The 144,179-nt window shown below is 40.1% G+C and overlaps 5 protein-coding genes across 8 annotated transcripts in view; 3 read left to right on the forward strand and 2 right to left on the reverse strand.

Annotated features, from left to right (window-relative positions):
* Window positions 1-4,573: 4,573 nt before the first annotated feature.
* On the reverse strand, window positions 4,574-20,580 carry LOC145445976 (uncharacterized). Of its 3 annotated transcripts, none has more exons than XM_080324147.1 (17): window positions 20,420-20,580; window positions 20,213-20,359; window positions 19,500-19,661; window positions 15,936-16,079; window positions 11,882-11,992; window positions 11,674-11,802; window positions 11,183-11,344; window positions 10,095-10,247; window positions 9,874-10,017; window positions 9,202-9,363; window positions 7,710-7,838; window positions 7,294-7,463; window positions 7,150-7,232; window positions 6,722-6,878; window positions 6,541-6,643; window positions 5,336-5,517; window positions 4,574-5,059 (listed from the first exon to the last, which is right to left on the reverse strand). In XM_080324147.1, exons 1-17 carry the CDS (start codon window positions 20,499-20,501, stop codon window positions 4,862-4,864), a joined length of 2,418 nt encoding a protein of 805 aa, XP_080180273.1. In that variant the 5' UTR covers window positions 20,502-20,580; the 3' UTR covers window positions 4,574-4,861. The 3 variants fall into 3 exon arrangements, with proteins under 3 accessions (XP_080180273.1, XP_080180272.1, XP_080180274.1); XM_080324146.1 differs by having other exon boundaries at window positions 11,183-11,350; XM_080324148.1 differs by lacking the exon at window positions 20,213-20,359 and having other exon boundaries at window positions 11,183-11,350; window positions 20,420-20,576.
* A 2,122-nt stretch (window positions 20,581-22,702) lies between these two features.
* On the reverse strand, window positions 22,703-35,314 carry LOC145445994 (brain-specific serine protease 4-like). The gene is made up of 9 exons (XM_080324177.1): window positions 35,064-35,314; window positions 33,921-34,226; window positions 32,750-32,872; window positions 32,465-32,616; window positions 32,317-32,399; window positions 30,573-30,732; window positions 23,846-23,951; window positions 23,242-23,414; window positions 22,703-23,006 (listed from the first exon to the last, which is right to left on the reverse strand). Exons 1-9 carry the CDS (start codon window positions 35,134-35,136, stop codon window positions 22,800-22,802), a joined length of 1,383 nt encoding a protein of 460 aa, XP_080180303.1. The 5' UTR covers window positions 35,137-35,314; the 3' UTR covers window positions 22,703-22,799.
* A 10,196-nt stretch (window positions 35,315-45,510) lies between these two features.
* On the forward strand, window positions 45,511-63,185 carry LOC145445986 (uncharacterized). The gene is made up of 6 exons (XM_080324169.1): window positions 45,511-46,608; window positions 52,574-52,641; window positions 55,689-56,241; window positions 57,042-57,360; window positions 61,021-61,171; window positions 61,662-63,185. The coding sequence occupies exons 1-6, from the start codon at window positions 46,499-46,501 to the stop codon at window positions 62,210-62,212; spliced, it is 1,752 nt and encodes a 583-aa protein (XP_080180295.1). The 5' UTR covers window positions 45,511-46,498; the 3' UTR covers window positions 62,213-63,185.
* A 321-nt stretch (window positions 63,186-63,506) lies between these two features.
* Window positions 63,507-111,890, forward strand: LOC145445970 (uncharacterized). The gene is made up of 26 exons (XM_080324136.1): window positions 63,507-63,689; window positions 75,424-75,531; window positions 76,338-76,505; window positions 78,049-78,165; window positions 79,923-80,093; window positions 80,155-80,295; window positions 83,784-83,885; window positions 86,986-87,102; window positions 87,172-87,330; window positions 91,495-91,644; window positions 92,939-93,085; window positions 94,011-94,157; window positions 94,475-94,618; window positions 97,650-97,754; window positions 98,201-98,317; window positions 98,381-98,539; window positions 99,106-99,249; window positions 100,535-100,678; window positions 102,126-102,275; window positions 103,264-103,371; window positions 104,253-104,422; window positions 104,482-104,561; window positions 105,333-105,483; window positions 106,609-106,714; window positions 108,006-108,196; window positions 111,595-111,890. The coding sequence occupies exons 1-26, from the start codon at window positions 63,620-63,622 to the stop codon at window positions 111,781-111,783; spliced, it is 3,555 nt and encodes a 1,184-aa protein (XP_080180262.1). The 5' UTR covers window positions 63,507-63,619; the 3' UTR covers window positions 111,784-111,890.
* A 3,867-nt stretch (window positions 111,891-115,757) lies between these two features.
* LOC145445978 (uncharacterized) overlaps window positions 115,758-144,179 on the forward strand; it is a 31,354-nt gene continuing 2,932 nt past the window's right edge. Inside the window, exons 1-12 of one of the 2 annotated variants that reach the window (XM_080324159.1) lie at window positions 115,758-115,836; window positions 125,043-125,144; window positions 127,031-127,207; window positions 128,165-128,272; window positions 130,229-130,411; window positions 133,128-133,241; window positions 135,288-135,440; window positions 136,702-136,851; window positions 137,406-137,519; window positions 138,663-138,829; window positions 138,887-138,966; window positions 143,565-143,715. In XM_080324159.1, coding sequence (XP_080180285.1) covers window positions 115,773-115,836; window positions 125,043-125,144; window positions 127,031-127,207; window positions 128,165-128,272; window positions 130,229-130,411; window positions 133,128-133,241; window positions 135,288-135,440; window positions 136,702-136,851; window positions 137,406-137,519; window positions 138,663-138,829; window positions 138,887-138,966; window positions 143,565-143,715 — 1,563 coding nt within the window. In that variant the 5' untranslated portion in view covers window positions 115,758-115,772. Of the gene's footprint in view, window positions 115,837-124,452; window positions 124,605-125,042; window positions 125,145-127,030; window positions 127,208-128,164; window positions 128,273-130,228; window positions 130,412-133,127; window positions 133,242-135,287; window positions 135,441-136,701; window positions 136,852-137,405; window positions 137,520-138,662; window positions 138,830-138,886; window positions 138,967-143,564; window positions 143,716-144,179 lie in introns of those variants that run through there. The other variant, XM_080324158.1, reaches the window with a different exon arrangement.

Here is a 144,179-nt window from a genome sequence, read left to right on the forward strand (position 1 = left end):
ACGATCCGATCACTACATGCCACGACCTGACTATAACAAATCCACATCTACTTCCCAGTGAATACCAAACAGTTCTAAATTTGATTCTTGTGCTCACGTAACGATGATCTCGTTAGTAACAAGTCAAATCAGAATATCAAAAGCAATGATTTTTATAACCAAATAAATTCGTAATATGTGTCTCTGAGAAGCCAGTCTTGGTGCAATCCTACAATTTATGTCAGCGATATTACAAAAGTGGAATGTAAATCACCGCGACATCTGTTAGCTACCCGACGGATAGTTTACCGTGGCAGTAGATCTCAGTTCTAATGAAGTAATAAATATATTCGTTTTCACAAAATCGCATCATCATTAACTCCCTCGGAAACTTCTCGATTTACAAACTTATATTAGTCGATATAGGTATATGTCGTATGGGCACACTTTCCCTAACGTAGCGCACACTTTTGGATCAGCTCTTACTTGACTTACTGCTGTTGTAAGACAGACACGTTCGAATAATTAGCCATCGTTTATTAAGCTATAGCCACCAAACCACTTTGACTTGCCCCGACCTCTCGAGCTTACACTGGTCGTAACGTTACGGTCACGTCACTGTGAAAGGTGTTGTATACCATGCAAAGGACACCACGAATGTGCTTTTATCCGGAAAGTCCAACAGTGGATTACATGTATATTACATTACATTATATATATTACGTTATTACGAGTGCGCTTTTTTTCGACATGACAAATTAAGTCAAAATTTTGTCAAAATTGAAGCGTTAGGTCAAAAAATTGTCAAAATAGTCTACAAAGTCAAAAATTTTTTGACCCTTGCATTTCGTTTGTATCGCAGATTTTGCACTGTCGGTGAACTTATCATTTGATATTTTACAGCTTGTAGCCTACTTTATAGGCCCACCCTTGTAGACGGCCCATCGTCTGCTCTTTGTGTGTGAATCATAACGGTCAAATGAAACAAATAGGTTGACATGGTGTTATGGTCCACGTAACGCAATATCCTAACTGAAGCAATACTGCCTGGGCATTGCATGGTTTTTATATCAAGAAGCGCATGATGAAAAATTGTGTTGTAGAGATTGTAGACAACATTGTCAGAATGAAGCAACACGGTTTGTCACCAGCAATGTACGCACAACTTCAGTGTTGTCAACCAACAACTGCTGTTGTTGAATGTTCTTCCATTCTTGGCAAGCCACTTAGTAAGGACAGACACTTTCTAACCGAGAATGTAGAAGAATCTTTCGTTGTACCGCTACCAATCCTAATTATTTCTACCATAATACGTGGTGTAACTACTGGAATTCTTCATAGGGCCAGATTTCATGAAAATAAAGTTTTTTCCTATAAGAATTTGTCAGTTCAAAAACGGGGCCAGATTTCATGAAAATAAAGTTTTTTTCCTATAAGAATTTGTCAGTTCAAAAACGTTTTTTCAGGCCAAACTACTTCGTAAGGACAGACAGTTCCAACCAGAAATGAAGATAAGTATTTCAATTTTAACATCATGCGTGAAAACACCTAATTTGTATGCGTGCGGTCAAAATCTGGTCAAAATTAAGTTTTTATAGGCCAAAAAATGTCAAAATCTGATCAAAATGTAGGTTTTTTAGGTCAAAAAATGTCAAAATTTTGATTTTTTCAGGTCAAAAAAATTCGCCCTAGTTATTACATGCATGGATATTAATTCGAGCTAACCGTGTTGATTCATGATTGTCAACAGGGCCGAACAGCACTTCGTCAGCTCCCCCAAACGTTGATCTTGGGCTATATAGTGTGTTTGACCGAACTTCTGGGGGGCTTTGCCCCTTTATACCTTTACACCACTACACTCGAAAGCGCCAGTTGATTCTTTTGAGGTTCCAGTGTGTGTGTGTGTGTGTGTGTGTGTGTGTGTGTGTGTGTGTGTGTGTGTGTGTGTGTGTGTGTATGTGTGTGTATGTGTGTCTGTGTATGTGTGTGTGTGTGTGTGTTGCCTAATAGCACGAAGAAAAATTCAAACGCATCACTGAATTTTGTCAAATTTAGGGCACATTATTAATATATTCAATTGTAAATCTTCGGAGGTTGTTGTAATTAATTACTTTGTGGCATCTTGTTAACTCGTGACTTCCAGGCTGCTATGTAGTCAATAGAGACTGAAATCACTAAACTAAACTAAACTAAACTAAACTAAAAGAGAAACCTCTTTCGTAAGACGCATCTCTTAACGGGGTGCATCATTTTCCTCACAGAATAGCATTGAGGAGGTGCTCAGATTGCCAAGACAGGACTATTCGGCGCTTATCATTTAGGCGCCTATGTATGAGCATTGAGCAATGGACCATTGTACATTATATATATATATCAACGGCGAAGGCGAAAATGCGGGAGTCATTTTCGGCCAAGGCTTTCTCGCCGCCGATGTTTCGGCAGCACACTTCTCGAAGTCTCATATTGAGGGAAACTTCATATGTCTTGGTGTGTCATGTCATGGCGTGGCAATGGCCGGCACCGAAAAATTATTTCTATAAATTACGAGTTCTTTTGGGGGGAGGGGTATACCCATACTAAAACGAAGACACGCGACAGCATTCAATCGCGCTAGGGGGAAGAAACTTTTAACATTTATTAATTCTCCCACATAAAATGCTTTATAATTTATGTGGATTCTTGACATAATTTCAGGACCCCTACGAGCTCAGCTCCTAACCCAATTGCGGGTTTTGGGGCTTGGGTGTTACAGCCCTGATTGCCAACTTCTATTTCTTTGAGAGCCATACGTATCTCGCGAGCCATAGGCTCCCGATCCCCCATCCCTTGTCTAAACTTTGTCCAAATTCCGTAAACAACCTGGACATGGCTCCATTCGACACGCTGTATACCTCTTCTTACGACCTTCGCACCTGGTCGTTTGGCAAGTTCTGGATAATTGAATTTTGCCTCTACCACAGGTTCTGCTGCACGGTCCATTCTCACTCCAAGATCCCCACATTCCAGATTCTGTAAATATCGATTACTCGTTTTAGTTGCGAGGAAAATTGTCATCGAAATGCCATATTGCTGCGGGACTATTAGGGCACCGTCGTTTCGGTGTTGTCCGTTTCGGCGCCGGAAAGTACCAAGATATATAAAGTTTAGACGAACATGCAACAAAGGGTGTTGGTTTACTAGGGTCTCCATATGTCCTTCTTTTTCAGGAAATCGAAAATTTCCTACGATGGTGCCTAAAATGTCCTTGTTTTGGAAATTTGTCCTCCTGAACAGCTTTGACAGCTAGGCTAATGGACAGGGTCAACTATAAAACGCCACAAATGACGCGAAATATGTAATGCGGACGTCCAAGCGGATCATTTGGGAGTCAAGTAGGAGTGACTACCTTCTTATTTTATTCAACACAAGTAGATTTACAGTAAAAATTTCATAATCCGCTGTTTTCAATCCCGGATATCTAACTTTTATGACTTGAAAAAAGTGTCCTCCTTTCCCGATTCCGAGATATGGTAACCCAAAATGACCATCGCATATTGCCGAAACCTACCATCTCGATACCAGTCAAACAAGCATGCTGTGTGCAACGCTATATCCATATCGGCATACCTAAATGACTCGGACATCTCTGGCGATTGCATCTCTTCTTCTCAGTAAATGGCCCCACACAATAGTATCCAATACACTGCCGCTTTCTTATTTTGATCCCGCCATCGCAATTCTTGCTGCATTCGCTGAATTTTGTCCATTCCGTCCACCTGTCTGGTAGCAATCCGTGTGTCAGTGGCACTCGTCGATCCAACTGACCCATTTAATCAATGTTATCATCACTCGGTGAATTCACCGAGCACTGCAATATACTCATATTGCCATATATCACATATACTCAGAATTTATATGTTGAAAATTCTCAAATCTATGCATTGTGTTATTACGTTCACCAAACAAACTATGTTCGTTATTTGGATTTTAGATGTCGTGATCAACAGATCATGTTATTTTGAGTATCCTGCATGAATAGAATTTGTAAGTGCTATTCTGTGATACATAACCTAACTGACATTCCTTTTTCGGGATAACTGATGATTTTAAGTCATGGATCCCAACAAGAAGTATAATCAATTCGGACGAGTATGTACTTGGCTAGAGACCTCTGTTTTCGTACATCCCCTGTGTTGAAATCTCTCAGGCACTAGATGTCGCATTTCCACCAGTCAAATCAATGTCGCAGGAGCGAATGCAGTAATGCACATGCACATGTATTGTGTATTTACTGCTCTCAAGTGGAAAAGAAACATGCCCACATGGTACATGGCAACTTCCTTCACCTCTATAGCTTAATTGAGAGTGATTACTAACTTGCTTTCCATAGCATCGCTGAAGTATATTCGAGTAACCATATTGTAGTGAAAATCTTCAAAGTTATTCTCATTTTTCGTATGGCAAATAGTACCTGCCAAAACCTACGCAGCATGGGATTGTGGATGATTTCTCACCGACAACCATGTTTATACCCTTCCATAAAGTTTTCACCGGAAAACTTTTGAATTGACGTAATGAAACTGATCGTTTTTGGCATTTGTGATCGTAAATACACTCCAATTAGCGGTTATTATTGCGAAATAACCGTGTATTTTGCTTTATTATCGGACCGCACCTAAAGATATTTGTTCAAACAAAAATGGCTGTGCGAACGTCACCGCTTGAGTCATTGTTTCGTAATCAAGTGGTAGCTGTGACGCATGCTTCATGTTTTCTCAATCTCCTCTCTCCTGTAGACATCACAACCATACTATTACTATGTGATACATTTGCGAGCAAAATCAAAGATATCATAAAAATCATCCATTCCAGGAACTTGAAACGCAGAACTCCGTCATTTAGTTCAATTATCCGGACACGATGAAGAATGTTTCGGCATCCCGGTAATTTTCAAAATCCAGTCTTCGTAGTAAAGAACATTGCTGTATACCCCAGGTACTCCAATCATAGCGCACGGATTTGGACCGAAGGATACGATGCCGGCGATATACCAAGTGCAGCTGTTGCAACGCTGACAAACCAACGGACCGCCGCTGTCTCCCTGTTTAATGAAATGCGGCATCAGTATTCCACCACAATCAGTATAGAGCGGGACATCGCTATTTGGCGCCAAAACGTTATCGGGTTCGGACCACGCTTTAAGGTGAGCCTTTTAAGCTAAGGTGTGTTTGGCAGCGTACTTCGCATCACATGTCGGACTAAACTTCATATATCACGGTATGTCCTAGCTCAGTAGCAACTAGTGCTGAAATAAGAGCGCCGAATAGTCCTGCATAATATTAAATACCGGTTATAGCTTAAATGAATGATTTCTTACCGAGCAACTGTCTATTGGTCTAGTGAGGCTACCGGCACATAGGTATCCTCGATTTGACTCCAAAAAGGGTACATGACGCTTTAATCCTTCGTGTTTACCATAAGCGTGAACGCATGCCCGTGGATCGAAATTTAATATCCCGAGTTCTTGGAGGTCGGTTGTAACAGCGTTGGGTACGGTACCTGAAACAAGCGAAGCTCAGAAAATTTAATTTTTTTTTTCGGCTTCTTTTCGGCCTGTTATATGGAGTCTTCTTTGAAACAGAGGTGTATATCATTAGGTATAGGGTTGCATTTAAAACAAACATGTTTAAAACATGGCTCTCGTTAAAAACATGGATTTTTTTAGCCACAGCGTCATGAATATCTAATTGTGACGTCACAGTGGATTGATATTTACAATTGAAGATGTAGGGGAAATATGGCTTCCGTGATGAAAAAGGCTTCCGGCCCCTGTCATAAACGGCCCAAAAATATCTTTGACCAGGACTTCATCGTTATGCAGCATTTTATGGTCGGCGGTCATCATCATCAGATAACATCTATTCCGTACCAATGTCCTATATCTATGTACTATGAGTGACTGTTGAACAGACGACGATCTTGCATATGGATAGAACCCTCGAAATCGTCGTCTGTTCGACAGTTATAGCACGTAGATATAAACGGAGGGTTTTAACAATGCCATATCGTATACGTCGACTATATCGGGTGCAAATTGTCTGCAGGCTCATGCCACATGATTTTGGAAATTATTTAAACAATTATAATAATAATACAATTTTTGATGAAAACAACAACAACAACATTTTTTTAAAGGCATTGTTCTAAAACACTGTTAAAAACATGTTTTAAACAACGTGTTTTAAAACATCATTTGTTTGAAGTGCAACAATTAGTTCACAATACGATATCGGTCGATCCACGAACTCATGTAATGTTGGCCTTATTTGTTTTTTGTGCATCAACTGATATCATATTACAGGACGTTTTGGTCATGATCTAATTGGAAAGCATGACTAATTGACTATGTCCGATTTTCGGAATGGATATTGAACTCCATTGCGTGTATATTATGTTGTCTGTCCATTTGAATAGCATATGCTGCCTTGCTTCAAACTTTCGTTAACTGAAACAAAATGGCCCTAAACATTCTTATTTGCGGGCGGCGTTATCAAACCGATATCCAGTCAAACCATAACTTACTGACTCCCCATCCGGTTACATAGCAGGTTGAGTCGAATTTTGTTTTTTCTCCCCAAGGTAAGCAGATCGCTTGAATGTTTCCAAACTGCAAGTTCTTTTTCAACTAAATGGTCAGTTGCGATGTTGTAAGAGTTATAGTCGCTCATCATAACTTAGTCGTTAGTTATCTCAAATCATCTACCTTCACTAAAGCAATGTCGGCTGTTGGAAAGCTGTAGTCAGGATGGATATACGATTTTTCTATCTCATGGAGTTTACTGGATGCGAGAGCAGTCAGACTCAAGACTCCGGAAATTATCCTCCAATGGGTGGTATTTTTTGGCTGTCCCGAGTCGTATCTGAAACGCAATGGAATTCAGTACTGCATGAGGTATATGAAAATTGTCAATTACTGAAAACCTGCAGAGCGCGCACTCCAAAGGTGAAAGCAAAATCGTGGGCTCGAGGGCTGGATGGCACATTTTTGTTGAAATATCGACAATAGCTATTACGCATTATAGGTCACTTGCGTCAGCCATATTGACTCTGTTTATTTTTCTTGATTATGCCCAGGGCTTGTTTCTTATATCAACGAATAGCTGATGACCGACTAATATGAATAAAACGTACGCGAAACAGTGAGCCGCGGACAAGATGAAGTTTTCGCTGATGATAGAACCAGCGCAGAATCCACTACTCATTTGAACGGCAACCTAAAATAAATACAGAAATTTACAGACTTTTCAAGGTTCCAAACCGTACGAAATAGCTTACAATCCACGGCCATTGACCCTCGGCAGCGTCATCTCCCCCGATAATTCGCCTGCCAGATGTTGGTACTACTTTTCCGCAACTCGCGTCTTGGATACTTCGGGCTTTGTTGCAGCATTCGTGCTTGGACCCGTAGCGGTTTGCATGGAATATGTGCTCACTGCTGCAACTTACTGTTGGGAAAAGGGATTCGGATAATAATTCTTCTTAATTGTTCTTCACAAATTTACCAGTAATATCGATATGAAAGAATTTTCAATTCAACCAATTCGTTTTCAATGAATGACAGACTGAAAAAACGAATAGAAACATATATTGTTGCTTGACGGATGTATAATATTTATATGGCGGCACCGCGGTTGCAAATTGCTAAAATACATTGTAAAAATTAGGCTCCCAGTTGCCTTACATAGTCACACCTGCTGGGCAATCTCCGTCATTGCAGCCTTCAAACTCTTGTATGCACGTCCCGCTGGTGCAGTTGCGAATATTCCTAGTCCCTTCGCCGCAGGATTTTGAACAATCGGACCACGTGTCTGACGGAGGTTCTAAATCAAAAGCATTTGCTACGGGGGATAAAAAGGTTTCATAAATTATCCTTTCAAGACTCCGCGCGCCAAAATGTCTACGATTTTAGCTGTAATGACCGTGAGACCGACGAGATGGGTTTTCTTTGACGCATTTAATTTGAGAATCCGGGTGTTTAGAAGAATTGCTTTTTACGAGAATGTATTTCGAGGGAATTGATTTATGATCATTAGAAAAAAACTGAGATTAGCTTAGCTATGGCTGATGCCTTTCTGGGCAATATTGTTGAAGTGAGCGGGTCATGTTTATAATCGGCTACTAATGTTTAATAATGTAAATGACGCAAAGTAAAATCGAGTATATGTAGTAGGGATGGTGTGAACCTCTGAAAGGTTCGGGTTCGTGTGAACGCGAACCTTTTTGAAAGGTTCTGTGTGAACACGAACGTGAACCTCGTGACGTCATATTGCTAATTCCAACCCTATCTTTCAACGAAGTGATAGCCTATGATACCTAGCGAAGACTCGGGCCACATAATGTCACATTGCTGAAGCACATATTGGCGCTTCAAACGTCACTAAATGCATCAACCGCGGTTATGAAGGCATTTAATAATCTCATAAAATCAATACATTCCGTCGCTTTGCCAACAATTTCGACGAGGACTTACCAGGGAATATAAGCTTACGCCTTAACGGTCTTTGACAGACCGGACAATATGTTCGGAGTCTGAGTATTGCTACATTGATATTGAGCAGAGTGTAAAACGGGTTTCTATACTCGCTACCGATACCATAAACAACAAGTTATATAGCAGTAGCCAGCACCTTAATCGCACGGATTTGGTTTTAATGATACAGTAAGGATATGAAGTCAAGATTGACCCAGTACGCCCGTTCGATTTTTTACATCAGAAAACGATATCAATGTCATTGATTGGTTGAATAAGCATCATTCGCTGACTACGTATATCGCTCGTGATGTTGTGTGGTTGCGGGTCAAGCTCACAGCAGAGAGTCACTAAATATTCACAAACGGAAAGCTGGATATTTCGAGAAAATTTTGCAACAAAAAAGCAAGTAAAACTTTTAATGTTCTCAAGGTGCATGCTCGTTTAGTGTTGATTTTTCATGCTGCCAGCGCCATGCATAGAGTGACCCGCAGTTGAAATGCAATATATTTTAACCAAAGATCTTATAGTGAAGTCCAAATTACTATTTACCAAAAAGGTTCACAGTGCAGAACCTACCAAGGTTCTGTTGTGAACGCGAACCTCTAAATTTCCGAGGTTCACACACAGAACGCGAACGTGAACCTCGCGTTCGCACCATCCCTAATATGTAGGTTACTGCAATAACAGTGTGCTGGATCTGACAGGCGTACCTTCTGCAGGGCTGCATGGATATTCATTGCAATATTCCGTATCTTGTTTGCTTCCACCAAGAATGTCGCATGCGCCTTCTATGCTACATCCTCTTTGCCTTGACCTTGTCCCACCCCCACAAGACTTACTGCAATCTCCCCAAAGCGACCATTCAGTCCATTCTGTAAATTGCAATAAATGTCTACATTACTATAGAGATCCGTGCATTAATTTATGATATATACGACATATGTCCTGTCCACATTGAACAGTGATATAGACACTATATTGTTCCCTTCAAAGAGTCCATTAACAGCTTCTAAATATTCAACGAAACTCCGACAGCCTTATCCTATGTTGTCGTATTCGCGTTAGCAAGAAATAATACTGATGGTTCTCAACCTAATGACTTTATAGATATAAGTTAATCGGATCACATAAAGATCTGTAATTGCGTGTTTTATTCTTTTAATTTCGATTTATGATATCGACTTCGTCACGGAAATATCCCCTGAACAGGCCTGAAGCTTTCAGCCGTGTTCGCACCGATTCTTTCTCGATGGGTTTAATTAATAATTGGCTGGTCTGATGATGGTCTTCATTCAGATAACATTTTCCCATATTCTATAAGCCACTGTATGGAATTGGGTCTTATTAAAATGCAGCTATAAGTTGTCATTTTCATAAATCACCTGCGCAAGGATTCGTCATACAATTCGTAGTCTGTGAGGCCTCGCCCATACATTTTCCCGATATTGAGCACGCACGTTGGCGGGTTATTGTGCCCCCGCCGCACGTAACTTGACATGCACTCCAAGCAGACCAATCTTGCCAACCTAAATGCATCAGTTTTGATGGTTATATGCAACTATTATACACGTTATATGGAAGAGCTGTGTTGTATTGTACATACTTGGACACGGCTGCTCGTTACATATTGTTTCTTGCTGTCTTTCTCCACGCAAAGTTTCGCAACCCTCATCGACAGCACACGTTCTCGCTCTATATTTACTCCCGCCGCCACAAGTCTTAGTGCATTTTGTCCAACGAGACCAATCTGCCCATTCTAAACAGCACGTTAACTTTAGCAGGTTTTTAGATTTCCGGAGACACAAAATTATGAACTGCTAAGGAATACTTTTAGATTAGTACAATTCCACAACCACATGTAAGACTCAAGTGAAATCCATACTAAACGTTATCAACGGTTAGACGGGCCCAACAGGTCTGTCGTCAGAGTTCTATTTACGGGTCGAACAACTGTTATGAAAGACGTAAGATTGCAATGCACTTTACAGCGATTACAGCTTTCGGGCACAGCACGAAGAATTTCTTAAAAATTACACCCCTGGCTATCATTAGGCCTATATGTTATTTCTCGATAGATCCATGCCTTCATTTGGGTTGGCCGCAGCAGGCTACCCTCCGATACCAGATTTTCGAATATCTTGTTTATTGCAAAGAAGGACAGGAATCAGATCTCGCGATCTCGACGTTATTGATTGTCGTGATTGGAATAACTCACATCGAGTGAAAACACCATGGCAGTTGACGCTCGAAAGCGAACAAGCGCAACCAATACGCTTAACCTCAAACATACCAAATATGAGCATGGATTAGGATTAGGATTTGGAAAAACAGGATTTGTGAAATTTTGTAGGATTAGGATTTGAGATTTTAATGAAAATGGATCAAGATTGAATTTACCGATTTTCCATCCTACCACGATTTTACATAGTTTGCCAAGTTTAATTCTTGTACTTTGGCACTCATTCAGCGAATTATTTCTTTTTGCATAATTGCATAAGATGTAGGCTATTGTTTCTAAGTGGAATTCCAAGTTTGAATCGGAGGAGGATCAGGATTAGGATTTGAATATATAAAAGTTATGGATTAGGACTAGGATTAGGATTTGAAGCTTCGGATTCGGATTGGATTAGGACACAGCAATTTAAAATCCGCTCATCTCTGAAACATACACAGTATAATTTGCATCGTTACCTATCGGCTTTGGGCATTCGTCGGTTTGACACGGCAAAGTCTCGGCATCTGATCCACTGCATTTATTGGGAGATGAGCATGTCCTCTTTCTGTTTTGAGTTCCACCGCCACAGGTTTTTGAGCACTCTGCGTCAGTCCAAGGTCCCCATGAATAAACGGGATCTGGAACTGATAACGACAAATTTCAATTTCGCGCACATTCACAGGAGGGTCTTGCAACCCACGTATAAAATATACAGATTTGATAACTCAATTCAGTGTTGAAGAATCTCATTATAGTCAGGCCAGATTATATATGTACCTAACGTTGAAAATGAATAGAATAATAAATTGCATTGTGGTTTCCACAATTTATGGATGACGAGACGCCACGAGAAGCCATTATGACGCAGTTAAAACTAAGGAAGTTTGGAGGAGGCACTACCTTTCTCCCTCTGGCTATACCCTAATGAAAGCAGTCGCCTTCATCCGACAAATCCCCTTCGTCTCACCTGTGGGTGAACTTATGCAATCCGTTCCAAAACACGTTACACTCTGCTTTTTCTTCCCTTTGGTTCTCGTTTTGAGACCAGCTCCACATTCGTTACTGCAGGGGCCGTATTCGCTCCAGGTTTGGATTTCTCGAGTTCACGTAATACGGAGCGATTATTATTTGCTTCGTCTCATTAATCAGTGCAGGTTTAATTTTAAATTTCTTACTTGGGCATTTGTTACATGTTAATTGACAGTTCCTGGAAACTCCCCGGTTTTTGCACGATTTTTTCAGAGCTTTACAGCGTGATGATGGCATCTTATCCTTGCATGAGGACGCTAAAATATTTATAGAGCATATTATGAAAACTTGCTATAGGCCTTCGGTTATATGAAAGAACCGCCAATAGTTATTATATGATAACCGATGATGTTATCATTGTGTTTTTGGCCTTATCCTGTATGAAAATGAATAAAATGATGAATTCAGCGTATTCATGTGTAACCTGAAGAGATAGCTACATATAGATTCATGTTGCAATACGTGACTCCTTTACTTTTATCTCTTTGCAACCGCTACGATGTACTAATAAATAAAGCTCATCTGGTCATCTGTCATGACTAGGGAGATTTTTTGAGGTCTAAATAGGGAAGATTTTGACCTAAAAAATAATCAAAATTTTGACATTTTTGCCCTAAAAAACTTAATTTTGACAAAATTTTGACCTCATGTATGTAAATTAGGTGTTTTCCCGCATAGTTTTAGAATTGCTTTACTTATCTTCACTTCTGGTTGGAACTGTCTGTTCTTACGAAGTAGTTTGGCCTGAAAAAACCTTTTTTGACTTAAAAACTGACAAATTTTTACATGAAAGAGCTTTATTTGAACGAAATTTGGACCTATGAAGAATTCCAGTAGTTACATCACGCATTGTGGTAGAAATAGTTATAAGTTGTCGTAGTACAACAACAACGAAAGACACTTTCCTACACTCTCGGGTAGAAAGTGTCTGTCCTTACTAGTAGCGTGTCCATAATGGAGAAAGAACGTTCAACAGCGGCAGTCGTCGGCTGACAACACTGAAGTTGTGCGTACACTGCTGGTGACACACCGTGTTGCTTCATTCTGACAATGTTGTCTACATCACAATTTCCATCACCTGCTTCTTGATACAAGAACCAGTGCCCACGCAGTCTTGCTTCAGGTCGGATAATGCGATATGTTGAGCATAACACCATGTCAACCTATTTGTTTCATTTGACCGTATATGATTCGCAATGAGCAGATAATGGGCCGTCTACAACGGTAAGGCCTATAAAGTCTACAAGCTGTAAAATGTCAAATGATAAGTTCACCGAGAGAGCAAACATCTACGATACAAACGAAATGCAGGTTGCAAAATAATTTGGACTTTGTAAACAATTTTGACAATATTTTGGCCTAACGCTACAATTTTGACAAAGTTTTGACTAGGGATGGTGTGAACGTGAGGTTCACGTTCGCGTTCTGTGTGTGAACCTCGGAAATTTAGAGGTTCGTGTTCACAACAGAACCTTGGTAGGTTCTGCACTGTGAACCTTTTGATAAATTGTAATTTTCAATCCATTATAAGATCTTTGGCTCACATTTATTGCATTTCAACTGCGGGACACTCCATGCATGGTGCTGGCAGCATAAAAAATCAACGCTTAACGAGCATGCACCATGCACCTTGACAACCTTAAAAGTTTTAGTTGCTTTGTTGCAAAAATTTTCTCGGAATAACCAGTTTCCGTTTGTGAATATTTAGTGACTATCTATCATCACGAGCGATATACGTAGTCAGCAAATGATGCTTATTCAACCAATCAATGACATTGATATCGTCTTCTGATGTAAAAAATCGAACGGACGTACGGGGTCAATCTTGACTTCATATCTTTACTGTATCATTAAAACCAAATCCGTGCGATTAAGGTGTTTGCTACCGCTGCATAACTTGTTGTTGTTTGTGGTATTGGTAGCGAGTATTGAAACCCGTTGTACACTCTGCTCAATATCAAAGTAGCAATACTCAGACTCCGAACACATTGTCCGGTCTGGCTAAGACCGTTAAGGCGTAAGCTTATATTCCTTGGTAAGTCCTCGTCGAAATTGTTGGCAAAGCGACGGAATGTACTGATTTTACGCAATTATTATATCCTTTGATTACCGCTGTTGATACATTAAGCGACGTTTAAAACGCCGATATGTACTTCAGCATTGTGGCATTATGTGGACCGAGTCTTCGCTAGGTATCGTGTACATTAATATAGGCCAGAGGTCTCAAACACGCGGCCCGCGGGCCGCATGCGGCCCTCGAGAACATTTTGTGCGGCCCGCGAAGGCATTTTTCAATTTCAAGTATTCGACAATATCTTCTAGTGTCATATATATTTTTTTAGATTTAGGAACTTAAAGTTCACCCTAAAACTACTACAAAAACCTGAGATCTAAATAAACTTCACTATCACATAACTTCGTAAATCTACCATGCAGTGGATGATCGCTATTACGTCACATTTCAGGTTCATGATGACAAAACATGAACCGTTGATGATTCGTGACTGAAAATAGTGATTTGGTTTGGTGCGACCTTTCGTCAAATTACTCGATTTTGGATTGACTGAGTGACAAACTAAAAATGACTCGAGTTGAGTAAGGTCGAACGTTAAAATCAGAGAAGGAATAGATACTTGACAATCCTACGGACGCAGTAATTTAGAAAGGTGTCGTGGGGAATAGTAATATATCAAAAGCCCGTAGCTTGCGCTGCGTAGAGTATATAGAATATAGAAATCTAATCAGGTCTGTATGGAGAACATTGACATTCTGTGGCCCCCGTGACGTATACTTGGTTACATCCTGGATGTTGTTTGCTCTCTCTCTGCCCATGTTATTATCGGTGGCGAGTAAGGTAGTGGTACGCTCCACAGTCCACAGCTATAACACCAATGGATTCTTCGGCGATTAGTAAATTCTATTCCAGAGGTTTCTTAACCAGGGCCCGTATCCCCTTCGTGGTACAAAGCACCACATCAGGGGGTACCAGATGCATTGTGGAAATTGGCCTATATGCTGTGGATATTTTCTTGGCTATTTTATTCAACTGGAAAATATTCTTCGCGCTACGCGCGATTTTATGTAAATGGACTTTCTGATTTTTATAGGTCTCATCAGAAATTGTGTTGAAAATCGACAAGGTTCACTGGAAATCTAATAAAAGTACCAGGGGTACGATCGCTAAAACGGTTAAGAAACAATGCTATTACTATGGATTGGGAACAATAATAATTATATTTAAGTTGTTATTGATATGTTCCAATATTAATCGAGGAAAACCCTAACGCTGGTTTAATTTGACTTTGGCAATGACAGTAACTATAGCCTATACTTATCACGAGTATATGAGAAACCCTGATTAGGCTACACCGCTCACATTCTCTGATATTAGACCAATCTTTAATGAATTCTAAAATATTCTTCATAAAATTGTGGCATTTCAAAGGTCCAATAGCTGCAATATTACAATCCGACAGCTTTTACGATATCATCATGCGTCTTCTCGCATGATGTCTAAACTCATTATTTCTAACAAATTATGCCCGACACAAAAACTATTTTATTCAAATAATTGAAAATATTATTTGTTCGTGCCAAGCGTGAATAGTAAATTACATTTTCTCGATGGTTGTGGAATGCCTGTTCGCAAGGTGCCGTTAAATAATGCCTAGTTGCATATTGAATAACCCTATTTATTGATGCTGCGGCCCGCGGGTCATCACAAATTAGGAAATTGGCCCGCGAGCACATTTGAGTTTGAGACCTCTGATATAGGCTATCACTTCATTGGAAGATAGGGTTGGAATTAACAATATGACGTCGTGTGACGTCACGAGGTTCACGTTCGTGTTCACACAGAACCTTTCAAAAAGGTTCGCGTTCACACGAACCTGAACCTTTCAGAGGTTCACACCATCCCTAGTTTTGACCTATTTTGACATGTCAAAATAATCGCTCTACTCATGACCAAATCGAGTACATGGTACTTAGGAATACAGATTATAGTGCTACTCAATTTAATTACCCCTGCAATTTTCGCATATTTTCCTACAGAAGTCTTACATTGACATCTTGACATCCTATCCTTGCAACTACAGCCAAACAAATGTAACGGATGCATAGCGGCATTTCAAACACTTCGGCATCAAGTTATCAGATTTTATCGCCGAACAGTCAGGTCAGGGAGATAGCAAGCCTTACTTCGGGAACAAGTTCTCTCTCTGCAGTTACGGATTTCTCGCTGGTGGCCGTCACAATTGGCAGTCGTGCATTGCCTCGAACGCGATTGAATGCCTCCATCGCAGGAGACTGAACATTTGCTGAATTTGCTCCATTGAGTGAATCCTACAATGTCAAAACGCTTGCATTCTTACAGGACAGTTCAAAACTATTTAAGGTCAAAAACTGTAACAATGACGTGACCTCTCTTCTGACGCGACAAAGAATATTGTTAACTGACATCGCTTGGTTACGTTTACTACTCAACTCAATTCTTAAATTTCTCCGTGGTAACATAGCGTTGCGATACAAGCCCACATTTAAACGGCATTGTCATCAAGTTACCTACAGCTATCAGTAATGTGGATGGGTAATTGGCTATGTTTGTAATTTGAATTAGTAAATGTGAATGCCACTTTCAAGGGATTTCATTTCTCGCTATGTGGATTTGAAAACTGCATCGTAATACAGGCACCGCCAAGTCTGTATGGTGTATATGTATCATGCATGTGATGAGTGACGCTCGTCATGTCTATCATTGGTTGTTGTTGTTGTTGTGTGATATTCATGGTGTTTCGACTACATTGGTCATTTTACACCAGGCCGATATCCTTTAATATGATTCCGTATTTATCGACTGGTAGCAAGGCCCATTTCTAGGGTTTTATAAGACACACCGCTCACGTTCACGCGGATTACGTGGCGAGGTGGAGCCTAGATAATCATCTAACACAGGTAGGGATACTGTAGTCGACCTCAGTCGGTCCCGAACTGGTGTCGCACTGTCGCAGCTGTTTTAGTTGGTTGTAGGCATGTAGTCGAATTGTCGGTGCTGCGGTGGTACGTCCTATGCCGTGACGTGCACATGCGAGGTCGGGGTTCTAAATCGAAACCCCGTTCTTCCGAAATGCCTATTCGATCTACAAGATCATTTGCAATTAAGCAATTGGTGCGACGCTGTTGCGTTTCGACTGGACTGGACAATACCATGGCAATTTCTAAGGTGAAGCCTCGCATTTCTGAACTTGTGATGTTTTCGTTTTGTGTGAAAATTATAAGTTAATATTTTCTGTTCTTTTAACATTCTGTTGACCACAGTTCATTTCGTGCACCGCAGCAATCTATAATAATGTATTAGATTAGGGTTACCATATTTCTGCAACCCAAACTCCGGACACTCTTTAGCGCCTCCTAGTGGACTTCAAAATGAGTTATGACGTCACACTAGAAAATCTTTGGTCATAGACCGGAGTTCCGGTTCAGGAGTATGTGGCTGTGTGTTGTGTAACCGGGAACGAAAGAACATGTTTTCAGCTCCTGCCCAAATAAACAATGATTTTGAGCCCACACTATAGGGTAATCGATGCAACTTCTGGGCGGGGGGAGGGGGGACGGCTTGCTATAGGAATCTGGTTTCTATATGCATCTGGTCGTTAAACTATTTGAATGAATTCTGTCAATAATATTGGTTGTTCCATATATTACTATTTAAATACCACTCTCCGCCCACATGTTCAGAGTTAGCGGCAGAGCTGGTGGAGAAAGATGAGTTCGAAAATACGGGAGCGTAATTGCACATCGTTACGTCATGTTCATGTACTACCGATAAGATTGTTTATCAGCGTTATGCCGGTGCGCACCACGGAGGTTTATAAACACCCAACATCCAGTGGTTTCCAAATTTTTATGGTCGCGACTCCATCTCCAATTTGAAAATGTTCCGTGGCCCAGATCAAAATTTGACGAGCTGATTACTAAAAGAAGTCAGCACCTTTGCCCAGACTTACTCACGGGCTATTTTGGAAGCTGATTACGTTCAACATATTCGCAAACCCCAAAATGAAGGTAAATGACCCCCGTTTGGAACCACTATCCTTGAATAAAGCATTTAAACGGCCTCAACGATCTCTAGGAATATACCGTTCTCCTATAATTGCGGTTACAATTAGGGTTATTCCAGTAAATGAAGGTTATTTGTTTTTATATTTTATTGCAGTTTTTGCGAGGGTGGTAGTCTCTATATTAAAATCAATAAATGTAATAGCAAATCGCGCGAAGAAAAATATCATGCATCAGCATAAATATTCCCCAAAAATATTGTTTTTATGCTGATTTACGAAAAAATTATGAGCCTACGTCAAGTCTTCAAAATTCCGGACATTTGGCATATTTTAGAAATTCCTCCCGGACGCTAGTTTGAACAGTGAAATTCCGGACATGTCCGAGAAATTCCGGACGTATGGCAACCCTATATTAGATGTGTATTTATATACTATTGTAGTCGATTTTTGTTTAAATGACTCAGCGCAAATTTGGGGTTCCGCGAAGACTTGCAGATCGGCGTAAGTGTTCCGCTGGTTAGTAAGAACCACTGTTTTGAGGCGTGCGATATGTCAGGGCGCAAATCCGCGGGTGATTGGTTGCTGGCATAAGAGCAACTTTATTTTGCAATTATAAAATCGTCGCATCAAGCTCAAAACCCGATAAAGATCCGAAATACCTCTCTCGTTTTTGTGAGGCGATTGAGAAATAGAGGGGCAAAGTTGATTAATCAACAACGGCCATAGCTGAAAGTTCACGAAATGGGCAAAATAAAGTGACGTTATTGATCGTTTGCCATTAGCTAGATAACTAGAATCGTTTGAGCACAATCCAACACTTTGAAGCATGGGTGTCAAACATACGGCCCGCCACCACCCGACTGCGGTGTTGTGGTTTCTAGTCACTGTTAGGAGTAGGTCGCTGATATTAACACCCAATTCCGAGAAGGCAAGAAAGTGCGAATTCATTTCACTGCAACATCGGCTGTTTTCAGTCTTGATCAACTAACTTTCCGATTTGGTAAAAGTGTCGTCCTTCCCCGATTTCAAAATATGGTAACCCTAGGTTGCATGGAATAGAGGTCTCGAGCATCCAGAGAAACCCGAATCGCGATATAATAATATGAAGCAAATTCCAACGACCGCGTTTACAGTTGAATCCTTTTGCATTCCTCGCAAAGGCAGCATATAAATATGTCAACTTGTGTCATCGTTAGAGCCACTGTTTTAGTGTTTTATCGGTTTATAACTGTATTCAGCCGCCCAGTCATCATATTATTGCCAATTCCACGGTTTGCGAATAAAGGTGCAGCTAGAGTAGAACCCCTATGATCCGCAATATAATGTAATATACTTTTTTGTATACACGCTGGTATTGAAGTATTCAAATGAAAAATAAGAGCATGGATTTTGAGGTATTTTAGGATTGAGGAATTTTGGTGCGGCCCGCGAGTGATCGGAAGTGTGGAATCCGGCCCGCGACGTCAGTTGAGTTTGTTACGCCTGCTTTAAAGGTTCTTTAACTCCCAAAAAAACTTAAACACTTTCCAATGATAGAGAAATTACTATATTGAACTGATAAATAATAAGCAATTATAATAGCAGGCACTATTTTACATGAATTTTGGGATTTTGAAAAGGGGGGAAGGTCCGAAATCCTAAATTCCCTGTATGCACCGCTGGGTGGATATAAAATTAATTTGACCCCAAGTTACACATGGCTTACCTAATTCATCTACCAGTGCTGGACATGCTCCTTCATTGCAAGACACAGTGTTTGTGCTCTTTCCTTTGCATCTTTTCCCACCTATGCACTTTCTGGAACGTGTTTTCTTTCCTTTGCCGCATGTGGGATCACAGGACGTGAAGTCACCCCATTCGGACCATTCTAAATGTCACCCGACTTGTGTGGAAATAAAGCTAAGTAAAATTGACCAAGTCACACATGGCTTACCTAGTTTTGGACACGCTCCTTCATTGCAAGACACAGTGTTTGAGCGCTTTCCTTTGCATCTTTTCCCACCTATGCACTTTCTGGTACGTGTTTTTTTCCCTTTACCGCATGTGACATCGCACGACGTAAAGTCACTCCATTCGGACCATCCTAAATGTCACCGACTTGTGTGGAAATAACCTTGAGCTGCATTGCCTTAGGTCTTCATTAGGTGACGTTAACTCGTCAACGCACAAAAGTGATTAATCATAACATGAAAGTATGATAGACTTACTGTTATTTTTTAAAGTTACTATGTTATGTTCGAACACTGCCTATAGTATACATCATGATAGAGATCAGCAATTTAGTAGCCTACAGTTAATCTTTCGCAATAGGTACATTCCAGTCCACATAGGTAGATTATCTTATATATTGAACATATAGTTCATATAAAACCACATGATAAATCAATCCCAAGTTGATCAGAGAGAAAAATATCTAACTTTTACAGCTTCCGGCGTTGCAATCTTTTGTTGACTTTGACTTCCCTTTGCATTTACGTGAGAGACAAATTCTTGTACGTGCTATCTTACCCTTTCCGCACGTTACGCTACATTTTGAACTAATCCAGGTTGACCATCCGACTAGGTCTGGTTGTATTATTAAATGTCAGGGATACTGATAAAAGTACCATGAAAATTTCGACTTACTTGACTGTGCTTCACTCTTCGGTATACTCAAAAGGACATATAGCGATACTACTATGACTCCAACTATGGTGGATACTTTCATGGCAGGCTTACCTAAGCAATACGATCATTCGCCACTTTATGTAGCCTACATCAAACTAACTAGAAACGAGTTGATCGTCACAATTAATATATATTTGCCGTTGGCTATATGTCGGAAACGAATGTCACTCGTAACGACTCAGCAAAATCGTAATGCGAAAAATAGGCCTATGATGCAGACCTGGGCATTGTGCGACCCGCGACGCGATTCTGAGTGCCCGCGAAAAGTTGCTGGCAATTTAGACCTTAAAATCTTGTTATTGATGTTAATGCGTGGACTAAAACTATACAGGCTGTATAAACTGAACCGGAAATGCGTTTAGTCTAGTTTATTTGTGTGCCATTATTACGTAACCTACATATATTGTATGAGTAATCCAGATTTAAAATAAAGCCCATATTCGCATATACCAAAGTATGCCGTAACAAGTGAAGTTCCAAGTCACCGTTTCCATCTTCAAGTTCAGATCTTGTTTGTTGCCATGTTACATTACGTATCGCAATATCTGTGCTTTACACTGCTACGTCATACCCTTCCAAATCCTAATTCGTAAAATAATTCAATCAGTACGCGCATAACTGGCGGTCATTCTCACTCGTAAACGAGATATGTCAAACAATGAGAGGTGCAGGCTGAAGGCCGACATTTTAACAAGATTTGGAGCACTAAATATTTGATTATTGAAGTTACTCGGGAACTCATATTTTAGTTCATGATGAGCACCTAGCATTGAGGAATATAATTTCAGTCATATTACGAGAAGACCGTGCAGTGAAATACATACACTCGGTGGCGGCGGAAGACCTGCTAGCGAAGCTAGCAAACAGCAAGGCTATATTGCCAAACCATACACGGCTCGGGATACAGCCTAATATCAACACATCCGCCTAGCAGTATTTGTAAACAATATATTTCACTGCATTCAATTCAGAAAGAAAACTTACATGCCGCAGAATTAGTCTAAACCAGTGGTTCCGAAACGGGGCGATATCGCCCCTGGGAAGATTTGAGGGACAACGGCGTGAAAATAACGAATGGGAGAGAAATTGTTAGAACTTTCAGTCAATTTTATTGGTAGAGATGAGACTAAATGCTCGACTCATTTTAGTACGGGATATGTGAAAAGGAAGTTTGGGAGCCACTGGTCTAAACATTTGTGTCGACCCGCAAACGCATTTTCTGCTTCACATTTGGCCCGCGAGTAAAATAATCGGCCACCCCTGTTATAATGCGTGATACATATCAAGCCAACGTATCATATATTTGCCTTAATTACGCTTGGAGAGAGAGAGAGAGAAAGAGAGAGAGTGAGAGAGAGAGAGAGGGAGAGAGAGGGAGAGAGAAAGAGAGAGAGAGGGAGGGAAAGAGAGAGAGAGAGAGAGAGGAAAAAACAATTAACCGCACCCTCGATTTATAACAAACATATATACGAAGTGATCGAGATACAGCATTTGAGAGGTTGACTTACTTATCCCATCTGTATCGTAAAAAAATATATTTAGATATATATGTATGCTCTTATTGTATTGTCAGGAGCAAACGACTATAACACAATTGAAAGGGGGTGATTAAAGTTAGTCAGGCGATTATTATATAAACGTTAAGTCAGGAAAGTCGCTAGTATGTGGTGTAGGGTTGCATTTAAAACAAAAATCAATTTAAAATAAACATGTTTAAAACAACGCCCTTGTTTAATACATGTTTTTTATTGTTTTGTGATGTTATAGTGGATTGTCATTGACTATTGAAAATATAGGGTAAATATAGCTCCTTTGACGAAATATCTACGTACGATGGCTGTTGAAAGAACTATTTTGAGGGTTCCCACCATCCCATATCGTATACGTCGGCTATATCGGGTGGTAATTGTCCGTAGGCTCAATCAACATGTTTTGGGAAAGTATTAACACGATTATGGCATGATTTTACAACTTTCAAAAATCACAATTTTGTTTTTTAAATGGCCATTGTTTAAACAAAGTGTTTTAAACAACCATTTGTTTTAAATGCAACCCTCTGCAGGGGTATCTAGTTATACTTGTGCCAAATCCGTGTCGCATACTCCCAGAACCGGCTCGCTCCATTCTATATAGATTACTATCGATATCTGTTCTAAGATATTCTCAGAATAATGTAAACTCTCTTAAACATCCTCGGTTATGCAATACATAGTCTGAAGTCAATATAACTCTACGACGTCATGAATGAGACATTTTAATGAAAAATATGCGTATCGTTGAAACGTTATAAATAAAAGCATGAACGAATAAGATCAATATATATCCTGACTTCCGGTTATTATGGTCCGTATTTGTATGGGCAGTTGCGAATGGGGTGTTTTACTTTCGTCACTTGTGATATCCATTCTTCGTAGGCTCGCACTTCGGTGTAGACGGCAGGAACGCCTTTCGTCCCGCATCGGACGTGGCCGAATGAAACAATCCCAGCGACGTACCATTTGCACGACGAGCATCGCTGGCATAGAAGTGGACCACCGCTGTCTCCCTGTTGATAAATGGATGTCGTGATAATTAAAATGTAACAAACAATTACGTCGGTAAGTATTTCAGGGTTCCGGGTCAGAGCCTTAGCTCAATATGACAGTAAGTTCCGTTACACAACAGTATAGATTCGAGAAATTGTCGGCTGGAAATCAGCAGACCCACAACTACTAGCGATTCGCATATATTAAATTCGCTTATCCTCCACCTATCTTCTTTTCGAAGGAGTTTCATCTTACCGCACAGCTATCTATCGATTTCGTCAAGCTCCCGGCGCAGAGGTATCCTTTTTCCTTATTTAGGAACGACCCGAATGCAGTTTTTCTGTATTTGGTTCGGCAGCTTCGACGATCTATCGTTTGGATCGCTGCTTCTTGGAGGTGGTTGGTGGGAGATAAACCGGAGTTGTCGCCTAAAACATATCTACAATTGAGTATTCCAGACAGAAAGTTTTATGATTAAATTACAAATGCATATATGCGGTGATACGGTCCTATAGATAACCGCCACCGATCCTCAGTCAGACACGACTTAGGTGGTGTGCCAAAACTGTACACTTAACACTTGTACAAGTGTAATGTATACACACCTACAAAAATTTGAAATGATTCGCGGGACGAAAGGTTGGGAATTACTGGCACATAATAGCGCTGTGGAAAGTTTTATTGCGAACGCTACAACATGATTCAGGATTGACAAACCGATTCTGCTTAAATTCAGAGCATATAATAGCGCTGTGGAAAGTTTTATTGCGAACGCTACAACATGATTCAGGATTGACAAACCGATTCTGCTTAAATTCAGAGCAATCATGACATATGATAGATTGTGTAGGCTACTCACTGATTCCCCATCCGGTTACGTAACAGCTGGTGTCCGTAGGTGTAACCTCGCCGCCCGGTAAACATACTGGCTGTATCCTCGAGTTGAAGTTTACTCGCTTGTCCATCTGAAACAGCACAATCCTTACGAATGAACACGAAACAGCAAATAGTTTGTAATTCAATGATGTTCAGTTTGGTAATGGACATAATAAGTCTAAGCAAGTTTACTAATAGAAATCCGCCGGCCTCATGATTAATCAATCAAGGACCCTGTCAGCGAAATCAAACCGATCCCGCCGCCGTTGCCAAATCGCACGATACAGTCAGTCTCTGTTTGATAGATTTCATCAGGTTTTGCACTCATTTCACTCACCAAAGACGCTCAATGGGACACACAAGACGCAATGCGATGTAATGAACACACAGGAGAATGCCGAAATGACCAGGCACGGTCCATGAATCTGACACCACCTTCCTCATTCGAGTGTTAGTAGTATTAATGCCCGACATGACAGCTGACAGTGTTCGGTGGCGAGTAGGGCTGGGGCCAATGATTCGAGTACTCGAATCTGAATCGAGTAGTAATTTTTAGGGATGGTGTGAACGTGAGGTTCACGTTCGTGTTCTGTGTGTGAACCTCGGAAATTTAGAGGTTCACGTTCACAAACGAACCTTAATAGGTTCTGCACTGTGAACCTTTTTCATATATTACAATTTTCACTTCATTATAACATCTTTGGTTGAAATTTATTGCATTTCAACCAGTGCTGAGCGGAGTCTGGTTTTCGAGACTACGAATCCCTCCGACAACTTTGGTCTCTGAGGCAAACTCCCTCCGACTCCGAAGATCTCAATCCCAGACTCCGAGATGCTCCGAAGAATCTCGTCAAGTATCCGAAACATCCATATCGGTAGAATTAGGCTATTCAATAACATCGTCGGCGAATCCCAAATGTGCATCTCAGGGCAGGGAGCAAATGATGCACTGCGAATGATATTGGGCGCCTTCAATTTTGTAAACTACAGACACTGCTCAACGAAAATAATGCCTTGCTAGATCACTAGATTACTCCCCAGTCCCCAATTGCAGTGCAGATGGCTGATTTTTATGCACTTGGCAATCATTTATGCATGTTACCCGTCATATTACAACTTAACAAGGTGTCAACTGCCTGTGTTTTGGTTTGTAATCAATAGTGTCTTCTGGTCAGAGCTTTCCAAAGATATCAGGGGCAAAAGTTACAAAACTCCGAAAATCTCCGAAAGATTATCTGCAGTAAACACCGACTCCGCTCCGAGTATCACAAAATTGGCAAAACTCCGCTCCGAATAGACTCCGACTCCGCACCGATGCTCATCACTGATTTCAACTGCGGGTGACTCTATGCATGGCGCTGGCAAAAAAATCAAACACTAGACGAGCATGCACCTTGACAATGACCAAAATTCGGCTTGCTTTGTTACAAAAGTTTGCTTGAATATGTAGTGACTCTCTGCAGTGAGCTTGACCCGCAATCAATCACGCAACAACAAGAGCGTAAGTAGGTAATTAGCGAATGATGCTTATTCAACCAATTAATGAAATTGATATCGTTGTTTGATGTAAAAAAATCTGCAGGCGTACGGAGTCAATCTTGATTTCATACGTTTATGGTATCATGAAAACCAAATCCGTGCGATTGGGGTGTTGGCTACTACTGTCTAACTTGTTAATGGATAAATATCGGTAGCAAGTCTAGAAACCCCTTTTACAATCTGCACAATGTCAACGTAGCAATACTCAAACGCCGAATACATTGTCCGGTCTGGCCTAGACCGTAAGCTTATATTCCCTTGCAAGTCCTCGTACAAATTGTTGGCAAAGCGACGGAAGATATTGATTTTATGGGATTATTGTATCATATGATTGCCCCAGTTGATACATTTGGCGACGTTTAAAATGTTAGTATGTACTTCAGCATTGTGGCATTATGTGGCCTTAGTCGTCGCTAGGTATCGTGTACATAAATCTAGGCTATCACTTCACTGAAATGTAGGGTTGGAATCAGCAATATGACGTAACATGACGTCATGAGGTTCACGTTCGCGTTCACACAGAACCTTTCAAACACGTTCGCGTTCACACGAACCTGAACCTTTCAGAGGTTCACACCATCCCTAATTTTAATGATTCGAGTCGAGTAGTAAAAGATGATTTTTTTCGAGTACTGACATTATACGCTCCTCGCAACTGAAAGTTAATTTACTAATGAGAATTATAGTTTTGATCAGACATGGGGTAATCGCGATTAGTAATCGTAATCGATTACGACGATTACAGCATTTTCAAGTAATCGTAATGGCAATCGATTACATTCGAAAAAATTCCGAAGTAATCGTAATCGTAATCGACTACTTCCCATATCTAATCGATTCATCTGTGAAAGAACGATTACTTTTTATTTGTACAAGGACTATGACATAAACTGAACAATGAACATTCAAGAACAAGGATACCAGTTTGGTGATAGCACAAACGTGTGATTTTCAAACGCCACTGCTCATTATTACGTCAGAAGTAGCCTACTAGCTTTGCTCGTCATTGAGTAAGAAGTATTCACAGTAAATAGATATTCGATGTACGAATGTACGTACATTAGTGTGATTGTAAGAACACCCACCGTGATGTTTATCAGGTTATCAACACGTTCCACACACCACTACCTCGCAGCAGGATAATTAATCACCACTCTATCTAGTTTAAAATAGTAACTTGCGTATTGATGTTTGGTTATGTATAGTTAAACGCAGTTTGACCGTTGCTGCTTGGCGAGCAGTAGGCCTATGCAGTACGTACGTACACCGGACAAAGATTTGAAATTTTGTACTCGTCAAATAAAACATAACGGTTTCCACAACGAAGCATTAAAAATCAACAGCTGCTGATATATATCATAACCGAGCCGTTTTTTTCGTTTCTCGTAACGGCAGCTTGGAGTACATTATCTGCAACAAGTTGAAGACAGAATTTTATGTTCTCTGCATCTTATTCTCATATGACTCTACTTGAAACGGGCGCCAATCGTCATTTCACAATTCTTACTCAACATTGGGCCCCGCCGCCATAGCCATGGGCTTATATACCATGTTAGCGTGGGTTGTAGCTAGCATCAGTACCAAAACAGCAATTCGTCCCCCAGTCCAAACGTTGGTCTTTGGCCCCCATAGGGTGGTATTTTAAAGTTGAAGACTGAATTTCGTCAATAATATTGGTAATTGCATTATATTACTATTAATTTTTAATCATCTCTCAGCACCCGATGGTGAGATTTACCTGTAGAGCTGGGGGCACTTAATTCATAATTATAATGTTTGGTGTCTTGTTATAATTACTTTAATGTATGTTGTTTATTCGTGACCTCCGGTCTGTTACATAATCAAAAGATATTGTTGTATGCCGAACGTAGCAGACTGAACGAAAAACTTTTGTGAGACGCACACACAAATTGTAATGTCTTTAATGCTCTGTGCGTGCCCGGGTGGATCTGCATAGTGGGCTCAGATTGGAAGGATCGGACTATTAGTCACGCCCACCCAGCGCGGCTATTGACAATGGACACATACCCTAAGTTTCGGCCTAGTTCTTTCTTTAGTAGCACACTTCGTTAAGTCGCGTGTTGGTCGAAACTGCATATGTCTTTTGGTGTGTCGTGGTACGATATTGACTGGAACCTAAATGCCTAAAATTACTATAAATTTAAAACAAAAAGCAATTTAAAGCAAACATGTATGAAACAAGGCGCTTGTTTAAAACATGTTTTCTTAAGCCATTACGTCACGAATATTCATTTGGGACGTCATAGTGGATTGACATTGACAATTGAAAATATATAGGGTAAATATAGTTCCTTTGACGAAATATCTGTAGTATAACTGTTGAACAGACTATTTTGAGGGTTCCAACCATCCCATATCGATGTACGTCGGCTAAATCGGGTGGTAATTATCCGTAGGCTCATACAAAGTGTTTTTTGGAAAGTATTTACACAATTATGGCATAATTTTACAACTTAAAAAACACAATTTAGGTTTTTTGAATGCCTTTGTTTAAAACACTGTTTAAAACATGTTTCAAACAGAGTGTTTTAAACAACTATTTGTTTTAAATGCTACCCTACTATAAATTATGTATGCTTTCTTTCTTGAAGGGGAGACGTATGCATTTCAAAATCAAGCTATCTAGAGAGAATTTTCAACTTAATTAAATCTCTCGAAAATACTCTATAAGTTATGTTGGTTTATGAAATACTTTTGAGTACCGTTCGTGCTAGTTCCCCACCTATTGGGAAAGTTGGGGTGCGGCAGTCATGGATCTGGCAAGAATGTAAATCGTTGGGTGCAATAAATCGTCCTTTATAAAAATAGGCAATTGGTACATTATGACGTAACAAGAAAATGACGCATCATTTTCAAAGGAAGTCTGTTATCTCAACAGGCCTTTTCAGCGAAATCCATATATTGTCTTCAAATATAACTTCTAAGATGCAAAATAAATGTAATCGTGAGTAATCGTGATTACTTTTCAAATGTAATCGTAATCGTAATCGACTACTTCCTGATTTCGCTGTAATCGTAATCGTAATCGCGTCATTCAGAAGTAATCGTAATCGCAATCGATAAGATTCATGAGGTAATCACCCCATGTCTGGTTTTGATACTATTTTCCACTGAGGAAGCCTTGTAACCTTGATTGGGCGTGTCGCAGCATACGAGACATAGTACAAAGCTACGAACGTTACCGAAGCGCCTAGAAAAAGTAGCACCAGCGCAGCGTTTCCCCATTACGCGATTGCACTTAAAAACACAAGCTCACATTGCCCATTGCCGCGACGCCAGCTGAGCACTCTCATTTCACTCTCGCCGCGCAGCCACATCTTTGCGCCTGAGCTACTCTCGTTTCGGCAGACAGCATTGTTGCGTCACAATGCCAATGTCCATAACAATGAATAATTTGGGGCTGATTGTGGGGGTCCAGGGCCATGAGCGGAATAAAATTTATATTTTCGTAATCATTACAGCGTCAGCTTTCGATTGATATCCGTTCAATCAAATTTAATGCTCGGCAAGCCGGTCAAAAATTACCGTCAATTTGCCTTTGACCAAATGGAAAGTATGACGTAGACCAATTTCACTGAGCCGTGAGATTTGCTTGTGTCCACACCAGAGATGAGCATGGATTAGGATTAGGTTTTGAAAAAACAGGATTTGTGAAATTTTGTCGGATTTGGATTGGATTTGGATTAGACATTTTTTTCGGAACGGATTAGGATTTGGATTGGATTTACCTATTTTCTGGGAGATTGAAATGTCGTGTGGCGAATGGCGACAAACTTTATTCAGATCAGTTATTATTGTACTTATAGTTACTAAGTTATCTTGAATCAAGTGAATCGTTGGTTGTGAAAGAAAATTTTCGAATCCCTCCATTACATAAATTAGTAATTTTTCTGAATTTCCAGTTGGAATCGGATTAGGATTGGACATGGACTTGAATATGAAAAAGTTATGGATTAGGTTTTGGTTTTGGATTTGAAGGTTCGGATTTGGATTGGATTAGGACATAGAAATTTCAAATCCGCTCATCTCTGGTCCACACCATACAGCACATTATGGTTACAGGCTCTATAGTCCGGTGGTTTTTAACCTTTTCTGACCTGCGGAACACTTACGCCAATATGCAAGCCTTCGCCGATTCGTAAATACAAACATCTCCCACAATACACATTTAATGCATTATTACAGCTTACTGGTACGCCAGATGAACTTTGCATCAACAAAGAGTAAAAAGAACAATGAAACCATAAAAAAAATCATTTTCGCACAAAACGAAAACATCACCAGTTCAGGAATGCGACGCTTCACCTTGGAAATTGTCATGATATGGTGCGGCCGAAACGCAACAGCGTCGTACCAATCGCACCAAAATATAATTTTCGTGGCACCAATTGCTTAGTTACCAATGAGCTTATAAATATTGGAGATATAGAATTGGCATTTCAGAAAGACTAGGTCCTCCCCTATCACATCACACGACGTACGACAGTTACAGTTACAATTCGACGACTGATCGGGCCTAATTACCTGCAAGCAATGATAGGCAAGACGGGCGTATCATCACAAATCTTATGTATCCGTTGAGTGTCTGTATAGTATGACATCCACGGAATCCCTGATACAGGCTCACGGGACCCCTAGTGACCAGTTTAGAACTACTGCTCTAGTCCTACAGAAGTCGACTCCAAACTCCATTTCTTGGTGTCATAGGTTTATTTCGGCACGTCATCGCCATCCGATCCGCGTGATTGGTGTCTTACGAAAGCCAAGAACGAAAGTGGGTCGTGCTGTATGTCGGCTGCCACATGATCAGAATATCGGTATGGTGTAAAATGACCGCGTAAACGTCGAAGAATAAATTCAATACTAATCAATACCGTGACACTATTCCATCTTGAACGTCATGTCAATGACGCTTCCTAGCTGTCGTCAGTCATTGTGTTGTATCCGTATTTCGTCATCTTTAAGATTTTTCATAAGTGCGACTCAAGAAAACTGATGTTAGGGAGGAGGAGCCCAGATAAACTTCCATCATTTTGAAACGTGATACAGCTGAGCACCGAATCACGGTACTCCGTGTCAATTGATTAACCAACTGCGATATTCACCCACTAATACAGCATTCATAAGTATCGCGTTGACAGATAGCCTACCTTGAGAATGGCGATATCGTGAGCGGGAAACTTGTAATCCGGATGAATTGTTGCCTCCTTAATTTTCCTTCTGACGGCTTTCGAGTTCAGTTCTTCTAGCTTTAGAATTCTCAGCGTAAGCTCGGCTCCCTTCGTATTCACGGGATTATTATTCGCATCCCTATATAAATAATAAGATATCACGATAAACGAAAGATAGTCAAACTCGTAAATTGGCATTGCCTGTGGGTCGCATATGCGATGTTGCAGACTCACAGTGTAAAATAGGCGATGTGGCTGGATTAAAAACTAGTTTAACGACACTTTTCGGAATAGAGATACTGAATAATGAATTTACTTCTAATATGGAGGAAGAAGAGAAAGATGGCAGGGTCAGCACAGCTTTTGTTTTGATTGGTAGAAATCATTCTTTATCGAGGAATTAACAATATATTTGATATTTCCAGCTGCCAAGATCGCAGATTGTTCTAATGATGAGTACAGCCAAAATTAAATGAAACTGGTGTTTCCGATTGCGCCATCGGACGGTTCTTTTACAAGACCTTGATGATGTAGACTTGAACGTGGTCAATGGTGATGCATGCGCCACTATGAATAGCAAGACACAATTTTGTAACATGGCATCTGGGTGCAGAGATTACTGATGAAATTGGCCGATTCTGACTCATTTATATGTAGGGCATGCTGTATAAGATAGAGCGACAGAATACCGTTTGAATTCTTACTTTGAGTCAATTATTATAACTAGGGTGATTTTTTAGTCAAAAAACGGAAGAATTTGACCTAAAAATCATAATTTTGACACTTTTTGACCATAAAAAACTTAATTTTGACCAAATGTTGACCTCAAGTATGTAAATTAGGTGTGTTCGTGCATAATGTCAGAATTGTACTACTTATCTTCATTTCTGGTTGGAACTGTCTGTCCTTACAAAGTAGTTTGGCCTAAAATAAGCTTTTTTGACTTAAAAACTGACGAATTTTTACGTGAGAAAACTTTATTTTAACGAAATCTGGACCTATGAGGAATTCCAGTAGTTACATCACGTATTATGGTAAAAATAATTGAAATTTGAGGTAGTACAACGAAAGATACTTTCCTACGCATTCTCGGGTAGAAAGTGTCGGTCCTTACTAAGTAGCTTGCCAAGAATGGAGAAAGAACCTTCAACAGCAGCAGTTGTTGGCTGGCAACACTGAAGTTGTGCGTATACTGATGGTGACACACCGTGTGACTTCATTCTGACAATGTTGTCTACTCTATACATCAGAATTTTTCATCATTCGCTTCTTGATAGAAGAACCAATACCCACGCAGTCTTGCTTCAGTTAGGATATTGCGGTACGTTGAGCATAACACCACGTCAACCTATTTGTTTCATTTGACCGATTATGATTCACAAAGAGCAGACAATGCGCCGTCTACAACGGTATGCATATAAAGTAGGCTACAAGCTGTAAAATGTCAAATTATAGGTTCACCGGCAGTGTAAAATCTACGATGCAAACGAAATGCAGGCTGCAAAAAGATTTTGACTTTGTAAACAATTTTGACAATTTTTTGACCTATCGCTACAATTTTGACAAAATTTTGACTTATTTTGACATGTAAAAGAAATCGCCCTGATTATTACTGTTGGTGTGATTTTTGGCTCTAGAATGGCATTCAATCGATTGATAGTATATACTGTAAGAAAACTTTTCACGTTGAAATGACTTCGCCAATAATATACCACATACTTACGCAAAACAATGTGCCGCTGACAGTACGAACTTTTTGTTCAGTAGCACACCTGCACATTGTTGTCCGTGTATTGAGACGTGTACCTATCACGATATTGTGTGCGGTTATCTTTTATTTACAATGATAACGGAATTCCGTTAATCCATACCATCCACGGCCAACGCTTTACATTTGCGTCTTTCCCTCCGACTATATTTGAATTCAAAAATGTGGTCCCGCATGAATCTTTTCGGTATGGCTCGTTTCTACAGCAGGAATGCGGTATCCCATAGCGATAGCTTTCGGTGGGGCTCACGCAAGCTGTGAAATCAACCTATCGTAAATCCTCAGACCCAAGACTTATATTATGATTCTCTTATTTGATTTCAGAATTTGCTATAGTCACTCTACTCCAGGGTTACGTTTCTCATATATACTCTACTCATGTACTTACTCTTCGGTGGGCATTCTTTCTTTGAACATTCTTCAAATTCATATTGACATACATTGTTTGCGTCGCATGTTTCCTTATATCGAGTGCCTGTACCACACGTTTTGGTGCATTGTGACCAAGCACCTGAACGGAAAAGACATTTCTGTTAGTTCGACTAATGAAAAAGTTCCACGTTTCGCTCAGCACCTGCACCAATTGAAGGAATTTGTCGCTATAGGTGTATTTTCACCCGATAAGATATCTTTACTTTTAATCCGTGTATCAATTAATAAGATCATAGGACCTCAATCATAAATGTTTTGAACCTATCATATCATTAGAACTAACGAGTGAGTCTTACTATCAGCCATCTATCAGCATATGAACTCGAGTTTAAGCAGACGTCCAGTGGACATTTCTATCGCACGTTGATCTGAAACTTGCTCAGCTTTAAACAACTCTTTTGCTTGTTCAATATTAAATCCACTCTATACGCTCAACAGATCAGGGCAATTTCTTTGGTCGGTGGACTTTATATTCACAACTGAAGTGTTTAGGGGACCATACTATTACCGCAGCAATACATTAGATGCATATTTATCCAACTTTACCATGACTAACAGTATTTAATGTAAACTTGAAATTGATTGCAAAAAAAAAAAACAGTAATAAATATTGTTGAATTAACTAACGCAACGTGTATACATGAGTTCAAGTAAACGAGATGTCAGAAACTTGCGGTCGATCAAAGTTCTACCTAGTTATTTGAACCATTACCGTATGAGTGCATGTTGGACGTAGAATCTTCAGTGAAAATTCTTAATCAACATCGGTCAGATTTTAGTAAAGCTTTGTCATGTTAATAGCCATGGTCATAGCTGCTCATTTCAAAGATATACGATCGGATACCCGGGCGGATAAAAATCCTTGACATCCTTTTCAGATTGGCTATGTTGGATCATATATAGCTAACATTTCCCATGCTTTGTGATTGAAATTTTCCGTTATCACTTGCTTATTGCATATCTTTAGGTCGAAACTGCCTGCGGCCCGCTAAACATCTCGGGTCATATATAGTATGTTTCTGCGATATGCCATGGTATACATTGCATTGTGACAGAATTATAGGGCGGTGAAATGCGATATCTACAATCAACATTCCTCTATATGCCTCCTGAGAAACCAAACTTACCAGATCCGCATAAACCGCACGTTAATTTGCAGTTTCTCTGCATCCAGCCGCTGGCCTTGCAGTGTTGCTTCCAACCAGGACATCCACTGCCCTTATCGACACATGCCTCCTGTCGTTGAGGTGATATTGGAGTTGTTGTGGTAGTGGTAGTAGTCGTCGTTGTGGTGGTGGTTGTGGTAGTTGTTGTTGTTGCCGGCGGCTGTGCAGCAGTACATACTTCGCATGTAACTTTACAAAGGTTACGAACATAACCGATTTTGCAGAAGGACGACAAATTGCCGCAATATCCGGGATCGGGTCCACATGCTGAAATGGAAAAATAATATAGTTTAGGCCTGCGTCGACGGCAAAAGTCCAAGTTGACAGTACTGGAAAGAAACCTCCTGCCCATATCTCGCGGAAAGCACAGATAGACTATTATTATAACTGGATGTAGTTTGAGTGAATATACAATTTTACAACCACTAGCATCGTAATTACAGTCTCGAATTACAATTTCAACACAATTACTTTGGCTGAAAGTTATATGTTTAAGTCCTGGACATGTGGGAGGCAGTAACTTGATAAATGTCAATGAAAACTATTGCATGGCCTTGTCGTGATTGGCACTGGTCAGAATTAGAAGTGTGATCATTCTAATGCTCAATTCCACATTGATTTAGCACATAGAGCTCAATGCGTGTCTGCTTAGGAGGGTTATATATAGAGTTGCATTTAAAACAAAAATCAATTTAAAACAAACATGTTCAAAACAAGGCCCTTGTTTAAAACATGTTTTTATTGTTGTTGTTTTTTCAAGCCATGACGTGACCATAACTCAATGGTGACGTCATAACGTATTGACCTTGACAATTTGAAATATAGGGTAATATAACTCCTTTGACGAAATATCTACGTACTGTAGATGTTGCACCGACTATTTTGAGGGTCCCAACCATCGCATACGTAGGCTATATCAGGTTGTAATCGTCCATAGGCTCATGCATCATGTTTTTTGGAAAGTATTTACACAATTATGGCATAATTATACAACTTGAAAAAAATTTTTTTTTAAAAAGACATGTTTTGAACAAAGAGTTCTAAATAACCATTTGTTTTAAATGCAACTCTAGTTATATATAATCATAATATAACCGTACTTACATTTCACAATATGCGACGCTCCCAAAATAAGTAGTACAATTACCGATTTGCATTCGCTGGAAGACGATGCCATGTTGCGAGGATATTGCAATCGCGGAAATGAGAAATCTGCCGTAATAATTCTCGAGCTGATCCTATTTATTTCATTTCTGTCGTTATCCCCTCGATAGTCAACAATATAGCCAGAAGCAATAATTCCTCATTTACCGAGATCTTGCTCTCTAACATGAGAGTGATGAGATTATTGTTCGAAATCTAATCGTAGTTATCACGAGTGGTTCAGTGAAATTAGTTTCACTTTAGGTATAATTCCCTCTGATACAAGACTGAATGCGCCGTGCAGCGTACACTGTATTCGCGACACTGCTAAGCCACCAGAATTTCAGGCGGTTATTTCCAAAGTTGTGTCACTAATATCACCAAAGAAAACGGGATGCAACTATTTTTAGATATAGCTCGTAACTCACAGCTCGCCTCCAGTCCCGATTAAAGTCGGCTTTGACCTATATTCAGCTATGTTTCTGAGACGGTTTGCGGTAAAGAACATTATCTCGTTTCATCAGTTTTATCCATTGTGGTAATTTTGTTATTCATAAAATACGAGGTAGATAGCCTGAAAGCAATGCACAGTAGGGCTCTTCAAAAATGACTTTTTTTCTCAAATCGTACTGGCTACTTGATAAAATTGTTAGGTTAACTAATTTAAGCCTACACACAAAATTTGGTTCAATTCCAGCCAGTAACCGCTTTGCTACAGGAGAAGAAAGTTTCTATATATTATATAAAAATAAATAATAAAAAATTTGAAAATTTTCTGTTCACCCCATGAAAGTGTTAGGCTGTCTATAGAAACGATGCTCACCAAATTTGGTTCAATTCCAACCAGTGGAAGCGGAGTTATTGCCTTCAAAAATTTTGGATTTGAATAAAATAGTATTTACGGTGACCGATTCTTTGTTTATTTATTATAGCTGTGCTCACCGTAAATACTATTTTATTCAAATCCAAAATTTTCGACGGCAATAACTCCGCTTCCACTGGTTGGAATTGAACCAAATTTGGTGAGCATCGTTTATATAGACAGCCTAACACTTTCATGGGTGAACAGAAAATTTTCAAATTTTTTATTATTTATTTTTATATAATAAATAGAAACTTTCTTCACCTGTAGCAAAGCGGTTACTGGCTGGAATTGAACCAAATTTTGTGTGTAGGCTTAAATTAGGTAACCTAACAATTTTATCAAGTAGCCAGTACGATTTGAGAAAAAAAGTCATTTTTGAAGAGCCCTAATGCACAGGGCCTATATGTTTAATGTAAAGGCCTATATAAGCCTTGTAACACGATATTAAGTAATGACTTTAGTTGTTATTCATTTAGCACGCGGATAGCTATATGTCTTATTCTACATCGAGATAACATTTTTGTGGTTAAGACCCTTGTCATTTGGTATTTGATACAATACGGTGTCTAACGTTTATCAGGATTTGCATACACCACGCGTTGCTTCGCTCAGATCCGAATCATTTGGCATTTTAAGCAGCATATCAAATGTACAGAAATTCTTCGGCCCCTTTCTGTCATATTCAACTATAACTATACCATCGTGGAATAATTTTATTCTTTCCTTTTCTATTTTAGCCCTTAATTAAGTTGATACCGTAAGCGAGAATTTTTATGCTATTCGTTCGTTCGGCGTTATTTCAAATGTTCATCAGTCATAATGGAACGGCATATCAAACAAAGGATGGGAAAAGACTGAAGGTGTTTTTGTGTCAAGCAATGTACATATAGTTCCTTCGCCAACAATGGTTTGATTGTTATTCTGACCACCCCTACAGGGATGAAATTTTGCAGACACTTAGCCTACTGACAGAAACGTACCTAGAGTTATAATTGAATACTGAATAGGAATGTAGATCATCTTTACTCGATCATTTTATGAGTAGCAGACACTGACATGCTGAAAAAGTTCTTTAGACCAACAAGATGTTGAATTAGGCTATCTTGCTTATAATTGCAGGCTACCCATTACAGCAGTCGTTTCAACCTTTTGTATGGTCGCGAGTCGCGACCCAATTTCCCATATGAAAATGTTTCGCGGCCCACCTCAAATATTGGGAAGCTGATTACTTGAAAATGTTAGCACATCACCTTCGCCCATACCTACCTATCCGCGCAGCCCAGTCTGAAAGCTGATTACTAAGAAAAGTCCCCCACACGAAATTCAATCGTCCACCAAGTTGAAAACTACTGCATCAAACGATATGTGATGTATTCAGGGCCGTAACAGCACTTCGTCAGGCCCCCCCCCAAAATTTTGGTCTTGGGCCCCCCATAGGGTTATAGACCTAACTTCTGGGGGGCTTCGCCCCCCAGACCCCCCCCTTCGGCGATTCACTGTTTACCACTATTCATCAAATTCACTGGGAGTATGTTTAGTGAATCAGCTTTTGCCGCCTGAGCGCGCGAAGCGCGGAAAATTTCTAGAATTCATGATTTCATCGGTCAGTATGATCGGGAATTGCATATATTGGTATCAATTTTTATCTTCTCTCTGCTCACGTAACCAGATTTGCCGGTAGAGCTGATTGAGGTGTGTTTGAAAAGGTAGGACCACTCAATAATAATTAAACATCTTCGGGCGTATACCCGTTGGCAGGAACGAAACAGCACCTCGTCAGGCCCCCAAAAACGTGGGTCTTGGGCTCTCATAGGGTGATAAAACGACCCCCCCCATCACGTTGTTCGCGTTTGTCACGAAATTATCTGTACTGCATTGTGAGCCAGCGCGAGGCGCGAAAATTTTCGATAATTTATGATAAAATCGGTCAATCAGATCGGCGATTGCATATATAGTATGCTATCAATTTATTGTCCTCTCTACTCACGTAATTAGATTTACCGGTAGAGCTGAGTGAAGTGTCTTGAAAACGGGAGGGCCCGTAAATAATGATTAAACATCTTCGGGCGGACGGACCCGTTGGTATGACTTCGTTACATGATGTTATTTCGTGACTTCCAGTCTGCTATATCAAAAAATATAGAATCGCCCAAACGTAGGCTTCTAAACTAAGAGACGCACAAGATTTCAAATTGGTATTTCTTCACTGGAATAAAATTTTTCCCAGCGGGATGGTATTTGTCTTGTGAGGTTCAGATTGCAAAGACAGGAACATTCGGTGGCAGTCATTTAGGCGCCTATGGACAATTAAACCTATAGGCATTTTGTATAGCCTATATAACGAGGTCTTCGGTCTGCATAAGGGCATAGACCTTTTCGGCCAAGCTTTTCTCGCTGCCGATCGTTCTGGCACACTTCTTGGAGTCGCATGTTATATGGCCTAAAACTTGATTGTATGTCATGGTTGGTCGTGGCGCGGTAATGGCCCAATACCCAATTGGGGGGTTTGGGGTGCGGCAGTTACGGTGCTGGATGTATTCATTTCCGAATGAATACCGCTACCAATTTGGTAGACGATTATCTGGTGAAACATACGGAGTGTCCGTTGCATGTGAAGCGTCAAACTTTCATCATTAGACTTCGTCATAAATATTCACAAGAGCTCATAAGTGTATTCCTACTCGTATAGACTAATATTCCTGGGTAGTATTATGCAATTGCGATTAGAGTTTATACATTCTATATCGACGCGGATAAAACCTATGAGGTATATTTGGCACCTGCGGCAAATAAAATCCGTCTGCCACTTTACGCATGCTTTGCATCAAAAAGTGGTTTGTGGTCATTCTGTATCTGCAATCATTATCTAACTATAGGCTGATGCGCAGTTTGATTTTCCCAACGAGAATTCCGAATTGATGCTGCACGACAGATACCTCTAGTTCAGTGGATATTTGCCCTCACTGTAGTCCGTGGAGCACTTACGCTAATCTGCGAATCTTCGCGGAATCTCAAAATTTTCGCGGAGTCATAAAAACCAAAATTTACCACAAGACACATCTAATACATTACTATAGATTACTGGTGTGCAGAATGAACTGTGCATCAACGAAGTTTTGAAAGAACAAAACTTTAAAATATAGTTTTCACGCAAAACGAAAACAATAAAAATTTATCGCTACTCAGTGTGACTTATGCTGTTCCCTTTCAGATATCGGTTCAGAAATGCGAGGCTTTTCCTTGGAAAGTGTCATCGTGCTGTTCGGTCAAAACGCAACAGTGTGATACCATCAATTGCTCAATTACAGATGAGATTATAAATATTGGAGACATTTAAGAAGGCAGGGGTTTCACTTCTCGAACCTCAACCTCTCATGCGTATAGGCCACAGCACACGACGTTACACCACCACAGTGACTATGCCTACTGATCGTTCCTAATTATCTGTAACCAATGATGGCCAAGACTGGCACATCATCACAAATCATATGTATGAGTGGCGTGTGTGTCTTCACCGCCACGGAACCCCTGTGACTGGCTCACGGTACCCATAGTGTTCCACGGGACACAGGTTGATGACCTAGTAATAAGGTGAAGGTCTGAATTAGACTCATATATACGATAGATCAGGGGTGTCAAACATACGGCCCGCATCCATGCAGACCTACAGTCGGTTGAGAAATTTTGAGATTGAAAACTCTTTATATTATCCAGCACTTTTGTATTAAATGTTGAGATATTTTGGTATGAAATACTATACTATTAAATTATTCCTCAAGACGGCGGGTGCCGAGCATTTTCATAGGCCACATTATAACCAACCGAATGCTGCAGTGTTGTGGTCTCACTCATAGTGACCACTAGGAACAAGTCATGGATATTGACACCCAATTTCGGGAAGGCAAAACGTGCACACTGAGTTTGGAGTACTAGGTAAAATTGAGTAGAAAGTCGTTATTCGCAGAAGCGAAAACGCCATTGAGTAGCCGTAATCTGCAGCTTACATGGAGAATATATCAGTTACACAAATTTATTATAAAATATATGTGGTTGCATTGCTTTGTCACTTCCTGGCCTCCAGAGAAACAGGAATCGAAATGTAATAATAATCAACCAAATTCCAACTTCCGCTTGTACAGTAAAATATCTTCTATTTCTCACAACATATACGCGGGACTAACACCAGATTACGACTAAGGGAGCATATAAGTACGCCAACTTATATCGTCGTTAACGCCACTGGTTTAGTGGTTTATATAACTTTATGCAGCCGACCAAACATCGTATTTTGGCTAACTCCATTATTCGCGAATAAAGGTGTTGCTACTTGCCAGCAGTGGTTCCCAACCTTTTTTTTAACTCATCGCCCCTATCAAGCTCGATAAAAATTTTCGTCCCTCATTTTACGGATCTGAAAAAGAGAGCATATAAACGGGAAATTTATCATCGTCATTTTTTCTAACTCTGGTCGCTGGTGAATTGATTAAAATAAAAAGTCATTGTTACGAGAGAGTGCTAGGAAAACCGGTTTCCGCGACTATACTTTTCGTAGGTTTGACCTTTTTTCAAGTCAACTTTCGCGTCATATGCAGAATAAGCCGTCTTCACATGCATTTCTTGGTCGTGGTAATTAAATATATCTCACTGGACGTTCTTTAGTATTTTCGCTTCCTTGTTTCTCAAAATCACCCACTGGGGGCGATATCACCCACGTTGGGAAGCACTGTGTTAGAATAAAACCCCTACGATGCGTGATACATGGTGATTATTGTAATAATTAATAAACCAAATAGAGATGCTTGATCATAAAGTATTCAAGTCAAAAGCAAAAGCATGTGGTAACATTTTGGTATCAGTTGACTTGTCTGGACCGCGAGCGATTTTAAGGTTGGATGGGTTATTAGCAGGGCATGGTATGGTATGGTATGGTATGGAACGAAATTTCGGTATGGAATATGGAAGAGTGCAAGTATGGTATGGTATGGAAATTTCCCAAGTATGGTATGGAACGTGTTTTCCATACTTCCATACTTTTTCCATACTTTGACAGTTTTGCCAGAACCATGACAATAATCCTACTTTCGATTTGTCAAATTGACTGCAGACCACAGAAAATCGTTCACTGTCTATGTACATATCTCAAATTGTGATTCATGACTCACCCATTCCTGTAACCATCTATTTGAAGTCAATCAAGTTTTGAGACACACATATGAATGAAAATATTATTATTGATAATTATTCCGATTTAAACATCATGAAAATGAATGATATTCGACCGCTATCGCGTTACAATTGCATTTCGCTTATCGTAACTTCCTCTGCGTAAATAACCAATGTAGTTTTAAAATCGTAGACTCTGAGAATGTAGAAGTTACATGAATATTTTTAATCAATTTTTTGAACTTGGAAATAATCTTCTGCGCTTGGGGAGGATGATCATCACGCAATATCTATTTGACATTACCATCATTGCAATTCAAAAATATGTAGCTTGTCATGGAGCGACGTTACGATATGCCGGCCCACAACACGCATTGTAACTTCATGAAATCTTGTTATTTCTGATATAATGAACAGCGGACACCTTGATGTTGGCTGATAAAGCTAACGAGTGTGACCCACAGATTGGCAGAGAAAATATACATTTGATTAGCTGTCGCAAAATGATTGTAGTGATGTAAAATTATATTTAAAGATATATTCTAATGCAGGCGTTTCCAAACGGTGGGGAATACCCTAATTGTGGGGAATTTAGGGCCTTCTGGTTGGGAATAAACTCACTTGGAAAATATATTCATTACATTGTTAACTTCGTTTATTAAACGTCCGTATGAAATGCCGATCGTATGTATCTCTGATATTTCTTCGCTCATTTGCAATTCAGCAATTCGTATTATCACTGCCTCCAATTAGCGAGAATCGATCGGACAGTGGCGCGCGAATTCCCTAATATAGGTTGCTATTCATTCCTATGCGAAATGGTGTGATTGAAATCACCTGATTCTTTAAAATAAAAGTTCATGTGTATATGAATATGTACTCACGGGAGATCGTGGAATAGCTAATTGATAGCATAGCCGGACTCGTTAATGATGAAGTGACATATTTCTTACTGCTCGAGTTATAGTAGCGCGCGACAGTGTATAGTTATGGTGGCTTATATCTACCATACGCATAAAATTTCGTCAACACCAGGAAGTTTATCTGACCCATGCAATATATTCGGCATTTACACATGTAAATTGATGCTACCTTGGTACATTTGAAAAAATTTCGAACCCTTCCCATTTTTTCTGTCAGCTTACGTCACATATCTATTTTAGGGAGGCGCAACATTGCGTGTACGGCTGCCACTTCACTGATCATTAATTTTATTGCGTGCTGTTCCATTCTGGTGTCATTATCTTTCGCCAATAGCAAGGCTTTACAAAAGAAAGTTTTACCGTACCAAATTTTATTGGAGGGGCAATCCTAAAGTGTATAAAGGTTGGGAACCTACTTAATAATTTGACAATACCTTTGTTTCATGTTATTCTGTAGATGAGGTTACTGCTAGCAGTACGTTACCACACTAGATTTACATGTCGTGAGATTCTGTTGTGATTTTCCAATAATCCCGTGTGTATAGGCCTATATGCGTTCCTACATCGCTGACGACATATGATATAAAGAAACTGGGGATATTATTGGTGCATCGGGGCTGTTTAAATGTATAATCTCATCCACAATAATTAGAATATATACACCGAAACATTTCCACACATCAAAAATATAATATCCCTTGAGAGCTTGGTCAAGTTGCGAAAGTATGGAAAAAGTATCAAATATCGTATGGGAGAATGTTGCTATGGTATGGAAAATTGTCAAGTATGGTATGGAACGATTGGGCGGGTATGGAGTATGGAAGATTCTCATTCCATTCCATACCATACCATACCATGCCCTGGTTATTAGGGTGAATCACCAGGTTTACGACTGCATGTCATATACTCGTAAACAATTGCTCGATCTCGCAAAATACAAATCTGCAGAAACAATGTTTCGACCTAAATTTAACTCGTCTGTGCGGTCGAGGGAGAGATATCTTCGGAGATGCAACAAGCTATCGTCAATATGCCGCCCCCACCCTGCCATCCAAAATAATTTCGCAATATCGCCTTGTTATACTATGAGCATGCATAGAACAAAATAGTTGTACCAGATCTATAGGGAAAGGTTTGGGTAGCAAAACTCATTTCGCGATTCCCCCTGTTCGATTAATTAGTACTTCATTGAGTAAGCATTGGTAGCATAGGTTTTATGGTTGTCACTGATCAGTATTGACGAATGATTTTTTGACATTGTGATTTGTGAACATTGTGAAATCTCAGCTGGTATTTAATTTAATAAATTGATAAGCTTCACAATGTCAAAAGAGACTTGTAACGGAGAATCTGCTCTGTATGATGCAGTTTTATACAATGCAATGACGGTGATATGACAATACGTCAAGTGTTTTCGTTACTATGATGTTATAATCAGACATGGGGTGATTACTTTATGAATGTAATCGATTGCGATTAGGATTACTTCTGAATCACGCGATTACGATTACGATAACAGCAAAATCAGGAAGTAGTCGATTACGATTACGATTACGATTACATTAGAAAAGTAATCACGATTACTCACGATTATATTCATTTTGCTTCTTAGAACTAATCTCAGAAGATATGTTGGAAGACAATATATGGATTGCGATAAAAAGGCCTAATGAGATAACAACTTTCTTTACAGATGATACGTCATAATGTGCACACTTCCCAGTGCCCATTGACCAAGTTAGGGGCCATCTATGGCATCCATTATCAACAACTGCGCTGGGTGGGCGTGACAAATAGTCCTGTCCTTCCGATTTGAGCCCCACAATACAAATACCACCCGCGGCACGCACATAGAGAAATGAATACATGACCATTTGTCTGTGCGTCTAACGGAAGTTTTTCTTTTAGTCTGATACGCTTGGGTGACTACAATAACTTGTCATTAATTAACAGAATGGACGTAACGAAATAAAAACATAAAAACATACCATATGGTAATTATAACAACTTACCAGATGTAATAATTATAAATTACAGGCCCATATCTCTACCGTTAAATCTGACCATCGGGGGCTGAGATTGGAATAAAAATGAATTGCAACATAATGCAATTATCAGTATTATTGAAGAAATTCAGTCATCAACTTGAAAGCTCACCCCCCTACGGGCCCAAGACCAACGTTTGGAGTGAATGGACGAATTGCTGTTTTGGTTCTGATTCTAGCTACAATCCATGCAAGCACGGTGTGTAAGCGGGTGGCTATGGCGACTGGTTCAAATGTCGAGTAAAGAATTGTGATTTGCGCCCGTTTCAAGTAGCCATATGAGAATAAGATAAAGTGAACTTGAACACAAAGTTCTGTTTTCCACTTAATACAGATACTGCAAGCTGCCGTTACGAGAAACGGCAAAGAACGGCTCGGTTATGGTATATATCAGCCGGGGCCTACGATACGTCCACACATGCAGTGACAACTATATAAAGTCAAATTAGTGACCGCGAGAGGTCGTCACATTTCGATGGAATGGCATCTATGAATTTATTCAGGCTAATTGTTGATCAGAACTGATGAAAGCTCTATTTGGACAAGATTAATGGAGTAGCAAAATGCGTCTGCCAGTATTATATTATAACAAAGGCACATATTGGATAAATATCATCTTCCAATAATATATGCTAATATTGAAACAGGAATTTTTCTGATAGTGTGAACAAAAAGATGCGGTATGTACTCAGGCAGTATACTAAACATTACAAATTCGTTATCCAAATTTTCAAATGAGATTTACGAGAAGGCTTCTGTCAATGTAATCACGAATGTCTCCGAGTGTCGAAAGCCTACTACTCCTAATATGCCAATATCAGTTCATTCAGGCGTCAAATATTTGAAGGTCCGAAGAAATGCGTGCGTTACTCTGAGTGTTAGTACACATTTTATTGGTGACAGAATGTTGCGGCCAGTCCGATATTTTGTCTACCAATTGTTCTAACTGCGTCGACAGTATCTCACAACACAGTGATTCGACATCGTCCGAGATAAGGACAAAAAGTCGTTGCGGTCAGTTCGGTAAATAAGGGATCGGTAAATAAGGGAGCGTTGGTATAGTAGCGTCAGTTGTTGAGGACCTATCGCAACTCGAAACATAAACAACCTAGCCTTTTGTTGATTTAGTTGTCGATGGGAAAGTCGTCTCTAAAATGTGTAATGCTCAAAGTGCTGTAGAATTATTTAGTTATCTTCGCATTAGCTGGCTCAGTCTGGAGATTGGTACTAATCCGTGAATACGCATGGCACGGGATAGGCGAAGAAGTATAGTATATCGGTATAGCTTCCGTTTGCCTTGAAATCACTATCACAACAATAGATATACACCACAAGAAACCTCCGTTAGGGTATGTTTACACAGTCTTTCTCTCGGACGCTTGGTTTACGCGCGAGGGTGATGATTGTACGATTCACTTCTGCAACAGTATAGAACTTTACCTGGCCGTCTAGAACAGATAAGTAACTAAACCCACTCTTCTAACCAGATGAAATGTATGTGATAGTCACTGACCAGTGCAGTCTGAGTTTCAGTCGGACGTGTAGCCAGACAGGTGCAGGCCTTCTCTAAACTCATAAATATCGCAGTATAGATATAGATGAAGATCTATGTATTGAGTGAATCTGCGGAGTGAGACTTCATAAAATCTCAATCGTAGGCCATATTTGCAAGTATGACTCAGCCTGCAATATTCGGTTATATACTTTACTACTTCAGGCACCCCAAGTCTTATTTACTGCAATTTATACCCAAAATGTACCAATCGAGAACAGAAAATTCGGAACCATATTTTGAACCAATTCATGTGCTACTTCCGTGGGTCTTGTCTATGCCTAATGGTTGTGGCGTTTTAAAAAATAGGCTAAATCACAGTGGCATGTTATGTCTTGTCCAAACTTGGATTCAAAACCGGTTTATTTTTTGGTAATACTCACACAATTAGTAGGAATACAAATGTGCGAATTGTACTCCAAGTTACTTGAATTGGAAGCTGCAGGCGGTGTAGTAGCCTACAACCTCCACCATGGCAAACCGGCTTTTATTTCCGCGAATATCGATTTGGTTGTCCTGTTACATATGCGTCGCGCATACGGTCTTGCGTCATAATTTGGCGTCTTTTGTCGTAATTTGTCTAGCTAGTCTGTTCCAATATATCTTCCTAATCGTTATTATGTACTTGTGAGCCAATGATTCTACTTGATACTGAAATTACCTTGTTTCATGCCTATTATTCCGGATATTAGCTATAGTTATTACTTGATATAGTTTATCTCGATAGAAAGGGTTCATACGAACCATATTATTGAATGGGTAACTCAACGACACTCGTGCCTTCACGAGGGTGCTTGAATCCATCCCATAGTAACCACAACCAGTGAAGTGTTTGGTTGTATATAGTAATGGCGCCGAATAATGATGGTGATTGTGATCGTGAAATGTCAGCCTTGATGACGCACAGCCCTTCGCCGACTCACAAGCTTCGTCGAGGCAAAACAGGGAAAACCAGAAAGTGAGTTGAAATTATACAGGCTTGTTGCATATACTCAATGGGATATGTTTATGAATAAATGTACGATCGGTTCCAACGATTTTCCGCACGATATATGACTGTCGTGGTCATAACTGATTCGGGGATGAATGGTCATGGTCAATTAGTCATGGTGAAACTCAAACATACAAGACGGTTAGATTTTGACGCTACCATGTTCAAGGACATGTAATTACTATACGATTAGCACATTGTATCATGACTGAGCGAGTGGCACCACTAATCAATACATACTTATTGTGTTATTTGCGATGGATAATATATCCTCAATTGTTAGGGATATCTTATGTCTGGAGCCGTGAAACGATTCCTAAACCATATCACATTACGCAATATACAAAAGATTCGTTATTAAATGGTTTAAATGCCCAAGCTAGTCCCAAAGCATTTCATATCTGGCGGCATTGTGGAGATATGTGACCTTTATGTTTTAAATATCGTTCTGATGCCCCTCAAACAATGTGGGTATCCTCTTTTATTAGTTTTGTGTTGCAAAAGTATGTCTGAAACGACAGTCGCCTTGGAACAAGTGTTTCGTTGGGTGTTCTTCCCCGCCTATCAGGTCATAGAAGAATGCGCTCGAGTACCCTTTGTTTACGTTAAAGTTATCAGTGTGATGATAGGTCATCTCAAAACGATACCAACAGTTGAATAATTCTACCATTGGTCACTGATATACGAAACTCCGTCTCTGTTCTATTAAGACGGTGTATGAAAGACACCAAGTCCTGGTGATGCAAGCTTACAGAACTTTACTCACTCATTGCATTGCAACTGGCGGATCTCTGTACTTCTCAGTCGCGACTCCCCGAAAATGTTTATTGCGGCTCTAACCAATTGTTTTGAAATCGGAGGTGTTTCACCTCGGAGTTCATGATTACATATGGATGTTTCATGCTCATGAAACACAACCTCAACAATTTACCAGTTCTCATCCATGAACTGCCAGTTAAACTGCACTCGAGCCACTGCAAAAGAAATACAACACAACGTACTCCGTATCATAGCAGGTCTCTGCTGAAGAGATTCCGTGTCCTAAACATAAACGATATGCGGAAACTAGAAATCGCCAAGTTTATATATCAGTTCCACTACGGTCATTGCCCCGAATATTTCAATGACTTCTTTACCTCGGAAGCTAAAGCGCACAAATACGACTCGCGCGCGACCACGTCGTCCAACTATCATATGATTGACCGAAAAGATCATCGCTCTATCAAATATGCCGGACCTGTGACGTGTGGAACAGTATCCCGCCGGCCTTCCGACAGTCGACGAGCATGTCCACATTCAAGTCGAAATACAAGCAATTTCTACTAAATGAATACTAGTCTGCCCTCAAGATTACCGGACCACGACCTGACCTATCGATCCCGCCTTCCGTGACATGCCACCCCGTTTTTGTCGCTTGCTTTTCCATACTATCTTTTCTTTTACTTTTCCTTCAGTGTACATGCCTCCTCTTTACATCGCCTATAGGCCAAGGTGGGTGTCTGATTTCAAAGACTACTCCAAGTCATTTCGACACCATCCTATCTTTTCATTGTATCGCAATTTTTGTGGTGTATTGAACCGATAAAAATTGCTAATAAACCGAACTGAACTGAACTGAACAAATATATCAACTCTGACGTATGGTCTCATCGTGAATACAAAATTCACAGCATGTGTAAGTGCATGTACAACAGGGGCGGGCAACTTCTCCAAGCGGCGGGCCGGATATAGGAAAATTAAGTACTTGGCGGGCTGGATTGCTGAATAGATACATTATTCGCCCATTTGTCCACATATACAAGGAATAAATCGTATTTAATGAATGTATTTTAACGACAGCAATGCAACTTCAAAGCCATTTCTCGCCAATAATGACGAAGACAATGTTGATTTGAGAACAGCATTGTCATACAGCAGGGGTGGCCAACCTTTTTGTCAGTCACGGCCGCATTTCGACTACTCATGTAGCCTACATCCGCATTCCAGGGCATAGTCGTAATGAACTAGCAGGACGCCAAATACTCATGTTAAAGTGTCCATGTCCATTTCCGGTGAACTCCGTATTAATCTATTAAATAATGTAGACTGTTCATAATCGCGCCAAGCGCGAAAAATTTTTCAGATTCATTCATCAATTTCGTCAATAAAATTAGTAGTTATACATATTATTTCTCCTCCCATGTGATCAGATTGATGAAGGGCTGTTTTCGAAAATTTAGGGCTGGTTATGAAGGATGATGCATCTTCGGGCTGGCCAATTATTATTAGTCACTTTGTTGCATGCTGTTCTTTGCATTTCTCGACCTCCCGTCAGGATTGTCGGTATAGTGAGGAGCACACGATTCCGAGTTGGTATTTCTTCATGAGGCGCATCATTTTCCTCTGCTGTTCGCAACTGTAGCCTACTGTGAGGCTCTGATTGCAAAGTGCGCAACTATATTAAAATCGAAAAATGAAGTCGCATTGAATCGCGCCCTACGCGAAGAAAATTTCAAGAATAATCAAAATCTTTCAAGAAATCGGGAGTCAATTCGTAAATTCAAATTCCATGTCGACGGCCGCTAACACATACTAATTGAATTACGTGTCCAAGGCCGCACAAATTTGGTTCTACGGCGGCAGGTTGGCCAGCCCTGTCATATAGGCACCATCACGTCTGCTTCTCTCTGATCAATCAACACACGGTGCATCCTTCATTAAGATTTCAAGGCGTTCAATAAGCCAGGTACCACAAACTTACCAAGATATCAATGCATTAGGGTTTAGTAGGGGACGAGATAGCGTAGTTGTTAAACTGTGTGGCTTGTCTATCTCGATATTGAATTCATGCGGGCCGCGGCCTCGAAATTTGAAAGTGGCCCACGACCCGTTTTCAGTTGGCCACACCTGGCATAAGCGGTGTCTTACAAAAGCCTAGAAGTGTGCGCCGTGCTACAATTCGGCGGTTACGGAATCAAAAATAAGAAATATCGGTCTGGTGTAATTGACCATTGTCGTCGACAAACACCATGATTACCACAAATGTCATTAGGGTTCAGTAGGCTAGGCCTACATCGTAAATGCCGATAATGCAAGTATTCTCGTTCAGACGAACTTACGCGTAAGCTCCACCCTCGCTCGCTGCGCAGTGCGCATACATGTGTATAATAACATACAGTCACTAATATTTGATGTATGTAAGCAAGTAGTGGGGAATTTCGGAAGATTGGGGCCGGCGGGCCACATTATCATGTAAGACGAAAAACTGTTCGCGGGTCGGACAAAATCCCTTCGCGGGCCGGATCCGGCCCGCGGGCCAGATGTTGCCCGCCCCTGATGTACAATGTACTGTACGTGTACTTGTACATGCGCGACGTGGTCTTTTGTGTGACTGTAATATAAACGGGCCCAAGCTGCGAATTTACAATTTTGAGGTTGGATATTTCGAGGCCGTTTTTTATCTAATCATTTTCAAATAATCAGAGCTGTCGTGGGCAACTTAATTAATCCTGGCGGGCCAGATTTGGGCTATAACCACGAGTTTGACACAACTGTACTGTGTAGGGTTACCATACGGCATACGTCCTCCTTTTTCAGGTTTTTGAGAATGTCCTCCGAGGACGCCTAAATGTCCTCTTTTTTGAGATTTTGTCTTCTTTTTTGAGAATTTTTGTTAAATGTAGGGCAAATTCGACTGAGATACAGGAAATCAGCACTGAACTAACGTTCCGGCGGCTATTTCGGGAGCTGAGCCGGAAAGTTAACTTTTTTTCAGTCAACCGCCTGATAATGTGAAAGAAAAACTGTATTTTGGGCACTGAGCGAGAAGTGGGAAAAATTTACCATTATTTCAAGATTTTCCTCCAATATTCTAAGTTTCAATTTTTTTTAAAGTGTCCTCCTTTCCCGATTCCAAAACATGGTAACCCTAGCACTGGATGACAAGGACTATTTCTCTTTCTCTCTCCCTCAATAAACACACGAATTTGAATCAATTTCTTCTATAAACGATAGCTTACGGCCCCTAGCGGCCCGTATGATCCTAATTCCGCTTCACCAGTCGGCTTTATTCGTCCTTGTATGTAGGGTTGCCATACGTCCGGAATTTCCCGGACATGTCCGGAATTTCACTGTTCAAACTAGCGTCCGGGTGGAATTTCTAAAATATGCCAAATGTCCGGAATTTTGAAGACTTGACGTAGGCTCATAATTTTTTTTCGTAAATCAGCATAAAAAAATATTTTTTGAGAATATTTATGCTGATTCAGGATATTTTTCTTCGCGCTGCGCGCGATTTACTAACACATTTATTGATTTTAATATGAAGACTACAACCATCGCAAAAACTGCAACAAAATATAAATTAAAAATTACCTTCATTTGCTGGAATAGGCCTAATTGTAATCGCAATTATAGGAGAACGGTATATTCCTAGATCGTTAAGGCCGTTTAAATGCTTTATTCAAAGATAGTGGTTCGGAACGAGGGGGTCGTTTGCCCTTTTATTCTGATGTTCGCGAATATGTTGAACGTAATCACCTTCCAAAATAGGCCGTGAGTAAGTCTGGGCAAAGGCGCTGACTTTTTTTAGTAATCAGCTCGTCAAATTTTGATCTGGGCCACGGAACATTTTCAAATTGGAGATGGAGTCGCGACCATAAAAGGTTTGAAACCACTGGATGTGGGGTGCTTATAAAGCTCCATGGTGCGCACCGGCATAAGGCTGATAAACAATCTTATCGGTAGGACATGAACATGACTTAACGATGTGCAATTATGCTCCCTGTTATTTCGAACTCATCATCCTCCACCAACACTACCGCTAACTCTGATCATGTGGGCGGAAAGTAGTATCTATGTAGTAATATATGGAACAACCAATATTATCGACAGAATTCATTCAAATAATTTAACGACCAGATGCATATAGAAATTAGATTCATATAACAAGCTACCCCCCCCCCTCCCCCCGAAGTTGCAGCGATCACCCTATAGTGCGGAAGGGGCTGCAAACGTGTGCTTTCGCTTCCGGTTACACATCACACAGCCACGTACTGCTGAACCGGCTCGTGAGTCGTGACTAGGGCTGGGCAAAATCGAGTACCTGAGTGATTCGATTCTGAATCACGTAATATGCTTCGAGTCGAGTCGAGTAATCGAGTATCACTCATTATGACGTCATACCACAACGCAATACGCCAAAGTTTAAATATGTACCGTTTATGCAACCACTAAGATTATAATGTCTGATATCCATCACATAAACATACTTTGCTATTTTTTCGACTACACCGATTTCATTGCACTTGGTGACAATGTTGTGGGATAATCATGACTTCAGAAATGTGCTACGTCCAGTAACCTTCGTAGCTTTGTACTGTATGTTTCGTGTGCTACGATACCGCCAATCAAGGCCTCAAGGCTTCAACAGTGAAAATTAATATCATAACTATATTTCTCGTTGATAAATTAACTTTCAGTGGTAAGGAACGTATAATTTCAGTACTCGAAAAAATCGAATTTTACTACTCGACTCGAATCATTAAAATTAATACTCGATTCAGATTCGAGTACTCGAATCATTGTGCCCAGCCCTAGTCGTGACCACCTCTGCTCTGCGAGCAAGGCTTTGCTAGTATGACGTCATAACTCGTTTTTTGAAATCCGCTAGTGGGCGCTAAAGAGTGTCCGGAATTTGTGTTGCAGAAATATGGTAACCCTATTGTATAGTATCGCTCATTCAGGTTCGGGGGTCTTTTGTAAGTTATTGAAAGTCTATAATCTTGAAGTTGAAACATTGTGACACGATTTCGCTCGGCAGTCATACCGAATAGCCGAAAAGAGATGGGAAAACACACCCGTCGCAATTACAAAAACACACTACTTGCTACAGTAATATGCGCTTCCCGCCTTTCGACTATGATAAGCCGCTAATAGTTTTATTCTAATTCAGGCGGGGCCGTAACTGGGCGTTGTTTTCGCGATGGAAAACTTCAGAAAGCGAGGATGACGATGATTTAGGTAACGGAAATATCACTCATCTCTTTTTAGTATATTGTTCTCTTCGAATGCACAGTTCAAGGCTTTCCAAACTTTGTTGCCCGCTTCCTCGCCATGATCATTTGATAAACAACAGAAGTAAACCACAATCCCGTCGCAATCAACATAATACTTCCAGTGGAAATATTGTTACATATTGGGAACAGGCTCAAGACTCTCAACTGCGGCTGTAACATGCCTGTATTATAGTGCAAATCAAATAAGTATTGAAGATTCTTTGTTTTCCGATATCAAACTACAACTATATTTATCGCTATAATTGATATTACTGTTTCTGTAGTGAGCTACTCTAGACTATACACACCAAATTAACTTTTACGACGCCATATAAGTACAATGTCCATATCACTTTCGATACCAACATTCTCTCAAGCCATTTCGCGAGGATGACAACTAGGGCTGGGCAAAATCGAGTGATTTTGAGTGATTCGATTCTGAATCACGTAATATGCTTCGAGTCGAGTAATCGAGTATCACTCGTTATGACGTCATAACAGAATGTATTATGTCAAAGTTCAATTATGTACCTTTTATGCGACCACAAAGAATATAATGCCTTGCCTATGGTATCCATCACATTAAAGATAGTTGAGTATTTTTTCGACCATACCGATTTCATTGCACTTGGTGACTATGTTGTGGGATGATCATGACTTCGGAAATGTGCTATTGCCAGTAACGTTCGTTGCTTTGTACTATATGTTTCGTATGCTACGATACGGCCAATCAAGGTTTCAAGGCTTCAACAATGAAAATTAGTATCGAAACTATAATTCTCGTTGATAAATTAACTTTCAGTGGCGAGGAGCGTGTAATTTCAGTCCTCGAAAAATCGTCTTTACTACTCGACCCGAATCCTTAAAGTTAACACTCGATTCAGATTCGAGTACTCGAATCATTGTGCGCAGCCCTAATGACAACACATGCATCCGCATAGCACGAGCAAAAGCGAATTTGAAATTAAAGATTAACTGCCGCGAACCAGTTGACAAAAGATCGCAGGGATCAGCAAACTTATTCCGATTAAAGATTCCCCGGAATATATTAATAGATTATATCTTTAAACGGTAATCATCATCATCCCATATCGTCGCGTAATTGCATTGCATATTATTATACAGTATGCACTGATCCGAATTGACCGTTTAATAGTATATTATGCATTGGTATACCCTCTGCGACCCCCAGTTTGTGAAGCTCTAAAATAAAGTGGTTACTACTAGCTATACTTCATAATTATATTGTAATATATTTTTGTCTTTAGGCTGAGGGTTTGTTCTGTCCCAAAGAAGGCTAAAGCCGACAGAGATTTAGTGGCGACATAATGTAATGGTACGTTTCACAGCCGCAACTGTTCAGACACATAAATATTTTTCTATTACATCATGAATAAAGTATATTTATTGATGATAATCTATATATCATATCACAACAAAACACCGTTATCGTGATTTGTGGATAGAGCGCCACTCACACTTCCGCAAGGGGATAAAAAAATGTATATGTCATACGACACTGATGTTCGGAAAGATAAGTCGACGAATGAAATTGAAACGACATAGATAGACTGTTGATCGATGATATTTCCCGAAATAATATTCATGAACCTAAAATCAGCATCGGCGAAACTTTTTACTGTGTTCGCCATATACATGCGACCAGACACGGGGCGATTATACTGCGACCATCTTATTGATTGCTAGTACAATTGCTACCGAAACACACCCTTACGGTTAGACCAAAACCTCGTAGTAGTAGTACGATTACGATTGCAATTACATGGAAATGTAATCACGATTATTCACGATTACATTCCTTGTGCTTCATGTACTTGGTCCTTAAGCAAATTCAATAAAACTATTGAGATGAGACTGCACCTCGATAAAACATTTTTCAAGTGTGATAACTTCACCGGTGACGATTAATCGCCCGCACCAATTTTACCTGTGGTACTACCCATGCTATATGTTATAAGCAGGCGGTTGATGACAGATTAAAAAACTGACTACAAAGAATGGCGGAATGAGATTGGTACCCGCTTAAAGTAGAAGGATATGTAAGAGTATGAGAATATGACAAAATAAACATGATCAATGGGGAATTTGTGCGGTTTACATCCTCCCCGTCTCGCAGTCTTCTTCCAACGGCGTTTATAGTGTAACTTAACATCAATTTAACAAATTACGATAGTTTGGACAGTGGACTGGACAAGTCTCATAGACCTTTTTAATTGCTGAGAGGTGCTTTTCATTCTCCTGGGAGTTGGCTGTACTTTGGTGAACATAAATATGACAGTATATCGCATATCTGCTGACCACGTGATTTCGTGTGAATATTTAGGTGACTCAATTGATCAGTGTAGTTGTTACTTGAGATGCACGCTAGTAATGAGCTCGAGTCGCAAATATCACCACAATTCCGACGTTTCTATATTCCCAATAACTTAATACATCACACTATCATTCCAATCAGTTTATGTCATAGTCTTTGTAAAGCTAATGATTTAAGTATCGTGTTGTGCAAAATAATCGAAAACGAATATTTTTTGTCTTCAAACTGCAATCGATTACAATTACAAATCACGATTACTCCGTGTCTGCTTCCATTACAGGTTCGATTCTATCCTATTTTATTGACATCCGAATCAGCAATTGTTAGGTGCGTCAATATACCGTTATTTAAATAGGCTAAGACCGAAGTAAAAATATTAGTTTATCGACAATTTAACGAAGTTTGATCAGTAATCACGTCGTCGTCCCCAAAATAGGAACAATTGACTTATTTAGGGCAGATGGAATAACCGTTAATGCTGAAAATTAATCGCAATCAGAGCAATCACGAGAGCGTTGAAACAAGTTACTTGAACACAATTAATACTCCATATACGAGTGCAATCAATTTTCGTTGTCTAATGAAGACTTGGATTGCATCTAAGCCTCTATCTATTTTGTTTTTCCATTGCTATAGCCATGTCATAGCATCAATGTAAGATGAAGCTGTCGTAACAGAACTCTATCGCTGGAGCAAATCGCGTGGTTTGACGTCGAGAACGTTACCCGCCCAGCCGTCGGCATCTCAACAACCCGACAACTCGCAGAAGACATCCCGCATGCGATACAATGATCACTCGGATTCTAAAAGCAATTCCGCCCATCGTCCACCCGCCCATTGCTCCAAGGAAAAAATGAAGCGAGTCGCATCGGCGAATACGATCGCATCGTTGCAAGAAGCCATCTTCTTGACAAAGCTTTGTCCTTCCATAAACGACAAAAGGTCGTTCGTTGACCTTAGCAAAAAGCAAACGTCAGTTGAGAAAACGCGCGAGCACAACTCTGACACCGCTTCTGCAATGAGAAAATCCCAAATTCAGGAGGAACACAAGAGGCAAGAGAACGGTGAAGCTAAAATAAAAAGAGTTGCGTCTCAAAGCTCGAAACAAGACTCTCCGTTACCGCAGCAGGCAACCGCCATCTCGAAACCAACATCTGAGATCAAAGCTTCAGATAGTGTGGTAGAAGAAACAAGCGCTGGAGGGAATAATGAAAGTACTCTTACGAAAGGGTAGGATTTCAATATTTATAACCTCAGGTTATTCGTCATTAACCGCTTTGATATGTTGTACATGATATAACCATTGTTTTGAATATGTTGCTGTGCGACTGTCGTCAAATAGGAGAAATCGCCCGGTAGTTACCTGCCATATCTCAACTTTGCGAGAAAGGAAAGCCCATCGCATGTCGATTATTTACGTATAATGCCTCGTAAACAAGTTATGTAGTTCACTGTATCGATCGCAAAGATGTCTGTACAAAAGGGACCAGCATCACTAATCACTGTGGAACAAATCAAATCGAAGTAACGATTATCGAGTATTACAACCGCCAAATCAAATGCATTACTTCCTCTCACATATCCACATCCAGATTTTTACTGTGATTTTACTATGCAAGGTGTAGCTACATGCCATTTCTATTTTTTTTTTAACAACCAAGGAATAGTAAGAAAACTATGCGTACGGGTACTTAGCACGGAAGAAATGCCCCTAAAGTCTCCAATTCCATTGAGAGTTACGTAATAGTGTTGACGTTACAAAATGAAAAACTAGCAAAGCAGAGTTTGCGCAAGGTATGGTGTGGTGTGGCTGTATTAACCCTGTTGACATAATGCGTTCTATTACATTCAGTTGGTAGGATTATGATGTTGAGAGTAAGTGATATGCTATATTCGTTGAATGAGAACCTCAACGCTATTATATTGGTGAATTTCACAGTGGATATGATGGGTATCTGAAGCCACAACAAAAACTTCGAAATATCGTGTATCTTTAATCTTATCATCTATTGCGCCTTTCATAATAACAGTTCCATGATCGACAATCAACAATCGTCCTCGCCACCAGCCACAGTCTCCCGCGCTACCACGCCGCCGACGATGCAGCCTTTAAAAAAAGAGTGGAGCGCCAGCGTTGAAAACGAAATTCTACAACTCTACGAAAGCACATCGACAGCCCATTCGAACACGCACTTGATCTATACTTGGGCCGCTCCGTCACAAAACTATGCGGCCGCACCACCGCTGCAACAGTCGATTCCACAGACCATCGAACAAAAAATAGAGCAAGCCGATCACACGCCCAGTTACGTGCAAATGCTGGCGAAGATGTTCAAAAACAGAATGCAGGTAATAGTAACAGATAAACGAAGGCTAAGTTTGATTTGGTTGACGAAAACTTCTATCATGACACTCAATAATGCTTCTGATATGACAGATCATGCCCGGCTTGGATTAGGCCTTGGCGTAATAGTTCGTGCATGATTTCTGTTGTTGTTTTGAAATGATACTTAAACATACATACATAAAAGCCTTTTCGCACCACATCCATACTATTAGAGTTGCATTTAGAACGAATGGTTGTTTCAAACTAGGGTTACCATATTTTGAAATCGGGAAAGTAGGACACTTTCGAAATTTTCAGTCTTAGAATACCGGAGTAAAATCCGACATCATGATTGGTTTACTAAAAAAAGGTCGTCGCATCCGTTCGAACCCAGAATTTCCTATTTAGCGTCGTTTTTGCCCATTTTCACTCGAATCTATCCACTATATCTTAGCTCTAAAAGCTGTAAAGGAGGACGAATTGCCAAAAAGTAGAACATTTACGCGTCCTCGCAGGACATTTTCAAAAACCTAAAAAAGGAGGACAAATCCTCCTAAAACAAGACGTATATGGTAACCCTATTTAAAACACTTTGTTTGGAACATGTTTTAAACGATGTTTTAAACAAAGGCCTTTTTAAAAAGCAGTTGTGTTTTTAAGTTGTGTAATTATGCCTTAATTGTGTAAATACTTTACAAAAACATGTTGTATGAGCTACGGACGAAGATTACCAACCGGTATAGAGCCGACGCACACGATATGGAGTGGTTGGAACCCTCGAAATAGTCGGTTCAACAGCTGTAGTACGCATAGATATAGATCATTGGTACGGAATGAACGTTCTGATGATGATGACCAACGACCGTAAAAATGCAGCAAGAAGATGTAGCCCTGGTTAAAGATATTTTTGGTCAGTTATATGACAGGGGTTTTAGCGTATTTCGTCAAAGGAGCTACCGTATATTTACCCTATATTTTCAATTGTGAACATCAATGGACTATGGCGTTACAATTGAATATGCGTGACGCCATAAACTAGAAAAAAAAACATGTTTTAAAATGGGCCTTGTTTTGAACATGTTTGCTTTAAATTGATTTTACTTTAACCACGGTTGCCGTCACTTATCATTCAGCACAACCTTGTGCCAACTGCGCAGTGCCGATCAGTCAAATTCAATTTGATTTGATGAATATCGTAATATTATGAATTAAATTCAGGTATGTTTATCATATCCCATCGCGAATGTCTGTTGCCTCATCATCACCTGCCTGTTTAGGAATTTGATAGATTGCCTTAACCCATGCAGTCGTTTGTAGGCTACATCTTCTTTTCCACGTTGTTGTTTGTGGTATTTATGGTGTTTTATAGAGCTTCTTGGAGGTACAGAACTTCAATATACAATTGGGTAGTATATTCATGTGAAATGAACCCAAATATTTTCGGCTGGCACTCGTCAGGGGTAATCGTCAGCAACTAGTAGAGAATTGGAAAGAACATTGTATTTCAACAAACGACACCGTGAAACTAACGTGATTTTTACAACAACGCAACTGCTCCATTCAATACGTAAAGACGTGCCTCCTGCACTTCAACGAAGTAATGCAGTGTACGAATTTGAGGGCCACTGTGAATGTGGTTACGTAGGAAGAACGTTGAAGCGTTTGCAGGAACGCATAAACAAACACGTCCCTATATTTATTAGAACACGCGCATCGCGCTCGGTGAAAAGCTCACCCTTGACTCATCCGCTTAAGCTTGACGCTGAGCGTTCAAAGGCCATAAATTCTGCCATTGGCAAACATCTTTTGGATAATCCCGCATGTGCGAAAAATTACCGTGACGACAGATTTCGCGTCATCGGGAGGGGCCGCTCACACTTTCATCTGTGTGCCTTTGAGTCGACCTTTATCAAAATACTAGGGATGGTGTGAACCTCTGAAAGGTTCAGGTTCGTGTGAACGCCAACCTTTTTGAAAGGTTCTGTGTGAACACGAACGTGAACCTCGTGACGTCACTTGACGTCATATTGCTAATTCCAACCCTTTCTTTCAATGACGTGATAGCCTAATATGCCCTATATTAATGTACACGATACCTAGCGAAAATTCGGCCCACATAATGCCACAATGCTGAAGTACATATCGGCGTTTTAAACGTCGCTAAATGTATCAACCGCGGTAATCAAAGGATATAATAATTGCATAAAATCAGTACATTCCGTCGCTTTGTCAACAATGTCGACGAGGACTTACCAAGGAATATAAGCTTACGCCAGGGCCTACGATAACTTAAGTTAACTTAAGTTATCGTAGGCCCCGCTTACGCCTTAACGGTCTTAGCCAGACCGGACAATGTGTTCGGAGTCTGAGTATTGCTACATTGATATTGAGCAGAGTGTACAACGGGTTTCTATACTCGCTACCGATACCACAAACAACAAGTTATGCAGCAGTAGCACGCACCTTAATCGCACGGATTTGGTTTTAATGATACAGTAAAGATATGAAGTCAAGATTGACCCAGTACGACCGTTCGATTTTTTACACCAGATAACGATATCAATGTCATTGATTGGTTGACTAAGCATCATTCGCTGACTACGTATATCGATTGCGGGTCAGGCTCACAGCAGAAAGTCACTAAACATTCACAAACGGAAAGCTGGATATTCCGAGAAAATTTTTGCAACAAAGCAAGTAAAACTTTTAAGGTTGTCGAGGTGCATGGTGCATGCTCGTTTAGTGTTGATTTTTTATGCTGCCAGCACCATGCATGGAGTGGCCCGCCGTTGAAATGCAATAAATTTGAGCCAAAGATCTTATAATGGAGTGAAAATTACAATTTACCAAAAGGTTCACAGTGCAGAACCTATCAAGGTTCTGTTGTGAACGCGAACCTCTAAATTTCCGAGGTTCACACACAGAACGCGAACGTGAACCTCACGTTCACACCATCCCTACAAAATACATCAGCTCAAGCCCAACATAAGGAGCTCGTGTATCATCTTAAAATAATATCATTGAACGCTCTCTTATTTGAGATCTCATTTCATGCTGGTGACGTCATATTTCGAGATACGATTGTTGATATACAATGTTCTTTCCAATTCTCAACTAGTTGCTGACGATTACCCCTGACGAGTGTCAGCCGAAAATATTCGGGTTAATTTCAATATGAATTATTGAATATACTATTCATGGTGTTTTGTACTGCAATGGTCTTTTACACCATAACCCATATTCGTTATTTTGATTCCGTAGCTGCCGACTTGTAGCACGGCTCGGTCAGCTTTTAGGCTCTTCATATGATCCCGCGAAGAGTAGGCTAGTTCAACCTCCAGCACTTGGGAAGGAACTTCACGCATTGCAATTCTAGTAGTATCTTGAATTGATAAAATGGTGATAAAATGATTTTTATACTGATGCATACGTATATTTGTGGATGAAAGTTTGTCAGTTCGTTGTTTTACGCTAGTAATAATGAATAGAGCTCTCGCGCAATTGTTCCGACTTATATGATAGGCTTCCGAACCATCGAATTCCCACGGTAAATGATGAATGAAATATTTGTGTCGCAGATTTGGAAGTGTCAACTTGAGGTTAGGCTACATTCTTGTGCTTCTGTCCAAATGTTGCGTAATCTACATACGCGAGAATAAATATAGGATGTCGATGTTTTTCAGATGCGAAAAGAGCGCGAAGAGCGCGTCGAAGAAAATCTGCGCAGAAGTAAACTCACTCTGGACTGCGTCGGTAACAGTAGCGCCTCCACCAAAAGTGACAGCGCTCTTTCGAAACCACAGTTTTGTCCAGCTTTACATCCGCAGCCTCCGTGTGCGTGAGCCCAGTAAACAGTGCTTTCCCTAGAACCGATGATTACTCTTTCATCAACTGATTCCAGGAGCGTGTAGGTTACACACAACGCTGGCGAGATCTGCGCAATCCATATACAACAGTTTGCCCTATATACGCCATTACGCGCCACACATCAACTTGACGATGTGCTTCATCAACACATCGAGCCACCTAGACGTGCCTGTTCCAAAATGATATTCTCTGTCACCGTCATACAGCGTTGAAGTAGTCTTAAAAACGTAACCACTTGAGACAGTAGTGGGAATAAACCAACCAACTGGAGTAATTCGAAAAAGTAGAAGTACTTCGTTACCTATCTATTGGAACATGTGCCATGAAAAGTATTGTGCTCACATTCGAGTGTCGCTATTCATTAGAAACAGATTATTCTGGCCTATAATATAGCGCACTACCAAAGGTATTAATTACTTCGAAAAAATGAATGAATGTATGAATCAATATTTTACAGTATCTAAAGCTCATTTGCGTTATCGACATGTCGCGGAGAAGCGTTCCGGTCGATTGGATGAAGACGGGCGGAATCAGATCGAGATCGCACACACGATACGCATCGATCAGCTGGATGTCGGATATACACACGGCCGATACAGTCAAGCTCTAAAGTTCAATCCCGATCATAGTTTCGGGAAACTTCCCGCAAACTACGGTAAAAACGGAGAGATTGCGAAAGCCGATAATGTCTACCTCAAACATGTAGACGGACAGTGTGCAAATGAAGACGTATCGGTTAAACTTCAAAAACCGACGCCGTATCTCCATCCGTTGAAGCACACTGAGAAACAAGACTCTAAATCGGCTTTGGTCATTGCCAGAAAAGCTCAACAGTGTCTTCCACCCTCTTCTAATGTCAAGACGGTCGAGAAGCATAAAACAACCTTACCTCGTGAATCGGTCGGGCACAGCAATTCACCGGTCAGGTGGTCTACATCCGTTGGTACGCTATATTGTAAACCGCCGGTTGGCCGTATCTTAACGAAACCTCCGGCGCAAAAAGTGTGAATTCAGAAACTGCGGTAAAAAAGATTTCAGATTCGTACCGTCCGACAGGGTTTCGTTCAAAATATTGTATTAAATTTACGATACTTTTGGATCATTGTTTTATCTTTCTTAATACACCAGTGATCAGTACATATTTGATATCTTGTCGTCTAAATGTTCGATTTTATATATATATAGAATTCCATAGCCACACCAGGCACGTGTGAATTATTTGCGCATATTGACAAATGAGAATTTAATTAGCGTTGGTCAGTGATCACTGCGTAATCACAGTATAGGCTACATGAAAATCCCTTACATACAGTTTTGTGGTATTGTATGTAACGTGTTTACGGCGATACCGGAGGGCCTTGATAGCATGCTATAAAATTGCTGCTGATTTTACAAAACACTCAGCAGTTATGAAAATACGATAATTTGTCCTTGCTGGAGGCTGTAAAGTTTTGCGTACGACTCAGATATCATATTCATGAAGTGGCAGTTAGATAATACTGTCTGAGTAGACCTAATCGTTTGTCTTGTACAATGTACACTCGGGGTTAGGGACTTGGTGGCGAACGATGTTCGCCAAAAGTATTGATGAGCTATGAAAAGTTCTATTTTTATCCAGTCTATCTACAGACCCCATTGAAAGCTACGTGCCAAGCGCTTCAGTTTCGATGTCAACGAAGTCGAGATGTCAGCGTATGTTTTTGTTTACATCCGTCAAAATTTCACGTTTCGGCACGGCGTTGGTTATATTCCCGAACAGAATGCCAGTCGTCAAGAAGAATGCACAAATGAATCAAACCGATCGCGTAAATAATGACCTATTGATACGTCCGCGAATTTAGCGTTTAATTGAATTTAACTATCCGTGATTCCTGCCAGCTACAACGCCCGGGGTATCTTTCATCTGCTTAATTTTCTCGCACTATCGGTGATTATTCGATAACTCGGATACTTTAATGAAAAAATACCGAAAGTGGATCTGCGTCATGACTTTCAAACTTAAATTTGGAAAGCCGTTTTTAACTTCATAGCGGTAAGGGCTCATATCATGAATAATAGTTATTTAGAGTAATTGCAAGGGAGGAATATCATTTGCCGGAGGCCATGCTATCGGTTTGAGAAAGATTGCACTTGGAATATATGATGAAAAATTAGCCAATACTTGATGAAACAAGAGTATATATATACTTCTTATTTTGTTCGACGAAGAATAAGCAATCACGAATATTAGATAATTATGGTTAGCAGAGTAAACTAACTTGTTTTTTTGCTGTTTTCTAATATTCGCTGTGGGCGTAACGAATATGTAACGAATTATTTCCTGTAGAGGGGTATTAGAAAAACTGTGTCAACTGGACAGCTCAGGTGCAATTTAGGATAAAATTCATGCGACGTTGATCGATAGCACAACAAACCATGCCAATGCAAGGATATTTCTTTCTGTGTTTTGCTGTTGGATTGCTATTTCAAGGAGCATATTCTCAAGGTTAGTAAATAGTATGATGTGAAATAAATCGTTCTAGTCACGCAAACTGTTGCTCGAAGCGGATAAAGATTTTGTCGTTGTTTCATATTCAGGGTGCTTCGACAGCTATGGTCAATTAGTCATTGGTGATTTTCACCAGACCGATAATCTTGTTATGATTCTTGAGCTGACGACTTATAGGGATTACCGACTTCGTCTGAGGCTTTCATAAGATACCACCGAGTATGCGGATCAGACGGTGATAAACCTTCAGAGTCGACTCTGGTTGAATCTGAAGCCATTGACGTGGCAGCGCTATACGTTAACCCCCACCCCAATACGGGTTTGTTCGTCATGCAGTTGTAGCCTACCATGTGAACATGAACGTATGACGTCACCAGAAATATGACTAACATTTAGTTGGCCTACTGTACAAAGCATATGCACCTAGTCTTCCAGGGATGCTCGGAGAATTTCTGGGGCGCAAGAACTAGTTTGTACCACTGAATAAATATAGTATTTCCGCCTCGTCGGACACAGATAACTCTGCGACCGCACCGGAATATAGGCCTTAGCTATAGGTCAAGTACGTAGCATGTGACGGAAGCGAGTTCTTTTATTATGAACAACTGAAATAGCGTGATGTGTCAAGGAAACTTCTAAAAAATCAGCCCAAATTATGACGTTGCAAGGTAGGCCTGTACCTCTTTGTTTTATATTAATAATTACTTTCTTGTTGCCGTTGGTCGATGCAGCGAATGTTGCAAAGTTGAAATCTAAGGAACGGGTGGTAAGATATTACTGAAAGATATGGATGCTTAATAAAAATGTTTGCATTGTTGAACAGGGCCTATATGGCTCTTTTGCTGGTATATGATATGGCTCTCTGACAGATTTGTAATTTATGGCACTAAATTCCACGGTTGTAACCAAGTCACAAGGCTCCGAGTCACAAGTCAATCTCACTTTTATATTTTTGACTCGAGTCAAGTCGAGTCATTTTCAATTCCCACCGAGTCAAGTCCGAGTCCAAGTCAGCGAATAGAGGATCGAGTCCGAGTCATGGTATTGTGACTCGAGTCCGAGTCCAAGTCATTGTGTTGACTGGTCAGTTTCCAGTTAAAGTCTTCCTAAACCCACATTTTTAACTCTGTTTGGTGATATTGAATGGTTCGCATTTATAATATATCAATTTTCCTCACTTTTAGCAGTTTCTGGTCGCATTTTCAAGCACCAGTACCAACAAACGAAATCCCAATAGTGTGTTGGCTTCGAAATTACAATGAAATGTCGGTCTTCGCCGTCTGAATCTCGAGTCAATGATGACTTGCTTCGAGTCATGCGCAATGACTCGAGTCCAAGTCGCGTCAATACACAGATTGACTCGAGTCGAGTCGAGTCATTTCCGTATTTTGAGAAAATGACTCGAGTCGAGTCGAGTCATCCGAAAATCGTGACTCGAGTCTGACTCGAGTCGAGTCATGACTCGAGTCATTACAACCCTGCTAAATTCGCGTCATATTTATCAATATTGCTGATTTGTAAATTTTCAAAAACGGCTGGGATCGTTGTTTTACCCGAGAAGATTTTTTGTGAAGTAAAGACAGGAGATATATTTCAAATATCGCCCACTGAATTTCTGATTTATCGGTCCAATATAATCACCGTTTTTCGGTGTTTGTTGGCCCGCTCATATGTAGGACAACCGGCTTGATTAGTGTGAGTGTCCTGACACCAAAACAGTTTTAACACATAACATATGGCGCGCACGACGTCTATAGTAGGGGTCGGAAACCTTTTTCGTCCGAATAGCCATATTGACCCCATATTTTCCATTTTAACTCCCAAAGAGCCATACATGTCAATACACTGCCAAGTCACAATTGAAAAATCATGACGTCATGGTAGAGCAAATTCGAAATCACTACATTGGATTCGTCATTTGCACCGCATTTTCTCTGTAAAATCTCGTACTAAGCACGCTGGTTGCCTTATTCGAGTAATGAGTAGGGCGAAACTTGGGTGACATAGATCTAAACGTCGGAACGGGCAGACCGCCGAACTGGCGGAACTAGCATTACTAAACGGCGGACCCAGCAAACTATTACAAAGACCACAATGTAAACGACGGAGCGCGGATCAGGCGCAACTCGCAAATATCCTAATTTCTTAGAGGGTGCCTTTCATTTAGGCAATAAGGAGCATACCGATAACAGATTACAATGTAATAACAATTTTAAAAGCTTATTACATATTGATACAAAACCTGTAGTAGCAGGGATACCTAGTTCTAGTGTCCCTGTAAGTTGCCTGACATGTGACCAATGACCATGTTATACAATGGAAAACGACAGTTGAACATGTGACACATTAGCATGCGTCACTTCAGCATGTGACTTCATAACCGAAAAACTAACCCTAATCCGAAACATAACCCTGAACTTAACGCTATATATATATATATATATATCCAGGATCGTATATCAGCATTTCGTCACCCCTAACTCCCCTCAAGCTCTACGCTTTTCGCAGCTACTTATCATCTACATAGGTGTCCGTATATTGGGTGAGATTGTATCGCCTAAACGCGCCAGGCGCGAATAATTTTCATAATTCATGATTGAATCGGTCAATGTGATCGAGAATTGCACATATATTGGTATCAATTTTTATGTCCTCTCTGCTCACTTAATCATATTCACCGGTAGAGATGACTGAGGTGTGTTGTAAAAGGTAGGACCTCTAAATATTCATGAAACATATTCGGTCGTACACGTTGGTATAATGACTACGTTATATGATTCGTGACCTCCTATCTGCTATGTCAAAATAAATTGAAATCGCATAAACGTTTTTCGTGTCTCAATATTTTATTCGCCATGGTTCATGAAAGGATAACATGCACAATGAATAAATACAGTCGCGACTACGTTCACCTCAAATATATACAGTGTATATATTTGGATCAATACCCGCCATTTACGGTAGCGGGAAAAAGAATTTACTTGAACACATAATTTAATAAATAAATAGGCGAATCACATACATGAAATGCAATATTATTTTAAGACAGAGGACAGAAGAGGACGGGGCCAGTTCGCCAGAAGAACATGAAACATAGATAAAGACACCCCCACCAAAAACAACACAATACATGGTGGTGGGGGCCTACAAACAACAAAACTAAGGGGCGAACTGGCGAGATACGACTGCAGGCATTAAAAATATAACTATTGTGGTAAAAAATCAAAGTCTTCTGTTACACAGAAAGTTTGGGATCTCCTCCCCTAGCAATTCGGCACCATACTGCAAATTAACTTATATAAACAAAACCATACTAAAATGACCCTTTCTAGTTGATATGGGGGAGGAGTCCGTGAGTCAAGCCGGTGACCATGTGCCTGCAGTCGAACCCTGTGATGACTAGTAGTAATTCATTCGACTAAAAGACGCACACGATTTCAAATTGGTATTTCTTTACTGGCAAATAAGGTTCCCTGCGGGATGGCATTTGTCGCCAGCCATCTAGGCTCCCGCGCTGCTGATCGTTCTGGCACACTTCTCGGAGTCGCATGTTACATTAAGGCTCTTCAAAAATGACTTTTTTGCCCAAATCGTACTCGCTACTTTATAAAATTGTTAGGTTACCTAATTTAAGCCTACACACAAAATTTGGTTCAATTCCAGCCAGTAACCGCTTTGCTACAGGAGACGAAATTTTCTATTTATTATATAAAAATAAATAATAAATAAAAAAAAACTTGAAAATTTTCTTTTCATCTCATGAAAATGTTCGGATGTCTATAGAAACGATGCTCATTTTCAGGGGGTCTGGAGGAACCGCAGTAAACCTCCCTCGTGACGCTTGTGACAGCCCTGTGGGATTTCACCACAGCACTATGTGCCACAAGCGCCCGTGTTAGGGCACTTTGAGCCGTTGGATTCAAAGCACCCATAAGGTTGCTTCTGTTTGTTTCCGCTTTTTCTCATGTTAGGGGTTCAAACAGTTGGCACAAGCACGCCTTTAGAGGGGGCGTCTGCAGCCGCTTATCCCTCCTCCACCGTACTTGTGCCCCGGGATACTGGCCCGACGATGCCGTACCAGATCCCGGTCGGACTATGAAGGCCTGGCGGCCATACTCGTCCTGGGTAGTAAGAGTGATTGGACAGTATTGGTTGTACCGATAGGGCTTCGCATCCCCCAGCGTCCAACAAAGGGATGCTTGCCGTTATACAACCAGACTTTGAGGGGTATTTCGAGGGGGTTCCTTTGTCCTGATCAGATTTTGATGTATATTATCAGAATCAGCGTGACTGTAGCCTTCAAATAAGATCAACTTTATTGAATTTGAGCGCTCGGGTCGTCATCTATGGGATTAGCAATTACGTTGCCGTTTCATGCTCTGAAGCGACAACAAATCTGCGCATGTAGCATCACACGACCGTGAATCACGTGATACGCATCTATTCGTAGGCTAGTTATCTATAGTAATAGCATAGTGTTCTATATGGTGTCGACACAAGCAAATCTCACGGCTCAATGAAATTGTATCACGTCATACTTTACATTTAATCAAAGGCAAATTGACGGTGATTTTTGACCGGCTTGCCGAGCATTAAATTTGATGAACTGGGTATCAATCGAAAGCTGACGCTGCACTACTTGCGAAAATAGAAATTTTATTCCGCTCGTGGCCCTGGAACCTCCACAATCAGCCCAAAATTATTCATTGTTGAGGAGATTGGCCGTGTGACGCAACAATGCTGTCTGGCGAAACGAGAGAGTAGCTCAAAAGCAAGGATGCGGCTGCGCGTCGAGAGTGAGATCAGCTGGCGTCGCCGTCACTGTTCGGTTAAAACTCCTATATTCCTGACAAGTGCTATATAGGCAGGGTTGCCATACCGTCCTTATTTCTAAGATTTGTCCTTATTTTGAAGGGCCACGTCTTAGATAACTCGACTGTCTTTATTTCTAAGAAATGTCCTTATTTTCGACTTGCATCCTTATTTTGTCTTATTTTCAATCGCTACAAAACATCGATCGTTTTCCTTTGGTATCTATGTTGCATGTTGCATAATATTCTAAAATTAAGCTTATTCGTCGAGATTTTATGACATCATAAATGAAAGGAACTCTCGTGACGTACACACCACAAGATTTGACTTCTAAATGGTGAGATAGCTAGGGCAGCGAGTGGGGGTACAGCAGTTTCGGCTGTACCAAGCTACCGCAGCGGACGTCATTTTAGCAGTAAACAGCAATGCCAGGTTACTGCTGTTTGGTCCACAGCAGAATGAGCTCAAGCTCTGAGGAAAGCCGCATATATTGCGTAGTGAAAAAAAGGCGCAGTGCAGTCGACACATATTGGTTAAAAAGTAGTAAAGCTATAAATCATTTTTACATTTCTCCAAATTATATTGCACTTGCGCATATAGTTTTAGCTACAAAGAAGACTAAATCTGATTAGTGAAATAAACAGGCGTAAAAATGTTTTTCGTGTCGATTATGAGAGAGAATTCAACGGTATCTAACGAAGATTGAAGGGCGAGTGTTTCGCACATAGCAATATATGCAATTCTGACATTAACCTGGAGGCCATAGGGGAGACCGCTACTTCAACTTACATTGATACCCCAAAACACAAGATGTGTGTCATGATGATTAATTTGAGCCAGTCAATGAATAATTGTTCCACAAGTCGATCAGCACCAACGACCTCAGACTACAAGGCAGCAGCTGCAGAGGGTACCTAGCAGAGATGAGCGGATTTGAAATTTCTATGTCCAAATCCAATCCAAATCCGAACCTTCAAATCCAAATCCAAAACCTAATCCATAACTTTTTCATATTCAAGTCCATGTCCAATCCTAATCCGATTCCAACTGGAAATTCAGAAAAAATACTAATTTATGTAATGGAGGGATTCGAAAATTTTCTTTCACAACCGCATACAACCACTTGATTCAAGATAACTTAGTAACTATAAGTACATTAATAACTGATCTGAATAAAGTTTGTCGCCATTCGCCACACGACATTTCAATCTCCCAGAAAATAGGTAAATCCAATCCAAATCCTAATCCGTTCCGAAAAAAATGTCTAATCCAAATCCAATCCAAATCCGACAAAATTTCACAAATCCTGTTTTTTCAAAACCTAATCCTAATCCATGCTCATCTCTGGTACCTAGCAGAGATGAGCGGATTTGAAATTTCTATGTCTTAATCCAATCCAAATCCGAACCTTCAAATCCAAATCCAAATCCTAATCCATAACTTTTTCATATTCAAGTCCATGTCCAATCCTAATCCGATTCCAACTGGAAATTCAGAAAAAATACCAATTTATGCAATGGAGGGATTCGAAAACATTTATTCTCAACCAACGATTCACTTGATTCGAGATAACTTAGTAACCATAAGTACATTAATAACTGATCTGAATAACGTTAGTCGCCATTCGCCACACGACATTTCAATCTCCCAGAAAATAGGCAAATCCAATCCAAATCCTAATCCGTTCTGAAAAAAATGTCTAATCCAAATCCAATCCAAATCCGACAAAATTTCACAAATCCTGTTTTTTCAAAACCTAATCCTAATCCATGCTCATCTCTGGTACCTAGGCATTCTATACTGTCAAACACCAGCAATCATTCCTCATCAACGATTACACATCGCAATTGTTCAAAGCAATATTCTCCGATTCCAACATTGCAAATAGTTTTCTTCGGCCAGGACCAAGACGACAAGCATTGTTACTGGAGTTGTTGATCCATACGCTCAAAAATGATTTGTCTAAACTTGGTGTGCGGCCTTTTTCCATATTGGTTGACGCCTCGTCTTAACGAGGTGACGAAATTTGGTTTATCACCCCAGGGGGCAACACCAACGGTATTTTTTTTTTTGTGGGGGGGGGGGGGGGCTGACGAAGTGCTGTTTCGGCCCTAAATAAAGGTAAACCTAGAACTGAGCTGTCGCGAGATCCATGAAGCACTTTCTAATAACAGGGAGTTGCTGGAGCAGTTTGTTTCTGGTGAAAAGTATGGAATGTGATATGCCACGGCTCGTATATATACAGTATATGTACAAAAACGCTTTTTCATGCTATTTTAATTTTTCGACTGTCCTTAATTTTTGGTCCATGTCGATGGCAACCCTGTATAGGCCTAGGCTTGGTAACAGAGCATTCCAGTGACCTGTAGGGTAGGACTCGGTCCGCAAATGCAGCAAGTAAAATGATGATTGAAGTTTCACAGCAGGAGTGTCGAATTAAACTGGGATCGTGGTCCGGACTATATCCATTATTAGATAGCTTTCGGGCCGGACAAGTCAAATGATTCCAAAATGTTACCAACAAAGCCTTTGTTTTTCATTGGAATTTGGAATGCTCTATTACCAAGCCTAGGCCTATATAGCCCTTGTCAGGAATATAGATTTATCTAAACGGTAACGTTTGAATTTGATTTCTAATTTATCAATCATCATTCGGATTCCTCCGAATGCCGGATACCTTTCGCGTCAGAAGTAATACAGCGGTATCATTGCCGCGACATTAGCTGAGCACTTACTCTCGCTGCACATCCACTCATTTGCACTCGAGCTACGCTCTCGCTTCGGCAGACAACATTGTTGCGTCACTATGCCGCTCTCTATAACAATGAAAAATTCCAGGCGGATTGTGAGGGTTTCAGGGCCATGAGCGAAATAAAATTTATATTTTCGTCATCGGTAGGCTACAGCGGCAGCTTCCGATTGATACCCGTTTTTATCAAATTTGATGCTCGGCAAGCCGGTTAAAAATTACCGTCAATTTGTCTTTGATCAAATGGAAAGTATGACCCGTGAGATTTGCATGTGTCGACAGTAGGGCTGGGCAAAATCGAGTACCTGAGTGATTCGATTCTGAATCACATATTATGCTTCGAGTCGAGTCAAGTATTCGAGTATCACTCATTATGACGTCACAACAACATGTACTATGTTAAAGTTCAAATATGTGCCTTTTATGCCACTACAAAGAACATAACGCATGTTATCCATCACATTAAAGATACTTTATTTTTTCAACCATAACGATTTCATTGCACTTCTGGACAATGTTGCAGGTTGATCATGACTTCGGAAATGTGTTATTTCCAGTAACGTTCGTAGCTTTGTGCTATGTCTCGTATGCTGCGACACGGCCAATCAAGGTTTCAGGCTTCCTCAGTGGAAAATAGTGTCAAAACTATAATTCCCGTTAGTAAATTAACTTTCAGTTGCGAGGAGCGTATAATTTCAGTACTCGAAAAAATCGCGTTTTACTACTCGACTCGAATCATCCAATTTAATACTCGATTCAGATTCGAGTACTCGAATCATTATGCCCAGCCCTAGTCGACAGTCGAGTAGGGCTGGGCACAATGATTCGAGTACTCGAATCTGAATCGAGTATTAATTTTAATGATTTGAGTCGAGTAGTAAAAGACGATTTTTTCGAGTACTGAAGTTATGGGCTCCCCGCAACTGAAAGGTAATTTACGGACGATAATTATAGTTTTGATACTATTTTGCACTGTGGAAGTCTTCAAACCTTGATTGGCCGTGTCGCAGCATACCAGACATAGTAGAAAGCAACGAACGTTACTGCAAATAACACATTTCCGAAGTCATGATCACCTCACAACATTGTCAAGAAGTGCAATCAAATCGGTATGGTCAAAAAATACCAAAGTATCTTTACTGTGACGGATAACAGGCATTTTGTTCCTTGTGGTATTATAAAAGGTACATATTTGAACTTTGACATAGTACATTCTGTTGTGACGTCATAACGAGCGATACTCGATTACTTGACTCGACTCGAAGCGTTATACGTGATTCAGAATCGAATCACTTGGGTACTCGATTTTGCCCAGCCCTACAGTCGAGTGAGTCGACACCACACTAATGACACTATGCTACAACGCATCAGAGATGAGCGGATTTGAAATTTCTATGTCCTAATCCAATCCAAATCCGAACCTTCAAATCCAAATCCAAATCCTAATCCATAACTTTTTCATATTCAAGTCCATGTCCAATCCTAATCCGATTCCAACTGGAAATTCAGAAAAAAAACTAATTTATGCAATGGTGGGATTCGAAAATTTTCTTTCACAATCAACGATTCACTTAATTCAAGATAACCTAGTAACCATAAGTACATTAATAACTGATCTGAATAAAGTTTGTTGCCATTCGCCACGGGACATTTCAATCTCCCAGAAAAAAGATAAATCCAATCCAAATCCTAATCCGTTCTGAAAAAAATGTCTAATCCAAATCCAATCCAAATCCGACAAAATTTCACAAATCCTGTTTTTTCAAAACCTAATCCTAATCCGTGCTCATCTCTGCAACGCATGCGCCGTCCGTCGGTCATGCATGGAAACGAAGTTAGCTACCGTTACTATGGCGTACTTCTGGTAAATTTGGTTGTCTATATGAGGAACGAAAACTGATATGCAATACACCATACAGGTAACATAAAAAGGAATAGCAATGAAATTAAAGTGGTATGTGTTGAATGTTGATAGGCGAAATGGATCTGTCAGGTTGTGGTCCAGTAATCTCAAGCGCAGACTAGTATTGCATTTACAATTTCACTCGGAATCAAACCAAGCGTACACCGATTGTACGGAAAATATATTAGAAACACAGTGATATCACCATCGATTGTTTGCCTATTCTTCTTAGAGTGCTTCAATACTTCTTATGTAGGGGTGCATGGCTATTTGTTTGTGGTGTGCTTATCAGGCCTAGTTATTTTGCCGGTTTAATCGGCACGTCAGGTTTGGTGTTGTGTAGATTCTGCCAAGTTATGTCGACACTTTGTGTCTTTTCATGGTATTAATTGTGATGTATCAAGAGATAATTCAATCAAGTACACGGATCCTTATCAAATATTTTTGGTTTGGGTTCAGTTGGTAGTACAAGCAGTTAGCCCGGAATACGGCTCTATAACTCGACTACATGTTTGATGTCAGGCTTTATCAACCTATTTGAAACCAAGGGCTGTTTCTTGGGTATTGATTAATGAGAAGGGCTACCTGTTGCTCCTGCTGTTTTCCCGCATTGATGTTGAATTTCCTCACTTTGACATTCAGAGCACTATCGGTAGAGTTTCTGACTCCTTATCAAAACAGATAACTCTGAATGTCACAGCAAAGAAATTCAACAGCGGACGGGTAAACGACAGGAGTAACGCGTAGCACTTCTCATTAATCAATACCGTACCGGTACCCAAGAAACAGCTCTTGGTTTCAAATAGGTTGATAAAATTTGACATATTATCTTCAGGGGGAGTGATGAATAGTTGAGCCATAGTGTCCTATATGGTGTCGACACAAGCAAATCTCACGGCTCAGTGAAATTGTATCACGTCACAATTTCCATTTGGCTACAGGCAATTTGACGGTCATTTTTGACCGGCTTGCCGAGAATAAAATTTGGTAAAACGGGTATCAATCGAAAGCTGACTCTGCACTGATTACGAAAATATAAATTTTATTCCGCTCGTGGCCTGGAAACTCCCACAATCAGCCTCGAATTTTTCATTGTTATGGAGATTGGCATTGGGACGCAACAATGCTGTCTGGGGAAACGAGAGAGAAGCTCATGACGCAACAATGCTGTCTGGCGAAACGAGAGTGTAGCTCAAGAGAAAAAGGCCCAAAAAGCATTGTTGCGTCCCAATGCCAACCTCCATAACAATGAAAAGTTCAAGGCTGATTGTGGGGGTTCCAGGGCCGCAAGCGGAATAAAATTTATATTTTCGTCATCAGTGCAGAGTCAGCTTTCGATTGATACCCGTTTTACCAAATTTTATTCTCGGCAAGCCGGTCAAAAATGACCGTCAAATTGCCTGTAGCCAAATGGAAATTGTGACGTGATACAATTTCACTGAGCCGTGAGATTTGCTTGTGTCGACACCATATAGGACACTATGGTTGAGCTTAATAAGGTGTGTCAAGTCAAAAAAGTATGGGAACGCCTGGCCTAGCATATGCCAAACTTGAGCATTTCCATGTTCAAATGCAGTGTGCTCATCAGACCGCAATTTCGCTATGTTCCAATCTCATATCCAAAATTAAATAGCTATAAACAGATTCTCCCTGAAGCCAGCATTCATACGATACCAATCTTGTTTGAGTATTTGTATTGGATTTTGAACAATCTGCAATCAGAAATGTGTAACGCTTGACCAATTACAGACCATCGATCAAGCTTCGCCTTTATTATTCAACCTTTAACCCTACATCACATGGCATTTAATACCACTCGGGAATATAGACCATCAGAATAGCCACTCATTTATAGAAGTGCCAAACCTCAACTGTAATCCAACATATGTTCACACCTTTTTGAATAATGCATTGATAAATCCTGAATGCTGCAGAGCCGAAATGAGTAGAAAATTGTCGATTTTCAAAATGATGTAACTTTTGACACAGGCGTTCAATTCTTCCTGAATAAAGTTTATTGTGTTCGGAAGTTGCTCATCTATGCACGTAGCAAATTTCAAAAAATTTACAAGTGTGGTGGTTCCCACTTTGATTGTCCAGGTTTGCAGTCAAAGCCTCACATAAAGCTTCAGGGCCATTGCAAGTAAATTTCATACATTTTTTTACGTATCAACTTTATTTTGTGCATGAAATTGTTGTTATTTGGCCTGATTCATGTATCAACTTCTCTCATGTTCACTCTTTGTGACTATGTGATTTATTAGCAGATTGCACAGATGCACCATGGTGTACTGCCGATATGAAGTTTTGGTGCTTGGTCAATACTTATGTCAAAGAAAACTGTCCGACCATCTGTGATGATAAATGCGACAGTGGTGAGTCTCTGATTATTTCGGTTTTTGTGTCATTACAGAATATCTAATTATATGGGCTTACCATTCGCTTAACCAATTATAGCTTTGTGTTTTGTGCTCAGTCATAGATACAGGCTCGCTACTCATTTACTTTGTTTAAAAAAAATATGTATAACCACTGAATCAGAGTAAAGTCGTTGCAATCTAACTATGATAATTCCTCTCTAGCAAGCACACATACAAACTCTTTACAAACTACATATGAATCCGGAAACTTCAGTAGGTTTGGCTTATCATTGTGGAGAACAATAGTAGGGTTTCGGAATTGAATTTAGGGTTGAATTGGTTGGAATCGTAAGGAACTATAAGGATAGATTTCATGGAATGATCAAGCCCCTTTGATAGGAAAAATGTGTTTTTGTGTAGTCTAAAATATATACATCGTGACACTAATGATACTATGTTATCAGGAGTGTATCTTTATTTAGATACTGTTTGCTCTTCATGTTACCGTACCGGATATTTCTCATTCGCTACCTGAGAGTCAGCCATTTTTTCATTAATATCCTTATAACCTCATAATAACCTTATAATCTATATAAATAATGCTAGCCAATTCCCTGTACTATGCACGAGAAAACCAAAGTGAATGAGGGATATTTCATAGAGCTGCTGATTGAGCTTCGTTGATCATTTCTCCCTGCTGGTAACATCAAAATGCTATTTGTAACCATGTTAATAATCCACATAATAGGCTTATGATTTTTGAAGCTACAGAGACGTATATTTTCATCAATATCATATTTGGGATGCGATTTTACTTTGAGGGGTAGGAATTGCTCCTACATGGGGTGAATGGGGCCCATATGGTGACTGCTCGGCTCCCTGTGACGGTGGGACGCAAACAAGGGAGAGGGAATGCACTGTAATGGGCCTCTGTCCAGGCCTTGCAACCGAAACCAGAAATTGCAATGAACAACCTTGCGGTGATTCAGGTTCGTTTCGGGATTGCTCACCTAATTTGATTGTCAATAATTATGTAAATGAGTATTATCGATTATGAATAGATATTATCTATCAGATAGGTGCCGGACTTCGGGATTGTTTCAATGTATGTCACATATAGTACTGAACTTGCAAATTAGATAACTGTTATAGGGTATGATAAATGCAAATTCCTAAATCTGTTTTCATGCATTGCATGTAAAGGAATCTGTCTTATCTTTTTGAGTTTCAAACATTCGAAGTAGTTGGGAATAGATCTCTTGAATAGTCCCGTAGACTTGATGTCATTATTGTGGATTGTTACAAATATACTCAATGCTTTTGATATTTGTTCACACTGATATGATGCAGGTATGTGTACAATGTACAATTCGTTCACCACTTGCATAAGCACCCTTGCTTTTCCTCGATGAAAACACGGCATGTAGGCTACAGCCGCTTCCTTCACAATAAAGCAGTCATGCTGTAAAAGGTTTTGTGAAGCAGGTGTTGTTTGCTCATGATGTATTTCGTAACTCAACATGTCCTGAATTAATCTGAAATCATCACCTGCCAAAATACTAACAATGCGCACTCAGAATCCCCGCCGGTAGCAGACTTCTTGAACACCTAATCAGCAAGCTGCTGCTGCCGTGATCATTGAAGCATAGCCGATTAGCCAATCAAGAGCCGTGTTTGTTTGATTACTAGTCTTCTCGCCGTTCTATGGTCGATGGCACGCCCATTCTTGAGCAGCTGGTTTCAAACGCTTTGCCCAAAATCTTAACGGCTTTCCTGTAAGCTTCTTTCAGGCTAATTGTTGTTTTTCATCAATAATCTAAAGAATGAGACACAATCACGCAGACTTTTTAAGATTTTCCGAATTTTGGACAACCCTAATGTACATGGGCAAGTAACATGATATTTAACTAGCAGAAAATAACTTGTGAGATGATTTCAATTTTTTTTAGCTGAAAGATGATTTGTGTAAATAATGTATGAAAATATGGTAAAACGATTGATCGTATTAACACCATTTTCACAATTTCAAACTTGTTGCAAGTACGATATTGCATGTGGCATTAGGACATCTCCAACATCTCTCTGTTTGAAACTTTAAAACATGCTAACTTTAGTTGTCAATGTAATATTTTGGTTGGGGAAATTGTCACGAAGCTGAACAAATATCTATTCAGATTGTGAAAATAGCCCACTGATGTTTATGCCCAAGAAAGTGCCCCGTTATGTGTCATAGGTCCAGGCTCGATCATTGACTTTCTCCATGCCAGTAATGATATAGGTATACAAGCGATGGTTGAGAACTATTACTAAAGCATTAGACCGATTCTGTGATTCATCAAGCATTAATCCATACTCATTGGGACGTCCAAGAAAATTGACTTGCCAACAGCCAATGAATGGCGGTATGATATTGATTCTATGTATTGACCAGACTTGTTATACGGGTGGCTGATAAAAGCCTGGAATCCTATTGCTAACACCAGTTCTGCCTTGTTTAATTTTTTTCTTTGGCTTAATTCATTGTTTTGGCAGGCGGAAACTGCGAAGATACCCCAGGGTATCAGTGTCCGTTACGAGAACAGACTGGTCAATGTGACCTGTATCCTGTTGTTCGAGAACGCTGTAAGGTATCGTGTAAAGTCTGTGAAGGTATGTGACTTCTTCTGTCTTTGGAAATGGCGAATGATAGTACATATGACAACTCAGACTAGTAGGCATGAAAATTGAATTGAGTGAAATTTTACGGCTAGTGAAGTAAGACACCCTAATTCAGTGGTCGCCAACTCAAAATGGCTCGCGGGCCACTCTTCAAATTTTGTGGTGGCTGCAGGCCAAAATGCAATATCGAGACAAATAGCGTTTAGCAACTATGTTTTTAAGACTTTGCGCCTGAACAACTTTGTGCTCTAATAAAATGCTATTAAAGAAATACAAATCCAGCAATAAGGTATTATGATCATCACTTTTATTTTGAACTATGAGCAGCACAGTGCATACGATATCTGACAACGCTTTTCAGCGACTAAGCAGTCGACATTGGAGCTAGCGAGACACGGTACTAGCTGAATGACTATCACCTCGCAATGCTTGATGTTGTGGGGAACCTCAAGCCGCTTCCTAAGCATCTTGGTGTTGGCAGTGTCTGGGCCATTGCGTGTCGACGCAATATGCCCAATTGCTCATTCATATCAGCTGATCCTTCTTCGATGGAAAGCTGTTGTCATCGCCGAAGTTGTTTCAGCTAGTGAGGAATAATGATATTGGGCATGGGAGAATATCTTACATTGAATAACAGCAACAACATTTTGAAACAGAAATCAATTTTAGCATTTTAATATGCCTTACTAAGCCTTCTCCCGAAATCTCAAATTAAATCGCGGGCCGCAATATATCAGCTCCATAGTCTGCATGTTGGTGACACCTGCCCTAATTAGTATGTTTCCGAGTGACACCTTCGAAATATTTGATATTCATAGGAAGGATTATACGACGGTAAAAATGGTGTGTCAAAGATTTTGCGTGGAAAATTGAGCTTTGTGTCGACTATTTGAGCACCTCCTATTACGACTCCGTAGTGTAATATTGACTATGATAGTTTGCAAATGTAGGCTATTCTTTTTGTGGCCACAGGGAAAATTATTCCAGTTAATGTGTTAGCGAAAATTATTTTGCACTTCTATATCGTGACTATTTCATAGCGCCACAATGTCAACAAGTGGCTCCCTCGTCTATCAAATATTGTGGGGTACGGTAACATTGTATTGTATTTCTTATCGGCTCACTGCAGTGAATGCGTGGGACACTACTATTTTACCCGACGGGCATGTAGCTTATAATTTCAGTATTGGGGCTGGGGCGGGTAAATTTAGAAGGCATGCTTGCTAAAAGTATAATATGTGCAATCGGACTCGGACAGCTGGAGAATTCTAATTTTCCAATTGAACTTATTAGAGCGTCATGCCGGTAATCTAATTCTAACCTAATCTTCGAAATGTTCTTTCCCTCTAAATATAATTCTGATCCAATTTCTCATTTTCCTACCGGGGAACTGTATCGTGCAAACAAACAAAACGTGGTGTTATTCTTTCTGATTTGATATGAACTGAGCTTTGATTTTTGTTGTAGGCCCGATTTCCTTATAATTTAAAAATTTGAATGAATTTTCAAGTTTTTGTAAATTCAGTTATTCTAATTCCAATCTACTGTAGTTTGAAAAAACCTGTGTAGCTATTATTCAAATTCTAATGGAGTTTCTAAAAGCTGAAAATTTTGTTAGTTGCCCGACTCTATGTGCGAAAAGTCCAAGCAGGAATGGTTTTGGGCCTGGTGCTGCGCTGCATGATAGCACATTATTACTACTGCTCAATCACCACTCTTAATATTCGTGCGATACCCAACTCTCGCAGGTGGTGGGGTCAGTCCTACTCCTACATGGAGCCAGTGGGATACGGTGTGGGGAGCATGCTCGGAAGAATGCGGCGGCGGCACCCAATCGCGATCGAGAACATGCTCACAGCCGGGACAATGCCCTGGGTCTGATACGGAGTCTCGTGATTGTAATGTGCAGTCATGCAAAGGTCTGGTCGATGTCATTTGGTTATTTCGATTGGTTTGCATTATGGAGCGTCTGTCATGCAGAATATTCCGACTGGTCTTATTACGGGCGCTGTGACGCCTCGTGTGGCGGAGGGCTGCAATCGAGAACTCGGATTTGTATTACGGGATCATGCGACAAGCATTTGAGAGAAACGAGGAATTGCAACACACAGGAATGCCCCAGTAAGTACCAGGGCTGTAGGGTAGAGTGGGGCAACACGTCTACCCTGAGCGGGAAACGTCATAATATCCACCAAACTAGTCGAAACGGATTGAATTTCGGAGTTAGCGCGCGAGATATCGTCCGTATTCTGCCACGATCGTCCGGAAAGTCCATGTATCAATTATATATAAAATTATCAATCATCAATGTCCATCAATTTGACGTTATGCTACATGGGGGGGGAGCAAAACGCATCCCTTGGCTTTTTATCCCGTTATACCCTACTAAATACCGCATGCCACTCAGTGACCGATAAATTTTTAATCCCTATACAGACCTATACATGCTTCTCCGCCTCATGGCGTATCGTAGGGTTACCATACGTTCTCCTATAGGAGGATTTGTTCTCCTTTTTCAGGTTTTTGAAAATGTCCTCCGATTTTGAATTTTGAAAAATTTTGAAAATTTTATTTTTTTGTTTTTTAATGATAAATTCAAAACTTTCTACTGCACGAATCTTGCTTCTACTGGTTGGAATGGAGCCAAAATTGGTGTGCAGCGTTTTTTTAACCGACCTAACAATTTTATCAAGTAGCCAGTGAAATCCGAAGGAAAAGTTTTTTTTGCCCTATTGCGCATTGCACATAGACTAGTCTTCTATAGATTCTGCATCAGTTATTTTAGCATAACAGAAGGTAATATGTCAAAGTTGAAATATGTATCGTAATTTTCCAAGTATAGTACGCCCCTATGTATAATACGCACCCTTAAAATGGCTTGCAAATTCTGGGAAAAAGCCTGTACCCATGTATAGTACGCACCCTGCATTAGCTGTACATGAATAGTTGCGTTTTAGTATAGGATGTCATTCTGTTTTGCGATGTCACTGTTGAACAATCATGAAATAACGATCGCTAATCATTATACAATTAACAGCATTGTCTCTAATCAATAGTAGATAGCAGCCAAAGCCTGCGAGGCCTGCGACGCGATAGTTCAGGCCAGCGACACGACATCTTGCGCACGCGGCCTATTAGCTATTACAAATACGATTGCTCAGGTCAACGGTTATGTCGTGCGCATCAGGCCTGTTGGAGATTTGACTGATTACGCAAGCGATTATATCTTACGCGCATGGCCTGCTGTATATGTGATTGTTCAGGCCTGTTGTTGACACGATGAATTAGCAAGGAGCACCACGCACGCGTGAAGCAATCAATGACCTGATCTCGCTTGCGTACAAAGGCAAACTAACAGACGACTCGTTATTTGGCAACACACTTCTCGCTAATAGGCAGCTCGTTACACTGATAATACGAATTACTGGGCGCGTTGGCTGAAAGTGATGCGCGATTGGAAACAAACATGAAGAAAGATGTGATTTCAAGTTTTCTATCGACGGAGATTTTTTCAAGGCTTGTTGTACCCATGTATAATACGCACCCCCCTATTGTAGGGCAAAAAATCGGTAAAATTTTGCGTGTTATACATGGAAAATTAGGGTACCATGACTACCGTTATTTTCCACGTAAAATGCATAAATTTTACCGATTTTTTGTCCAATAATCAGGGGGTGCGCATTATGCATGATAATAACAATTCTTGAAAAAATCCCCCGCTAAGCTGCGCGCGTGCGCCATTGCGTAGTGCTGACATGGTCTCTGCGCACAGAAAATCTAAGCTGAAGTGATGATCTGTTTTAGCCGTTACGCACTGTTGTCCAAGGGGCCCCGCGCGGTGAGTTGGTGAGTCCGCGCAGACTCGTGCAAAATTAGAGGGAACATTACTTGCTTGCCTGAATTATTACATCAACAACAGGCATTAACAATCGCATCTACAACAGGCCAGGTGCGCAAGATATCATTGCTGACCTAAACAGTCACCTCTGCAACAGGCCTGGTTACAGTCACCTGAACAATTGCATCTACAATAAGTCTGGTGCATGCGCTGTAATCGTTGGCCTGAGCAATTACATCACCAATAGGCCTGGTGCGCAAGATATCGTCGCTGGCCTGAACTATTGTGTCTCAGGCCTTGCAGGCTTTGTATCCTATCTATAATCGTTTGGAGCAGACCGCGGCAAAGTTCGGCCGGCCCACGAAGCTATTCTGAGCAGCCCGCGTGCCCGTTGCTTGGACTTCAAAACATAAATCCTACTCTTGAATATTGCTGGCTGTATAAACTCAACCGGAACGGAAATAGCTTTACCTTGAAGCCTGTTATTCAATATGCCGCAATTACGCAGCCTACGTCCCTCGCATGCGGAATCCATATTAAAAATAAAGCCAATGTGGCAAAGTATGTCGTAAAAATTAAAGTCACAAGAAGTCGTCACTTTCCATATAGTTTTGTTAAAACCTTTTTCGTTGCCACTGTCACATTACGCATTACTCGGTATGTGCTTCAAATTGTTTTGTAACAATTCCAAATACATATTTCGTCAAACAAGTCAATCAGCGTTCGTTTTTACTATGAGACATCATCATCCATAAAGGATGAAGGGCATGTCAAAAAAAGAAAGCCCAAAGCTCAAATTCAAAGACGGTATAAAGCTCGAAACACGGGGCCGTAACTGCCGCACCCCAATCCCCTCCCTCCAAAATCTATTTTTCCAGATATTTATAAAACTTTATACAAATTTTCTTGGCGCACTGCGCTATTTATCGTGGCTGTAGTATAAATGTCTTGATATTTATATGGCTCTCCATCTCCCCCGAATAAAAACCCTTAATTTATAGAGCTCAGCATTCCAGCGTTGGCATATAATTTTTTTTCTGGTAATTAACCATCATTTTCTCATTATCTAATATCAACGCATCCACTGAGCAGCATTTATTAACAATGTAATTCACTGCTTTCGATTTAGAAATAAAGGTAATACGCTGGAGAATATAGCTAAACATTTTGACTCGGCTCGCCAATGTATTTTCAGTTACTCATTTGGCCCGCGAGAAAAATAATAGCCCACCCCTGGTTTAGAGACAATGCCGTTAAGTGTATAATGATTAGCGATTGTTGTGTCATGATTGTTCAACAACGACATTGCAAAACAGAATGACGTTGAATCGCCGCAAGCAGACTTTACCGTGCACAATCGATTTCCGCTAATACTAAAACATAACCATGGCTCATAACTTATCATATGCGCAAGTTCGTCAACACGAGAAGCTTGTATAATCTACATTTACGCATGTACAATTCATGTACTGCTAGTGCAGGGTGCATACTATACATGGGTACATGCCCTTTCTCAGAATCTACATTCTAAAGTCCATTTTCTGCTTGCATGTTTTGCATGGGGGCGTATTATACATGGAAAATTACAGTAATATCCGCTGCTGTATCATTGGTAGGCAGAAATTAACGACTTTCTATATAGACAAACAGCTATCTATTATATTTTGTAGGATTTTCAGAGGTCAGCGAGAGATCTTTAAGGTCATTTCCAACCGATCAGTGTTCTACTGCATTATCGCAATTGTGTAAATTTACTTGATTTGTTCGTTAGGTTGCGCTGCGGATATTCGAAGTGACTGCCAGAGTTGGAAAGATGCTGGATATTGTGCATGGGTTATGTCAGTTTGTGCCACGACCTGCGGGGATTGTGTGGGTAAGTGGAAAAATTAAGTAGTAGGACCAGATAGGTACGTGGGAGATTTGATATCTATGTTAATGTTTCTAAACCGGGGCAGACTGTCTCAGTGGTTCACTGGAGGTCGAGACACAGACATGTCGCGGAAGTCGCATTGATTTGAAGTAAATATTCATTATAACACTGGTCAACACATATTATAATAGTTATTAGGCAGACAAAGTAAAAGTGGTTTTGGGGGTTCTGAAGGGCAGTGATTCCGAATATGACCTTAGTTTGCATTCAAATTGGCTATGCTTTTAGAGATAAACCATGTGGTTATTTTGACTACACTCTCATATTTTCGCTGTATGGACTAAATAAAAAAAAGTTCAGAAATTCAATTTACCTGTTATTTTTACACACTGAAGACTATTTTAAATCCAAATAAAGCAACATCATTATATTTAGGGGCATTATCATAGTTGGAGAGTTTGACGGATGTTATGTAAATAATTAAACTCCAATCATAGATATAAGTATCTACCTAAATACTGAAATAGCGTTGTATTAATTCAATCAGTTTTATGTCAGCCCTCTATCGTAAATTAAAAATAATAAATGATTGGAATTTAACATTAATTTATCTTAAAACAAAATTCTTTCTTGTACGATTTTTGCTTGTAAGCAATTTAGTGCAGTCTCGAAAGGTTCCAGCAATAGTCTGCCATAATATGCTCATCGTATATATCCTGGTATCATGCTTTTGTTGTTTTGATGTCTTGGTGAAACCTTTCCCGTGTTCTTCACTGTAAGGAAATATTTCAGGATGACTGAACAGGAAGTGATCTTTAATGCTCATGTTTGCTCCAAATTTTCATATGCACATACCAATTTTCAGACCAACTGTTTGTAGTTGGGTGCTTTGTGATCTTCCAAAAAGTTTTATTTACTATCTCCTAGAATGAATTCCATTCGATGAGCTACTTTCTTAATATGAAATTGGGATCTTTCATCCGTATTCGAATCTGAGGTCCATCAAAGATACCAGCTTCTCGTTTGATAGGGATATTAGGTATACCCACTTCGTTGGCTCAGTAGAAAATTTTCCATTTACGAGTGAAAAGAGATGAAACGCTTATGACTATTGTAGTTTAACTTAACAAGGACATATTTGATAGCTTTATGCTCCTATTTCATCTTGGTAGAATGACATTTGGTACAGGAGAAAATATATTTCAGTTGTGCAAAAGTACAATTTTTAGGTTTCACAGACTGCTTTTCTCATAAACAAAGATCTAGTATCAAGTTATGCTCTTCATAGTCAATTATCTATTTATGTGAAGTATAAAAGTAAAAAATCTACGATTTACTTCCTATCAAGTAAAATATTTAGTGGGTAAATACAGTAATTTAGTCATTTTTATTGGTAAACGTATCTTCTAAAATTGAGTCAATCTGCCAAAACTAATGTGATATTCGTAACCAGCAACCTTGGAAAACCCGAAAACAACTCCTACATGTTCTGCCTGATTTTTTTCTTATTTTGTTGACCACTGTAATCTTTCTGTATTGTGTGAAAATCATGGTTTTGTTCTCATAACATTCTGTTGACGCCCAGTTCATTGCCTGCACCAGTATGTTATCTATAGTATTGTAATGGATGTGTAAGATAAAATTCGTGATTCACTGATAACTAGCAGATTCAGGGTAAGGGTTCGCCGGGTTAGTAAAGGTTACAAATCACTGATCTATGTGTTCATTACTTTATGTGCTATGCGACATCCAACATCGACAATATGCCTGACTCATTAGTATTGTATAAATGTAGGTTTTCGCTACCCTTTGAGTTGTTTTCTGACCTGTACTATCGTTTCGCAAATAGCAGTACAGCCACAGATGGTCAGAGAGGTCACTGTGTGTACAGAACAGGGTTGTAACCAAGTCACAAGTCAATTCTACTTTTATAGCGTAATGGTGGAGCGTCCGGCTTCTTGATTTGTAGGTCGTGGGTTCGATCCCTGGCCGGGTCAGACCAAAGACGTGATTAGTAACACTGGTATCCATGATTTCCCTGCTTGGCGCTCTAGCATTACTGTGATAGCTTGGAGGGGTGGTGCAAGACTTAAAAAGCCGTAAAAGGCAATATCAGCACCTTCCTTGTCCAGCGACATATGCACAGCATGCACTCATGGTATGCATATGCACAGATAAGTCGGTGTATATGCCACAAAACATCAAGCACAAAAATAAGCTACGTCCTTTTCTACTGTTATAGTTTCAACTCGAGATAAGTCGAGTCATTTTCACTTCACCACCGAGTCAATTCCTAGTCCAAGTCCGGGTTGAAAGGTTCAAGTCCAAGTCATTTTGTTCACTGTTCATTTTCTAGTTTAATTCGGTTCAAGTTACTTTTTACAACTCTGTTTGGGTGATATTGAATGCCGCATATTCATAATATACTAACTTGCTCAATTTACAAGGTCTCTGGGCCCTATTTTACAAACACCAGTGCTGATAGACGAAATACCGATATTGTGGTAGCTTACTATTCTTTGAAGTTACAACGAAATGCCTTTCTTGGCCGTCTGAGAGTCTAGTCAAATAAGTTGGTCGAGTCACGAGTAATGGCTCTAGCACAAGTTGAGTCAGTACATAAATTGACTCGAGTTGAGTCTTTTTCGTATTGTAGAAAATGAATCTAGGCAAGTCGAGTCACCAAAAAATCACGACTCGAGTCGGACTTGAGTCATTGCAACCCTGGTACACAAGTAGAAGTAGAATTATAGCTACACATATTTTTCCAAGTTAGATTAGAACTACTGGATTTTCAATAATAAATAAGTGGACGATCCTGTAACTATTGAATTCCCCATCGGTTGGGAACCACTGCAGTTCTATACAGTTCTGTAGCATTTCAGGAAAATCAGGAAATACAATAAAAATTGGAAAATTGGAAATTTTTCACATTAGATAAGAATTAGATTACCGACATTTCGCTCTAATGAATCTAATCACTAACAACCAGAATTATCTAGTTTACCACGTCTGGTAGGAATCATCGACCACTGCCCTGCTTTGAATTTTTTCCTCAAATTACTCTCGCAACGTGATTCATTGTATCGCTTTTCTAATGCAGCCTCGGGTCCTCAGTGGAGTGCTTTTGGGCCGTGCAGCGTGAACTGCGGCGTTGGCCTGAAAACCAGGACAAAAGGCTCGGTCAGTCAAAGCATCACCTGCATACTTCCTGATTGCGGTGAGAATTTGAATATTGAAGATGCCACTGTGTCGACCCGCTTTGCGAATATAGCTTCGGTTTGATCAGACCCGAACGCCGGCACTTGGGATCAATGGGGAGTGTTTGATACCTGTACCAAGGCGTGCGGGACAGGGTCGCAGACGAGGACGAGGACCTGCTCAAAGCCCGGGACTTGCGCCGGTTCTGCGTCAGAAACAAGAGACTGCCAAACGCAGCCCTGTCAAGGTTGGTGCGGTCGTTAGGGGGATTTTAGGATGGCGATGTGGCATTTTGAATGCCTTTAAAAGTGGACACCAGTGCCCCTTGGGGGCGTTAGTGACTAGGGTGGAGTGAAAAAAAGAAAAATTTGAATTTCAAAAAGTGCCTTTGATATTTGGTCCCAAATCTCAAATGAATTACTTCTATCATGATTTCAGGTATCTGCACCCTCTAGTGGCCGTGCAATTTCACCGAACGAGCCGAAAATAGCTAATTTTGCCATATCTGGATAACCGCTTATGCTAGAAGGCTAGTTTTTGGCTTAAAATCTGCGGAAGCAGCATGTTTCTATCTCATTTCCATAGAACTTTGTCTTGAAAATGTACAGAAAAAAAATTACAAGCAAATTATTGATTTTTAGACCGCCATTCAAAATGTCGGTCGGTTTTACCAAGTTTGCAATGATAATTTGCATGTTGCAATTTGTTACATTAGAGCTTTAATAACAAAATCTTGTTTGGCAGGACCTATCAATTTATTTTTATATCAGCCTAGCATAATTTGGATGAAGAAGAGAGAATGATTGAACTTTTATCATATTACATCATCACAAACCTTTATCTCATGAACTTGGTGGAACGGGTATCTTCCGATCAACTCTACAACAATCGATAGGCCTAGATTGTTCAAACTGTGAATCAGTTTATATTTATATATACCTCATACCTGTATGTTTTGTTGAAAATGATAATTTTCCATAACACTTGAGACATTATAAGCTTTTTTATATATTATACATATTGTGCAAGCTTCTGTACTCTTCTTCGGAATATTGTGGAACTTTTATAGTCAACCTCAAGTCTGACAGTAGGAGTGATGATAACTCATTTTAAAAGTGTTCTGGTGTATCTTGGAGTTGATCATATAATTATCTGGTATATCTGCGTTAAAACTGACTCCTCCTTGAGCACTGTGCACAGTGTGCAGTGTCATAGCCCGCTGGCTGAATGAACAGAACAGGTTGCTGTAATATACGTTGCTAAGTGTGTGAATTGAACTGACATTGTCTAGTATTAGTACAGATTCAGAATTTCATCATGTTCGACTTAAAGCAGATTGTGGTTTATCATATGTAAAAGTACTACAAGGAATTGACATGTTAACAAGAAAAACATCCAAATCTGCTGTTGCTTGCGAGAAGTTGCACTGTGGAGAAACTTTTCAAAGTTTTGATGGTTTTCCTTCTGGAATACTCCCAACTAAAGGACAAGTGAATGAGGGTATGCTCAACTTTGATCACTTCAGTTGTGATCAAACAACTATCTTTAACTGTCTTTAGTTGGGAGTATTCCAGAAGGAAAACCATCAACACTTTGAAAAGTTTCTCCACAATGCAACTTCTTGCAAGCAACAACAGACTTGGATCTATTTCCTGATAACAATATGTCAATTACTTGTAGTACTTGTACATATGATAAACCACAATCTGCTATAAGTAGAACATGATGAAATTCTGAATCTGTACTAACACTAGACAATGTCAGTTCAATTCACATTCATAGCAAAGCATATCCCAGAGACCTTTTCTTACAGGCAGCGGCCTATGATACTACACATGAAGGAGTCAGTTTTAACACCAATATACCAGAGTATTATATGATCTACTCCAAGATACACCAGAAACCAGAACACTTTCAAAATGAGTTATCATCACTTCTACTGAGACTTGAGGTTGACTATGAAAGTTCCAGAATATTCCAAAGATTAGTACAGCAGCTTGAACAATATGTACAATATATAAAACAGTTTAACAATGTCTCAAGTGATATGAATATCATCATTTTCAACTAAACATACATCAATATACCAATTATATAGCTGATCTACTGCAACTGATTCACTTTTTGAACAATCTTGGCCTATCGCTTAATGTAGAATTGAACAGGAAGATACCCTTTTCACCAACTTCATATCATAAAGGTTTGTGATGATGTAGTATGATGAAAGTTCAATCATTCTCTCTACTGATCAAAATCATACTAGGTAGATATAAAAATAAACTCATTGGTCCACCAAACAAGATTTTGTTGTTAATGCAGCAATGTAACAAATTGTAACATGCAAATTGGCATTGCAGACTAGGTAAAACCCACCAACATTTTAATGGCGGTCTAAAAATCGGTAATTTGCTTGTAACTTTTTTTCTGTACATTTTCAAGACAAAGTTCCATGGAAGTGAGATAGAAACATGTTGCTTCCGCAGCTTTTAAGCCCAAAACTAGCCTTCTAGCATAAGCGGTTATCCAGATATGGCAAAATTAGCAATTTTCGGCTCGTTCGGTAAAATTGCATGGCCACTAGAGGGTGCAAGAACCTGAAATCATGATAGAAGTAATTCATTTGAGATTTGGGACCAAATATCAAAGGCACTTTTTGAAATTCAAATTTTTCTATTTTTCACTCCACCCTATTAGTGACCCTGAAGGGGGTCTAGCTACAAACTGGGCGTTGGGGGCGACAAGAGCAAAACGGGGCACTATGCACTATAGAAATTAGTGCTGGAAATCCATGAATTATCAGAACTTGATGCACCACAATGAAGTGCAATGACATTTGAAGGGAAATTGGCTCGCACAATTTAATTCCATGATAATGTCAGTTCTGAGATTTCTACAGAGCTGTGACTTTGAACGTGAAGCGTGCTGCCTATGAATTTTATCAACCTAAAAAGGCCATTAGCGGCAACGCCCTTTGTGTGAGTAATAAACAAAACAATGTTTTGTCGATGTGAGGTGGTAGGTCGGCGTTTTGTACCTGCATTATTGGCCAAGCGGGCATTGTGTAAAAATAATACGGAAACACTGGTTTAAAACATTGGTCCTCAACCGCCGGTCAGTGGAAACTTTCCTGACGGCACACAGAATATCTTCAGGCAAAATAGACCCTGTATCACAGTAAATGACTGTATTTTTGAGAATTTCACCGATTTGAAGTGTCATTCATTAGTCACATTGCTCTAGTTGTAAAGATGCGCCTCCGATTTAATGCTAAAAGCACGCGACCGTGCGGTCAAATCTGTAATTTTGAGTACTTTTCAGATCTTAATTTTCGACTTCCACTCAAAGTAGTTTTGTATTGTCTTGGAAATAGCTGCTCCTGCTTGTAATTAAGTTGAAATTCAAAACAGATATAGGGCATCGATATACTTTGCGAGAGTGTCACATACAAACCCTTTGTGACAGTTGATATTACCGATTTATGGCATCTGTAGGTGCCTGGACCGACTGTTCCGACTGTTCCTGGACCGACTGTATGGTCCCAATGCATGGACACATGCGGCCATAGGCGCTGAACTCGATGACGTCACAAAGGAGTGGCGTCATAATTGACAAATAACCCGACTGGCAAGCGAAGTAAAGAAGAGGCATGCACACTGAATGAAAAGTAATGCAGAGAAGATAAGACGTAAGCGACCAAATGAGGTGCCATGTGGCGGAGGGCGAGATCGATGTTAGGTCGTGGTCAGATAATCCGGAAGGCTGGCTAGTATTCATTTAGAAGAAATTGCTTGTGATGATAATCGGGAGATTCCAATCATGTTCTCGACTCTGTTCAGTAGTGTCACTGATTTTAGATGAGTCAGAACTTTGGATATCAAGAGCCTGCAACACATCTTCTGATCGTTGTGTTTTAGTATTGGCGCAAATCAAACTCAATCACGCCGCTGAGTCTGCTCACAGCCAGTATGCATTTTATCAATTTCGTCCATGTTCAATGTCTTGAACCAGTATGACATCACAATCACAGCAGACGCGAACTTCTGGCCGGCGCGCCAGATTACAACCGTTACATTTCGCGCCAATAAAAATTGACGTCTTTCATATCAAGGTGTCGGTCTTGTTGCCTTGTGTCGCGTGTTCCAATTACTCGAGTTCGTTCAATGTATTGCTGCTGCTTCGCTCGCGTGAGCAGCAGCATTACAAAACACATTGCCTAATTCTAAATCTCTCAATTCACCAGCTAGTCAGGCAATTACATGTCTAACGGAATTCTGGGTACGCCGCATACCAAAAAAATTCCTAGGTGTAAGAACAGAAAGTTACAAAAGTTCCGAATCTGCCGTCTGTTTGCAAGAATGTCACACTGAACGCCTACGAGACAGTTGATATTACCGATTTACGATATCTGCAGGTACCTGGACCGACTGGTCCGTATGGACTCCATGCACAGACACTTGCGACGAAGATGCCTTATCCGAAAGAACGAGAATCTGTCAGGGACCTGGGACATGCACGGGAAACTCAAGAGAAACGCGTCCATGCAATACTAATCCTTGTCCTGGTTAGTTTCTCCGCATGATTGTTCGCAGACTTGTACAATGTACTGGATTTTTAAAATGTGAAGTTATATAGTAAATTTTGGGTTTATTGAAAAAAATAAAAAAATCGTTTTTTCAAATTTCACTTGCTACCCCATAACAAATTTAGCTCAATTCCGACCCGTAGAAACAAAGTTATTGGACTAGATCAGTGGTTCCCAAAGTGGGCGCCAGCCCCGCCCCCCTGGGGACGTTCGCGAGCGTGAAGGGGGCACTGGCTACGAAATGGGCGATTGGGGGACGCTGGCTATAAAAGGGGGGCGGTAGGGGGCACCGAGAGAAAATGGGGTGGTGTAGGTTTAGAAGACAACTGCTGCGTAGTGTTGAAACTATTGATAACTAGAGCAGCTAAATTCGCAGTAAAAATGCGGAATCGATTCAGCCAGGGCAATTTAGGGTCGTTCGTCTATCTATTCATCTGTACCGGAAAAGTCCATTGTTACTTGACAATGTTGAACCTGCCCATCAATGGACTAATTTAGCAGACGGCAGTATCCCTGAAAAGCGTGGTTCACTGTGTGTTGTGAGAACTATGAAGTCGCCTATTTGAGCAGGTATTGCTCACTGCAAGGTGTGATGGCATTTTAACAGAAACTGCCTTGTGTGATTTTACTTTGTTTCAAACGATCGTGGATTTACCACAGTGCCGCGACCGTGGCCTTCAACACAGCTTTTCCGGTTGCGAGAAACGATATCGGGGGGCGCTGGCACTTTATTCGTTGTCCAGGGGGGCGGTAGCTCAAAAAAGTTTTGGGGACACTGGACTAGATCATTATGAAATACACGGTGGGAGATTCTAGCATTAACCTATGCTGTTGAATTGTTGTTCAGTATGTATGAACATGAACATGAAATGACGCTTGTTTACATTTTCTTAATCTGTATAATTACCTTGAATCAAGAAGTATTGCTATATATTTGATATGAATTTGACATCAATTGTGTTTTATGAGGTCATTTTTTAGCAACCCTACTGAAGAGCTGCCTAATGATAAAAAAGCCATCATCGCTTTAGCCAAATCTGTGTTTAGTTGATTCCATACCAAAAAATACTAAAAAAAGGTCATCACAGCTATTCCCATTGCCAAAGGACAATCGAGCTTGTGTAATTTCTTGATGATGTACCTGTCACGTACCTCATAAAACTAGCCTGCAGACCCCACTTTAAGAACATAAAGTTTCCAAAGTTCTGAGTCTGCCGTCAAAGGTACCTTGTTGGATATCAGATATTAGTTGGATATCAAATATTTGACCTAGGTACCTGGGACACCTGGTCGTTGTGGACGGACTGCGATGTTACATGCGGCACTGGAGAAGAAGAGAGAACCAGGACCTGTTTGGGCCCGGGACAGTGCGTTGGTGATGCGAGACAAACTCGATCGTGTACCAATCAACCTTGCCCTGGTGAGAATGCATGATAAATTTCATCTGCAACCCTTATATGTTGAGTCCTGTAGCTAGGAGTTCTCTCAGACTGTGATCGGCCGTAAATGTCATGGAGGATAATCTTACATACTGTGGTGATCTTTTTTTCAGCGGTTGCCTATATATAATATTGAGATCGCCAACAAGATAGCGTATTGGTGGAGCGCACGACTTCTTGATCGGTAGGTCGTGGGTTCGAGCCCCGGCCTGGTCAGACCACAGACCTGATTAGTAACACTGGTATCCATGGCTTCCCCTGCTTGGCGTTCAGCAATGCCGGGATAGCATGGAGGGGTTGTGCAAGACTTGGAAAGCCTTGCAAGGCTATTTCTGTACGAGTACCTTCCTTGTCCAGCGGCATATGCACATCATGCACTCATGGTATGCATATGCACAGATCGTGTGTATTTATATCATGAGGCGGTGTATATTCGGCAAAAACATCAAGGACAGAAATATACAACGTCCTATTCCTATATGGATTCTGTAGAGTTTAAAATGAATGTCTGGATGCAAACATCAATTTCCTATTTGTGAACAGCAAACGAATTCAGTCAAATGAGCAATGTAATTTTTAAATTGGCTTTCCAAATTTGAATGGACATCTCACCTGCCTACTACATATTCAATCCAGAGCTTACTAGAAATTAAATATGGGACCAACTGCAACATCAACAAGCGAAACACGTAATACAATATTGCATACGAAATCAGTTTTTGTGATTGAAAACGTCGGTGAGATGTCGGGACACATGAAAAATCTATAATATATTATGGTAATACAGTCAAAATTATAATGTTTATGTTTGAAGGTCGATAATGATTCCACGTTTCAAATTTTACCGACTGAGGTTGACATTCATTTTCTATGGTACCGTGCTATAAAAATACTTCCATCTTCCAGGAGTTTGGACAATGTGGACCGTGTGGGATGGGTGCAGTGTCACGTGTGGTGGCGGAGATCAAGAAAGAACACGGATTTGTGAAGGACCAGGGCAATGTGTCGGAGTTGCGACAGAACTGCAGTCGTGCAACGGACAAGCTTGCCCCGGTGAGCATGATCAATTTGTAGAATGTGTATCCTTGTACCATTTGTGGGATGGCATCTGTACAGGTTAATAATACTTTCATCGACTACGAGCATCACAGCATTGCTATAAAATAATTAGTTAGGAGGCGAAAGGACTTGGAGTATACTTGCAATCAAACGCACACCTTGGAACATGTAAATAAGATGCATGTACAACAACAGCTTACACATTGTACTGTATATTGTGTCGATGCGTAATTTTCTAGCGAGATTTATTTTGATGTATGTTGTGTCCCGTTTAGCAAGAAAATTTTACGAACTGATGTTGTCCACCTCAGAATACACGATTTGGACGCGTTATGGCGCATGTTCCGACACCTGCGGCGGTGGCGTGCATTCGAGAACAAGAATTTGTAATTTTGGATCTTGCGATCAGCACCTGGAAGAGATCAAAAATTGCAACGAACAGTCGTGCGGCTCAAGTAAAACAAACTTCCATTCTATCATTTTTCTTGCAACATTTTTATTTATGCGTTTACATTCCGTTGCATCAAATGTAGGACCTGATCCATTTTATTATTTATCGGTTTGCCGGTAATATCGAGTCGGCATCACATTTTCACTAAATATCACTGTCGGCCATTTGACGTAAAAATTACTGGCAATGTTTGTGACCTCTCTACACGTTAGTACGGAATCAGAGAGCTATACTCTGGGAGTGATAGACTGGGAATATTGATATATTTCTTACAATTTAGAAGTGTTCAGATGCACCCTTTCTAGTATATTTCAACTCTAAGCCTAGAAATGGATGTAAAACTGTAGAAATAAATGCTCCGGTATTTCTGAAATGATGCTTAGCCTTGTTGTGGCGGCCATGAAAAACATTGCTGTACTGAAATTGACGAGGACTTTCCATAGAGACAAACAACAACAACAACAACACTAACCATAGGCGCCGACGTACGAGGTGGCGGCCACCTCGGACAAAATGCTCAATCGCCCAATTGATATGTGACTAATAATTAGTAATCAGGCGAATCAATACGACCTCCTTAAAGACGTCTTAGATTCCGATACGAGTGTGTGCCAGGCGCGTAGCAACGGTGGTTTCGGGGGTCGAACTTCCCTATTTGAAACGCGAAACCCCGTCATTTTGGAATGATCATTCTAAATATTCAGTTGCAAATGCAATTCAATAATTGTGTTATCAGTGTTCGCGCGGCTGATTTGCGAGAAGCGTATTGCCAATTCGCGAGAAGAGTCTGTAATGATCTCCGTGGAGATGGTCGCGAAATTATGTCATTCATTCCCGTGCGTGGTGCGTGCGACCGTGCGTGGTTGCGTGTGGTTTATCCCGCCTGGTTCCGCGGGCTTCAACTATCACATCTGCATTGGCGGCTTCGGCATGGTGTGCACGATATCATCGCTGGCCTACACGTTAGCATCCGCACTGCAATAGGCCTGGTGTGAAAGATATCATTGCTGGCCTAACTATCGCGTCTCGGGCATAGCATGCTTTGGCTACTATCTCTCGCTGGTTTGGAGACAATGCGGTCGAGTTTACGCTAATTACTGATTGTTTTATGTGAAACTGAATAACATCGAATCGCTGCAAACAGACTTTAAAGTGCGTAATTGATTCCCGCTATCATGGCTGGAGTTCTGAAAGACGACAAAGGTTTGAAATCGGTGCCATCAAATTCGGACATTTTGCGGAAACTGTCGCCGAGACTGCGTAATACGCGCGCGTATTTAATTGTTCACCAGAGATCAGGGACTCACTAATTGACAGCACTCCCACACTCTTTGGCAAGCTCATCACACGCCTAAAATCTTCAATATGAAGAGATTATATGATCGCCATTTACACATGTACATGACCCGAATTGAATTGATGCTATATTGGTAAATTTGAAAAAGAATCCAAATCCCCTTAATTTTTCGACTGGCTATTCACCTAGCGTGTGCGGAGAAGAACCATCCTAGATCTCCTCTCCTGATCAGGCGCCCAAATATACGTTCTGCTTTTCTCAAATCTAAATTATGTGCGTCCATATTCGTTTACAAAACTATTCGTGGGTTAGCTATGTTCGTGATAGCCTTAGTAATCAGAGCGCGAAATTGGAGGGCGTGTTGGTGTGTGCCTGCAAATTGGAATTCATTTCTGCGCAGATTCGTTTCTCTAACAAGGCTTTGCCAGTGACATTATTCGGAAAATGCAGCAATACAGCTTAAATACCAATATAATGAGAGAACAATTGTCGCTATGAAAGCTACTCAATACGGTGTCAGACTCATAACCCATTCGTGGTGATACTGATTAGAATAGACGCTTTCTCATTTGCCATCATCCATATTTCTTGTTATCTACTTGATACATTCGTACTGTGAAATTGTCGCACAAAGTCATTTTTCAGTGTTCCTTTCACGTTGCAGTAGGCCATGCCATGCCATTGTCAAATATTGATGCATCACAAGATTCTGGGCGACACAAATTCTGATTTTCTTCGAGTCGTTTGAACAGGGAACCTTCTACATTCCGGTAAACTTGATTGCTGGATGTACTCATATCGAGAACAACAATATCCAATAATAAACTATTAGGCATTAGGTAGACAGTGAATTTCTATTGATAAGATCGCGGCATGCGCCCGGAAGTGGAATTAATTCTAACCCAGGGGTGGCCAACCTGCGGCCGCAGCGGGAAATTTTTGCGGCCGTCAACATGTAATTCAATTTGTATATGTTGGCGGCCGTTGGCATGCAAAGTGAATTTACGAATTGACCAATGTACTTCCGAAATGCTTCGCGAACGCAAATCGGTAAATGCACCAATGCCGCCCAAATCGCTCTTTTAATCTGCAAATAATTGCCTCAATGAGAGTTGGTCTACGCGAAGCAAGAAACCGCAAGAGACAATTGCTGATTGGCTGCGCGATTTCGCGTTTGTAATCATCATTATTATCTGCTTGAAATATTCGAGAGTTGTGTTATGTTACTTGGCAGCCCAGTGCGTAGTGTATTTCGTTACTCACACGGCGCTTTGCGCGTGATAACATTGATGCAATTCCACATTCTCAGTGACGTAAATTCTGATTTTTGTTCGATGCATTCCATCAGACGGACTGGTAGCGCTGGCCGTAGTTCTAGTTACATTTTCGAATGATCATACCGTTTTAAGATTCCATTTAATACCTCGACTGCATGGTTTGGAGTGCAGGCTGCAGGGTCTATATTAAAACTTCACGCGAATGGTTTAACGCTGCACGTACGTACACCAGTGGCATGTAGTAGAGTGCGTTTTAGTGCGACGATGGCGTTATCGATATGGAATAATTATGACGTGACAACACTTCGCCACCTCGTAGAAAAATAAAATCGGCGCCTATGACACCAACTATCTATTTTTGTGGGATTTTCAGGGGTCAGTGAGAGCCGCAGTGAGGAAGCATCGATCGGTGTTCTACTGCAATATCGCAATAGTGTAAATTCACTTGATTTGTTCTTTAGGTTGTGCTCCGGATGTGCGAACTGACTGCGTTCTTCGGGATACATGGGGTCAGTGTGACTGGGTTAGGCAGGATTGTGCCACGACCTGTGGGGATAATTGTGTGGGTGAGTGGAAACTAAACTCAGTCGTAAGACCAGGAAGGTTCATGCGAGACTATACACCTATATCAGTGGTTCTTACCCTGAGTCAAGACAGTCTCAGCGGTTCCCTGAAGGACAAGACACGCAAACCGTGTGTATACGGCGGAAGTCACTCTAATTTGCAGTAAATTTTCACGGCAATGTAGTTTGTTTTGTGTAAAATTCATGCTTCATTGGTACTGTTCTTTTAACACTCTATTGATGCAAACTTTATTTTGTGCACCCATAGTCCAAAGTAATGCATTAGATGTGTAGATTTGCGATGTTGTAAGATTTTTATTTTTGTGACTAGATACAATGTATCGTTCCCATTAAGATTAGCAGGTTAGCATATGGGTTCATCAGTTTGTTAAAGGTTAAGAACCAATGGTCTGGAGGGCACGGAACACAGATCTTTATCCTCATTACAGAGGCTGGACCGTCTTGGAGCGCGTTTGGGCCGTGCAGCGTTCGGTGCGGCGTCGGTCTGAAGACCAGAAGCAAGGGCGCCATCCAGCAAAGCATAACTTGCATCATTACAGGCTGTGGTCCGTCGCGACGTGCCCGACAAGGCGACCACCCTGTTTCACGAACGGCCGTTTGCATTACAGACCCGAACGCCGGCTACTGGAGCGATTGGGGACCGTACGGCCCGTGCGATAAGACTTGCGACGGGGGGAGCCATTCGCGCGCACGAACGTGCTCCAAACCGGGCACCTGCCCTGGAAACGACATGGAGACAAAGGCTTGCGGAACTCAAAACTGTCCAGGTAAATAACGGGGGAAGAATATTCTTGTGCGGTTACTGATTCCACTGTTATCAGTCAATCAATCGTCAGATTATATTTTCATCTGCCCAAGATGCACACATAATGTACAATGTACACACAATGCGATGTAATGAACAGATAGGGGGAGGCCGAACGACGGGTCTCTGGAACTGGCATCCACCTCAACCTGGTGCCCGATGTCACAGTCTTCTTCGATGTCATTCGGTGGCGGCGACGCTCACCACTGCGCTATATTATTAGGACTAGCATTTTGCCACGACTGCTGTTTTGTTATTTATTTTTGTTTCTGTGTTTCTTATTCTGTTATCCTATGGTTCCAGATTGATACAGTTAAATTATTATAAATAATACACTGTATTACTTCACTGTATTGAAAAAAAAAATTGGCAGCAGCCATTTTCTGCAGAAACCCAGCATATTCAAACTGCAACTAAAATATCATGAAAATATTCCCCATAACACACGTTTGAACTCTGCGGTTTTGAGGGTACATCTATTTGCTCCTCCAATCGTTTCTAATTTGAATTGGGTGATTCCAATTACAGTATGGGGTGACTGGACGGACTGGGGCACGTGCACTAAGTCGTGCGACACTGGAGAGGAGAAAAGAACTAGAGTGTGTATTGGGACAGGAACATGTGACGGGGATTCAGAAGAAGTTCGTCCATGTAACACGCAGGATTGTCCAGGTTAGCAAGTAACTGTTATTTATATTAATCTGAATGCTCGACATGAACCAATCTACGTGCTCAACGCGTTGTTGCTGCCTCACTGTTCTATTAGCAGAAATATGAAACTGTAGGCATGGTACGAACCCTTGAAAGGTTCTGTGACGGCATATTGCTAACTCTAACCCTACATTTTGAGCAAACTTTTCTCAGAAAGCAAATAAGGTGCATGCTCGTTTGGTGCTGAATTTCTCTTCATTTTGCTTCCAGCGCCATGCAGAGAGTGGTCCAAAGTTGAAACGCAAATAATTTCAAACCAAGATCTTATAATGACGTAAAATATTGTAATATATGAAGAAGGTTCACAGTGCAGAACCTACCAAGGTTCGTTTGCGAACACCAACTTCCAAATTTCTGAGTTTCTTGCTTGGAACGCGAATGTGAACCTCGCGTTCACACTATCCTGATTGGTCTGCCCATTCTGAATCAGGGTATCGCAAATTTTGTCTAATGTCGGCCGTGTTACTTGATTCATTTCAAAAGCGACTCGCAGTCAAATCTTGTTAAATGCTATGAACCATATTATTAATTACTATTCACCCATTTATAGTGTATTATTCACGTTTTTTTCTACTGATTCTGATTATGCCTCAATATTTTCAGTTGCATGCAATTCCTGTTGTTGGAATTCAAAGATTCTTTTTCGGAAAGTGTAAAATATTAAATGCAACGCTGATTGTTTATGCTGTTTCAAATACGATTTGCACAGGTTTGTCTTGGTGGTATTTCGTGAAATGAAAATGTTAACGGTAAGATCTCTGTTGTGGCAGTGATTGAAATAAAGAAGGCATGCTGACATCATAAATGACATGCATGCGGTAAGGAATCGGTGTTTTTTTGTCTTGCAAATAATTTTCATGTAGCTCAAAATAATCGTAAAATCTGGGATCACTGTTACACAAATGATCGGAGTTACCTTCTAGGTACACAGCGCCTGCCTGATGAGACAAAGGATCATTCCCTGTCTTTCAAACTGTCTCACAAAATTGTGGCAATTTTCTGAATTGAGAAATCTAGCTTGCCTTGGTTTTCGGGGGGTCGCTAAAACATTTTTTCAAAACAAATTTGACTAAGCTAGGAGGGTAAATGCAGCAAACTATGGATGTTCAATCTGCTCTGCTACTTCGAAACTGTCCTGCTATAGTCAGATAATTTATCGCACTCTGTATACTGGTATGAAGGCGTATTTTCCTATTCGATTCTCTTGTATCTGCAATCTTTTTTAACGTGGATTTGGTGAATTTAGTCTGGACCGACTGGACGCCCTGGGATTCATGTACCAAGTCGTGTGGCACTGGAGAAGAGAAAAGAAGAAGGGACTGTAGTCAGGCCGGATTGTGTGCTGGGCCGGCAGAAGAAACCCGTGCATGTGCCACAGACCCGTGTCCAGGTTGGCATTTTATATTACCTTGGCAAGCTTTTCAAAAAAACCGGCCTTCACCTCCTTTTGCGATTATGTTGATATTTGGCAGCCCTATAAAAGTCAAGGAATGCCATTAACTTTTTGTTCAAATATGGTCAAAGTGCCTTTTTTCTGTGATTTATTCTCGGCCAATTTTCGATCAGATAAGGCCGCAGCGGCGTTGTTCAATGGTTGCGGTTTGAGCCTTGGAAGTGGAAGAAAATTCAATTTCAGACTGCCCATGGCAATGCCCATGCCTCAATCGCGCGCTGTACCGAGTTGTTTTAGACATATCGTTCAAATCGCTCTGTAGTGATGACTGCTCACGGTTTTGCTTGCTTTTCTCTATTATCTATTATCAGTCATATTACATTGCGGATTATAGCTTCATTTTCTAGCAACACCATTATTCACAAACAATGGAATTTAGGCAAAAATTATAAGATTGGTCGTTTGAATTCACCCGCTAAAACACTGACTCTTAACGACGCAATAAGTTGGCAAATGTCTGCACTCCTTTTGTTTTAGTCGTAATCTGGTATTATCTCTGCGTATGTGTTGTGAGGAATACAAGAGATTTCACTATAAACGCGGACGTTAGATTTTGGCTCATAATCATTAATCGTGATTCGGGGGTTCTCTCTGGTCTGGGACCTTTTGCGTCAGATGTGATACAGCAGTGCGACCAAATATATTTGTATTATACTTTTTTGTAACTAATATATTCTTCATACGACCTGCATATAACAATTTTCCTTTGAATTTTTCGCTCTGGAATAGCTGCTTTTTGGCTCTTTTTTTATAAGAATCTGAACTCAGCGTGCGCTTTTTTGAGTTTTGGGATTGGATGTCAGTGTCACCAACTTGTTCGTGATGGTGACTGTAGTGAAACCATAACAGCACTGTTGGATGATTATAATGTGGCTTATGATCTGTACTTGCTGCCTTGTGGGAAGTATTACTTACTATAATGTCTCAACATTTGTTAAAAACGTGCTGGATAATGGAAAGATTTTTCAATCTACTCAGAATTGCTTTGTGGGCCGTATGTTCGATATCCCTCATGTATACCCGTTATGCGACCGCTGAGACAATATTGCCAGTTTTATACCACATTAATTATAATTCAATGGCTTGATCGCGCCTTCACATAAATGTATTTTTACTAATGTGCCAGTAGCTTTGTACAATTGACCAATCGATGTTTCAAGGCTTCCGCGGTGGATAATAAAACTCTTTGTAATTCCAGTACTTAAAAAATGCTCTCTCGTTACTCAACTCCAATCATCACAACCAATACTCGCTTCAGATTCAAGTAGCCTGCTCGTATCATCATACCCAGCCCTACCGATTGGTACTCACCAGTTGGTCGCTTGATAACCAATTCAAATCCCTTTCATGACTGGAATTTATAGCAAAGTAATTTTCTTCCAAGGATCCTGGTCTGATTGGACGACGTGGAGCGACTGCGACAAACCTTGCGGTAGCGGGCAGCAAAGTAGAACGAGAACTTGTCCGGGACCTGGGCAATGTGCTGGGGACTCGCAGCAAATACGTCAATGTAACGCGCAAGCTTGCAACACCGGTAAGTGTTTCTTGTGACGTGTCATTGTGCCAGCTCAAACTTTTATGGTTTATTTCAATTACTATTGATTTGTATACTATTATACAAATGTATCTTAATGTTCCTGCAGCAATTCTAAACTTTTGAGCGCACGCAACCACGAAGTCTCTGCCATAATTTGATTGCCGAATCGAAGCTGCTTTATGTATGCGAATTACGGCAATATAAGGTTCATTCTAGTTTTAGACATCTGCAGTTTTAACACCACAAATCCAGGAAGCTCAAATGAATATCACTTGACACGCAACTGGCTCATTGAAATGTCAACTCTGTACTAGGTGCTATGGTTTCCTCGGGATTTTCCAGATATAGAGACAGTACCGCAAGACACTGCCTGTTCTATGCATCACTATAGGAATTTGTAAACTGATGTTCTGCACATTTTTCCAAAGTGCATGTCTTGTCGGAATATCGGATGTTAATGTATGGCATGGTCTGTGGTTATGTGACCCGAAAGTATGCAACATTTTTAGCGTGCGAGTTGGGCTAGTATTGCAGTTGGGGTTTTATATAGATGCACGCATAAGTGTGTCATATTCAACTGTCGTTATTCATTGTGCCCCATGCTTAAATGTAGGGCAGTCACCTGACATCTCAACTCAATACCATGAATAGGCAGACAGGACGTGTCCAATAGGTGTAATGTCTTATCTTCACCGACAAAATAGCTTGATGGTGGAGCGTAGGGCTTCTTGAACCAAGCGTCGTCGGTTCCGCCTCTGGCCGGGTCAGTTAAACTATCTGTGACTTCCCCGCTTGGCGCTCAGGATTTCCAGGATAGCATGGAGGGTTGCTTAAAAAGTCTTACAAGACTATATCTGTTCTCTCCTTGTCCAGCAGAATCATGCACTCGTGGTATGCATGTGCAATTGTGCATGGATGTATGTATATCATGGGTCGGAAAAATATAGTGGAAAAAAATATATAACGTCATATTCGTATTCAATAGGCTGGTCGGCGTGCTCTGTGACTTGCGGCGATGGAATTTCAAAGAAGTTGGATCCTGCGACCGGGCTATATGCTACCGTACATTGCAGTGGACCCGATTGTGTTATCCGTACGATAATTCAGTATATATTTTTAATTAGGAGTAAAAGGTACTCCGTTGCAGTTTCTTCCGGCTACAGTCCAGGGAGACTAGAATTTGTACAATATCTTTACAATGTGGTGCAATGAACATAAATCTGTTTTCTCCATTCTTGCCAAGCTACAGGCAGTTTCAACCAGGAAATGTAGACCTTACTACAAATTCATCTTGGTGCAATTAATGCCTAATTTTGCTACTTTTACATTATCGGTTAAAATACTATCAAAATGGAAGTTTTCTAATGTCAAAAAGTGTCAATATTCTATATCATTGTATAAATTTTTTTGAATTTTGGACCAAAAAGATAATCGCCCAACGCGCCTCTAAACTCATGTTGTTTTTGGTTATTCAACACCGAATATGTCATCGTTAACGTTTGTTGCGTACTGCTACTACTGTGGTACAATGTTTAATGTACAGTCAAATTATTTCCTACATTTGTAATTTGATTTGGCTTCAAATGAGAGTTGGTCGAAAAGCATTTACTAAATAAACAATATGAAGTAATGCAAGTGATTTGATGACATTAAATTAATTGAAATAATCCTGTTACTAGCTGTCCATCTGTGATATTACAAGCGCTGTCTTTCTAGTTTATTCATGTCGATGTCCAAGCATAATGATTGCTTTAAGTCTATCCTAATAGATGCTCTCAAGTTTTGGAAATGCGCCTCAACCTAGGTATCATATCTTTTGAATATCGACTGAATATGTGAGGGTTGTTGTTGATGATGCTCATGCTACTAATCGGTTTTAACAGTTAGGCTTTAGTCGTGAAGCACAGCGGCTGGAGTTTATGAGAATAAATTCCGACATTGTGTCTTTGCTAAAGTGCTGCATAACATAAACAGCGGATTCGTGCCCGTCTGGCGAAGAACGCCGATTCAAAGTCCCGCACGAATGCTGCAAAAAGACGTCCACGACCGGCAAGTGGTGCGACCGGCCCGCGGCGACGAGCTACAAATTCGTCCGTCGAATCATTGGCGGTGACAATTCCGTACGGGGCGATTTCCCATGGATGGTGTGTTGCTGTGCTTTGTTCTATTGGCGCGAGAGGGTTGATTCGATTTCTTCCGGCAGGTGTTCTTCTCAGGAACGGGTGCCTGTGGCGGAGCAATAATATCAAAGAAACATATCCTGACTGCTGCGCATTGTATTAGGTAAGATTTTGTCTACAGAATGGGGTAGACAAGTTATGGCTCACGGGCCACACTTATATGGTTCTGAGCAAGGTTGGCAATGACTCGGGTCATGGATATTTAGTGACTAGGCGCGGAATAATATTCAAGATAACACATTGGAGATATTTCAACCGATCGGTACTGGTATATGAAAAATTCGGCGGGAAACTATTGAGAGTGAGGAAAATTAGTGTATTATAAATGCGAGGCATTCGATATCACCCAACCACAGTTGTGTGAAGTGTGTTGAACATGACTTGACTTCAAAACTTAACAGTGAACACACTACACACACCTACTTGAACTCAGACTTGAGAGAGTATCAAAAATTCATGGTCATATCTGAAAGTACCAAAATGATAGCCAAAATTTATTATTCAAATTTAAAAAATTTCAACTTCGCCCGACAAGACGGATGCACACTAATATTTTTGTAACACCAATACTTGCGATTTCGCTGTGTATAGTAAGCTGTTAACAATTCCGACTTGTTCATGAATTCATATTACCATACTTAATTTGCATTCCAAATGTGTTTGTATGTATGGCACTTGCCACATTGATATAAGGGAAATCCATGTTGTTTTGTGTTAGTTTGTGTTAACCCATTTGAAAAATTGCTAGCAGACCGTGGCATGATTTTTAAAAAAGTTTGGGAAGCAATGTATTCGTAACGATTTTCGATCTTAGTCTACTGCTGGTCTGCATTCACCAGGCTGCTTTGTAGTAAAGTGAGACATTGTTTTGCAGAACAGACAGCGGTCAGAAGAATGATCCGCTTGTAGTTTATGCGGGAATGGCTGAACTGAACGATGCGGGAAATCGAAAAGAGCTTAAAGTGGCGAGAACATTTGCCCATCCAGATTATAAGTTTCCGGAAAATGATATAGCGATATTAGAGGTACTGCTTCCAACAAATTTGCTATCGAACTGATACATAGGTCCACACACGAAAAGAAAAAATTAGTTATGATTTGTCAGCATCGTTTATTCCAAAATTCATTTTTCCACTTTATAGTATAGACACTAGGGCTGTTCAAAAATAACCTTTTTTCCTGAATCTTGCAGGTTACTTGATTAAATCGTTAGGTTGCCTTAAAAAACGACGCACACAAAATTTGAATTCATTCCAACCAATATTCACCGATTTCGTAGAGTTTGAAAATTTAGAATTTGCCTAAAAATGCAAAAAAAAAAATTTTTCAAATTTTCCTTCCAACCCCATGAAATTGTTGCGCTGTCTTCAAAACGATGCAGAACAAATTTGACTCAATTCGAAGCCGTAGAAGTGGATTTATTTCAGTTTTTCTTTGATAATTCTGGGATTATCCTTGATTGGTGGATCATCCCAGAATTATCATCAAAAAACTTGAATAACTCAGCTTCTACAGCTTGGAATTGAGTCAAATTTGTTTTCCATCGTTTTTGAAGACAGCGCAACAATTTCATAAGGTTGGAAGGAAAATTTGAAAAAAATTTTTTTTTTGCATTTTTAGGCAAATTCAAAATTTTCAAACTCTACGAAATCGGCGAATATTGGTTGGAATGAATTCAAATTTGGTGTGCGTCGTTTTTTAAGGCAACCTAACGATTTTATCAAGTAACCCGCAAGATTCAGGAAAAAAGGTTATTTTTGAACAGCCCTAATAGACACCCATCAAAAAGTTGTTTTTAACTACTAACTTCTAGGACGTTTACACCGGTGAATCCAGATCTTAAGTGCAGATTTACCATTTCATACATAAACCTTTCTCGAAGTTCGTAGTGAAATTACTAATTTTCAGCAGCACTGGTATTTTATCGATAATTATCTTGTTTAGAAGACCTTGATTTTGGCGCTGTTTTCAGGACAAATTCTGGACAGTGTGCCTAACACATACTTTGTATTGCAATATTTGTAGTGACTATAAAGTGCTTGGCGTTGACAAACACACACTATAATACGGTAAAGTTTACTTGAAATGTACACGGTTTATTTTGTAACAAATCCGTTATATGTAAACGACTCTCTCTTTTTGCCATCCAGCTTGAAGAAGAGATTCAATACAACTTGTATATGCGTCCAATTTGTTTGCCGCATGGTGAAAAACCGTCTTACGATACAACATGCATTGCGATGGGCTGGGGAATCAGTAAGTGTCCGGGATAACGTGTTGAATAAGATAAACTGGCTAGTGCTGAAATCGGGTGGATTTCCTGAAGAGCTCTAGAGTAGTTATGCACGGTATTTAGACTACCACAACTTCTACTCTGCCGTCTTTTAGGCAGCAGTTCTCGATTTGTACACTTAGTATTTTGTAAAGTTATGTGATATGCTGGTGCCACTTTCATAAGTGAAAGTGTGTATATGCGATATTGCCCAGGGTTGTAATGACTCGAGTAATGACTCGACTTAAATCTGACTCAAATCACGATTTTTTCATGACTCGACTTGACTCGAGTCATTTTTTCAAATGCGTAAAATGACTCAACTTGACTCGAGCCAATTTTTGTATTGACTCGACTTGTACCCGAGTCATTGTGCATGACTCGAGACTAGTACCGCCAAGACAGACATTTCATGGTAACTTTTAAGAATAGTAAAGTTGCCACATTATTGCTATTTCGTCTCTCAGTCCTGATACTTGGTAAGTAGGGCCCAAACTGTTAAGACTGCGGAAAATGATTATATTATGAATGTGGGTCATTTTATATCACTCGAGCAGAGTTGAAAAAAGTGGATTGAACTGGAAACTGAACAGTGAACGTAATGACTTGGACTCAGACTCGGCCCTCTATTAGCTGGCTAGGACTCGGATTTGACTCGATGGTGAATTGAAAATGACTCGTCTCGTCTTGAATCTAATAAAGTGAGATTGACTTGTGACTCGGAACCTTGTGGCTTGGTTACAACTCTGATGTTGATACTATTTTCCACTGTCGAAGGCTGTAAACCACGATCGGCCGTATCGCAGCATAAAGTTACTTACGTTAGTGGAAATGACATATCTGGAAAGCCACAGCATTGTTGCAAAGTGTCATGAAAGAGGTGTGGCAGAAAAAAATAACAAACCATTTTCAAGTTCATGTAGAACGGGCAATATTTTCTTTGTGGTCGCATAAAAGGTACATTGTCGGTCTTTCCATTCATACGGCAACGTCATAATGAGTGATGTCCTACTTTGCTATAAGGCTACTACCCAATTTGGGATCAAATTACACAGATACTCGATTTTCTACATTCTCAGTTAGGAGCTCGTGCACCTCGTGAATTTGCTAATGAGGTTTAGAACGGATTTCCAGCTATAACCGTATCTTAAGCAAGCGATTTGGCAACTAGGCTTCGAATTTTCCTGGAAATTCTTATCTATGCTCTGCATGCAGTTTGGTGTTCGAAGCTCGATCCAGTTGTGTCTAACTCAATTTCGTTATCTCTTTGCGTAGGTGTCAACGGCGTTAGAACGGTCACTAACGTTCTGCAAAATGTCGACATCAAGGTATTGGACCCCGACGTATGCATACACGGATATCTCAACTCCCAATCGCAAAGTCTTAAAGATTTGGGTGCGACTTTGCAAACGAGACCGGCAGTGTTGTGTGCGGGGGATTTGCAGAATGAAAAAGACAGCTGTTCGGTGAGTTGTATGCAAGTTGGAATTCAACCGTGAGGCACTTCATAGCACAGGGTTTTTTGGGTATATGGATCGCGTCGGGTTAAAATTTGGGCTGCGACCTGACTCAAGTAAGTAGTTTGAAAAAGTAGATCTAGTCGAGTGAAGCTGGTCAGCTGAAGCTTTCAAGATTGCAGAATGGATTCACGATGAATACAACACAACTTATAGCACTACAAATTGGTTCAATTTAAAAATGTTAGATTTTGTAATAACATGACAATTTCACTCGTAAACGCTCGGGAAACCCATCCCCAAACTCATTTCTTCAAAACAATATCGGAAATATATCTTTGATAAGTATTGATTAGATATTGCAGTTACTGTCTCGTGTTGTGAAGCACCAATAGGTATGTAAGGAATTCTATTGCCTTAGTTCTTCTACTGTCTTAGTATCTTTGATCCACATATGTGTATCAGTTACATGTATCTTGTTCTCACTTGTAGTTTATATATTTATTTTCATTGTGATGTGTATACTCATACAGGTGTCAACTGTTTATTAAGGCCTCGCAGCACCTCGTCGTCATCTTGGTCATTACTAGGTTTTCACTGGTGTCGCATTATATGAATCTATCCATCTATCTTATCTGTCTGTCTGTCTGTCCACCTTATATGTCTCATACGTTCCCGTAAAAACGCAACATACTAACATTAGAAATACATTTCATTCGCTGTGGGTGGTTGGGTTGCGGGTTCTTCACGAACCTCGAATTCAGGTCGTGCCGTTAAAAGTCTAAGAACGATGCGACACATGCGTCGTTCGGCATGCATGTGCCATTGCAAGTGCCGAAACAGTGAGTGTCATAATAGCGCAGGGTTGTAAGTTCCATGGTTTCGAGTCACAAGTCAATCTTACTTTTGTAGTTTTGACTCGAGTCGAGTCATTTTCAGTTCACCACTGATTCAGTCCGAGTTGAAGTCCGAGTGCAAACGGTCAAGTCCAAGTCATAGTGTTGAGACTCGAGTCTAAATCCAAGAACTTGAGTACTGTTCATTTTCAATTTGAGTTCGGTACAACTCATTTTTTACAATTCAAGTCTAGTCACCGAAACATTTTGACACGAGTCAGATTTGAATCGAGTCATTACAACCTTGTAATAGTGAGGCATCGGAGATTGCAAATGTCGTAATAGCAGATAATTCGAAAGAGCGAGTTGGTGTAAGAGATTAGGTCAGGTTTTGTATCAGTGATTTAATTAGCGCGTTAGCGTTAGCTTTAGTGCAGGGGTGGGCAAACTACGACCCGCGGGCCGCATGCGGCCCTCCACGCGGTTCTGTGCGGCCCGCGAGAGTCCAAATAAAATTATTAGAAATATTGATAAAATGCGTACTAAAAATCGAATTAATGCAGGGACTTGAATAAACTTTTTCTCATTATATTTCACCATGATAATTCAAAAGCAGTGGTTCTCAAACTGGGGGGGCACACCCCCGTATGGGGGCGTGAACGCATTTGAAGGGGGCGCGAAGCTGAGCTCAACTGAAAAATTTTTTCGCGCTTTGCGCGATTTACATCCCGTTCATAATTATTGCTCTGTATTTAGTCTGAATTTCATATTTAAAAAGCTCTCATCCGCAGTCGTAACCTTCCATGCCATAAAACTATCCGTTAGGTGTGCTAGCATCCTGGTTACGTTTTTTGATATGACGATAAGGCGGGCGCGAAATCTTTTACCATCATAAGGGGGAGGGGGGCGTGTCTTGAAAAGTTTGAGAACCGCTGTTTTAAGGTAAATACTTCCTAGATTATTTTTATGCTTGATTTCTGGCCCGACAGCCCGATCTCAAGGCCCACGCAGATTGAAAGGTTTCAACTGAACATCACAGAAATCCTAAACGAGATTGTCGTAATTCGGATAGCGAGTGTGATTTCTGATTGGCCACTCCAGTTTTAATTATTTCAGTGCGTGTCTTAGGTAGATTCATTCTCTGAATGAGTAGAATTAGGGTATATATATTTTTTCTACACATAGTAGAAGCGTGTTTGAAGCTAACATGGTTATGATATTGTCAGTATTGTGTGTCCTGGAACTGAACCAAAAGTGGAATTAGTAAATCTATGAGCAGATCGCTGCTCACATATTTAAATTTCGATCTTGTTCTAAAAATCGGGACAACCGACTTTCATCACTATAGTTTTGTCAACTTGGTTTTTGAGGTCGACCAGCCGATGAAATCTCGCCACTGTTTAAGACGCGTGTACGATATCATCAAAGCAGTGTTTGGATTGTTTTTAATAAGCATATATATTATCTCCATGTCCTCACTATATAATCAAATACCAATGTTGCGTTTTGGTTTATAATCCCAATTTTATATAGTGCGGCCCGCGAATGGATTCTGATGTTGAATGCGGCCCGCGAGCTCAAAAGTTTGCCCACCCCTGCTTTAGTGGCTGGCCCGGGATAAGGTAAGGATATATTGGGCTGTGGTTATAGACGAGGACTCAGGTTAGCTTGTATGATGGTTCCTTTAGGGGTGAGATGTAAGCTTAGCTAGTGTGAGGGTGAGGGATAAAGCCAGGTTATACCCGGTTGAGCTTAGTAGCCAGGTTAGGTTTGGTTAGTTTTGGTTAGTTTTCACGTCTCGCTGTTTTGAGTGCCTCACTAATATTTCAATCGCGTTTTTTGACACTTGCTATTTCGAAGAGACGCATGGAGGTACAGAACTACAACACACTCTTGAATCATACATTCATATTGAAATAAACCCGAATATTTTCAGCCGACACTTTTCAGTAGTGTTTTCAATTCTCTACCGACACGGGTGTGATCAGACTAGTTGTCCTTCACGGTCGTATCGATCGTTCCTATCTGATACCGAATACTGTGCATGCATATTTTCTGCACCACCATCATTGCCGTCTGTTTTTTATGTATATTGGTCGGATGAAAATAAAGACTTTCTCTCTCGCTACATCTGGGCAAAATCGAGTACCGGGGTGATTCGATACTGAATAAAGTATTCGAGTATGACTCATTATGATGCCATAACAGTATGAAAGATGTGGAAATTCCTATATATGCCTTGTATGAAAGTACTACGAATATAATATATTACATATGCAACAGATATGTAATTTCCACTATCCATGTCCACTATATATAGGTTCATACTACCCATTTTGGATGGTCTGATTTGAACAATACAGGTTTCCACCATGGAAAATAGTATTGAAACCATAATAATTGTTGATAAATCAACTCTTAGTGGCAAGGAGCATATAAGTTATTGAATAAAATGATGATAGCCCTTTTGAACTGGTATCGAATGGCTCGTATGCACAACTATTCATATTCAAGGAAAAGCCATCTGGAAATGAGAGGGAGGATTTTACCTCAATTTCTTTCCATCAACAGGGTGACAGTGGCTCGCCGCTTGTCTGTCAAAGATGCGACTCTTGCGGGTGGTTTGTTGCAGGCGTGGTTTCTTTCGGTCCGACGCCCTGCGCCATGAAGGGAGTCCCGGGAGTTTATACGGACGTCGTAGGTTACGAAGATTGGATTTATACGACTACGGGGATCACAAAAGAGACTCGGGGCTGTTAACGGGTGTCACACTACTCAATTCTTGATCGCCAAAATATAAAATCGTTATTATCAGCAATTTTTATTATTTGCGATAGAAATGGTAAAATATACATTTGGAAATACCATTTGTTGTTATCGTTTTTTCATTGCTTGTAGCGGACTATATTGACCATTGACTATATTGAGAAGAGCCTGACCGATTACACCAGTGGTTCCTAACCTTTTTCGGTGTCAGGGCCAAATTTAGAATATCAGAGTACGGTCGGGGCCGCACGAATACCAACGCAATGAAACGGACCCAAAATAGTCATCAAAATATGAAAATAGGTATTGTTCCGATCAATCGCTGGCCATTGTTATGGTCATTGTGTTGCTGCGCTCCCATTGTTCAGAAGAATCGACCTTTGGTTGCTATTTCGGAGTAGTTTTATTGCCCTGGCGAGATTTCAATTTGTATTTTTGGAATCGGTGCGACACTAGCTTTCGATAAAGACCGGACCTATCAAATTATGCGGACGCTTCGGTCGTGAGCTATAGGACTACCAATTATGCTGCTTTCGGGGCGATTTAGTGAGTCTGGTTTTGTCGCCTAGACGCGTTAAGCGCGAAAATTTTCTGTAAATCATGATTAGCTCGGTCAATATGATCGGGAATTGCATGTATATTGCTATCAATTTTTATCCTGTATCCGCTCACGTAATCAGTTTTACAGGTAGAGCCTAGGGAGGTGTGTTTGAAAAGGTAGGGCCCTTAAATAATAATTAAACATCTTCGTGCGTATACCCGTTGGCAGGAACGAAACAGCACTTCGTCAGCCCCCACCCCCCAAAAAATAATAATAAACTTGGGTCTCGGCTCCTAGAGGGAGATAAACCTACCCGTATCACCTTGTTCGTTTTGCCACGAAACAAGTTTCACTGTGAAGTGAGCCAGCGCCCCGCGCGAAAATTTTCGAAAATTCAAGATAAAATCGGTCAATATGATCGGTAATTGCATATATATTGCTATCAATTTTTTGAAACTGTAGGGCCATTAGTATGATTCCGTAACATGTTATTTCGTGACCTCCTGTCTGCTATATTAAAAAATATAGAATCGCCCAAACGTAGGCTTCTAAACTAAGAGACGCACACAATTTCAAATTGGTATTTCTTTACTGGAATATAATTTTTCCCGGCGGGATGGTATTTGTCTCGTGAGGTTCAGATTGCCAAGACAGTATTTTGTATATATAATAAAGTTTTCAGTCAGCATAAGGGCAGTCCTGTTCGGCCAAGGTGTTCTCGCTGCCGATCGTTCTGACACACTTCTCGGGAGTCGCACGTTACGTGGCCTAAAACTTGATATGTCTTGGTGAGCCATGGGGCGGTAATGGCCAACGCCGATATGCCCAATGCCCATTTCTATAAATCTTGCGCATTTTTCTTGAGGATGAGTACCCAAAAATCAAGATATTTGGCAGCATGAAATCACGCCTAGAGCAAAAAATTGAAAAAGATGCATCAAATTTCAAAAAAATACTCTACAGTTTATGCTAATTCAAGAAATAATGTTGAGCCCCGTTCGAGCTCGCCCCTCCCCCATGGAAGGTTTGGCGTGCAGCAGTTATGGTCCTGTCTTTACCTATATTTATAGCTACTGCTCGTTAACTGGAAAGTTATGGCACATTGCATTGAAACAGCAGTGACGTAGCATAGCAGCCTACTCACCACTTTCCTGCAATCCTAATTAAAAACTCCAGACTCCAAGCCAAGCAAGTGTATTTTACAGATATAAATTTTATTTTTTGTCCTAACTCGATTTCATAATATTTTTTGGGGGCCGCAAGAAGGCTAGCTGGGGGCCGCGGTTGGAAATCACTGGATTACACCATGTAACAAAATTTTGCAAAAGTTTTAGTTGGCCTAAATTTTTTATGTAGTGTGTTTTAGTATTCCAGTCTAATTACAGAAATACCAAAATTTTTCCGGAAGCGTCCCAAGTTTTGAAAAAATGTCAGTTTCTCTGATTTTTTATTTTACCCATAATTGCTCTGTATTAATCACAATAATTCTTTATAATGGTAAGAAAACGCTAATGAAAAGGTTAATATGAACGAATATAGCTTACTCATGCATCAGGTAACAAATCAACACCTTGGAAATCGTCAGAAGTGTTTTTTTTTGCTTGACTTGCGTCTGTGAAATGAGAAATCTTCTCTTAGTATGGACCAAAAATAACACCATGAAACAAAATTTTGCCACATTTTATTTTGAGTAAAAATTTTAATGTATTGTGTTTTGCTATTCCAAACCAATCACTAAAATACAAAAACTTCTTTTGAAGTGTCCCTAGCATTTGACAAAGGTCACTTTTTGTGATTTCTCGTTTTATTCAAAATTGCCCTGTAATAATACGCATAATTCCTTATTGGACGTACAATGAACAAACTAAATCGTTCCTGCCCTTTTCTCGACGAAGGACATCGTTCCCTAGTTTCAACCTTGGAGTCAGAATTTTCGCATTTGATTTAGTGGATCCCGACTAAATCATCAATTTCGTGTTGGTTACGAATGTGTGGTGTTGGATTTATATATATATGGGAGATTTGAAGTCGTCATCAGAGTCATTTTCTGTATCTTTAAGCCCTGTCGGTCGAGTATTCTGGAGCTTTTTTGCCTGATAGTTTGGGCAGTGAAAATTCACTGCAATACGGAACAGGTTCTTATGAGTAGATGGCATAGAAGGATATGCAATGTCAAGTCATTTTTGAGTTATTCTGAACCTTGGAATGTCACACGTACAGAAATAACAGTTATCTGTAAGGTTTCGAATTTCCCTTCAGCTTCTTTAATAACAAATGACATTGAATGCCGATCTCCCCTTAGCCATCCATCCGCATGTTTAGCAGATTACATGAAATGCCCAGATGTTATCTTTGTCCCCAATCTTCATGCCAAACTAAAGTTAACAAGTAGTAAAACCTTAATTCTATCTACGTTCTGTGCTTAACTTGTTTCAAACTTATAAACAGACCACAGATACATCGAAATCAGCCAGCACGCAGATTACATTTTTGATGTTGGCATTAATGATGAGATTACACTCACTAGATCCACAAAACGAAAAGTAGTTGGAGATTGCTTGCTGTCGCCAATACTGACTAACTGAGACTGAGAAGATGATTGTTGCTAACAACCGACTTTTATGAATTGAATGATGGATCAATGTGACGTCACAGTTAATAGGAATTTCATTAAGGGAGCTTAAAAAAAAATGGTGCGGGCAGTTTAAAAAGCCTAAAATGACATTTTTAAACGACACTTGGAGGCAAATAAATGGTAGAAACATGTTTTACTAAGGAGTATGGTGTAGGAATTATCAAAAAATCGGTATCGGCAATTTTCGTGACATCACAGCATGGTAGTAGGTAGGGAGAGAACTATAATAATCTGTGGCAGCTAGATTGGGATGATTGATATATTTCGTATAATTGGCAGTTCTCCAGGCGATGCATCCTTTTTAGTTTAGCAATGACTATAAAGCTGTTCAAATAAATGCTCTGAAGTTTTGGAAATGCTCCTTAAGCTGGATGCCATATCTTTTGAACATCTGCTGAATATGTCGGAGTTATTGGTGAAGGTGTTAGTTATCGGTTTTATCGGTGTCGGCTCCAAAATATGATATCGTTCAGGCTCCAGTGTCGAATACTAAAGTGAGGGACTTAATCTTGAGAGTTATCGAGCGTTTTATAAAATGTTGGAACCAGATTTTATTATTGGTGCGAAATTGCTGCCGTTTTCATGGGATTTGAAAAAGCAAGACTTGAAAAGACAGGAAAGCCTATTAATGCAATTTCACCGTTTAGATTTGTTGTGTGAGATGAACCAGTACTGTCTGTGCTATGTCTGTCATAGTATTAGCAGTAACTCATCATGACTTGATTATTCAATTTCAACGAACACATTTTCTGTGGTTGGAGAAGCTATTTAGTCCTGTTAACATTTAAAGTATCAAGAATTGTCAAGATGCCGAAATTCACCAGCAGGAACACGATGAGTTCAAGCTTGTTTGGAACCTTCCAAGCAAAAGGTAATTTATTAATTCACAAGTGTGGTATCCTTATCCAGATCAGGCTTCTCTTGTCGGAAATGGTTTATCATGTGCCTACATGCATTTGCTTGTTGATTGCAGTTGCACAAATGCGTTCTAACGATAGATCAAAAAGAATTTGTTCCTCATACATGGCTTGGTGGCATTTTGTGGTTGATCTCCTGGCGGTGGCGTTCAGTTCAGTATGGTAGATTGATAAATGCCTTATGTTCTGCCCGGGTAAGCTATTGGTATTGAATTTGATGGTTCACTTGCAGTACATCACTGTTCCGGGCTGAGCCATCTTGGGCCATTTGTTGATGATTCAATAATAAGTTAGTAGTCCTGATTATTTCAAATAAAAGTATGCATACTAGATGGGGATAGAGGTAGTGGTAAGTCTGCAGTATTGCAGCAATTGACGAACCTGTTCAATTGGGCCATGTTAACTGTTTGATGATAATCTAATATCAATCATTTCATTGTGTTCTGTCTCAAGTTGGATATGAATTAGTGTCTTGCTATAACATGAGCTGCATGGATACTCAAGCATCGCACTGAAAAGCAAAGCTAAAGATTTGGTGTCACAATTTTGCCATTAATGTAGTGCTCCGGCCGTCATGTAATCTGTAGGAATAGATCTGCCCCTATCCAATTTGACACACCTCGTACAGGTACACATACTGTCAACCTAACTCTTATCAGCTTTCAATATCTGAACTATTTCCTGTGGTATTTTTTAAACAGAGAGAGGGAGAATTCTTTTATTCGTCAACCATGAAATATAGTATAGGCCATATCCACAAACAGTCATGTCCAATAGTATACATATATTTTACACGGTGTAGACTGGGAGACCCGATATGACCGAAGTCTTCTAGGCTGTCTTAGCTAGGTATGTGGTTGCCACAGAAAGAAAGATTGATATCTGCAGATTTGACAGCTGATAAAAGTGTGGAATATTAAAAAATTTTACATGACATTATTTGGCATTCAAGGGCTGGTGTACCTAAATGTCACAACCTTGATACAAGAATGAATAAGGAGGGAAATATCTGGAAAGTATGTCACACGCTGAGCCCAAGGCACTGAAGACTCTGAAGAGGCATAAGAGTTTATGCTATGTTTATTTTGTATTTATCCCTATAGTGGTTGTATATTATAGAACTAGGCACTCTGTCAGCTGTTTTCTTATACCTTGTGACTGAATAATAGCTTGATTAAATGTTTGATATCACTTGCACCATGGAATGAAATGGATAGTGCTAGCTAATTAATATACCTAATCACGTAACCAAAAACCAAGCAGCTGTATAAATTAAACCCCCCAAAATACCTTCAGACACGTGGGAAATATCATGACCTTAGTTTTTTTGCTATAACACTTCTTAGATCATTGAAATCACCATTGGGATTCCTATTATTGCATTGTATTTGTTCTTAGCTTTCATTTGATACCTTACTCAATAAATTTGAAGTATAACTTTACTCACAATTCGGCCCAGAAAATTCCGTCATGCATAACTGATTTCATTGGGGGCCCCACCGTCTCCTTTGACCCATAAACTTTTGGAACATCCAGCATATTATTGTTCACATTCAGAGTTAACGTAACAGTGGTCTCAAAAGCGTTGATTCACCCACGAAAACTCAAGCCCATCATGTATAAAGATTATTGCAAAATGAGTTGTTCAGAAATGCCATTTCAACATGGTTCAATGAATGCAAAAAGTGGTATTTTTCTCACTGCGATAAAATCTCAACCACTCATCCGATTTCGATAAAATCAAGTTTTTCTGATCAGGAGATCAGTGTCTCCCTTTGTGTGCGATTTGAATAAAATCCATGACCATAGGGTTGTCTTTTGATAAACATTTGGTTGATTTGGCATGGAATGACCTACAGCTAATATAATTGGCTTGACTAAACATTAAAAAAAGTCATTTTTTCGATTCGGCCAACATTTTTGTAGTTTGTGGTCCTATTTGGTCTTTTAAACTAAAAGACGGACAGATTGCGAAAAAGGATGACATTTGAGTGGAGGTCATTTCTTGAAATATGAAGACCTATGGTAACCCTACTCTATTGATGCTATGCGCAATTGGGAAGTTTGAAAGTATGGTAGATCCTATGGTTCGAAGCATTTTGTGAAGCCCTATTTTGCTGTGATGAAACTGTCATATGAGTGACTATGCGGCCAGCCACGTAACCGCTACGGAAATTATATTGACCGAGACTTTCAGTTCATAAATATTTTGCACTAAGCACTTCAACAAGTTGTTCCGACTCCTTCCTTTCTCTTCGTTGTATCACAGTTCTTGTGAACTTTTTGATCGAAAGCAATATAAAAATTCTGATGCTGGTGATATCAAGTCCTATCCGAACAATCCATCCGAGAAATGCACATCGTAAAATATTTACGGTTATACATTCAATACTACCAAAATATTGATCGCCGAAGGGTGTAATTCATAAGTTATGATATGCACAACATCAGATATTAGCTGCTGACGATTACCCCTGACGCGCGTCAGCCGAAAATATTGGGTTTCATTTCAATATGAATATACTAACCAATTGTATATAGAAGTTCTGTACCTCCAAGAATCTCATCAGATAATAATACTGAATTTGGAAGTCTGTTGTTGTTGTTGATTATTATTCGATTGTCTTTATGTGCCCAATCTGTGTCTTAGCTTTTGAAGTAGGGGGGGGGGGGGGTTGGGCAATCTGACAAGAAGGTTCCGATCCATATTATGTACTTAATCTATCTAATGTCTTGTGCAGGTATCAACGGCGTAAAACAACCCACGAGTATTCTGCAAATGTAAACATCAATGTATTCGACTCCGATGTATGCATCCATGGATACAGTACCGCCAATCAGCAATCCCTTTGGGATCTGGGATCGTTTTTGAAAACGAAACCTGGAGTTTTGTGCACGGGGGATTTGTTTGATGAAAAAGACAGTTGTTTGGTGAGGTAAATTTTAAATCTGAGGTAAATCGGCAGGTATTTGTTGACCAGTTTGTCGCACTCTGTCCATATTGTACTCGTTACCACAATTAGAACTGGTTATTTGGTTCTGAATCGAGTATTAGGCTTCGCAGCCGTTCAATACCGAGAATGCTATTGCCGAGAAAAACACAACTGACAATTGACACTATTGAGAATGGGCAATGGGTATTGCCGAGAATCCAGCTTACTATAACGGACGTTGTTGAGAAATCTAAACTTGAGAGTTGACACCTAATGGAGTAACGCCGTGATACACATAAACGCGGACACATGCGTTCATGATATGCATTGTGTATATGCTGCTGGGCAAGGAGGTGAGAAATAGCCTTATAAGCAACGTTCCCTCTAATTTTTCACGAGTCTGCGCAAACACGCCAACTCACTGCGCAGGCCGTTGGACAACAGTGCGCAACCAGACCCCCCATAGGGTGATATATCAAACTTCTGGGGGGCTTCGCGCCCCCAGACCCCCCTTAGGCTGTGCGCTTTTGGCCGTTGCTTATCATCTAGATTGGAAGGCCGTTGGGTGGGTGTGACGCCTGAACGCGCGAAGCGCGGAAAATTTATGTCATTCATGATTGCGTCGGTATATTGCTAGCAATTTTTATGCTCTCTCTGCTCACGTAATCAGATTTACCAGCTGAGCTGATCGAGTCAGGTGTGTTGGAAAAGGTATAGGAGCCATAAATAGTAATTAAAGGTCTTCGGGCGTACGTACTTATGTCTTCCGTTTTCACATGCTCCGACAACCATTCCATGTAAAACGGGTCGCACTTCTTTGTTAATTTGGCTTGGTGAAGGGATGAGCATGAGAAACTACCCATTCGTTTTGTCATCATTAAAAGCGATCAGTTTAAACAGTGACAAGCAGAATTAGCGAGTATTGACGCAACGTTGGCCAATGGCCACACAGGCAAGCAGCTAGCCAAAACACTTGTTGCGATATAGATGGACGCTTGTAACCGCAAGTACTATAGACGGCGAATCGTAATTTTGTGCGACCATATGTGACGTCACACTAAATCCGTGTACATACATGGTGACTCATAGATTACTTGTAGACTTAAACACACGATTAACACGAGAACCAACGCACTTCAAATCAATACATGCGATCGATGTAGGCCTACCGCGTTAAAACTTAAAACACTGGCAATACACTAATTACTATCAAGACATACAGTAATTTATATTGATACGAATATTCAAGTCTGACCGAAGCAAGAACAATATTAGCGAATGACCTTATCGACAGAACATTCCCGTTCAAACGAATCGAATAAAATCAAAATTTGTGCTACTGAAAGGCTTATTTAATTCGACTCCCCAGAGTGTGCAGTTGAAGCATATGCCGATAAACGTTTGCAAGGGGATGGATTTTTTCAAAAATATTGGTGCTTGTACTTGCATATTTTGCATATTATCCTTTCTTATCACACGTGATCAGATTGGCCTGATGGAAGTGATGACTTCGAAAATTCACGGCATGTAATTGTACAGTAAATCTTATGCAATGTTCATGCTACGCGAAGAATACTATTCGTTAGTTTCTCGCAGATTAACTTCGAGTTTTGTTAAACCATGTCATTTCGCCATTCCCAGAAAAAGATTGCGCTATTGAAATTATATCAGTATCGCTGACGCGTACGAGACCATACTAAAAGAAAAATCTCTTTCAGGCCCACGTCATTGCAAATTATCATTTCTTCAAAGTGCGCAATAATGTACCTCGGTTTCAGACTTCAACGAGAACACTATCTGGCCTTGGCAATGTCCCCTCTAATTTTTCACGAGTCTGCGCGCTTGCGCGGTACCTTGGAGAACAGTGCGCAACGATTAAAAAAAAGTCATCACTTCATATTTTTTGTGCGCAGCTTCGATTTTCTGTGCGCAGAGACCGTTTCAGCACTGCGCACGTGCGCAGCTTAGAGGGAACATAGCTTATAAGGCTTTCTAATTCGAGCAATGGACGTTATTGAGAAAACATTACTGATTATTATATACACTTTCTCTATCGCAATCGATTGTGGGGCAAAACTGTTAAAACGTTCAGTCAATTTTATTTATGACAGTAGCTATTCGTCTGGTACCGTACGAATCATTTCTCAGGCTATTCGCCCGGCACTGTGTGCCGTGCCCGTAACTATGCACTGGGACAGATTGTCCGACGCATGAGCATGCTACATAATGAAAAAACGACCGATCAGCATGCGTCTCTTTGTCGTTTGGCTTTACAGCCCAAATACCTACCCTGACCCCCACCATAATCCTGATATTAACCCTTATATAAATCTTAACCCTAAACCTAACCCTAATTCTCATTCTAAACCGTACCCGATCTTAAACCCAAATTTTTCCTATATTCTGAAGTGTCGCATGCTCAATTTTCGTATGCCGAAGTGTCACATACTCATGTGTCCTAGGACCATTGGGACAATGTGAGGCTTTCAAGAGACCTTGATTGACTGTCATTTATTCGGTACCCTGGTCTGGTTACTGATCTGTCCCGTATATCCTCTAGTCTAGAATTAATTGTTGTGTCTGGTGTTCAAATCGCCAGTCATGAATCGCGCAATAGCCAGCTTCCCCTTCAATACCAATTCTCTATCATATCTTGCTTTTATCAGCAAAAACTACGGGCTCGAGTCATTACAACGCTGTAACATAAGAGCATGGCGTACGTTGTGTGATCCATCATGTCTGACGATGTGTCGCTAGTCGGTAACCCATCAGATATAATTATAAATGCTATCATTGTGAACCTCCCCGTCATTATGACACTCGGTGTTTTGAATGTCATATTGTTTCGATACTCATTATTTTAATGCCTCCAATGTTGCTGCATTATAGCTGACAGTAACGCTTATTGAGAGTCAGCTCGACTACCGACAAGACCGCGCGACCGCCAAGATAGCGTAATGGTTAAGCGTCTGGCTTCTTGATCGGTAGGTCGTGGGTTCGATTCCTGGCCGGGTCAGACCAAAGACCTGATTAGTAACACTGGTATCCATGGCTTCCCTGCTTGGCGCTCATGCATTACTGGGACAGCATGGAAGGGTGGTGCATGACTTAGAAAGCCGTAAAGACTATATCTGCACTTCCTTGTCCAGCGGCATATGCACATCATGCACTCATGGTATGCATATGCGCAGATCGTGTGTATGTGTATCATGAGTAGGTGTATATGCCGCAAAAACATCAAGGACAAAAATAAACTATGTCCTTTCCGTCCTTTCTGTCCTTTGGTTATTGAGTATCAATATAATATTTTTATGTATTATGAAGTTCTGTACTCATAAGTGTCTTTTAAAGCGGCACTGCGCTTTAAATATAATGCGTGGCTTGAGTGCAATGGGGATTATTTTGTAAATCTTTTAGGCTCAGTTACAATACGGTGGCCTATATCTCGATTTATCTTTAATTTGAGACCATATCATATTTCTTTCTGTCGACAGTGTAACAGTGGTGGGCCGCTTGCATGTCAAAGACGTGACACTTGCGGCTGGTTTGTTGCTGGAGTGGTCTCTTTCGGTCCAAAGTGCCGTGCCTATAAGGGAATCCCTGGAGTTTACACGAGCGTCACTGCTTACGAAAACTGGATTAACAGCGTCACTCGATAAACAAGACAGTCGCGAGACTTTTAACGGTCGTTAGTGCTCAAGCCCTAATCGCCAAGATATTGATTACAATTGTTTGACAATTTTGACTAATCGGATGAAAATGGTGAAATATATGTAATAAATATAGTTATCTGATATTTTGTTGAAGATCTGGATTGTCAATATGGAGCTCGTCGAACTGATTGATAGTAGATATCTAAGTACTTTCTTATCTAATAGGACATACTAGATAGGTTAGTCACATGACATCAAAAAGGAAGCAATTTATTTTTAATCCTGTCGTGAATTGGGCCATTTTAAGTTTATGAGTTTGAGAAAGCATGTCCAGTATCGATATATTCCAACGTCATCGTTAATATATAGTTGCTGCATGAAATGTCTAATAATTTAATAATGATCCATTATCAATTTCATGCCTGTCATTTGTTTAACGATGACTTTCGGCATGGGTAAATTCAATTAGTAGCCTCGATACATATGTGTTTTCAGGTAATACCTTTATTGATTGCTCAAATATTCAAATCTTGATGTGGGGGTGTTCTGCTTCTATCATGCGCAAGCCTTTTCACAAGAAAACAGTGATGGCACATAACATCACAAGGCTGCGAAGTCCTGCAGTAGCCAATTTAAGTTATATATTTGACGCGAATGTGGCCATGATGACTGTTCGCTGGATTGTGACTGTACGGGTACCTTATGTATGTAAAAGAAATGTGAGCGTGAATGGCGAGAAGGTTGAACAGCCTGCTATAGACCACCCATTATTAGGGTCACTTTCATCGACACAATTACCTATCAACGAATCTGTGACTCGTCAATCATGGCATTGGTCTCAATAAACTATCAAAAAAGCTTTTATATTGTTATTTCGCAAATTTGAAGAACCGTTTTATGACATCATTGAATATTCTCCTTAGCTACAGCCTGAATATGTTCTTTATCTCACTTGTGCCATCGTTGTGATACTTATTTTATTTCTCCTTGCTCTGCACAACAAAAACAGATGTATCTTCTAAAATTTCACGACCTAGCAACAAGAATTTAACATTGGTGCAATTTGTGCAGAGTACTTCACACAATAGGCCTAGGGCTGGGAAGACTAATAGCCTATTTTTGTGATTATTCCATGTTTATCCGTTTTGGTGTTTTGATTGCCTCTGGCTATGTGTGTGGGTATTTGATCTATTTCACTGGTTTTGCCTTGGGGTGTTATTGAAATAGAATTTGCAGTATTAGTTTCACTGTAATTTTAGCATCTCCTTACAAATTTACCATGAGCACTTAATGTCAAGTCTTCTTTGACCTTCCCATTTGCTTGTTGTGAAACGTAGCACAAATTGCGTAACTACATTTTTTTAAGAATTGGTTCTTTGCCAGAACTGCTTGTTGCACTTACTGTAAATGGTACCATAGAGCACTTGTATATAGATAACTGAGATTCAGGATAGACAGGACATAGAAATTCCATATTCTATTAATCAGGGTTGATATGAGTTTCTGTCCTCAGAGCAATTGCACAATACTTTGTGTTGTGAAGTAGTCAGAAAATGTATTCAAGTATCACCGGATGTAATGCTAGCGTGACTAAGTAGCCTACTTGAAGATGATGCATGTCAGATTTTTACTGGATCATAAGTTCCAACAGTGCATGATTTCTCAGGAAAAAAAGACTATATGAGTTTATATCATTGTTTCGTGCCAATATTTTAATTGTCAACAATAGGTGTGTGTGATTTGCAAACTATCAACAAAAGTAGTTAAAATATGATGCGCCTGAAAAATAATAAAGTCTTTACTAATTGCTGCAACAGTGTTGTAACTTGTAGCGCCCCAAACGTAAACCTGTACACATGTCAGATGGTTTGCTGTACTGTGTTGTTGTTTGTGTTATGGGAGTTTCATATTAAACCCTGGTTTTGTGTGTATGATGGAAGACTGCTAAATTATCACTTCAGCTATGTATGAAAACCTAGTTTGGTCTTTATTATATTTTTAAATGTTTGTACAACATGTCTGTGAAACAATATAATATATTTGTAATAGTGTTTCTTGTAAAGATGCTGTTACGCGATATACTGCTTGGATTTCAAATTCTGTTACTTAACCATTGCCTGCTTGTATCTTCTCAAGGTTTGTTTTGATTTGATTTTATCAGTGACGCTTAAGTAACTTGATACTACCATTCCCTGTAACATTAGCCACCTCTTACGTACTTTCATCCCATTATTGACAGGCAAGAATGGGTTATTTGGTGGCACTTTAGTAGTACTCCAATACCTTGTTCCCTGTCGTATAAATTTTCTTCAGCTCAATTTATTTTTTATATTACTGGCACATTTGTTTATTAACACCAATATAATTATGATAACTTAACAAATTACTGAACTCCTCCTTTTGCAATGTCAAAATCGCTCAGTATACTCTTATGTAAACGGTGACCCTTGTATGTCATCAAAATGATTCTTATACCTTTCCAATATCGTAATTCGAATTATACAAGACAACACATGCATTGAGATCAGAGCATTTGATATCATATGACAATTGGTTATGAACATCCTATTTTAGGGTGCTCTGATGTACGAACGGACTGTCAACTGAGGAAGAATAATAATCACTGTCCGTGGTTTCGGACCACATGTCCAAAAACTTGTGGATATTGCACCACGGGTGAGTGGTTCCTGTTAGGTGTTTTAGTTATTTTCACTTTGCAAATCGTCAAAGTAATCACAGACCCTCATGAAATGATATCGATTATGTTAGGTTTAGCCATCAAAACACTTGAATTTCAACTCTTTACTGCTAATGACCTAGTAAACCAGGAAAATGTCAGTAGTGACCCACTAAATTCAAGCTATAAAAGCTGAGTTGGTCATCATCATCATCATCATCTTAATGAAATTGCTATCAAATCAATGCACCACAAGATTGCGATATGGGGTGGGCTCCGAAACGACTTGGAGAAGTCTTTTAATCAGACACACACCGTGAAATTGTAATGGCAGCTGGGGTCAGTATCGTCTGGGTAGCAAAATAACTGAACATATTTTCAAAAAGTTTATTCATTGTAGAGTTGCTCGCAAAGATCTAACTTGCGATTATGGAAATAGCCAAATTATGAATGGCCAAATATCCCCTTCACTAAACCTTCTTCGTACGCTGGCTTTGTCAAACAACCGTCAACCAATTTTTTATTCTATCGTGATACATTGATCGTATTCTGTTCCAAGCTGGGCTACACCAGATCCTGCTTACAACGAGAATTATTTGGTGTATGGCTCAAAGGGGCTAGGTAACCCCTCGAATTGGAAAACCAGTCATACACCCAAACTTTGATACTAATGCAGCAATCTTTCTGAAATTTGGACACAAAGGGCTCCGTTGGAAATCCTAACCTTGGGTAAAAATTTGGTGAAAAAAAAATGTCAACTTTTTTGAGTTTTACTGAATTTTAGGATTTTTCAAACTATTTTTTGTGAAATTTTTTCTGGCAAAATTTATGAGTGAAATTTTTTTCTATGTGCACATTATAGAGTCTAATTACCCCGAATTTCCGGGTGAAACTATTTATTTTCAACAAAGGTTATTCTCTGGAGGCGAATTGAAAATTTTCGAAAAAAAACGAAAATTTCGCAAGTTTGTAACATAACAGCTGCAAAGTGCTGAGACCAGCATACTGTTGTTTTGATCTGTTGTAACACATCACTAATTACACCATAGATATCCTCAAAAGCATGAAGATCGACAGCGGCGTGCGTAGGGCTCCAGGGGCTCAGATATTCGCGGCTGTTGTAGCCGAGTTCATAATCAAGGGGGGGGGGGGGGGGGGGGTGGAGTGACTACATAGGCTTATTAAAAATTCAATTTGTGACACTTCGATGAATTCAATCATCATAGTACTAGGGTAGATGTAAGATGACATCTAATACAACATGTATCAACAATAATAAAAAAATTGATATTTTTTTTCAATTTCCTGGGTAGCCTAGCCTTTGAAGGCCACGTGGTTGAAAACCACTGGAATAACAGTAGATTCATTTCTCTTAAGGCAGGCCAAACATACCTATTGAATCATGTGGTTGTGACCAGGTCACCAGTCAATCTCACTAAATCTCACTGATTTTGACTCGAGTCAAGTAGAGTCATTTTCAATTCACCAATGGGTCATAGTGTTAATTTTCGAGTCAGAGTCCAAGTCAATATGTTCACTATTCAGTTTTGATTTCAGTTCGTGTTCAACCATCTTTTTTACCACTCGGATTTGATGATATCGAGTGCGTCACATTAGTAATATGTCAATTTGCTCACTTTTTACAGTTTCTGGCCCTATTTTTAAAGAATCATTACTGGCAGATGAAATACGAACGATGTGGTAACTTCATCAGTATTCGGAGTTACAATGAAATACCTCTCTTGGCCGTCCTAGTCTCGAGCCATAGGACCTGAGTACAAATCGAGTCAATACACAAATTGACTCAAGTTGAGTTGAGTCATTTTCCAACCCTGTTGAATCGACACTTGAAAATGATCTTGCTTCATGAACTCGAATCTCACAGGAAACGGAGGTAATACGCCTACTCCTACGTGGAACCGGTGGTCAGGTTGGGGAGCGTGCTCAAAAAAATGTGACGGCGGATCCCAATCTCGAAGGAGAACATGCTCACAGTCAGGACGGTGCCCGGGGTCATCTACACAGTCGCGTTCATGCAATCAGCAAGCGTGCGTTGTCGCAGGTCTGACTTACGTCATTCTGTCATTTCAATAGCGGATCTTTTTTCAAAAATTTCACATCCTAGAAGCTGAATTTTATCTTCGGTGAAGTTTGCTCCGAGTACGTCACATGTCGAACCTAAGGCTGGAAAGACCAATGGTCTATTTTTATGTTTTTTATCCATTTTACTGTCGATTCTTGGTATTTGTGTAGGTATTTAATCAATTTCACTTGATTTGAGTCAGTGCATTATTGACATCAAATTTGTCATATTAGTATCACTTTAATTTTAACATCTACACACAAATTTACCAGAATGTCTCAACATCAAGACTGCTTAGTCCTTCCCCATTTGCCTTTGCCTATTATGAAATGTAGGAGAAACAAATCTTATGAAATCCGCAGATGAACATACTGAAAATGCTACCATAAAGCAATGATGTATGGATAACTGAGATGCAGCAAAGATAGGACATAGAAATTACAGATTGTATCAATCAGGGGACATGGGTTTTGGCTTCAGTGCACCTGCTCAATACGTTGTGTTATAAATTGAGTTGGTTTCGAGAGCAGTCAATAAAAGTATTCAAGTACTATGGAAAGCATTCCTTGCCTGACGAATTGAAAATATTTACTAGTCGATAAGCTGTTACCGGGCGCAATTTCCGATATCATTTCACTGGAACTATTGTGCCAAGGAAACAATTTGACTCGTCAAAACGATTATATTAGAATCTCTGGCGCCGATTTCTGATGATCAAAGTATATATGAAATCCTTATTCATCGCTCATAATATTTTGAAAGGTTTGTACAGTATGATTTATAAAACGATGTAATATTTTCGTTGGGGTGGTTCTTGCAAAGATGCTGCCGCGACACACTCTACTACTTAGTTTTTACATATTGCAAATTATTCAAGACAACACACCCATTGATATCCCAATCACTGGACTATTGTTATGCATCATCCTATTTTAGGGTGCTCTGATGTATGGACAAATTGTGAACTGAGGGAGAAGTTATTGCAATGTCGATATTCAAGTGTGCAAAGAAATTGTCAAAAAACTTGTCGACAGTGTGATGCTGGTGAGTGTTTTCTGTTCGTTATTTAGCAGTTTCTCACTCGGTAGGTCGTCACAGGTCCCCGTCTATTTTAAGTTTAGCCACGTAGAAAAATTTGTCGCCTCCCTCTCTGCAACTGGTCCGTAACTGATCGAATAAATTTAATGCTGGTCAGCCTTCAGGATTACCAGACCACAACCTAAGCTATCAATCTCGCGTTCGGCCACATGCCACATGATTGTGTCGCTTGCCTTTTATATTCTCTGCTTTACTTTTCATTCAGTGTGCATGCCTCTTCTCTGCTTCGCTTAGTCCAAGGTGGTTGCCTGATCTCAAACACTACTCCAAGTCGTTTCGACACCTTCCTATCTTTTCATTGTATCGCAGTGTTGTTGTGTTTTGAAATGATGAAAATATTAATAAACTGATACTGATACTTCAAAAAAATGTTGAAAAGAGCAATCCCAAAGCATAGCTCGATGGCATGGAAGCTTATGACGGCTGAGAGACCCCTCAAATATGACATTAGGCATACACAGATTAATAATTACAAGCTACGAGTAAATCACACGAAGCGTGAAAATGTTTTCAGTTGAATAAAGGTTCACAATGTAGAACCTATCACAGTTTGTTTGCAAATGAGAACCTCCAAATGTTCGAGGCTCACACACCGAACACAAACATGAACCTCACCTTCTAAACATCGCTAGTAATAAAGATTATTGTCTTGGTTGAAACTCGGAAGTTTCGTTATAAATTAGGCTCATTCCAAGCTCAAGAAACATACATCTCTCTTAGATGCTTTCAGATGCTTTCACGCCCCCGGTTTAAAAGCCACTGACATAGAAGGTTGATTTTCAACTCGATACCGCTCATTCTAGATATCAGTGGTGGCGTACTCAATTCCTGCTATAAAACACAGAACCATTAGTTTTTTGAAGTACTCAAGTAGATATAACCTACCTACATTACTTAGTCAAGTGGTTACGTTTTCGAACTATTCATTAATACTTTACAGTATTTAAACCAAAATTACTTTTTATTTCCTTCTATTTTAGACTTATTAAAGTAGAAATGAGTTTTTGGATAAGTTCGCAACCCATTTTATGAGGGACATTGTCCTGGCGACTAGGCCAAATAGACTCGTAACAAGTGACGATAATTTTTAATTCAGTCATTTTGGGTTACTCACGAATATGCATCTTGTAATTGCGAATGTATGCTACCTCGAGTAATCGCTTCAAGTGTGTGACCCTGTGATAAAGCCTACCTTTTTCAAGTATCTACCCGAGTAGCCAGGTATCGTCTTCTACTTCAATATGATGTAGTTGGGGCACATTTTTGAACTGTGTGTTCTACTTGTTATTGGGTAGTGATAAGCTAGCAGTCTATGGCGGTACTTTTGCTTGAGGCCAAACATACCCTTTGAATCGTACGTTTGTTATCAAGTCACAAGGTTCCGAGACACAAGTAAATCTCCATCAATTTCACTGGTTTTGACTCAAATTGAGTCGAATCCTTTTCAATTCACCACCAAGCTCAAATCGAGGAGCAGAGACTCAAGTCTGGGTCATAGTGTCAAGACTCGAGTCAGAGTCCAACTCATTATGTTCACTATTCAGTCTCGAGTTCAGGTCATGTTCAACCCACTTTTTTACCACTCTGAGGAGGTGATATCGAATGCATCGCGTTCATTATATGCTTATTTGCTCACTCTGGACAGTTTCTGGCCCTTTATTTAAAGTACCATTACTGATACACGAAATACGAACGATGTAGTAACTTCATTATTATGCGGAGTTACAATGAAGTGCAAGTCTCGACTGTCTTAGTCTCGAACCATATGACTCGGTTGAGTCACGTACAAGTACTCGATTACAAATCGAGTCGATACACAAATTGTCCCAAGTCAAGTCATTTTCCAACCCTGTTGAATCGACACTTGAAAACAATCTTGCGACATGAATTTAACTCTCACAGGGAACGGAGGTGGTACGCCTACTCCTACTCCTACATGGAACCGGTGGTCGGGATGGGGAGCGTGCTCAAAAAAATGTGACGGCGGATCCCAATCTCGATCAAGAACATGCTCACAGCCAGGACGGTGCTCGGGGTCATCTACAGAGTCACGCTCTTGTAATCAGCAAGCGTGCGTTGTCGAAGGTTTGAATAACGACATTGGGTCATTTCAATAGCAGATCTATTTTCGAAAATTTCACAAGCCAGAGACAAAAATTTTGAATTCAGTGCAGTTTACGCCAAGTACTTCAAATGTTAAACCAAAGGCTGGAAGATCAATAGTCTGTTTCTATGATCCTTTTTATATCCATTTAATTGTTGATTCTAGGCATGTATGTAGGTATTTAATCAATTTCAATTGATTTGACCCTGTGTATTATTGGCATCAAATTTGCCACATCTGTTACACTGCAATTTTAGCATCTACTTACAAATTGACCAGGACGTCTCAACATCAAGTCTGCTTAGTCCTTCCCCTTTGCCTATTATGAAATGCAGGAAAATAGTAACAATTAGTATAAATATAAAATAGAAATCCTCATATCGAACATATTAAAAATGCTACCAGAAAGCAATCATGTATTGATGACTGAGATCATAGTGTGCTATATGGTGTGGACACAGCGAGAGTGAACGGCTCACTGCATTTGGGTTATGTCATACTTTCCATTTGAACAAAGGCAACTTTACAGACATTTTTGACCGGCTTGGCGAGCGCAAAATTCGATAAAACGGGTATTAATGGAAAGCTGCTGCTGTACTGATTACGAAAATATAAATTTTATTCTGTTCATGGTCCTGGAACCCCCTAAAATCAACCTAGTAATTGGCATTGGGATCGAGTTTTGGCATTGTGACGATGGGCATAGGGCATAGAAATTGCAGGTTTTATTATTTAGGTGACATGAGTTTTATCCTCTGTGCGATTGCACAGGACGTTGCGTTTTAATTTGAGCTGGTGGTCGAGGTAGTCAAGGAAGTATTCATTCAAGTATTCATTCTCCTTTGACAATTTTGTGATGATAAAAGTATATATGAAATCCTTATTCATCGCTCATAATATTTGGAAAGGTTTGTACAGTATGATTTATAAAACAATATAATATTTCCGTCGTAGTAGTTCTTGCAAAGATTCTCCGGCGACAAACTTTACTACTTGATTCTTTAAATATGGTACTTTAGTCTTGAAGGTTGTGTTTTCTAATGACATTGTTGGGGTTTTATAGAATGGGTGGGTCCAAGTAATGTAATTTGACCATTACACATGAGATTAGTTAGCTTTTACGAATAGTAAGTACCAGCTATTTAGTTGTAGTTCGAGCCTTTGTCCTCTGAATTTCTTGTCCTCGGTACTCTTGATTGTTTTGACATTGCTGGTCCAGTTTATATGTGCTATGCTATGTTTAATTATAGCTATTTTATCATGGCAATGAACTAATTCAGGGGTGGGCAAACTACGGCCCTGGGGGCCGCATGCGGCCCGCAACACCGTTCTGTGCGGCCCGCGAGAGTCTAAAGAAACTTTTTAAAAATATTGATAAAATGCGTACAAAAAATCGAACTAATGCAGGGACTTGATTAAACTTTTCTTAGTATATTTCAACATGATGATTCTAAGACAGTGATTCTCAAACTGGTGAGCACGACCCCCCTGGGGGCGTGAAAGCATCTGAATGGGGGCGCGAAGCTGAGCTCGACTGAAAAAAATTTGCGCGCTTCGCGCGATTTACATCCAATTCATAGTTGTTGCTCTGTATTTAGTCTGAATTACATATTTTAAAATCTCTCATCCACAGTCGTAACCCTCCATGCCATCAAACTACCCGTTAGGTTTGCTAGCATCCTAGTTGCGTTTTGTGCTATGACGATAAGGGGGCGCGAAATCATTCACCATCATAAGGAGGGGGGCGTGTCTTAAAAAGTTTGAGAACCACTGATCTAAGGTAAATACTTAATATCACAGCGGGATAGCTGCAACGAGATTGACATAATTTGGATCACCAGTGGGATTTCAGATTGGCCACTCCATTTTTAATTACTTCAGTCATGTATATATATGATTCGGGCGTGTCTTAGGTAGATTCGTTGTCTGTATGCGTAGGATGGGGGTATTTATATTTTATCTACACTCTACACATAGTAGAAGCGTGTTTGAAGCTAACAGGGTTATGATGCTGTCAGCATTGTGTGTCCTGGAACGGAATCAAAAGTGGAATTAGTAAATCTATGAACAGATCGCTGCTCACAGATTTAAACTTCAATCCTGTTCTAAGAATCGGGCCGACCGACTTTCATCTCTATAGTTTTGACAAATTGTTTATTGAGGTCCGCCAGCCTATGAAATCTCGCTACTATATGTTTCTGACGCGTGTGCGTCAAAGCAATGTTTGGCTTGTTTTAAATAAGCACATATATTATCTCCATGTCCTCACTATATAATCAAATATCAATATTGCGTTTTGGCTTATAATCCCAATTTTTGAAGAGCTTCTTGGAGGTACAGAACTTCAATATACAATTAAATAGTATATTCATATTGAAATGAACCCGAATATTTTCGGCTGACGAGTGTCAGCCGAAAATATTCGGGTTCATTTCAATCCCAATTTTATATAGTGCGGCCCGCGAATGAATTCAGATGTTGAATGCGGCCCGCGAGCTCAAAAGTTTGCCCACCCCTGAACTAATTAGTGAAATTGACATTTGCGAAAATGACTAAGTGTACTTTTCTTTGTAAAATATTACGCTTTTGTGTCATTAAATGATTTTTTGTGACTTTCCAATATTTCATATTATTTAGGACAACACACTTATTGAGATGCCAATCACTGGACTATTGTTAAGCATCATCCTATTTTAGGGTGCTCTGATGTATGGACAAACTGTGAACTGAGGGAGAAGTTAATGCAATGTCGATATTCAAGCGTGCAAAAAAATTGTCAAAAAACTTGTCGACAGTGTGATACTGGTGAGTGTTTTCCGTTTGATACTTAGCAGATTCTCACTCGGTAGGTCGTCACTGGTCCCCTTCTATTCTAAGTTCGACCACATCGAACAGTGGTCCTCAAGCTTTTTAGACACGCCCCCTTGATGATAGTGAAAAATTTCTCGTCTCCCTTACCGCGCCTCCCTTCTACAACTGGTCAGTAACTGATCGAATAAATTTTATACTAGCCAGCCTTCAAGATTACGGGACCACGACCTAACATATCGATCTCCCCTTCCGCCACATGCCACCCAATTGTGTTGCTTGCCTATTATATGCCTAGGCCAAGGTGGGTGTCTGATCTCAAAGACTACTTCAAGTTGTTTCGACAGATTCCTATCTTTTCATTGTATCACAGTTCTGTTGTGTTTTGAAATGATGAAAATAATAACAAACTGATACTGATACTGATACATCGAAAAAATGTTAAAAAGAGCAACTATAATGTTTGCAATCATTAAGCGTGGCGTGGTTGCATGGAAGCTTGTTACTGCTAAGAGACTCCTCAAATATGACAATCGGCTCACACAGATTAATAATTACGAGCTACGGGGAAATCACCCGAATCGCAAAAATGTTTTCAGTTGAATAAAGGTTCACAATGTAGAACCAATCAGGGTTCTTTTGCGAATGGGAACCGCCAAATGTCCGAGTCCAACTAGACATGAAGATAAGTAGGACAATTCTAACATTAGGCGTGAAAAACCTAAATTACATGCATGATGGCAAATTTTGTCAAAATTAGGTTATTTAAGGTGAAAAAATATCAAAATTTTGATTTATTCAGGTCAATATCTTTCATTTTTTGGTAAAAATACCTACATATGACATAACCTGATTGTAGTTCTGACTCTACCACAGTGGCTCTGAACCCGTGTCCCACCGGATACTAGGGCTTCCATGAGCCAGTCTCAGGGTTTCCGTGGAGGCCGGTACACACACTGCACTCACACACATCATCTGTGATGGTACACCCGTCTTGGTCCTCAGTGGTTGCAGCCTATTACTCCCGAACGGTATCGGTAGTCGAATTGTGACTTTTGTGGTTGTACTTCGTGTGAAGTGGTGTACATGGCAAAGGTTAGGGTACAAAACCTTAACCCCAACTTTCTAAAATGCTAAATCCACCTTCAATATTTATAGCTCATTTGTAACTAAGCAATTGGTATCGTGCTGTTGCGGTTCAATTGAAGAATATGATGACACTCACCAAGGTGAAGCCTCGCCTTTATGGTATCTAAATGGAAACACCAGTGGTCGAACTGATTTTTAATAAATATTTATGGTATTAATTTCATTTTGAGCAAAAATTTTATGGTTTCATTATCGAATATCCGAACTGACTGCAAGCATCGCAAATGAATGGGCATTGTCCATATTATATGCACACTTGTGCTATGACCTGTTGGGAATTGTGCGGGTGAGTGAAACAAATCAATAGAGTGGTTAATACTGCGTGATTATTTATTCCTTTTGAAGGTAGCAAATGGAGACCTAAATTATGTAGCTATGACCTTGATGTCATATGTACTCTCCAGTAAATAATAGTATAATTTTCTCATCAGTAACGAACATCACGATAATGATGAATCAACTTCAAACTGTACGAAAGAACATACTGTGAAATAGCCACTGTCAAAAATATGGCCCGGTTGTAACCAAGTCACAAGTCTATCTCATCTTGTAGTTACAACTGTTCAAGTACTTAAGTAAGTAATTATGACTCAAACCAATTCGAGTCATTTTCAATTCATCACCAAGTAAAGCCCGAGTTTAAGTCTGGGAGCAGCGGATCGATTATGAGTCATCGTGTTCAGACTCAAGTTCGAGCCATTGTGTTTTCCGTTCAGTGTCGCGTCATTAAGAAAATGACTCGTGTCAAGTCGAGTCATTAAAACTCTGCGCTCCAATTATTATTATAGTTAAGAAATCATATTAGGCGGTGCTCAATTATAAATCCAATCATTCAAGCACTCAATCTTGATCAAATAGATTGGGAGCTGTTTGATGCAGTTGTTTATGTTCCACGATCAGGTGTAGGCGAATGGGGTCGATGGGGAGATTATGACAAGTGCACTAAGACGTGTGATCGTGGGACAAAATCTCGTACACGGACGTGTTCAATACCAGGCACTTGTCCCGGAGACGACAGGGAAACGATAACTTGTGAAATACAGCCGTGTGAAGGTGAGTGCGGGAAGATGATTTGTAAGGTATTATTATCAGTTGCGCAACAAGTACGATGACCGATCGCTCCATATCCTCATAATTGAAACGGAAATCATTTTATATGATGTATGTATCCCTCGTATCAGTTTAATAATAATTTTATCACACCAAAAGAATGGGATGCCGTACGTCAGGGTTGTAACCAAGTCGCAAGGTTACGTGGCACAAGTCAATCTCACTAGCATAGTTCTGACTCGAATCAAGTCGAGTCGTTATCAATTCACCACCGAGTCAAGTCCAAGTCAGCTAGTAGAGGGTCGAGTCCGAGTCAATAGTGTTTTGACTCGAGTCCAAGTCATTATGTCCCTGTTCAGTTTTCAGTTTAATCCGGTTCAAAATACTTTTTTCAACTCTACTCGACTGATATAGAATGGCTCGAATTAGTGATGTAGCAATTTTCTTCAGTCTTAACAGATTCTGGTACTATTTTCCAAGAATCAGGTCCGATAGGCGAAATACCGCTAATGTGGTAACTTACTATTCTTCGAAGTTATAATGAGATGTCTGTCTTGGCCGTTCTAGTGTCGAGTCAATGTCTTGGTTCGAGTTGTGCGCAATGACTTGAGTAGCAGTCGAGTCTATACAAAAATTGACTCGAGTCGAGTCATTCTACGCATTTGAGAATATGACTGGAGTCGAGTCACCAAAAAATCGTGACTCGAGTCATTACAACCCTGCCGTACGTTTTGCATCGTTTCGTGTGCTAATCAATGTGTCAAGTTAGGGGTCAAGTTAGGGGTCAAAGATGGGGTCAAGGTGCTAAGTTACATAGTCCAGCCCACATCACTCGTAATAATAATCGTCAAATTCTTTGATGCCAGACTTGAATGGCTAGATAATTTTAGTTCTAGTTGTATAACTAGGCTAAGTAGAGCGAAATGCCGTAATTTTTGAAATGTTGCTTTGCTGTAATTCTACTTCAAATCTAATTGATGAAATGTTTCTATGTTCGAATTTTAATTATAATCTAATTTCAGGTTTTCTCATACTTTTGATGTGAACTAAAATATATTCAATTTCCCAATTTTCACGAATTCAGTAATTCTTGTTCTAATGTAATTTGGAAAGATGTGTAGATATGGGTATAATTCATGTCGAATTCGGAATAAACTGTACACTAGCTATAATTCCGATTCTAATATAATTTGTGGAAACTGGAAATTTTCCAATTCTTTAACTCTGTTTGAAGCCTCATTATCATTGATTTTTTTCGTACAAGCTGACTGGGACACTTGGACTCAGTGGACTGTTTGTGACAAACCGTGCGGTACCGGTCAGCAGAGCAGAACGAGAACTTGCCCGGTGTCGGAACGATGTGTGGGCGATTCGCAGCAGTCACGCGAATGTAACAAGGACCTGTGCCAGACTAGTATGTGTTTATTGCTACATTCCATCCTTAAAAATGGAACTCCTCTGTGCCACGTAGGCTACATTTGTTTTTGTTTCCTGAAAACTGCAAAATTTGTGTTCCATGCCAAACGTATAGCTGTGTGAGGTGTTAGTTCTAGATCTCCGCAATTCTCAACATGCTAAAATAAATATAGGTGTCGTACAGAACTAGGTGATTAAAATGCTCTTTGAAAGACGTATCTATATGATTGTTCCACTATCATTGTCAAGAAATTCATCGGATATGGAAGACCGGTTGTTCAAGACGCAGTTTGGTTCACAACTGGGGTATTCAGCAGTCAGTCGTGTACCAGACTGTGAGAGACGCGAAACGCCAATCCTTATCAAAATAGCAAATGTTATTGATTGTTATCATAGTTTGTAGTCCGAGTAAACTGATTCACATATCAGTCCTTTATCCTTATATAGATGTAACTTATGTGGTCCTTTCAAAGGCGGGAAGAACATAGAAATGACAACGTACCAGATATTCAATATGTTAACTTATAGGCAATATGTGGCTGTGTTACGCAGGTGGCTGGTCGGACTGTTCTGTAACTTGTGGTCATGGAATTGAAAAGAGGTTGATTGCTTCGACTGGACTATATGAGACTAGACCTTGCAAGGCCGATAAAGACTGTGCTACTGGTAATATGCATTCACTTTTAATAATATCATTGACCGTAGGTAAGACAAAACAATTTGAGTACTAAAATTATATGTCTCTTTCCACTGAGAGTTTTAAATCGACATGTTAGCGGAAATTACATTTATGTGAAGTCGTGATCAACCTACAACATTGTCACAAGGTCCAGTGCAGTGGGTGTGGTCGCAAAAATACAAAATTATCTTTATGTGGTTTAGAACTGAACTTGTGTCATGAGGGGTGAATAATCCTGAGATATTGTTCATCAAGGTTCAGGTGCCTGTCTCGTATGTGAATTACTAAACTGCAGAAATGTTCTACTACAAGTCGTGTTTTAATATCCAAGTCACGTAAACTCAGAAATTGAATTCAAGTAAATTAATGGTATGAAACGTCACGTCACAAAACTACTAGAATTTCACACTTTAAAAATGCCAAGTTCTGCTTAAAGCAGAATGTCTAGTCAAGGACCAAAAATCATGATCTTTGAACATGATGTTGCAAACCATGCATTATACCATTGTCATATTTTGGAGCTGACGTCATTCGGAATATTTGAGCATTAAAGACCCATATGTTACGTCTAACTCTGGGGCAGCCATCTCAAAACGGCTGTCAGGCCACTTTTCAAATTTTGTAGAGACCGCGGGCCGCAAGAATGCTATATCAAGACAAAAGAGGCTACACCGTTTAACAACCACGTTCCTAAAACTTTACGTCTCTACAACGCTGTGTTCTCTAACATGGGCAACGGGCATAGTTACCACAAAAGAAAGAAACAGCACAATGTCAATCGGTTCAGGATTCGTCAGTTTGTCATTTATTGAAATATTTTCAGGTCAAAACACAGATTATGATATGAGGAAGGGTGTCGAAACGAGTTGGAGTATTCTTTTGAACAGATAGCTACCTTGAATTGAAGCATGTAAATAAGAGGCTCGCTCACTGGATGAATAGTAATAAAAGATAACATTAAAGGACAAGCAATGGAATTCAATGTGGCATGTGTCGATAGGCTGGGTTGAAATGTCCTATCTCGGTCCGTTACCTTCAGGTCTGATTAGGATTTAATACAGATTTGTAGAACAAGCCTGTTAAATACTTGAAAGATTTTTGCATGCTAATGCTTCACATCATTCCGACAGTATCGTGTCCAAACGGCCAAGAACGGCGATTCAAGAACCCGTCTCAATGCTGCGTAAAGACATCGCCGTTTGGCAACTGGTGCGATAGGCCCGCGGCGAGAAGTTACGAATACAGTCGCAGAATCATTGGCGGTGACGATTCGATACGAGGGGATTTTCCATGGATGGTATGTCGATGCGGTGTACTAATCTGTAATCGCAACTAACTACTACTTCTTAAACAGGCGTTATTCAATGCTTTGGATTACTGTGGCGGAGTCGTGATATCGAAGAAATATATCTTGACTGCAGCTCATTGTGTGCAGTAAGAATATTATTTATGACTTTCTCATGGCATTAAGTCTAAAATAGTGGATCTTGACCTTTAGTAACCTGGGGAACACTTACGTGAACCTTCGCGAACCCCAAAATATTCCTGAATCATAAAACATCTAGGACATATAACATATATCTAACTACGCATCTAATATATTACTATAGATAAGTGGTGCACAAAATGAGTACAAAGCTATAAAAATGTGATTTCACGCAAAACTAGAACAATATGATGAATATTTATTTCAAATCAGTGTTACTTGTTTTGTTTCCTTGTATTGTTCGGTCGAAACGCAACAGTGTGATACCAGTTGGTTAATTCCGAACAAGCTAATACATATTGCAGATAGAATCGGCATATTAGAATGAGGGGGTTTCAGCTTCGAGCCAAACCTACCCTGGGTATCCACTGCACACGATGTACGATGGCCAATGCATGCATGTTATCACGAATCATAAATGTATGAGTAGAGTGTGTCAGTGGGACCTGTGACTCTGGCTCAGCAACCACTGGTCTAGAACCTTTGAACCTCGGAACATTAAACTTTCCGTGATTTGATTATATCACCAGGATTGATGCCTGACACAGTGGCGAACTGCTGTTTTGGCAGGGTGCATGTAATACAACATCGTTAGGCTCAGACCTGCTGTGTACATTGACGAAACTTTCTGAAATGATGACAGCCGCCCAGAAAAAATACGTAACCGATGGATAACCGAACATGAGTATGAAGACTTCTTTTGGTGGTCATAGCTGATTGAACTCGCATTCAAGATGTTAGTGGTCCAAGACTGTTTTCAAAATTGCAAGTTACGCCGCTGACTGAAGTCAAAGTGGAATTGGTATTACAAATCTGTGCAAAACTTCATTTATAAGCTATCTTTCGCGATCATGATATAAGGGCCGTGTCACATATTGCCTTCAAATTAACACATGCTCAATTAGTCAAAACTCAACAACACTTGACCACATTACACTTGAATTGTAACATTGCTGCCTGTAAATTAGTTTCTCCTTCAACGTTAATCTTGGTCATCGTCATGCGTTGGTTCATAGGCTATTTGTTTGCAGTGCTGCAAATTTCTTTTAATATGAGACTGCTTCGCTGTTTGTCTTTTTGAAATTTTTCGCTACTGCATGGTTACGATCAGACATGGGGTGATTACTTCATGAATGTAATCGATTGCGATTACGATTACTTCAGAATCACGCGATTACGATTACGATTACGATTACAGCAAAATCAGGAAGTAGTCGATTACGATTACGATTACATTGGAAAAGTAATCACGATTACTCACGATTACATTTGTTTTGCTTCTTAGGACTATAATCTTAAAGGATATATTGGAAGACAATACAAGGATTGCGATGAAAAGGCTTAATGAGATATACATCATGCGTCATTTGCTTATTACGTCATAATATACCAATTGCCCAACTTTATTGGGATCATTTGTCGCACCCAACGATTTGCATCATTGCCAGGTCTGTACCTGCCGCACCCCAAATCCCTTAATAGGGTGGGGAGCGTGCTCGAAGGGGACTCAAAAGTATTTCGTAAACCAACATAAATTATAGAGTATTTTCGAGAATTTAATTAATTCTTGAAAATGTTGTTCGAGCTTCGCGATTCAAATGTCTCTAGTACAGGGGTCACCAACGCGGACCAAATGAGTCGCCCGCGGTCGCTGTAGCAAATATTCAAATGAAAGATTTGAAAGTTGAAGCTGGTTCCATATGAGCAGCAGTTGAACATGGGTCGGCCGACCCCAAGGAACATACGAACGCAGTCGCTCGGGACATTGCTCGTCTTCGCCCACGCGGCGGCTCAGCGAGAATTTATAGTTAATATTCCCGAGTCTCGACGCGGAGATTAGCGCTTTGGCGCGCACTGCAGCAACGCAACTGAGCCCGGAGGAGCTGGTGTGAGTCCCAGCGAGTGAGCGTTTTTTGTTCTTGGTAAGGGGCGGAAACCCGGCCCAGTGCTCTGATTGTCTTACTCTAAGTGAAGAAATCCAACTGAGCACGGATAAACCACGGGAGTAAGTGGTAACCCGTCGGTCGTCGCAATAATCAGTACACACTACACAAGAAGTAGCTTTATGTTTCAAAACGGTTGGTGACCCCTGCTCCAGTAGATAGCTGGATTTGAAATGCATACCTCTCCCCCTCAAGAAAAAACATGCATAGGCTATTTTATGGGAACAGGCATTTCGGAGCCGGTCATTACCGCGCCACGATCCCACAACACACCAAAAGACATATGCAGTTTCAGCCAACACGCAACTCCACGGGATGTGATACCAAAGAAATACCTTAGCCGAAACTTAGGGTATTCGTCCATTGTCAATAGCCGCGCTGGGTGGGCGTGACTAAAAATGCGAGTGCGTCTCACGAAAGATATTCTTTTAGTCTGCTACGTTTGGGCGAGTACAATATCTTTTGATTAATCAACAGACTGGAGGTCACGAATTAACAACATACAATAAAGTAATTATAACAACATACCAGGTGCTATAATTATGAATTACGTGCCCAAGCTCTACAGGTAAATCTGACACTCGGGGCTGAGAGAGGTTAAAAATGAAGAGAAATCTAATGCAATGACCAATATTATTGACGAAATTCAGTTTTGAAAATTGACCAACGGTTGGACTGGGGGACGAATTGCTGTTGGTTCTGATTCTAGCTACATGCTACAGCCCACGACAACATGTCAGGCTATATAAGCGGATGGTTATGGCGGCAGGTCCAAATGCCGACTAACGAACTGTGAAATAACGATTGGCGCCCGTTTCAAGTAGTTATATGAGAATAAGATATAGTGAACATAAAAATTCTGCCTTCAACTTAATACAGATACTGCGAGCTGCTGTTACGAGAAACGGCTAAGCACGGCTCGGTTATGATATATATCAGCAGCTGTTTATTTGTAATGCTTCGTTGTGGAAACTGCAATGTTTTATTCGACGAGTACAAAATTCAGAATTTTTGTCAGGTGTACGACGTACGTGCGTACGTAGGCCTACTGCTCGCCAAGCAGCAACGTTGAAACTGCGTTTAACTAAGCACAGCCAAACATCAATACATAAAAGTTACTATTTGCAGAGTGGTGATCAATATCCTGCTGCGAGGTAGGGGCTTCTGTAGTGTATTGATAATCTGATATACACCACGGGGGTGTTCTTACAATCACACTACAATGTCCATCGCATGTCTGTTGACTATGTGTGGATACTTCTTACGCAATGACGAGCGGAGCTAATACTTCTGACGTAATAATGAGTAGTGGCGTTTGAAAATCAGACGTTTGTGCTATCGCTAACGTTGTATATTATCTCATTCTTGTTCACGAATATTCAGTTTATGTCATAGTCCTTGTACAAACAAAAAGTAATCGTTCTTTCACAAAGAAATCGATTAGATATGGGAAGTAGTCGATTACGATTACGATTACTTCGGATTTTTTTCGAATGTAATCGATTGCGATTACGATTACTTCAAAATGCTGTAATCGTCGTAATCGATTACGATTACTAATCGCGATTACCCCATGTCTGGTTACGATACCTTTGAAAAATAGAGAGTAATCAACTTGTTGCAGTCTGCAAATAGCAATAAGGCAGTGGTGGTCAAATTAGTCAACATTGCTACTCAAGTAGAAGTAGTAGAAGTACCGCCATCAAATTCTACACAAGGAGAAGTAGAAAATGAATGTCTGAAAAGAACTCTAGGTGCTTTCAAAAAGTAGAATTGGTCTATGGGTAGCATGCTTCCAGAGATTATTGGGAGGTTGCCACTTTAGAGTTTGAAAGATGTAGATTCGCAAAGTGACCGATGACACAACAAATAGGTGTAATCTTTGAAAATATATTCCGTGTTATTATAACGTGATACGGGGGCTATTTCACACAGTTATTATGGCTAAAAGCTAGTTGGCAAAGCTTACTTGAGTATTGAGTAGAAGCTCTTCATTACTGAGTTCTGCAATGAAATGTAGGTGTGGTGCTTTTTGAACAAGGCAATTACAAGTTGATTTGCTGCATATTCATATAGCTTTTCAGGATCAGGATATTTTTTCTTAGAAATTTCATTGATTTAAAATACCACTGGAATCTTAACACATTGCTAAGATTGGAAGGAGTCGAAAGACTCTCACCTTGTCGTAATAATGGAATAATTGTTCAAAGCCCGCTTTCGATGTTCAGTGCTTTTGTATAGATGCCAGGGTTGTTGACTTGCCGACTAAGTCATACGTCTCAAGAAATTCTATGTGACTTGTCTCGTCTATCAGTACCGACACTTGAAAAATAGGCCCAGAAAATGTCTTTTATCTGTTAGAATAAACATGTTAAGAGAAACTAAAATAAATATATTACAAATGAGAATCATTCAATAACACCCACGAGTTTAAAAAACGTGAGTTGAACTTGACTTGAACTTGATAATTTTCATTAAACATTATGACTAGGACTTGATTCGATAATGAATTGAATATGACTCAACTTGACGTAAGATTAACTTGTGACCGTGAACCTTGTGACTTGGTTACAACGCTGATTGATGTGTGGTATTTCTTGCAGAAGTGACGACGGTCGGAAGGTAGACCAGTTTACGGTTGACTTGGGATTTGCTGACATCAGGAATAATTTCAATAAACAAAAAGCTTCTGTGATAAAATCGATAGTTTATCCGGGATATCAGTTTCCGAAACATGACATCGCGATATTACAGGTACTGCTTTCAATCTCTGTGCAGATTACATATCTCTGGCTGCAAGACCAGCTGAACTGCTCGTTCTACGTATTTTTTATTGGTATTGTAGACGTCGTACTCGGTAGCACATTGACTAATGTTAATATGCTTACGTTGAGAAAAGCAATATTGTTTCTCTCCTCTTCTAGAAATGCTACTTCTTGAAAGTTTGATATGATCTGTTTCAAGGATTTTATTCCCGGATTTATATTGCTCTGCCTTGTCGCTCCTCAATCCTATATTGTTTTACATCTCATGGACTGACCAAATGACCATAAGTCACATTTGTGTTTTTAATGGGGTACTTCAGCCAAAGTTGCTTTTTACATGCATTCTCTGCCTCTACTGTTATTTACATATACTAGTGTTTATAGTTACTCGTTGATGACTTCAAAAGAATTATATTATCCTCTGGGTGAGATTTACATGAAATATATCGTGTT

This window comes from Botryllus schlosseri, chromosome 9 (genome assembly GCF_051294905.1).
Source record: "Botryllus schlosseri isolate E-star chromosome 9, Bs_hap1, whole genome shotgun sequence".
NCBI classification, from domain to species: Eukaryota; Metazoa; Chordata; class Ascidiacea; order Stolidobranchia; family Styelidae; genus Botryllus; species Botryllus schlosseri.

What these genes read in the sequence shown, in the direction of transcription:
- LOC145445986 (XM_080324169.1), top strand. Translation starts at nt 46,499, where the DNA reads ATGGCGCCGAATAATGATGGTGATTGTGATCGTGAAATGTCAGCCTTG. An exon ending in AAAACAGGGAAAACCAGAAA is followed by an intron (nt 46,609 to 52,573) that starts GTGAGTTGAAAT and finishes ATTCTAATTCAG; the next exon opens with GCGGGGCCGTAACTGGGCGT. An exon ending in TTTACATCCGCAGCCTCCGT is followed by an intron (nt 61,172 to 61,661) that starts GTGCGTGAGCCC and finishes AATATTTTACAG; the next exon opens with TATCTAAAGCTCATTTGCGT.
- LOC145445994 (XM_080324177.1), bottom strand. Translation starts at nt 35,136, where the DNA reads ATGGCATCGTCTTCCAGCGAATGCAAATCGGTAATTGTACTACTTATT. An exon ending in CGTAACCGGATGGGGAATCA is followed by an intron (nt 23,415 to 23,845) that starts GTGAGTAGCCTA and finishes GATATGTTTTAG; the next exon opens with GCGACAACTCCGGTTTATCT. An exon ending in AATCGATAGATAGCTGTGCG is followed by an intron (nt 23,007 to 23,241) that starts GTAAGATGAAAC and finishes ATTTATCAACAG; the next exon opens with GGAGACAGCGGTGGTCCACT.
- LOC145445970 (XM_080324136.1), top strand. Translation starts at nt 63,620, where the DNA reads ATGCCAATGCAAGGATATTTCTTTCTGTGTTTTGCTGTTGGATTGCTA. An exon ending in CAATACTAATCCTTGTCCTG is followed by an intron (nt 91,645 to 92,938) that starts GTTAGTTTCTCC and finishes TATTTGACCTAG; the next exon opens with GTACCTGGGACACCTGGTCG. An exon ending in CGCGCAAGCTTGCAACACCG is followed by an intron (nt 102,276 to 103,263) that starts GTAAGTGTTTCT and finishes CGTATTCAATAG; the next exon opens with GCTGGTCGGCGTGCTCTGTG.
- LOC145445976 (XM_080324146.1), bottom strand. Translation starts at nt 20,501, where the DNA reads ATGAAAGTATCCACCATAGTTGGAGTCATAGTAGTATCGCTATATGTC. An exon ending in TCCGCGGCTCACTGTTTCGC is followed by an intron (nt 6,879 to 7,149) that starts GTACGTTTTATT and finishes ATTGCGTTTCAG; the next exon opens with ATACGACTCGGGACAGCCAA. An exon ending in CCGACATTGCTTTAGTGAAG is followed by an intron (nt 6,644 to 6,721) that starts GTAGATGATTTG and finishes CTGACCATTTAG; the next exon opens with TTGAAAAAGAACTTGCAGTT.